The sequence below is a fragment of the Elgaria multicarinata genome, chromosome 6 (assembly GCF_023053635.1).
Source record: "Elgaria multicarinata webbii isolate HBS135686 ecotype San Diego chromosome 6, rElgMul1.1.pri, whole genome shotgun sequence".
Taxonomy (NCBI): domain Eukaryota; kingdom Metazoa; phylum Chordata; class Lepidosauria; order Squamata; family Anguidae; genus Elgaria; species Elgaria multicarinata.
This window is the reverse complement of record NC_086176.1, coordinates 42,270,034-42,414,212: the sequence shown is the minus strand read 5'-3', so window position 1 is coordinate 42,414,212 and position 144,179 is coordinate 42,270,034. Positions and strand designations below refer to the sequence as shown.

The 144,179-nt window shown below is 41.0% G+C and overlaps 4 protein-coding genes across 4 annotated transcripts in view; 3 read left to right on the top strand and 1 right to left on the bottom strand.

Moving 5' to 3' along the window:
• Positions 1 to 9,442, bottom strand: part of PLGRKT (plasminogen receptor with a C-terminal lysine) — an 11,131-nt gene extending 1,689 nt beyond the window's left edge. Inside the window, exons 1-3 of the mRNA XM_063128551.1 lie at positions 9,316 to 9,442; positions 7,687 to 7,773; positions 370 to 500 (exon numbers count right to left, since the gene is read on the bottom strand). Of these exons, the coding sequence (XP_062984621.1) occupies positions 370 to 500; positions 7,687 to 7,767 (212 nt within the window). The 5' untranslated portion in view covers positions 7,768 to 7,773; positions 9,316 to 9,442. The remainder of the gene's footprint in view (positions 1 to 369; positions 501 to 7,686; positions 7,774 to 9,315) is intronic.
• A 15,124-nt stretch (positions 9,443 to 24,566) lies between these two features.
• LOC134400420 (programmed cell death 1 ligand 1-like) lies at positions 24,567 to 27,615 on the top strand. The gene is made up of 3 exons (XM_063128753.1): positions 24,567 to 24,621; positions 25,879 to 26,232; positions 27,200 to 27,615. Exons 1-3 carry the CDS (start codon positions 24,567 to 24,569, stop codon positions 27,613 to 27,615), a joined length of 825 nt encoding a protein of 274 aa, XP_062984823.1.
• Positions 27,616 to 34,940: 7,325 nt separating this feature from the next.
• On the top strand, positions 34,941 to 54,623 carry LOC134400245 (programmed cell death 1 ligand 1-like). The gene is made up of 6 exons (XM_063128550.1): positions 34,941 to 34,981; positions 38,513 to 38,581; positions 40,511 to 40,873; positions 42,926 to 43,210; positions 52,115 to 52,147; positions 54,295 to 54,623. Exons 2-6 carry the CDS (start codon positions 38,527 to 38,529, stop codon positions 54,309 to 54,311), a joined length of 753 nt encoding a protein of 250 aa, XP_062984620.1. The 5' UTR covers positions 34,941 to 34,981; positions 38,513 to 38,526; the 3' UTR covers positions 54,312 to 54,623.
• Positions 54,624 to 68,397: 13,774 nt separating this feature from the next.
• RIC1 (RIC1 homolog, RAB6A GEF complex partner 1) lies at positions 68,398 to 131,288 on the top strand. Its single transcript, XM_063129277.1, has 26 exons — positions 68,398 to 68,553; positions 80,627 to 80,734; positions 87,737 to 87,813; positions 95,576 to 95,683; positions 98,365 to 98,507; positions 98,732 to 98,865; positions 100,967 to 101,058; positions 102,975 to 103,063; positions 107,672 to 107,816; positions 109,496 to 109,544; positions 110,111 to 110,263; positions 110,553 to 110,756; positions 111,761 to 111,799; positions 112,414 to 112,524; positions 114,050 to 114,139; positions 117,160 to 117,320; positions 118,297 to 118,435; positions 120,047 to 120,163; positions 120,929 to 121,657; positions 122,204 to 122,362; positions 125,516 to 125,652; positions 125,854 to 126,140; positions 127,245 to 127,439; positions 129,535 to 129,712; positions 129,866 to 130,054; positions 130,619 to 131,288. Exons 1-26 carry the CDS (start codon positions 68,413 to 68,415, stop codon positions 130,905 to 130,907), a joined length of 4,263 nt encoding a protein of 1,420 aa, XP_062985347.1. The 5' UTR covers positions 68,398 to 68,412; the 3' UTR covers positions 130,908 to 131,288.
• The last annotated feature ends 12,891 nt before the right edge of the window (positions 131,289 to 144,179 follow it).

Here is a 144,179-nt window from a genome sequence, read left to right as displayed (position 1 = left end):
TCCAGATTTAGATAGGGTATTTTGTGAGAAATGTACTAATTCCAACAGATGAATGATAGTGCTGCGGTTATCACTAGTGCCAAGTGACACAACTACTAGAACGCAGATGTTATTTGGTAACAATTTAAACAATTGAATTTTATTTTGTTATTGTCATCATCTTCCTCAATTTCAGTATGGACTGGGGACTCCTGCACCGTGGAACCATAGTACATGATCTACATCCCCCATTGAGTGGATTTGTGTTTGTTTATTTGTTTGTTAGTGTAGAGTTTATCTCTGAAAACAGTTAACTGGGGAAAAAGAAAGCACAATGAAAATTGTATCTCATTTGTTAGTTATTTAGGGGAAAGGGGAGGAATTGCATACCCAACCGTTAGACCCGCAGCTGTAAGTCCAAAAAATGTTCCAAAATACTTGAGTAATTCCCGTGTCCAAGCAATCTGCATAGCCATCTGCCTCTCTCGCATTTGATTATGCATGAGGAGTTGCCTTTCCAGCTGGATGTAAAGAGAAAACAAAGATATTTTATTTGCACATATGAATAAGCTTTCCTAGAGGACACTTGTTGTCAGCGCCTACATAACTGCTACATATTGCCACAACAATCTGTGGGAAATAGCAGTTTGTGCTAATATTTCTTGTTCCAATTACTGGACAAAATGGTTCTTTATTTTAATCTCCCTTTTGATGACTTCATTAGGGATTTTTTTTTCTGTTTTAAAAATCTCATTAAATTTGATTTGTTTTTGAAATAAGGTTAACAAAATAAAGGCAACAAAAAGAATGTACATAATAATTAATCACAATCACTAAAGAAATAAAGGAATCGGTCACTTTTTTGAAAAGTGAAAGGAGATGCAGCCAAGGTCAGGATGTTGTGGCATCTTCTTCTACTTGATATGGTGGGAGCTGAATTTAAGCTCCCATCATCCTTGGCAGAAAGGGTCAATTGTCAGGAATGTTAAATTTAAGCAGGTGATTTTTAAACCAAGTCATAAATCTTGTCAGTGTCTCACTCTGAACAAAGGAGTCCAGATTCCTAGCCATCATTTCTATCGGAAATTTTAAGAGCACAAGAATTGCTATATTCTTTTATCTGCTGACAATGAATGCAGAAAATTCAGTATTCTGTCCTCCGTGAACACAAGTGGTCAAGATGGTAATCTTCGACTGAGGCAGCAACTGGGAATCTCTCTCATATAAAGAGCCATATTTCCAAATAGAGGGGTGTAAAGCATGCTAGAGGGTGTCAAATTGGAGCTCATTTAGTGACACTTGCCTGGAGAGAGTCCACTTATCTTACACTCTATAACTTTTCCTGTATCAGGTGAACACAGCCACTCTTTTGTGAATGATGCATAGCAGTATGGCTGTGATTATAGGTATAGAAATGTATGCATGCATATGTATACACTTCACATGTTAATATATGTCATGATTTCTGTAATGACAGAGACTTGGAACTACGACCACTGGAACAGGAATCAGGGTGGTCACACAAATAAAAAGGTGTAATCATCAGCTCATAAAATCTGAACCTCTATGTGATTCTGGCCAGACTCAGAGCTTGCATGTTACTGGAGATTATCACATAGGGTTGATTGCTTGTATGGTCCAGTACATACTCTTTCATCTTGTAATTCTATTACATTACCATTACTAGATTAGATTGTCTTTAATATCAACTATGATAACTAGCATAACTATAAACCCACAAAGATACATCAAATACTATGACTTTTATACGCCTGCAAAAATATTGGACAGTACCCAATGGTATCATTCTGCAAACTCAAATAGTACTAGCAGAGCTCTGCCGAATCTCTGTTAGACAAGTGATTGCGCATTAAGCTTGTGCAACCAGTTGTGCATTATGTTTATGTAACTGGTTGCACAATTTATTTATTTATTTATGTCATTTTTATACTGCCCAATAGCAGAAGCTCTGGGTTGCGCAAGCATAATGCACAACCGCTTGCACAACTGCACTTGTGCAAACATGTTAGTTAGATTCTCCATTTGCTAGGACATCGGCCATAGTTCCATAGTACTACTGAGTATGGCATCGGATAAAGTAATTCAGTGCCATTACTTTCAAGAACATAATAGATTTCTTCCGTTGATAAATTACTATATCTTCAGATGGACTTTTACTTCTTTCATCCTCTTCTCTAATTGAGAATGCTAGCTCTCATCTACTTTTATTACTTCTATTTTACTGCTCTACCTAATTATAATTAAGTATAACTACAGTAAGACAAAATATTGGTACTTGAATCTTCAAAGGAAGACCCTTGGCATTATAAAGAAAAACCACCTAATTCCTTTTATATATTACTCTTTAGCACAAACATTAAAAAAATAATCCTGGCAGAAGATACAAGGCAATACTGGGATGTTTTGCCTGAAGCAAAGAAAATATATTAGTTTAGAGAAGAGTTTTAACAAGCATGAAACTTTAATCTTACATTCCTACTTAATACTTTAAATATGTTTTTACAGCACAAGCGTTCTTGTCCAGTATTATTATATTTAATCATTAAAGTAGTGTTTGTCCACATAGAATCATAGATCAAACTATGGCAAGACAGTGCTGCAAGACAATTATGATTTGTTCCCCCAATTAGGACTACATGCAAGATTTACAAATACTTGAAATTGGTATATCTTCCACAGGCAAAGAATTGAAAGATTGCTCAACATGAACATAAAAAGCACCCTAAAGTCTTTCTAATAAATAATCCTTTTTGGCTTCCTACCCTGGTAATTACCAATTGTATCTATTTACTCTGGCCTAATTTTTATAAAGCGTTTTGAATCCCAGATACCAATTTTTAAAACCTTAAATACTAAATGGTTGTTGTTCTTAAGCCTGTAAGTGATATTACAATGTATGATATCCAGAGAGGTACGTCTTTAGAAGCTAGTGCAATTTTAGGTTACATTAACAAGTATGGAGTCCAGAACACAAGAAGCAATAGTTGCAATGCACTGGTCAGAGTCCATCTAGTGTACTGTGTCCAGTTCTGAGTGCCATACTTATGGACCCTGTTCAGATGACTTGCTAAACCATGGTGGTTAAGCATTTTGAGCTAAACATTATAGCTTAGTGTGTCATGTGAACCATTCCTAAACACGATGGCTACATCATCACAGTTTAAACACATTGACTAACCATTTGCTGTAAAAGGGTTAGTGGCCTAACCATGGATTAGCATGTTTTTCGAACAAGCCCTAAGAAGGACATTGACAAACTGGAATGTGTCCAGAAGAAGGTGATAAGGATGATGAGTCTGGAACCAGGACCCAAGAGGAATAGTTGAAAAAGAGTTGGGTATATTTAGCCTAGAAAGAGAATATTAAGGAGAGACATGACTGGTCTAGAAATAACTGAAGACTCTCACACGGAAAATGTATAAGACTTGTTCTCTTTTGCTCCCAAAGGCAAAACTAGAACTAAATGGTGGAAATAGCTAGGAAGCAGATTTCAGCTAAACACTAGGAAAAGCTTCTTAAAAGTGCACACTGTTTGAGAGTAGAATAGATTGCCTCCAGAGGTGGTGGGCTGTCCTTCACAAGAGGTATTCAAGCAGTGACCATCTGGATGGCCATCTTTCAAGGATGCTGTAACTGCATACTCCAATGAGCACTGGATTAGACTAGGTGACTTTTAAGGTCCCTCCCAGTTGTAATCCTCTCTGAATAAAATGAGATCTTTTATAATACATTTCTTTTTATTCTAGATCCAGTGGTGGAAATTATTTTTTACTGTGGGACACAGGTAGCACAAACAGAAGTCTCATAGCCTGAACCCTTGAAACAGAACAGGATAAGCAATTCATTTTTCATTGTCTATGGTACAGAAATTTATTTTGACTTGCTGTTGTTGCTAGACAAACTGGCTTTGCAGAATTTCAGAACACTTCAAAATTGGAAAGCCAAAACTAGCCCAAAGAAATGAGACTACCACTGCTTCAGTAGATGTGTGTGATGTGACTGTTGTGGACACCTACTGAATAGTAACAATTACTAGTAAAACACTTCCTCTTTGTCTCCTCTCCTCACCCATATCTGTGTTATTTAGTTTGTAACTGAAATGTTTTAAATGCATGAAAGAAAAACTCAAAATCAACTTCATACATCCCTTTAAGAAAGAAGGAGGAATGCAAAATCCTTCACTTCTGTTCTTTCGGTTTTCCTTACAATAGAAGCCAACTAGACCAAAATCTAGCCTAGTCCATTTTGCTGCTCCTTTAGCCTCTAGGATACTGGAATTGGGTGCAAAGTGGCTGCAACTGGGAAAACAGAGCAACCCCCACACCCAGCACTGAAAGCTCCCTTATAGTATAGTTATCACTCAACCACAGCTTTATAAGAGTAGTTCCTTGTTACCACTAAGAGGGAACTCATATCAGTTCTCCCAGAGAAATAATACTGTGCAACAATCAAGTAGTTTTTGAAGTAAAAGAAGCCCCTAATAAACAATCAGGACAGTATCCATTAGGGGTGTGCGCTCCGCATTGATCCGGGGGTCTGACGGACCTCCAAAATCACGGTGCAGTTAGTGGGCCGTTTTAAAACTGTTGGAAACCCATGGTGCAGTTAGATGATTGTTCAGAGCCCTGAATGGATTCATAGGTATCCGAAGTTTTTTTAGGTGACGTGAGGGCTTGTTGTTTCATGTTGATGGACAGCTAACTGAACACGTCCATATTAGGAAGATGCTGGGGAGGGAGGGCTAGTTTTGAGATTAATATCTGGCTAACAGTCTCCTCTCTGTCCCCGCCTGACCAAATGCAGCTATCAACAGACCAACAGTTCCCCATCCATGCTGTACCATATTACATCTACAGTGAGAAACCTGTGTAGATATAATCTGCACTATTAACCTTCCTCTATTAAACTTAGAGGAAGGTTAATAAGACCATAGATGGAATATTGGAAGCATAATGCCAAGTATCAAGAAATGGGCCAGGAAGATCAACAGAAAGACTTCAGTCTGATCCAAGATCAGCACACATAATGTAAGGTGATGGAACAATAAGCAATAATTCCAACTGAGGCAGACATGGCAACTGACATACCAGAATTCAGAAAAAGGTACACTGTATATGTTGGCAATGACAACATTAATACTTATGATATTCATATCATGTCCTTCTCAGTATAACTATGCCTGTGGTGTCTGTGAGATGGATCCAGCATCAACATTCTGCCAGTGAAAGGAAAGCCCTTGGAATCGGGACTTCCATGTCTGCCCCTCCTCCTATGAATGCCCCAAATCCCCTCTCCAAAGCAAATTTAGAGAGCATGGGTGGCTCTGCAGGTGGGGGCAGGAGAGGACACAGAAGTTCTGTTCCACCAGTGGTATCAATGCTGGATCCAAGCCTGAGATTAGTAGTGCTAATCATATTTGGCCCATATGACCTAGTCTCGTGAACAGCATGCTCAGCTTGGTCCTTGGAGACCATGTTCAGATCTCACATCCACACTGTATTCATTACCTAGCCTTGGGCAAGGCAATTGCTAACTTCATATTTTATATTCCCCTCCCCACAAGTATATGAGGAATCAGAACTATAATAAAATCTGCCTTCCCCAACTTGTAGTCCTCCAGATATTTTGCACAACTTCCAGAATTCTTGACCATTGACCATGCTGGGTGGGGCTGATGCAAGTTGAAGTCCAAAATATCTAGAGCTCTAGATTAAAGAAAGCTGGAAAAATAGTCATTGCAAGGACAAACAATAAGATAAAACTGTTATCTAAATTTTTATTCATGTTCTTACATTTTTTTCAGTCAGTCATCTATAAGGTTACTGACAAAAAAAGTAATATTCTCATTTCCTGAGAGAAGAAGTTTTAAATTTCACAGGGCACACTTTGTGTTAAACACATAATTCCCCGCCATTAGAAGTTATCACAATTTCACTGTCTAATGTTAGATTAAGCTAACAGCTACATGTGAAACTAATGTAATTACTATTACATGGTTCAGGTAGCCAGGAAACAGGAAACTACTAGTAAGTACATATCTTCTATCCTACTTGCAGCAACATTATGTTCAACCATAATTCAGCTGAAAAGTGTTGTGTGATTATAAACAAATCAAGTGTCCCTGATCATATGGAGATAAACAATGCATAGCAAATAAATAAATAAATCTGTATAACCGACAAAACATTCCACCTAAAGGTAGCAATCTAATAAACGTTAGACACCCAAGCACGACTGCCATTGGGTTGCATCCAAACACTCAACTGTCTCTATAGAGAAAAAGGAGAAACTTTTTTTTTGACCCTGGATTTCCCACATCTATATAAACCACCCCTCCACAACATATCTCAAACTAGGTTCAATCCTAAATTAATTTACACAGTATTACTGTCAAGACTCTGGGGCAGACATCCGCAGCCTCAGTTAGGAAGGGCCCAGCAGGGTTGGCTTACTACCTTCTGAAGTGAAGTAACACACATTAACATGGCCCAACACAACAGCCCACCATGGCTTAATTTACCTATGGGGGGCTTGCCATGGCTTGTGTTATGGAAATCCAGGCTTATGAACTTTCAAATAAGCCATGGCTTATTTTGTTTAACCCTCAAACAACCCCTGCCACCTTGTTTCGTACAACATGACAAACCACAGCAAGTTGGGTGTCGGCAGGCACCATCCAAAAATGGTGCCAGTGGGCACCCAGCATGACACAACAGTCCCCCACAGGTAAATTAAGCCATGGTGGGCTGTTGTCTTGTGCCAACTAGTGCAGTGTCATCTAAAGAGCCCAGAGCACCACCTTTAAGATAATTAAATTCATAGTCTAACCCACTTCATTTACGTGGCAGCATTCCAGTGCTTCAAGTAAGCTTATTGGTTATGTTTGTATCCTACCCCTTATTAGTTACATTTCTATCTCATCTTTCTTCCAAAGAGTTTCCTAACAATGCTGTGAAACATCAAATTCTTCCTCAGTTATGACACTCACTATATGGCCTTGGAAAAATCACTCTCCCCCCGCCTCTCTCAGCCTATCCTAAATGACATGGTTCTTGCAAAGCCAAAACACCTCTCTGACCTTACTGCAGGAAGAGCAAGATATAAATGCAATAAAGAATCATGAAGGTTATTTTACAAGAACACAACTATTACCCTCAGTCTCATTTTTTGCATTTCTGTCTCTGTGCAACTGAACCTCATACAACAGGCCATTCAAGCTCAAATGAACACCTTTCTCCTTTGTGTTGACAGGAAAGCTTATGATTTGTTTTATTGCTGGAATACAGCACAAGTATCACATTATGTCTGAACATGTGGACAATTGGAAAAGTCACTTAAAAGTGGTCCCACATTTTGTTGTGGTGAAGGGGTAGTAATTTATCACAAGTCTGTTGTAAAGTGGCTATAACATTGATCTCTTATGAGACTGTTAAAATGCACTAAAATGGGATTTTAATCTAGTTTATATTTGTTTGTTTGACTGTGTGTTATGAGTCACTGTAAGTTTCTCTGAAAGCAACTGAGAGAGTGTGCCTGAAGGCTCAATAAATAACCATACACATTTTCAAAATATTTTAAAATTTAAATGAACAAAATCATACACCAACTAGTTCCACCACTATATCAAACCCCAGAGTAAATATTTCTAAAAATCATTGTTAAATTTCCTGTAAAGTAAACACCAACCTGAAGTCGAGAGTTCATAAGCATGAACTCCTGTTGATTCTTTAGGTTTTCATTGATAGACTTTGAAAATATGAATCCCATTTTGATCTAAATAGATAGAGCAAATTTTAGCAATAATTAGTTGGAGCCAGACTTAGCATACTTAGAGTAGACCTGTTAAAATAAATGGAACTTGTTAGTCCAAACCATTGATGCAAAAATCCCAAACATATTTCACAATATTTCTTTCATAAAATTAAGACCTGAAATCAAAATGCACCAATCTTGATAAGAATACACATCCACTAAAGAAGCTGTAAAAAGAAACTGGAAAAATGTTACCAAAATGACAGACTACCTGGAGGAAAACAATTCTGACAATAAAGGCTGAGAATTGTAAAAGTTGTACATTTTGATACAGACTGGGGTGTTTAGTCTCTCAAGAGCACACTTTAATTTGGGGGGTAGTGGTGGTTTCTTTTTAATGAAAATAATTGTTTTAAAATATTACAAGATGTTATCAACAGGATCAGTGAAGGATTTATTGCACATCACAATGATGTCTTCAGCACCATCCAACTGTTGACCACAAAGCGAGAATAATTTCTGTCTACACAACATATGGGGTGGGTGGGTTTAGAATAGAAAAGAAAAGAAAAACATTTATGAGCACATTCAACTACAGGAAGTATGCCTACCTTCCATTGATGGCTGAAGAGAAAGGTGTATCTGTAGTGAGGAATCTATAAAAATGTGTTTGTGCATAAATATGTGGAGGAAAAGAAGTTACATTAACATGTGCAGGGATGTGCCTTTAGTATGTGGTGAAGATACCCAGGTCAACGTAGGCATCTGGATGAAGAGCAAAGTAGCTCTCAGGGCCAAATCAGACATTTAATCCTATGCATGTTTAGACAGAAAAAAAACTACAACTCCCATTATCTCCAGTCAGCATGGCCATTTTCTGGGAATGGTGGGAATTGTAGCTAAACATATTTGGAGGACAACAGTGGGTACGGGGGAGGAAGGGAGACCAAAACTCTTGTTCACGACCTTGTCTTTTTCGTAACTGAGGCTGCTATTAACACCTTTTCATTCCCACCTTCTTTTCCCACGGTCTATTTTTTCACCTTACAAGTGCAGTCAGTAAATGATAACTAGTTCAGCAGCATATCGATGGTCATTTATAATCGTAAAACAGTGGCCGTGTAACCAGAGTACAAGAGGACAGATACTTTCGAAACGTTAAATTACAAGCCCAGGATCAGGATGTCATGAAGAATATCTTTGTTTGGCACTTCCGCTCCGTAGACCTACACCAGAGACAGACGGTTACTGCAGCACCCCAACCCAGCCCTCCAAAACATCTCACGTGCAGCCTCGGTAGGTCCCCAGCTTCTCCTGCATCCCCAGACCCCTTTACGTGCTGTCTGACCTCTGTGCAACACTCCATCTACCTTTCTCAATATATGCAAGTCATGCTCTAGTTTCCTGCATGGACACCATGTACACACCCATGGCACATGCTCCGCACTCCCATATTTACTGGCGGCTTAATCGTTCACACGTTAATGCAGCCGAGCAGCAACCCCATTCCTGCAATCAGCCCCTGAAAACAACCAATATTCACCCCAGAACCAGCCCCACCACCTTTTATTCCTCCTTTCGGTCTGCGTTCTTCCCTTCTCCTTAGCCCACGTCTTCCTAAGTCCACGACTAAGGTCCAGTTCCCCCCTGCTTTCACTTCTCTCCAGGGTACGACGAGCCTCCACCGCTTCGGGAAAGTTGTGGGTTGGCCAGGACACGGAAGATTTCCGGGCACAGTTTACTCTGAGTGGCCGATGAGCGTCTTGCCCGGAGTTCATATTCTGGCATCAACAAAGAAGGGGTTTATTATAAAGCGAATCAGCAAGCCGCTGCGGGGTGGAGATGAAGAGTGATAGCAGCTCCTTGTAGTAGCCCCCCGCCCCACCTATTTACAGGAAAGTAAACGCCACGTACAAAGGATTGGTAAATCAAGGCTTTGAGAGAGAACTGTACCTTTAAGAGAGCAATCTTATGCACACTCCTTGAAAATAAGTCCCATAAGCAGAAAAAAGGGGCAGCCCCGCCCACCCCAAATTTCAGCCCCGCCCACTGCAGGCATGTGCTCTCCGCCCACCTTCTCAAAGGAGCTCTGAAGGAATGGGGATCTGAACAGATAAAAGGTTCTTCGCGGCGTGCAAAATCCTTTAAAACATGCAATGGAAAGAATATGATTGCTGCTGCGTACTTATTGCACACCAGATGGCGCTATTTGCTTTCTAGGATCGAGCACCCCGCCGATTGGCTACTGAACAGCTGAAATGTGTGCCCAGGGCTGGTTTGGTGGGCGTACGCTGCCTTTGTAGCCATCGTTGCGACTGAAAAGAAGCAGTGCCTGTGCTTAGACAGCGGAAGGTTGTTCTGTCTAAAAGGCTTTATTGATCTACGAGTTGATGGTATGGTTATGACTGGGTATACGGCTTCTTCTCCTGTCTGCGTCTCTCCATATCTAGATCCCTGCCTTCAGCACCAAAGCACAGGGCGACACGCTGAGAAATCCCCCAGTAGATGTGTGCACGATGAGGTTATGCAGTGGGATGCAAGCTCTGTCTCTTCCCTCCACTAGATCTACACCAAGCAGGATATAACGCTTTGAAAGCGGTTTTAAACATGGTATGTGGAATGTGTCATGGGCCCCAACCGTTGTCAATACCATTATAAATTGTTAGAAAGTAGTAGTGTAGATCTTGCCCAAGACCAACATAGCCTTGATGAGGTACATAAATAACCAGGGAGCATCCCAATTCAAACTCAAATTAGCTTACTCAAAACTATACCACTAAACAATGGGATTTACTTCCAGGTAAGAATGCTTAGGATTACAGCTCTCATATAACTGATATGAGTTGGTGAGCTGGAAAAGATACACTTGCAATGAATGTAGGCAATTATGACCAAATTATACATTACATGAGAGGTCCATGCTTGGATCTTTCCTCTCCTCCTTCTTGGAAATGCATCTGTGAAGGGCTTCATATTTTTTCATTCATTCATTCATTCTTTATTTGTAAAATGTATATATTGTTTAGTATAATAAAATCTCTAAGTGGTTCACATAAATATTAAAAATCATATTTAAAACACTATTGGAGGAAAATTCTGAGAGTGCCTTGGACTGCAAGAAGATCAAACCAGTCCATACTCCAGGAAATAAAGCCAGACTGCTCACTTGAGGGAATGGTATTAAAGGCAAAACTGAAGTACTTTGGCCACATAATGAGAAGACAGGATACCCTGGAGAAGAGGCTGATGCTAGGGAAAGTGGAAGGCAAAAGGAAGAGGGGCCGACCAAGGGCAAGATGGATGGATGATATTCTGGAGGTGACAGACTTGACCTTGGGGGAACTAGGGGTGGCGACAGCCGACAGAAAGCTCTGGCGTGGGCTGGTCCATGAAGTCACGAAGAGTCGGAAGCAACTGAACGAATAAACAACAACAAAAGAACAATTTCAACTACAGTAACAATACAATAAGCAGTATTGAGCAGCATATAATTAATTCATTTTCTGACTCCCAGACTACACAGGTAAGGGCTTTCCAGGTCGTTTGCATCACCACCAAGAAGGCCTGCGTTTAAGTCATTATGTGATGATATTCTGTTGGTTACAGAATGGCCATTAAGGCCTCCTTTTTTAAACTAGAGGCAAGGTGGGAGAGTATCTAACCCTTTACAGTTCTTCCACACTGGTTCCTCAATCAAAATCATCCCCTAAAGTTTGCCGTGGCGGGGGATGGGGGAGGGTAAAATAAGGTACTAAGCTAATATCAGTCATTTAAACTCCCTCCTCGAAGCTGCTAATGGTGGGCCTTCTGTGCCTATTTTAAAATGGTTGTTTTAAAATAATATAATGCCAAGAAATTAACAGCAGGATGCTTTCAGACTTAGTCATGCTTAGTGTATGCTCATTGAAATCAATGGAACCTATGTTAGCCATGACTAATTAGTTGCATGGATTCAGTAATTCTTTTGTAAGTATGACTAAAACTAGATCTAACCAGTGCAATCCTGTACATGGCTAACAAATAGGTGGCTCTGAAGCAATCTCACAGCACTTAGTGTGTGTGTGGTGTGTGTGTTTGTTTTGTGGGGTGGGGTGTATGCTCTAGGAGGTGGGAGAAGGGAGTACTAAGGAAACTAGTCAAGAGATCTAAATGAAGTGGGGTAAAAGGCATACTGGACTGAAAAGTAGGGACTTGAAGAAGTAATGAGCAGTGGAAATGGCCATTCCAGAAAGTGGGACTAGGGCTGGCAGGCAGGAAGCTTATTGTTGCTCAGTCTAGAGCAGGGGTTCCCAACGCAGCATCCATGGGCATCTCCAATGGCGCTCAGGAATGGGTCCCCAAAGTGCTAATAAATAATAATTTATTGTTATTATTGCATTTGTATACTGCCCCATAGCCGAAGCTCTATGGGCAGTCTACATAAGATTAAGACACTTAAAAACAATATACAAAAAATTTAAACCAGAAAAACATACAATATACACATACATTTAAAACCACTATAACAACTTTAAAAAACTATGAGCCTAAAAACAACAACAGACCCAGGCTCATCACATATTGCTAAATGCCTGGCACCGAAAAGATAACAATGTTGGCACCAGGCAACATTCCACAGTTGGGGGGCCACCACAGAGAAGGCCAAGCTTCCCTCGGAGTAGGCACCCAGAGGAAGACCTTAGATGTTGAACTTAGCATTCGGGTACCATCCCTTATTAAAGGGATGTTGTGGTGTCAAGTAGACATGAAGCAAATGTTTTTACTGAATACAATGCAGCCTAAGATCCATAGACGTGACTGGTAGAGCTTGGGGAAAGGGCCATAGCTTAGCGGTAGAGCACTTGCCTTGCATGGAGAAACCCCTAGCAATCTCTGGCAACTCCAGTTTCAAAGTTCAAGTAGCAGGTGATATAAAAGATTCAAGTAGCAGATGATGTACAAGAGGAAAGCCACTGCCAATCATTGGAGAGCAATTGTCTCGTACATTGTGATGATACTGAGCTAAATGAGCAAATAGTTTGAGCTGGTATAAGGCACTTCCTATGTTCCTATATGCTACTGGACCCAATACTGCTCTGCGACATTCAGGTGAGGTATGTATGTGGGCAGGACTATCTTCTAGTAACCACAACTGGTCTGCCACTGCATGCTTTCATTGAGAAGTCAGACCTGGACTCAGTTACCCAGTTAATGCCCTAGTCATCTCCAAGTTGGACTACTGTAATGCATGGAGCTGCTCTTGAAGATAGCCCAAAACAAGAAGGGGAGATGTGTGGTCTGTGTGCTGAGTTTCACATAGTGATTTGAACTGACTAGCCAGTTTTCTGTCTGCAAGCTTCTAGTTAAGGCTTAATCAGCAAAGTGTTGTTTCAAGAGAAGGGTAGTTTTGCACAGTCATGTTTTTCTTCTTCCTTTCAGTTTCTGATTGACATTGCCAGTAAAGTGTTCACATTCTGTGCACTAATTTTCCCCGGGGTAACTTCCTGTATTTCTGTTCTTGTGAAATTATTTTAATTATATATTTTCTTAGAACTGAATAAAAATAGTATGACCCATTGAAAGTTAAGCAACTTTAAAGCTGCAATCATATGGCAATTAGTTGGGAGTGGGGCCTTTTGAACTCAGACTCAGTGCTGAGTAAACAGGGACTTCAGTGCACATTTACATCCAATTAACTTCTACTGGACTTTGTGTTCATCCTTCCAAAAGTGGAGAGTAGGCTTATTTTACCGCAACAATTCCCTCTAAAGGAAACAAGTGTGACAGTTATCTTCATCACAAAACAAAAGAAGCATCGCCTTCCCACAATTCGCAGTGATTGCACAGCAATTGGCTTGAATTCCACTCTACCTAATAAAGGGTTCTGGTAATTTGAAAGTGGGAATGTTGGGGAAAACAGTATGTTTGTTTATAGAGTTTGTGAAGAGTTATTGTGTCAGTTGGGAAGTGCCCTGTTCCCAGCCCTTGGACTATCTGCCCCCAAAACTGTTTCTTTAACTGAGAAAAGGGGAAGTATTCTTTTCTCTCACCATATATACTTAGGCTTTGGTTTCTAGTGTACTAATTGCTGGAGGGGGGAAAAACGTTGAACCTTTCTGGGGGCCTGAGCTACTCCTGACTTCTGGTGAAGCTGTGTTGTACTTGCTACTGTGTGGGTCTTGCAAGGTAGGATAACTGAAACTTAAATACATTTTTTTCCCTATAGAAGAGGGAATTCATGGAATTGTAGTAAACACAAATAGCCTGTTGAGTAAAATAATTTTGTTTCTGACAGCAGTAACTTTTAAAGTATTGCAGAGTTTGTGCCATTAATATACTCTAGTGTAAAGCCCATGTCACCATTGGCACTAGTAGTCTGAGGGCAAAACATACTGAAAATTACAATTTGGGTAGCGCTGGGAAGTCTGAGAGGAGTTGGACTTTTAAAGTCACTCTACCAGCAGATGATGCAGATGATGCACTCCTGACCCCAGGGAAGAAAAAGTGCCTGGCTTAGACTGACTTATTCTGCTCTTGCTCCATGCGCCTTCTCAGTCCAGGCTGGAGCAGAACCAGGGCCAGATCTACACGTCATTGCGAAGGCGCCTTTTTTAAAGACGTACCTAAAAGAAGCATTTCTTTCTTTACTGTGTGTACTGTGAGCTAGGCAGCGCCGCCTGCGGAAGAATCTCTACCCCATTCAAAGACGCTGCTCGGGCCGCTTCCCCCTCGCGTGTTCTTCCATTCGAATAATCCCCCCTCCCACCCGGCGGCTCTTCTGGCGCGTCCCGGCGGCGGCAGCTCCTCCTGCAAAACACTTTTCTCCCTCGGTGTGTTTGTATTTGCATTTGCGTTTGCGTGCGCGAGCACACACCGAAGAGAGTCCCGGGGAGATGACACCGCATGGGAGAGCGAGAGGCAGGAGCTGAACTCGTCCGCCGCACGCACGCAAACGCAAACACACCGAGGGAGAAAAGTGTTTTGCAGGAGGAGCCGCCGCTGCCGGGACGCACCAGAAGAGCCGCCGAGTGAGAGGGGAGATTATTCGAATGGAAGAACACGCGAGGGGGAAGCGGCCCGAGCAGCGTCTTTGAATGGGGTAGAGATTCTTCCGCAGGCAGCACAGTATACACAGTAAAGAAAGAGGCGCTTCTTTTAGGTACGTCTTTAAAAAAGGGGCCTTCGCAAGGACGTGTAGATCTGGCCTAGGAGGAGGTTGCACCTTTGTGGGAGCTGCTGTGTCCCAGGCTGCACATTTGCCTTCAGATGATGATGATGATGATTACATTCTTTTAGGCTGGCTGGCACTATTGGAAATAGAGCCACATGGGGAAGGGAATTGGAGAAGCAGCAACAAGAATCGAACCCTAAAAATGAAAAGAGTAGAGGGGGCTTTTCTTTTTGGGTGGGGGGGAGAAAAAGATGATTGGATGTGTGTGCCAAGGCATCTTCTGAGACTTAGAGGGGGAAACAGGAGGCCCCTTCTTGGGGGGGGGGTCATTTAAAGATAGAAGGCTGAGGAGATCAGGGGCATCTAGGGGTGGGCTGGCTTGTTATACAATCCAGTGTTTAGGGTCACCAATTGTCCAGATTTGCCTGGTTCATCTGGGTTTTCTCTCTCCTGGGAGTCTGGGCAGATTTCCAGCAAGGTCTGGGGAAATCTTTGGCAGTGAGGGAAATCATGCATGGTGTCCCCACCATCTCCGGGGAGATCAGCAACTTCCTTGCAGGTAAAGATGAGAGGGATTCCCTGCAGGCTGCGATGGTGGTAGGTTCTCTCCTGGGGCTGAGGACAGAGTGAATTCTTGGAGGAACAGGGGATGGAGGGAAGTTCTGGCAGGAGATGGGGATGTGACTTTGGGGAAGGCAATTGAGTGTGTGAGAGAGCAAGAATGTGTGTGAGTGATGGGTGCAGTGTGTTTCCAGGGAAGTCAGGTGGAGAATATAAACTTGGGAATAATAATCATAATAAATAATTAATAAACAGAATAAATACAAGCATAAACAGAAGTTGGGGTGTCCGAAGGTAACACTGTCACTAATAGGATGATCATATGAAAAGGAGGACAGGTCTCCTTAACAGTTATATTGAAAGAGGACTTTCAGCAGGTGTCATTTGTATGCATGCAGCACCTGGTGAAATTCCCTCTTTATCACAATAGTTAAAGCTGCAGGAGCCCTGCCCTCTTTTGTATCTGGTCAGTTTCTGAATTGTCATAGGATTATGCTGTGTGATAGGACATTGGGAGCTGATCGTTTCTGATTTATCATCTACCCAGTTTTCTTTGGGCAGAGCATTACTCTGATTGGGATTTCTGTTCTCTGCACACTGAAGCAGTGTAAATTCAGAAGATATTTGGATAAAAGGAGGGAAAGGTCCTTGCCTAGCATTGTGATAATGATGATCAATTCTGGCCTTTCTTTGCATTGCTACTGACCATGGATTTGTTTACATGGCTAATGAACCAGAGGTGTAATGACGATAAAATCAGACAAATCTGGGGCACATTTTTAATTTTCCCAGTATGAGAAATATACAATTGTGGGCATTTCATAAGTCACTCTTGCATTTAAAAAGTCAGGTGAAAAATTAAAATAATATTTACATGTTGACATTTCCATATGCATTAAACTGCAGGAATACAGCTTGTCTTTTCACATCTAAATATAGTTTAGACCAACCTTTTGCAAGCCAGTGCCTCTGAGCTGTGTTGGAGAACAATTCCCATCATCCCCAGCCAACATGCCCATTGAGTTGGGTAGCCTGGTTTAGCTATTAGTTGACATACAGAATCCCAGGTATTTTGGCATACTCAAACCAACAATTCATAGAATCATAGAATAGTAGAGTTGGAAGGGGCCTATAATTTGTGAACCGCCCAGAGAGCTATGTAATAAATAAATTCTATGTAATTTATTTATTACATAGAAATGTAATAAATAAATAAATAAATGCCATCAAGTCCAACCCCCGTTCAATGCAGGAACCCACCCTAAAGCATACCTGACTATGTTTTAAACCTGGAAATATTTTGTGTCAAGAATTTCCCACGTCACACACCATCCTACTTAACACTTATTCATTATGCTTCTAAAGTTTGTAGCAGCTTTACTCAAGTTTCACCTCTTACTATATAGTGACATTTGAATTGTTTTTGAACATTAGTGTTAAGTGGGTGTTGAAAAAGTCTCACAGTAAGCTTTTATGTCAACTGGTTTTTTAAAACACAGTTTCAGCAGTTGTTGCTTGTACTGATACTGTCAGCACAACTGCCCTTCTTGCAAACATATCCCACAGCTGAGTGAGTGCAGGAAATAAATACTTTGCTCCTTTATGCAATTTCAAACAAATATCTTTTTGTGAGAATTGTGGGGCGTTTTTTTTTTTTGTTTTTTTCCCCAAAATGTTCTTTCAATGAAATCAAAGACAATGTTTATTTTTGGAGACTTTTGCCTCATCATGTAACATAGATATAATAACAGGGAAGGAAATGGGGTGGACGCCGGAGAATTCATGGTATTCTAAGATTCAGGAGAAGTTGAGTGGTAGTGCAAGAGGAAGTCCACTTATCAGTTTGGTTGTGTATGAAAACATCTCATGAGAATGTATCCCGCTCAGAGATGGACGGGTGACTTGTAAGGCTGTTGTCATGGGGTCCCTTAGCAGAGGCACATATATCTGCATGTCCCTGACTGGGTTCTCACAATAACAGGAAATATAAGCCATGGTGGCTAATTTTCCCTCCCCACACACGCTGGGCACAAGCTGCCTAATTAGCATAATTACCCTCACTGGGTTGGGTTGTTGTGATATCCGAACCTGGTGAAAGTGGGTGGCTGGGGTGGGTTACAAACTTCTCTGAAACCCATGGCTTATTCTAGGGGTGGCTGTGGTGTTTTGGAGCCACCACAGCCACCACCACCCCTGCCTGGTTCGGACATCATGAGAACCTGCACCTGGTGAGGTAATTAGGCAGCTCTCGACCGCTTTCATCTATTGGCAAGTTTTAAAGTAAGGAGCGTCTGCTGGCCCTTCCATCTCTCTGGCACCATCCTGAAAACAACCCACATGACATGGCCAACAGTGAGGGTAAGGAACACCAGCTGGGGGAGAGGGCAGGACCCCTTTGGAAACCTTCCTGTCCATCCAGTTTTAATTTCCCTCCTTTCCACAGGAGGAACAGAAGGAAGAGCAGATGCTTGTGGTAAGCTCAGGGTCTAAGGAGCTCACCTACTCTGGAAGCAGCCCCTGGGCATTAGCAGCACTGGCAAGATATCTTGCCTGCATCTTCAGACCCATTTACCTTCATGGTGGACTCCAGGAACCAATTTGTCAGACAGTCTTTTCTTGACAGAGTCAGGTGAAGGTACCACCATTTGAACTGCAGTAAGTAACAACAAGCAAGCCTGGTGTAAGATAATTCAAACCCCTTAAAGCTCATGCTGTAAAATAGCTCTTTTGGGGCCTGTTCTGTTAATTCTGTTAGACATCTTCCCACCACCCACAAAGGCTAGTGGAACAAACTGTTTCCAGAGCTTTATGGGGCTGTTCACACAAGACTTTATCCCACACTCAGTGGTTGAGTGTGTGTGTTGTTGCTGATTCATGGTTTGTTGTTGAACCATGGATTAACGTGTTGTCTGAATCTAAGACATTTTCCGCAAAGTGGTCTGTTAACCACCTTGAACAACACAACAAACCATGGTTTCTCAAGGTTGCTTGTTCAAGAAGAATAAGCCACACTACATGGTTAACAAGCCACCTTGTGGAAAATGTCCTGAGTTCAGACAATGCACTATCTCACAGATTAACAAGCAATCCACGCTTCAATAACAGCCTACATTCAACCACGGAGTGTGTGTTAGCATGTTGTGTGAAAAGTCCCTATGGGTTAGCAAACGAAGGTAGCCCTAAATAAACATAAGCAAAGGTTGGCCTTTGCTAAGTAACCCCAGGCACCCCCTCTCCACCTCCTCTGCTGTGAGGACAGTGTTTTGGGGTAGCTGCCACATGTGAATCAACAACTAGCTCCTATATATTATATCTTCTCTAATTATCATAAACCTGTCAACAGATATTAGGCATAAAAGCTTGGAAAGGAAGCTCATCAGTAAACCTCTGATTATTTATTTGAAAAAAAATGCCCTGTTTTTCTATTAGTGATAATCAATAGAATTGCTTACAATTTGAATAAACCAGAATAAAACATATATATATATATATATATATATATATATATATATATATATATATATATTCAGAGAGCCAAATAAAATATAGCATTTGCTTTTATATATTTTTAACTGTTTAAGGAGCATCAAATAAATCATAATGATTCAATGGCAATGTGCTTGATGGAGTAAGTGAAAACTTTGTTGTAAAAACTAGTCAATTGTGGACAAAGCAGATCTCCCCTGGGAGGACATCCCATATTCTGGGTGCCACTACAAAAAAGGCCCTGTCTACAGTACCCATCCACCAGTCATCTGATGGTGGTTGGACAGAGAGCAGGGCTGTAGATATTGATCTCAAGACCTGGGCACATTTATATGGAGGAGATAGTTCTTAATGTATCCTGATCCCAGACTATTTAACAGATGTTGATTAGCAGGTGCTGAGGCACAAGCAGGAAATATTAACCCCCATCCAATCACCATGCCCTACTTGTGAGGTTCCCAGAACCATCCTACTGGCTGGCTGCTGTTGGAGACAGAGAATAGGGATAGATTGGTACTTTGGGATGACCCAGCATGGCAATTCTTCTAAGCATATGTACCACTAAGAGCGTTCCTTGCTAATTCCATGCTTCCATTGATTCAGACCAATGGGGAAAGTTTTTTTTTTACAGATCCTTTAAAAGTGAGGTTTGATTACTTCCCAGATAGTCAGGCTGCTGTTTCATCCAACATCAGTCATTCAATGCGCATATACTAAACCCACTTGAGGTAAGGAAAATGGAATACTATAAGCAGGAAGTGGGTAATTTCTTAACCACGAGTGAACCACAAGTCCATATTCTTTGTGCCAGCACTTTCCTGTCCCTCCACCCCCCATCATTTTCTCTCCCTGCTACTATGTTGCCACTACACTGCTTTAAAAGCCAGCTGAGACTAAATGCAGACATTGATTGAGAATTCAGCTCCTGCAGGAGATAAACAGCTGCCTAAGTCAGGTTCCTTGGGATTAAATCATTAATCAGGTTTGGCCAGCAGCTGTTGGATCCAGTGGAGTTTTATGTTCTGGAGTTTTATGTCCCAACACCCTTAATATTCTTCTCAAAGTCTAGAAATCAGCACTTTCAACAGGTTTGGTTTTTTTAGAGCACGGAAAATGCAGCATTTCATTGTGAAAGTGAGAGAAAGCATGATTTCCTCTTGTGAATTTCTCTATATCACAGTGCCACCTAGAGTTTATGTAGCAAAAAAGCAGGAAAAGAAACACTCCTCGTGTAGTGCTCAGATCACAACCCTGCGACAAAACTGAAAGTATACACAGCCGATTAACAGCCTTGTGTAGAAAAGCTCACTGAGCAGATTTTGTGAATGGCAAAGTTGTTAGGTTTAGAACTGGCTCAGGTATTCCCACTTGGCTAAGCAGCAAATTAATAGATCCTGACACAAGACTGACTATAGCTCAAAGTCCATGGCAGCTGCTATATGTCTGAGGAGGCATGCTTGGCTGCAGGATGCTATGAATTGCATATTGGATTCTCCTTTGATGAAAAGGCCTTTTTAGTGAATCCACAGAAAATAAATGGGGAGCACACTGGGGGGCGGGGGGAGTTGGCTTAGCTTATTCCCAGGATTTGTAAGATTGTCCCTGGTGAAAGAGAACTCTGTTCTGAAATGCCTTAGGTTCAATAAAAACATTTCTTCATGGAATCAGTATTTAGTAACATATATTGCAAATGTGTGGTGGTGATGGTGGGAAATCCAGAAGGGGGAGGGAAGGGTTAACCCACCTGTCTCTGAGCTGGAGTCTCAGTTCTGATCATCGTCCCTGCACTTACTCTGGAATGGTTTTTTTTTTTTTTTAAATTTTTATTCATTTTCAACACTATATAAACATAGATAAACATTACCAAAATATAACTGAAACAAAACACAATAAGAAAAAGAAAAACATCAAATATCTGCTGCATACATATTGAATGATTGTTGAGTACAAATATCAAAAACTATTACATATACCTTATCATACTACAACATCTTCGTTCTTAACATAAAAGTGCACCCCCCACCTCGGGATCATTCTTGAGTCCAAAATCTAATCGTTTCTTCTGCTGGTGGTTTCCCACTTCCCTTAGTAAACACAAACACTAGGAACTGTTTCCAAATTCCTTCGAACTCATTTATTTTAGTTACGCCTTTTCTCCACTTAATATTACATGTCAGTTTATCATTAATGGCTATGTCCCATACTTCTTTGTACCATTCCTCAATAGTATATTCCCCTTGGACCTTCCAGTTCCTAGCTACCATCAGTCGTGCTGCAACCAACAAATTCGATATCAGCTCTATAGTTCCTTTTCCACACTTTATATCTTCAAATAGTGACAGCAATGCTATTTTTGGTGTTTGTTCTATTTTCATTCCCACTATTTCTTCAATTTCTGAGAACACCATCTTCCATAATCTTTGTACATATTTGCATTGCCACCACATATGTAAATACGTTCCTTTTTCCCCACAACCTCTCCAACAATTTGCTGAATGCTGATCACTTATCTTATTCAATCTAACCGGGGTTAGGTACCACCTCCATAGGATTTTAAAATAATTCTCCTTTATTCTTACTGATAAACTTCTCAACACTCTTTGTTTCCATAGTCCCTCCCAGCTCTGTCGCCCTATTTGTATCTTCAAATCTGATTCCCAAACCATTTTCTCTGTATTCTCTCTAAACTCCTTCTCTAACAATATTTTATATATTTCACTCATTAATCCTTTTGAAACTATACTCCCTCCTTTCCCTTCCTCCTTACTTACTACTACTTCTTCAAACCTCGTCATCTTTCTGCACATTCTATTATCTTTAATCCACTTTTTATTCCATTGCTCTAATTGACCATATTCTAGCCAAGATAGCTTCTTCTCCTTTAACAAATTTTCCATATCCTCTCTTGTTTTAATATCTCTTACCCAATCCTTTAATCTTATTTTATTTTTCTCTTTTAATATTTTACATAATCTACCCTTTAGATCCTCTGGGAAATTCTTTAACATTATTATCGGTGCTAAGGGAGAGTTGCTCGGAAGCAGCTTCCCTTTAAATTTACTCCAAATTTCCCATTGAGTCCTCAGGAGTGGATTATCTATACTTCCAACCCACTTTCTTCCTCCGTCTTTAAAAAAAACATTCTCCAAATTCATCTCTACCTTATTTATGGTTTTTTCTTCCATCCAATATAAATCTCCTACTCCCATAATTGCTTCTACAACATGTCTTAATCTATTTGCTACGTAGTATAATTTTATGTTTGGGAGACCCATTCCCCCCTTTTTTTGGCTTAGGTACCAATTATTTTTATTCACTCTTGCTCTCTTTTCTCCATTACAATATTTATTAATAATATTTTGCCAACTTTTTATCTCGGTTTCTGATATTTTTATAGGTAACATTCTAAATACAAAATTAATTTTAGCTAATATCTTCATTTTTATTAAGGCTATTCTTCCGAACCAAGATAAATTTAATCTTTTATATTTCTCCAATTTCTCTAATACCTCCTTCTTTAACCTCGTTAAATTTTCCTTTTCAAGATTCTCTAAATTTTTTGTAATTTTAATTCCCAAGTATTTAATCTCATTCTTAACTTTCAATTCCATTCCCTTAAATTCCCAATCCTTTTCTTCCTTCTTGGTATAGTTAAACAACATCATCTCTGATTTAGACCAATTTATTTTTAACCCTGTAATTTCCTCAAATTCCCTCAACTGATATTTAATTCTTTCTAACTTTCTTAATGGATTCTTAATGGTCAATAAAGTGTCATCCGCAAACATGTTTAACTTTATTTCCCTTACCTCTCCAATTCCTTCTAACTCTTCATCCTCCCTTAGTGCCTTCGCCAAAACTTCCATAACCATTACAAACAGGACCGGCGAGAGCGGACATCCTTGTCTTGTTCCTCTGGCTAGTCGTATCTTTTCAGTAAGTCCGTCATTTACCACCACTACCGCCGTATTTTGGGAATATAGCTGTTCTATTACATTTTTAAATTTATTTCCAAATCCCAATTTATCTATAATACTCTTTAGTGCCTGCCAGCTCACACAATCAAAAGCTTTAAAAATATCTAATGCCATAATACCTGCCTTAATATTTGCTTTTTTAATTACATTTATTACATTTAAAACTCTACCCACTAAATTATGCATATGCCTTCCTACCACAAACCCACATTGATCTGCTCCTATATATTCTGCCAAAAATTTATTTAGCCGTTTGGCCATAATAGATGTGGGGTTTGGGAAGAAGTAATGTGTGCTTTCGCACTGAGCAGCATTGCAGAGAATAGTCTCTTCCTTCCGAGCTTTGGGGAGCTTTCCTCAACGCCTTTTTAATTTTATTTTCAAACTTAGTATAATTGTGAGTTAGATTTTATCTCACTGTTTTCATCATCAGAGTCTCAGTCATTACTGACTTCCTTTTTCCTTGACTGACTTGGGCAGTTTCGCATATCTGGTCCGGGTCCAGGTCCGGGCCCGATTCAAAGTGCTGGTATTGACATTTAAAGCCCTAAACGGTTTGGGGCCAGGTTATCTGAAGGAACGCCTCCTCCCATATGTACCTACCCGGACCTTAAGATCATCTACAGGGGCCCTTTTCCGTGAGCCCCTGCCAAAGGAAGTGAGGCAGGTGGCTACTAGGAGGAGGGCTTTCTCCGCTGTGGCACCCCGGTTGTGGAACGAGCTCCCCAGAGAGGTCCGCCTGGCGCCTACACTGTACTGCTTTCGTCGCCAGCTGAAGACCTTTTTATTCACTCAGTATTTTAACACTTAATTTTAACTTAAATTTAAATTGTACTGTTTTAACTCTGTATTTTAATCTTATATCAACTTTGCTGTGTGGTTTTATCCTGGTTGCACTTTTTATACTGTATTTCGTAATTGTGTTTTAACCTGTTGGGTGTTTTATTGTGGTTTTAATTTTGTGAACCGCCCAGAGAGCTTCGGCTATTGGGCGGTATAAAAATGTAATAAATAAATAAATAAATAAATAAAATCTGGCCTTGCACGGCAGGCACACCAGGCTCTTTCAAGCAATGCCATGATTGCAGGGGAAGTTCCCCATCCCTGAGGGACATGCAAAATGTGTCCTCTGCCTGGGTGAGGCATGTAAAGGGGACCCAAACATAAACTGGATTTACCCAACAGACACATAGGAACAGAGTCTCTCAATTGTATTGAATGGCTGTATGCCAGTTGCTGGGGAACATGGGCAGGAGGGTGCTACTGGACTCAAGACTTGCTTGTGGCCTTCGCGAGAGACATCTAGATAAGCCTTTGGTGTAATTCATCTGGCATGGCTCTTTTGTGTTCTTACGAAAGCCTTTCTAAGACAATATGCAGTGAAAGCTGGTGGCTCCGATTTCAGCGGGGCTGTGGATTCACTCTGGGTTTCAGTTAGAACCAGTCAGAACTCTAAAGGAGCTATCCAACATGCTGAACCCAATCCCCAAAATTGGGTTCAGCACCTTTGGAAGCTCCTTTATAGTTTTGACTGAACCCCAAAGCAGATTTATGACCCCACTGACATCGGAGCCACCAGCCGCCACTGATACATCATCAAATACAGATTTATATATTTCTTTTCAGATTCTACTTGAAGGATGGAAAAGTTGCTGTTTATGTGTATAGTCATATCGCATTGTTCTTTCCTGAAGGGTAAGAAGATGAAGGGATTCTTTCAAAATGTTAGTGTGAAAATTTTATATAACATTTTACAGATATAAAAAGAAAACATTTAAGAGAAAATGACAATACTTGGAACAAATAATCAATGTTCACTTGTCAACAGAGAGGGGGACACAATTAACTAGGTCCCCTAGCAAGTTCTGAGAATTGATAAATTTGCATCCCCCCCACAGCATTCTTTAGGGGGGATCTACACGACTGCTTTTAAAGCGCTTTAAAGCGCTTTGAAAACATTTTGAAACCTGTATATGCAGTGTGTCCTGGGCCCCAACAGTTGTCAAAACTGTTATAAAGCGCTTTAAAGCAGTAGTGCAGATCTCCCCCTAGAGTAAGCAGTGAATGAATGTCATATTGCACGGTCATTCATATATTCCTGTCTTATACTTTCTCTTCTTGTACTCTGTCTGCAATTCTATAGTCACGAACTTGAAAACAATCTTATGAGATTTAATGGGACATATTTCCAACTAAACGTGATGCATAGGATTGATTTTACAGGGAATTAACATCTATAGGGCTACCTCCCTTTTGTGTGTGTGTCTGTATGTTTCTCTAATCACTTTAGCTCAAAGAAGACTTATGTGCGACTTCCAGTTCCACTTTATGCTTTCTGGTAGCTGAACTACACCTGAGTTTATTTTCAGCACATTGCATATACTATGAGCAGAACATGCCTCTTTTTCACAGTACCACAAATCCATACCAATGTGTTTTGAGATGGTACCCAAATGGTTGGCTTCTGCTAATCCTATACACACGGACTTAGGAACAAGCCTCTTTAACACCGTGGGACTTTCTTATGTAACCAAATGTGTGGTTGCACTGTATTTCCCCTTGCTACAAACTGAAAGCTGTCAGGCTGATGAAAAATGTAGCTATCATGTACACAGCCATCATGTGAACTAGTGCTTGTTTGGTGGGACTTTTTACCCTATCATTGCTTCCTTTAACTGCTAGCACGTTGCTTCCATTAACTTCAACAGCTGCAGGTTTTCCTGTGCCCAAAAGTGTGGCCCCCGTAGCCTTTATGGCCTTTACAGGTTTTAAAATTTGATTGGGGGTATTTTTAATTGGGTTATGGGATTCCACAGGAAATGTGCTCTGAATGGCACAAACATGTGCTTGGTATCCTCTTCATATGATACTTAGTGATGATAGGAATGCCTAATCTGGCAATATGGATCTGGATTTGAGTGAGAATCTTTCTCCCATTTCTCTCTCTTCCAGCTTTGTTCACAGTTGAAGTGTTCAATCCGCCATTTATCGCAGAATATGGGAGCAACGTTACAATGGAATGCAGATTTCCAGTGAATGGCCAATTCAAGCTTGAACAATTAAGTATCGTTTGGGAGAAAAAAGAAGAAACAAATAAAAATGTCTACAAAATTTACAAAGGGAAAGAAGACTTTAAGTCCCAGGATAGGGCTTTCAAGAATAGAACCACTTTGTTTAAAGATAAACTGAGCTTGGGACACATTGTGCTCCAGATCTCCAGCGTGAAGCTCACCGATGCTGGGACTTACCTTTGCCTTGTTGAATATGATGGCGTTGACTACAAATATCTACCTTTGGATGTAAAGGGTGAGCATTCTAATGTAGAAAATCCCACTGTCTAGTTAGATTCCGTCCAGACTGCAGCTTCTGTCTGTAAGTATAGTCATGGGTTGCCATTGTTGGCCATCTGCTGAGGTTCACAGACCAGCTGAGGGCCCATGGCCAACCTCAAGAGCTCCTAGCCTTGCTGCTCCTTCTCCTTGCTGCCAGTGCCTGTTCACGTGTCCTCAGTGAGTGAGCAGCAGCGGAGTGAGAACAAGCAGAGGAAGCTGCCAATTGCCTTGCCGTTTCCTTCTGGTTGATGGTGTGAATTAAGCCTAGAAGAACAAGGGAAGCAAAAATGACAACAGGGCCTTTAGGTATCACAACACACCATCTCTGGGACTCCCTCACAGTAGAAATTAGACAGGTGCTGACTGCTTGGGGTTTTTGGCAGCTGCTGAAAATGTATTAGTTTCAAAAGACAATAATCTATAGCTGGAAAGCCCCCAGCTGTTGCCCAAATTCTGGGAAACGGGGCCACCACCAACGATCCAGGATCCCTGTGTTGATTGCATGAGGGAAAATAATAATAATAATAACAACAACAACAACAACAGCATTTATATCCTGCCTTTTTTCCTCCAAAGAACCCAAGGCAGTGTACATAACCCTCCCCTCCATTTTATCCTCACAACAACAACCCTGTGAGATAGGTTGGGCTGAGAGTCTGTGACTGGCCCAAAGTCACCCAGGGGATTTCCATTGCCGAGGGGGGACTAGAACCCAGATTTCCCGACTCCCAGTCCAACACTTTAGCCACTACACCACACTTTGATTAGATTTTTTATAATCCAGATCTGGAAGGATAATTTGTGGTAGGAAGTAGACGGTTGTTATCTCCAGAAGAAGGCCCTTTCAGTCCAAAAGCTGGACAGAAATATAATAAATAAATAAATTATCATAAGGCTGCATTTATACCCTTCAGAGATGAATTAATCTTTTCTTTCTTTAGCTCCTTATAGAAACATTATCTCAACCAGTACCCCTGTCCAGGCAATAGGTGGACACAAAGGATGGGAGCTTGCATGCCAGTCAGAAGGTTATCCGGAGGCAGAAGTTTTCTGGCACACTATGGATGGTGCAGACTTAAGTGACAAAGCAAATGTATCATACATGAGAGGATCAGACCAGCTCTACCATGTTACTAGTACTCTTCGAGTCAACACAAACATTACTGATACTTTTTATTGCGTATTTTGGAATGAACCTCTTCAGCAGAACACAACTGCTGCTTTAATTGTAACAGGTGAAATTTCCAAACACTATTCAAGATGCATGAGAACAAAGGGCTCTTTTACAGATTATGCTGAGCAAATCCATGTCACGAAGATATCTAATCCTGGCTTTCTGTTTAGAGTGCCTTCATGATCCATGTATTTGCAAACATTGCTCATGGTTAGGCCGCTAACCCTTTTACAGCAAATGGTTATTGAGTGTGTTTAAACTGTGGTTATAGCTATCATGATTAGGAATGGTTCACACAACACACTAAGCCAGAATGTTTGTCTGAGTTCCTTTCCCAACCACCTACAAATCTGGGTTGTTCCTTTCCTAACAACCTACAAGTCTGGGTTTGGACATCATGATAAAGATCCCAGGGATGCACCGTTTCCTAGATTGTTTAACTCAGCAGGAGCGGGTGGGCAAGCAGAAGCTTTAGGGTGGATTCCTGCATTGAGCAGGGGGTTGGACTTGATGGCCTTGTAGGCCCCTTCCAACTCTGCTATTCTATGATTCTATGATTCTATGAAGCCAGAATGTTTGCTTGCTCCCACTTCATTACAATGGGTGGGTTGTTTCAGTGTTTAACCTTCAGACCTATTGCTCCAGAAGACCTGTTATTCACTATGAAGGAAAAGCTGCCATTGCAAATTCTGGAGCTGCATCTCCGTACATCAGTCTAAATTAGTCTGATGACAGGGAAATCATTCAAAAGATTTTTTGGTTAAGATTTTGTTATACACAGACATGCACACACAGTGGCTGGGTTCACACGTAACACTAAACCATGATAGATTGCTAACCTCTATATGGCATAGATTATGCAAACAGCCCACTATGCCCATTCTGAAGAGTGGGGTGTTTGAGTGGATTAACCCCACCATGGGTGGTGGAAGCATCCCACAGATAACACACGACTCCATAATGGGTTCCACCAGAAAATAAACCATCATGGCTTAGCATGTGAACCCAGCCAATTAGTTCTTTACATTAATGGTGGTGATGGATAAAGAGAATTGTTTTACTAATACTTTGTACATTTCTAAGGTTCTTCTCAGGATATACAATTGATGAACAGAAGACTGTATTTTCGAATAGCTGTGGTTATATGTGCAATCCTTGGATCATTTCTCCTCTTTGCTGCCTTGTCAAAAATGGTATAGCTTGATTTATTTGTTAAATATCCCTGCTGTGTCTTAGTGCATGATCTGTTAAGGGGATGAAATAGTTTCACACCAAGTTATAAGGGGCTTCTGCCCATCTTTTCAGTATGGAGTGGTTGTGGGATTCATCTCTTGCTAATAAAACATGGCTTTCAGTAGCAGTGGCAAAGTTCTGGAGCCCCAAATTCACAAAATAGAGATGGTCCAGGTGAGTGGAGGTCAATCGCCAACAGGCAACAAAAAATATCAACTTGTCCAAAGATAGGAAGGACTGAGAGGTTTATTGCAGGCACAGGCATGTGGATGGGTGGGAAGCAGAAGGCAAGAAGCAGCAAGGATAAGACACAGAACAAGGCAGCAGGCGTTAATGATAAAAAGCCCATTCTCTGCAGCTGATTTTGGGCACAATCCTATGCATGTTTAGACAGAAAACAATCCTACAATTCCCAGCACCCCACAGCCAGCATGGTTAAGTTCTTCACGGTGGCAAGTTAAAATATGTTAAGACAGTGGTGGGGACCCTGTGGCCCTTTAGACTGCAACTTTCAGGGACCCTAATCAACATAGTCAATTGTGAAGGATGATGGGAGTTGCAGTCTGAAAACATCTGGCAAAGCACATGTTCCCCATCCCAGTGTTAAGGGCTAAAGTGATCTCCAGTATGTTCCATCCCCTTCTTTTAGTAATGCATTCACAGGGATGTGGGAAGTTGCCCTCTGCAAGATTTGCCCATCTATAGCCCAGTATTGTCTCTTGACTGGCCACTGGCTCTTCAGGTTCTCAGGCAGAGAGAGAGAACTTTCACATCATCTACTAAATGACTGGTGGGTGTGTTATTTACACTGGCGGTGGGGAGATTAAACCTCCTGGGACCTTCTGCATGCAAAACATCTGCGCTACCACTGAGCTATGGTCCTTCCCCACTCAAATCAGGATCTGCCAGGACCAGAGATAGGAGCCCCTGACTGGACCCTCCCCTTGTGATTTAGAGATCATTATGCGAATATTTTCTTTGGCACCCCAGAGCACAAATCTCTTCCCAATCCCACCCTGTTCCATCTGTGCAACTAGAGAATATCTAGACAGCAATGTAAAACAAACGTATCACATTGCTGTGAAAGGAAGTGGTAGATGTAGCAAAGCCTCAGAAGGTTTTCACAAGAGCTGGTTCTGGGACTGGTTGTGTAAAAAGCAAAACAGTCATCCGTGTTAAGCATATAATTTCCCATCAGGCACATGATGGCTAGGTTAGTAGCCAGAGCATGTGATTACACTGATGTCTCAGGTGATGTTTTGAGAAAAAAACAAAAGTAAAAAATGACAACAGCACTGATTAATAAAGCCGATTAATAAAATGATGGCTAATGAGCTCCCAAGCCAGATCACAAGAACAAAGAATGGAGGTGCATTGATATATAAATATTTACACGTGGACAGTGTAGACACACGCAAATGTATTTTGCCCCCAAATTGAATCTTTTGATACCCACAGAGATTACACTTAATTAACCTACATCTCACCAATTATGGTGTCACTTTTGGAAATGGACTGGGATCAACTAAATATCAATATTTGATTTTCATTCTTATTGTATTTACAGATAGGCAGATACAAGAGAGGTTGCCAACAAAAAAATACAACAGAATACATCTGAATAACACCTATTACAGGAAATCCCAACAAAGACAGTCTTATTTTTTAAAAAAAATCTTCTTTTCTGTGGATTACTTTACAATGATAAAACCGGGAAATACGTAGAGCAGGAGATGCACTGGAGGATCACTGTGTCATCAAAATGACCCACGAAGAACCATGTGGCCCATTGCGAGCATGTGATAAAACGCTCATCAGACAAAGCTCTTACTCTCATTTTTTCAAAAAATAAAGTGTATGGTAAAAATGTGTCATTGTTGTCAGTTTTATTTAGTGGTATAGATTCATTTTTTTTTTTTTTTACTTTTGTCACTGGCTGAGGAAGAATTGGTTTGATTCTTCGAGAAAATAGGAGAAAGTCAAAGGGTGGCAAGCCCATTTTTATTTTAAGAAATTCAGATATTTGATGGGAGAACACTCTATCTTTGGCCTTTGTGCATAGGCAGTTTGTCTTTAGATAACATGCAGTATATTTGGGGATATGAACACACTAATGGGTATACCAAATAGCAAATTTACAGTACATTTTTAATGTATTCAGAATCTCTTTTGGCATCTTCACCAAACACAATATCTCAGTTCTTATGATCAGATACGTCCTGCATTATCGTTAAGGGGATTGAGTAGCTCAACATCAAGCATCTACAAGATTGTACCCAGCCTTCTTTATTCTGCAAATCCAAAAAGCATAATTTTGCTAAATGTTATTCCGGCAACAATAGTAATTTTTTCTAATACAATTTTTTGGATTCGTGTATAATGGGGGTGGCATAAAGATCATGCCCACTGGCTCTGCCCCCCACATCCATGCCTGGATCCAAAGTTATGAACTTACTGCTTGTATACATAGACCTGGTGTAAACATAACACTAACACGTTGATTATTTAACTCATTTTAAAAAAAACTCAACAGTTGTTGAAATCTGGGTTGTTGTAAAGTGCAAACCCAGCCATGCTAACAAACCATGATTTGTTAGCCACAAAGAACCCAGAAAAAGAACCCATGGTTTGTTGTTGTTGGATTATAAATCATGAATGCAGAACTGTGAATGGTGTAAACTACCCAGAGAGCTTCAGTTATTGGGCAGTATAGAAATTAAATAAACTGTGGGTTGTTTTGCCAGGCTTCAGAGGCAGTGGTCAAGACTGGTTAAACCCCACCAACTCTACATGCCAGTACTACAGTGCAGCAAAAGCATTTGGGATACAAAAAGGGGCCGGATCTACACTACTGCTTTAAAGCGCTCTATAACAGTTTTGACAACTGTTGGGGCCCAGGACACACTGCACACTGCACACTCAAAGCGCTTTAAAAGCAGTAGTGTAGATCCCCCTCCCCCCCCCGGTGAAGCAGGAGGGAAAGAAACTGCCAGGGATTGCCAGCGATTAAGAAAACAAACCACAGATTGTTCTATCAGTCAAACCTCGAGTAGGACAACAAACCATGACTTAAATAAATAAATAATACCATGGGTTAAATAAACCAAAGTTTAGCATTGTATGCAAACCAGGTCATGGGCTATCTTACTTGTATTAATATGGGGTCTGTTTGCATGTTTTACAAGTGATGGGTTGTCATCACATGTACTGCCTGCTGTGTGCTGCCTGCTGCCTGCTGCGTGCCAGCCTCTACCATTTTAGTACAGACAATAGTAAGTTAGATAGACTGACAGTTTGATTTAGTGCCATGCTTGCGAAGCCGCTCAAAGGAGATTCTATTCTTTTCTCCCATCTTAGCATAACACACTATGATTCAGAGATGGTTTAGAGCATCCCTATACACTGATGCCCTTTGGTATCTTTTAACCTTACCCTGCAGAGATAGTAATTTGTTGTTAGAAATTAGATATCTATAGCAAAGTCATTGCATCCTTTCTCAACACTTGTATCCCGAAATCTTGAAAATGTTTAGACGTATCTTGTCACACTGACTCCAAAGGGACTACCGGTCAAATCTGCTCAGGATTATAGTCAATCAATCAATCTTTATCATTAGGGTCCATGACCAGCATCAGATTAAAAACACAAAACAAAATTGTGATATACAAGAGACAAGGCCATAAAGACTAGTCTCTTTTGGCAGGCCTACCCAAATTAATTTTAAACCTAAGAATTTTAAGATGCCCTGATTGTTATTTTAATAATGTATTGGTTTTATATGCTCTTTTAATTAGTTTTATGCATTTGATTTATGTTGTATTAATGTCGTTCCAAAGCGAGAGGCGGGTTGTTGTTGTTGTTGTTGTTGTTGTTGTTGTTATTATTATTATTATGGCTGATTTCAGATTGTGGGAGATTCTGATAGCTGCTGCACAAAATTTGGCCACTCTGATGGGTAGTGTTTGGGTTTCGATCAGATAACAGTGTAAGAATATAGAAGGCATCTGAACGGTCAGGCTTTCTCAGCAGGAAAGGCTCAATAAGGGTTCTGCACAGATCCTGGTAAAAATGGCAATGCAGGAGGACATGACTCACCATTTCAATGCCTCCAGATCCAGGATGATAGTCTTGGGAATGTGCGCACCAACCTTTATCAATGGTCCTTGTTAAAATGTTTTGCATACTGCTGAATGAACAGGGAATCTGACGGTGTTAATCTTACCAGTGTTGAATGACTCACAAAACTCCCATTTCTGTCTCAATCCAAGCAGTTACTCAGACTGAGAACAAACTCTGGCTTGATTTTCAAATCTAGAATCCCCTTACATGACTATATGGGTGCTGAGTCGCGGCTATGGGGGAAGCCAACATATGTCGAGCCCTGAGGCCGCAGTGACCTTTTGGTGAGGATTTGGTTTTCAATGTGCGTTGGCAATTGCTTGAGAAATAACGCTTGGCAATGAAAGCTGAAAGCCAAAGCTGAGTATTCACAGTATAGTGGGACAAAGTGAAGGGCTGGCAAATGCCAGTCGATCAGTCCCCACTTGGCCATGGAAGCCCACTGGATGACTTTGGGACAGACTCTCAGCCCAGCCTGCCATCCAGGGTTGCTGTTCTGAGGATAAAATGGAGAAGAGGAGGAGGATTATGTACACCGTCTTGGGTTCCTTAAGCAGAAAAAAAGGAGGGCTATAAATGTAATAAATAAAATAATAAAATATGGTTTGGGGGATGGCAATGTGGAAACCAAGCTGTCCTTCCCCACCTCAGAATCTATTCTTCTGTTCCTCCCCCCCCCCCTTTAAGCCTGGAGCTGCCTTTGGCTTCCTTTGCTGCTTGCCACACATGCCACCACTTGCTTTGCCTGATGCTCATATGAAGTGGAAAGTCCCTCTGGACTTATGGGCAGCTGATCTCAGAGGTTCAAGCACTCAGGGTGTAGACACAATACTTCATTGTGTCTACACCCTTGCACTAAGCCATCCTCTCGTCTCCTTCTGTATCTGGTAGAGACCTGGTACAGACTTTCCCAGCATGGCATCCTCCAGGCATTTTGGACTTCAACCCCTACCAGCCCTAGCTAGCACTTATTTATTATATATTTACTTGTTACATTTATATCCTACCGTTTCCTCCAAGGAGCTCAACGTGGTGCGCATGATCCTCCCCCTCTCCATTTTGTCCTCAGAACAGCCCTGTGGAGTAGGCTAGGCTAAGCGTCAGGGACTGGCCCAAACACAGCAAGTGAACTTCATAGCTGAGTGAGAGCTAGAACCCAGGTCTCCCCAGTCACTCTAGGCACTACATCACACTGGCTGTCATGACCAATGGTCAGGAATGCTGGGAATTGTAATCCAAAACGTCTACAGGGCACTAGATTGGGGTATCAGATAAACCAAATCCAGATGCCAAACATGACTATCCCAAAGCAGTTTTGGTTGCCATTATTTTCAAATCAAATACTCTTGCTGCCAAATGTACTCTCTCTCTCTGGTCATGTCTACACCACGTAGGGGGAGGATTGCGGATTTACTGGCTTCCACTATCCTCCCTGGATGTCCTAGACAGCCACGTGATGTCCCAGAAGGATGTTGCAGCTGCCATTTTTTAAAACAACAATGAGAGGAGCACACTTGTGCTCCACTGCAAAAGGGAAAACAAAAATAAAAAACCCCTCCCCCGCTCCCCATGGGCACGGACTGCCTCTGTGCAGCTCTGTGCCTATTTCAAGTGTCCCACTACTCGTGGGGAGGACAGGATGACCCGGGAGCAGTGGCCACACCGCTGCGCTCCGAGGGATGGTCCTGGAACTGTGGAAAAGTCAGGTTTTCCATGGTTCCTGATATCCCGGGGTAAGTCCTTGTTCGCCCCAGGTTGCCCCCAGGATCCCCTGTGCATCATGTGGACACACAGGGACGATCCAAGGACTACCCCTGGATATAGGCATGGTGTAGACATGCTCCCCTCTCTCTGCGTCACAAGAAATGCAGGATTATATTATTTATATTATTTACCTGTATATTATTTATCTGTCTATTATTTATGTTTACATTGTTCCGGTTTTATCTGTATGCCACTCTGAGATCTCAGTGATATAAGGCAGGATACAGATAAATGTTTTAATAAATAAATAAAATAACTGTTTTTGTATTGCAAACACTTGTACACCCTGCTTCCAAAACCGAAAGAGAAACTGCAAGCCTGTCATTTCCCTCAGAAGGAGATGATTCAAGCAAGCTCCAGATTTTCTCAGTAGAGAAGAAGCTGGCAACGAAGAAGCATGGTATCTCCTTCCTCTCTGACTGTCTCAAACCACGTAAGTTGATTCAATGCTTTTCTGCCTGGGGAAATTCTGAACAATTCCACTATGGAAGAGGTCTGACATAGCTCCTGAGGTGAATATAATTTTGGTATAGGAATGTGGCATTTCTGTTGTGTTCTAGGACCAGTATTTCTGCCTGAATTGTCAAAGAACTCTGTATAAAAATAATGAGACATGTGAAGGGAATGATAAATATTCAGAGCAGCTAAGCATGGCCAAATCTTTCCAGAAAGAAAAGAAGCTGTGTGTCCTTGTTTAAAATCTAGGTAGTATTGTCTGTATGATTTATGTTATTTAGATGCATCCCATAGCAGAAGTCCTTAATCCACTCCATTCCAGCTCTAGCCATGTACAACTAGCTGCATGCAACAAATTCTGGCTCCAGGTGACAGAGGATGCACTTCATGTCAAACTATGACAGGGGAGTGCATTGGCCAGTTCAAGGCTTATCTGCAGCCACATTGGCTGCTTGCCTGGAAGCCTGGTGGAACAACCTCCTATAATTCTGTGATCTGAATTAAACGGATTGGTTATCCTGCTCTATGAATGTTTCCTGTGTTCCGGTGATAGTATTGTTGAAGCAATTGGAATGACTGACTCCCCCAATAGCGCACTGATCTTGTCTGGCAGCAATAGCTGTATAAACAGACTACCTGATGGAGCCCCTCTCCTGGTATGAACCTACCCATACACTACCATCAACATCTGAGCTCCTCCTCTGAAGGGGGCATAGAGGATGGCAACAAGGGAGAGGGCTTTTCCAGTGGTGCCCCCCCCCCAACTGTGAGGTCTGCCTGGTGCCAACGTTTGCCATCTTTCTGGTGCCAAGTTAAGACTTTCCTCTATTCCCAGGCATCTGACAGATATGACGGGGCGTTTTTGTTTTAATCAGGTCCTGTTAGTTTTATTTTTAATTGTTTTAAACTTGTTTTTAAAACTGCTTAAAACTCTTGAGTGTTAAAGGTTTTACATTATGTTTTATCATGCAATGAACCACCCAGAGAACTTTGGCTATTGAGTCTACAGAAATGCAGTGAATGAATGAATGTGCGGCCGAGGGGCTGGTGACGTTGGTGTTGCGTTGCTGTATAGGACAGCCTCTCTGCCTTTTAAAGAGTATGTTTTAAAACAACAAGAGTGCAGGGATTGTGGACTGAGGAGGAGAAGCATACATCTTTCAAAGAGCTCATAGGAACATAGAGAGCCACTGTGGCGTAGTTGCTAAAGTGCTGGACTGGGAGTCAGGCGATCTGGGTTCTAGTCCCCACTGGGCCATGGAAACCCACTGGGTGACTTTGGGCCAGTCACAGACTCTCAGCCCAACCCACCTCACAGGGTTGTTGTTGTGAGGATAAAGTGGAGAGGAGGAGGGTTATGTACACCGCCTTGGGTTCCTTTGCAGGAAAAAAGGGTGGGATATAAAAAAAAGCAATAACAACAACAACAACATAGGAAGCTGCCTTATACTGAGTTGGACTCTTGGTCCATCTAGTCCAGTATTCTTGATAATGACTTTCTAGGGTTTCAAGCTGCCAAAACCAATCAAAGATGCTTAATACTACTATGAACTCATGAGAATGGGGCAGTCTTCTACCCAACACCTAAAAGATAATAGTGAAGGCATCTAGGGAAAGAGTTCCAGAGTTTGGGTGCCACTTCAGGAAAGGGACTCTTATCCACCTTACTTTCAAAGGCAGCATCACACAGAGAGAAGCCTCTGAAGATGATCTCAGTTTATGGGTTCCAAGCAGTACTTTGGATCCAAGAACAAGCTGAAAGCCAATGAAAATCTTTTAACCTGGGGTAATATGGCCATGGCAACCAGGGCCACTTAACCATCTGGCTGTTGTTAGGTCCACTTGAGGAGTTTACTTTTTGTGAATTACCATACAGACTGACCTGAACTAAACCTCCCTGGCTAATGTGAGGATCACAAGTTCATTACCCACCTGCTCTTGCACTGTTCCAGTGCAGTTCTTGGCTCCATCCCACCCCAATGTATCAAAATGCATTTAAAAATGTGGATATTGATGGGGGAAACACTCAACACACGTGTGTGTGTGTGTGTGTGTGTGTGTGTGTTTAGAGAAAATACATTTAAAATTATATGCAAAAGTGGGTTTTTTTAAATGAAAAAAAAATGAGATTAATATGGAAATGGATGGGACATATTTATGAATGAATTCATACAAAAGTGGGATGGTTGAGAAAATAGAACAATTTGTCCATCCCTTTCCATCACAGTTGAAATTTTCCGTTAAAGTTAGCATTGTTCCCGTTGAAGTTTGACCAATGGGCCTCAGTGACCTGAACACAACACACATGCAGATTCCATCTTGCAGCCAGCTAAATATATGCGCATGGAGGTGTAGGGAAAGACTGATAGCTTTGACTCCTTAGTATTGGGGATGGGGATGGGGAAGAATCTTATTTGGTCTATGTTTTTCTGTGAAGCAACCTAATTTTGCCCCTGCCTGACCTTTGAGATCATCAGTGGGAACATTTCTGAAGGTGCCACATGCTCCTGAGGTTTGCTTCAGAGGACTTGCAGTACCGTTGCAACACCCACCTGCCGGAAAGTTTTACCAATTGACATTAGACAAACCCTCGCAGTTCTGACATGTAGGCATCTTCTTAAAACCCCTTCTCTTAACACTGGCTTTCCCTGAAGTGTGGCCTAGCCAACTATGATCTGCAGCACCACACAGTAGAGCAATGGTCTTCAACTAGTGGTTCAGGACCCAAAAGTAGGTCACAAAATTAGTCCAGATAGGTCATGGCAAAGCTGTTCCCACTATGTTGGGCAATTGTGAGATTGTGAAAGTGGGTTCCATGTTGCAGGTTGGGAGTCCAAGGCGGGTCTGGATCAATTAAAGACCACTGCAGTAGAGTGTGCGATTTTATTGCTGATTGATTTTTTGTCGTCTTTATTGTTATATGTTATTGTTGTTCCAATGCCATTGCATTTTATGATCGCCGCTGTGATACCGCTATGGAAAGTGGTCTACAAATTTGAATAATAAAATAATAAATGCATTTGCATTTCCCAAAGTAATATGCAGATTGGAACACATTTGTCCTTTGGATTGCACACTTCTTCAAACGTCGCAATGCAGTTTTTGGTTCAAAAATTGCATATAAGAATGCATAAGAAAATATGTGCAAATTTTTATGTATTAAAAAAACAAAAACAGACCGGTGCAGAAACTGGACAGAAGGGATTCATGATTAAATACAAACAGAAATGACCTGGGCCAGATACAGAGTGATTTCACCATCCCTAGTACTTAATTTGTAACCTTATGCCTTAACTGAATTGAATGTTTTGCTGCTGAAAAGCATCTCACTCCTGAATCAAAGAGTCATTTTGAGCAGGAGAAAACATTTATTTGCTGGCATAACAATTGCTGAAACAAAGTCTTAAGTTGCTTTGCTTTTATTGGCAACAGCACTGCAAAGTACCTTAGCATGTGTCGACCTGCAGAAGGTTTTGAGAATATTTATCATGTTAACATTGTCTTTTAGATACATCTAGAAAAATGTTCAGGTTCCTTCCAGTTCTGCTGCTTGAAATCCAGATTCATTCGATAACAGGTGAGAGCTGTTACTTGGCTAATTTTCAGTTAAATTTCACTTGGGATTTGCTCAAGAACTTCAGAACCATCTAGACAAGAGGTGCAGAATCTCCATCCGTGGGCCTAATCTGGCTTGTGGGGCAGCCCAATCCAGCCTACGCCACCTCTTGGGATTTCTCTAGGGGCCAGGGTTTAGGTTAAAAGCCCTGCCCCCTGGAGGAATCCCCTCAGAAGGCATGGCAGCTGCTGTCTCTGATCTGGGATTGGAGATAAAGGCAGGGATTTCCCCCATTGTTATCTCTGATCCCATTTTGGAGATAGCAGCTGAAATGTCAGGCTTTGCCAGCTGACCAAAACTGAAACGCAATGGCTGCAATAAATCCCTTGCAAATAAATTGGGAAATAAACTCATCAAGGCCAGGGAAGGATACGAGTTGAGAGGCTGGATGCAGGACTCGGAAGTTTATGGGTTCAGCGAAGTTAATTCAATGAGGCATAGAAGAATTCTTTTCTAATCCAGAGTCCAAAATACAAGGCATAAAGATGAGGGCAAGGCTCAGGGTCTAGGACCAGGCTGATGAGATCTGCCATATAGATACAGTGTTGTATCTTCAGCGATTGTGCATTCTGGCTGCTTTTAAGTTCAGTGTCCTGGAGCAGCTGCTGGCAATTAGTCTTCTGTCTCCTGGGAGGCTTTCTGTCTTAAATGCACAGACACTCGCCTTCGTTGTTCTTTCACATGAAGGCTCCTTCACTCTGCTGGGGTCAGTGGAACTCCGTCCTCTGAACCCAACAGAGGGGCTGAAGCAGGACATTGATCCTTTTCAGTTAGTGAGGACTCCTAAGCTGCTTCTGTGCTGGTCCCTTCACCCGGGTCTGCAACCTGCCATTCTCCTCCGTCCTTGGAAGAATCCGCACCCGAGAGAGTGGCCACTCTTCGCCAGGTGGGCAAGTCCCAGTGGCCTTCAGAAAATATCCTGAAAATTTTCCAATGCAAATGAGGCTAATTTGCATAGGAACATTTTCAGCTTGCTCTATGGAGATCTAATTTAGTATGATTAGGTTACTTGTGTTTACTAAACAAAAGTTTTTAAAAAGGGACCCCACGTTCATTTTTCATCCCAATACACTGCAAGTATTTGAACTGAAATATTTGAAGAAAAAAACTAAAACACACTTAATATGATTTAAATGTTATACCTCATAGAAATTTTTGTTGCAACACTTGTAACAATTTAAAGAAAAAAGCATGCACTTCCCTTACATTGTTTACATTTTAAGAAAAAAACAAAGGTACTGGAAACACTAATTAATTTTAGCAGCTGAAAGAACTGTGCATGATCTGGGCCAGATCTGACCCGAGCAGGACATAACACTTTGAAAGCGGTTTGAAAAAAGTATATGGAATGTATCATGGGCCCTAATAGTTGTCAAAACCATTATAAACCATTACAAACCATTATAAAACAGTAGTGCAGATCCTGCCCTGCTGACGGCCACTCATTTATTTCAACAGAGTTCAAGTCCTTTCCGCTAAGGATGCTGGGGCACCTGCAGTTTCACTGTCATTATATAATAGTTCCATTTTACTCCGAGACATACACATATTTCTATGCCATATGTGTATTCTCTCACATAGTTGCTTGGGATAATCACCTGAAATACATTAATTAGAAGTTTAAAAATGTCAAGCTTGCCTAATATTGTATTTGCAATTGGTATCCATTCATTGTTACTAACCAACTTACGAAACAGAAAATTTTCCAAAGAAAAACAAAGCACTGGAAAAAAATTCTGCTCTACATCGGAAGACAACAAGGTCAAGTCCTACTATTGGCTAGAAATCCCTACACTAACTATCGATCTCTGACTTCCTGGACTTCTTCAGCTTTACAAAAAATGTCAATACTTTGCTTGATGGATTATCATTCTTTGTTTTGTGCCTCAGCTTCACTCATAGTGGAAGTTCTTCAGCCTCGTTACCGGGCAGAGCTTGGGGACGACGTGATAATGGGATGTCGCTTTCGAGCATCTGAACCATTAAATTTGACACGTTTAAGCGTCTTATGGCAAGCAAGGCTGTCACGGGAAGATGCAGCAAAAGAAGTTTACAAGCTCACCAAAGGTCAAGAAGACCTCACACAGCAACACAGAGACTTTCGGGGGAGAGCCACCGTACTGCAGGCAGAATTAAAAATGGGATGTTCTATGTTGCGTCTCACCAATGTAAAGCTCAGAGATGCAGGAACTTATATTTGTCTTGTTGACTATAAAGGAGATGACTACAAATATATTAATTTGGAAGTTGAAGGTTAGTAGTCACAGAAAATAACAGGAAAAAATGTTTAATGCTCTCCAGTGGGAATTTCAGGGCAGACTTTGCAGCGTCCATTTCCTGTGGAAGAAAGAGTACTTAAGACTGGGGCCATAGCTAGACCTAAGGTTTATCCCAGGATTGCCCTGGGGTCAAACCTGTTCATCTAAGTGCCACACAGGGCATCCAGCGCTCAGGCAGGGACGAATCCGGGATGATCCTGGGATAAACCTTAGGTCTAGCTACGGCCTATGTCCTATTTGAGTGTTAGAATTTCATGGGGCATGCAAGCTCCACCCCCTCCATTGGGGTTCTCATAGCTGTTCCCCTTCCCTCCACAAGTTGGCAAGCAAATGTCTGTAGCAAGAAGCCTGTTCTACTTGTGTAGGTTCTCCATGGAATTTAGAGAATTTCGGAATAATTAGAGAATTTCGGAATAATTTTGGAAATCTACATGAGTAAAGTTTGCTTCCTGCTGCTAATGTTGACCTTCCAAGGAAACCTGGGGACAGCAATGGGGGTGGGGTGGAGCTAATGTGTTCATTCACACTTTCCTTCATGTGATTCTAACCATGTGGGGGAGCAGAATGCCTGAATAAGGCCTGTGTCTTTGTTACAACAAATGCACAGCTTAGCCCATTTCATACCTTCTAAATCAGGAGTGGGCAACTTTTTTGGCCCCAAGGGCCATCTGCAGAGCTGAGTGGTGGGTTGGGGACACACACAAATAAATAAGTAGGCAATCCGGCACCCTCTAGGTGTTTTGGACTCTAATTCCCATAATCCCTGACCATTGACCATGCTAGCTGGTGTTGATGAGAGGTGTAGTCCAAAAGTTCTGGAGAGCACCAGGTTGCCTATTTCTGCACTAATGCATATACGGCTCCACACATGTAGGGGCTTCTTTCTGGGCCCAATCTACACGGCCTGTTTAGTGCAGAACAAGAGCACATTGTGATCGTTGGTGACAGATGATGCTTTGGCCAATCTGCAGCAACTGCACAGCTTCCCTCTGGAAAAGGTGCATTTTCCAAAGTTGTTTTAGTGTTATTTTCACCTTAAAATAGGCTCCAGCACAGTTCCACTGCAGCATGCCCTGCCCCTCGCATTAAATCCTGCATTCTGGATGTACCTAGGGGTGTTTCTGTGACCTGGTCAAGGGTTGGGGCCTTTCCTTTCCCCCCTCTGTTTCCCCATTCACAGTCACACATGAGGGAGGAAGAATACAACAAAGGCGTGGCATGAATCCCAGCTGGATGAGCATTGCTGGACTGCAGCAATGAGCTGAGCAAGCCAGCTTGATTACCCATTCACAATAGCGCAATAGCACCATTTTAAAACTTTTCACAATATCCCAATAGTGGATGAGGGAGAGGTGTGGGGTAAACTACAGGGACCTAATTAATCTCTTCCATTAAACTTCCCTGAGCAGGGGAGCATGGACAGGGTTTGGGGGGAAAGCCTCTCTCATTCATTGAGCAGCAACTACTGGTTGATGACATTCAGTTCAACTAGTGGGACTCTGCCAACCTCAACCCCAAAGTAAGGTGGTTTCAAGTGCAGTTTGACTTCTGGAAGCAGGCTTTTAGGTAGCGTATACCCCACTATACTTGCTTCGTCTGCTGCTGATGGATCAAAGCTGAATTCATGAAAATCCGGATAAACCAAAAAAATGCTTCTAAAAGTGTTTCCATGTAGTTTGGGCCCAGATCTTCATCTGGATATGCAGAGGTTAGAGCCAGAACCCCTATTTGCACCACTGGAGTTTTCCTCCCAACACACATTAAAAAGCAGGCACATTGAACAAAAAGGCACGTTTAATGTTGTGTTATCCTCCCAACAACCTTGTGAGGTAGGTTAGGCTGAGAGTCAGTGACTGGCCCAAATTCACACAATGAGCACCATGGCCGAGTGTTGGGCTAGAACCAGGATCTCCAGAATCCCAGTCTAACATTCTAGTGACTACATCAGCACACACACCAGCCCCAAGGAAGAGAAAATAGTACCAAATTTCAATGTGACTATTGTACTCTGCTTCTTTTCATACAGCACGCTACAAGAAAATAAATATCCAGGAAACAAGAGAAGAAGAGGACATGATCTTAACTTGCCAGTCAGAAGGCTATCCTCAGGCTGACATCTCCTGGTACAGTGAGAACGATGCCAATTTCAGTACGTTTGCAAGCACTACATATGAAATGACAGATGATGGACGTTACAACATAACCAGTGTCTTGAGAGTCAAACCAAGCATTTATGAAAACTACACCTGCATATTCTGGAATAAGGAACTGAATGAAAAAACATCAGCGCACAGAGCAGTGTTTCTATCAGGTAAAATCTTGTGTGTGGTTTCATATTAAACTGTTGATATTTGATTATCTAGGAGTTGTACACTTCGGGCTATTCTAATTCCATACATCTACATGTATATGGAAGCGATATTGTAATATGCTAAGGGAGTTTGCAGTGCTAAAGCCTCTTGCAGCGATTAGCTGAGCTTTGATATCATGGGACTGAATCAACAACAGGGTGTTATCAAATAATTTAATACTCTTGTGAGGAAAATGGAAGTTCAGTTTGGTTGGGAATAAACCTTCAAAAAGACCCTAAGGATAGAATGAGTTGCTTTGTGGGAAGATAGGGAAACAGAGGTGTGTGCATACAATAGGGAAGATAGTATAGAAGATATGCAATGCCCTGCATTTGAGCGCAAATGCAGGGTAGCTAAAAGAAAGGGGCATAGCTGGCAGTGGATTAAAATACAGTAACATAAAGGAAGAGGAAGTGGATAAAATATAGGCCTGAGGGAAATATGTGCAGAGGGTGGATGGAAACTCTGCAGCCTGAGGCAGGCATGGTGAGGAGTTACCCTGTCCTAGTCTAATCACCTTGCCTCTCTTTTTTAGGATGAGAGATTACACATGGGCTGTAACTGCAACCTAGAGTGTAATTTATTATAGGTTTTGGATTGCTGGAAATCTCAACTTCCTTTTCATAAAAGCAAAATTCTAGACCTTGTGACTGTGGACAACACTTTTAAAATAAGGACTTCAAAACCAAATATGCCATTGGACAGGATTTCTGTGATCTGCATGTGGATCTCTCTTCATATGGCTCAATCTCCTAGTATTTCTCTCGTTGCTTGCCCCTCAGTCTCCTTTATGCCTACCATGCTAGCCTTTACCAAAAATATTCTTAATTCTGCAAAAAATTAGATTAGACAATCTGGATGAATCACACAAATTGTTTGGACATTTAGGGCGTCTTTACATTAAGGGGAAATTGCGTTGCTTACCTGGGCATTTGTGCTTCCTGCTTTTTTGGCGTGATTGTTATGGGCTGCATTATATGGGCGGAGAGGGGGCGTCCAAGTGGTTTGAATTGAATACCCCTCTGTTCAGTTCCATTGAGACAACACCATCTAGTGACAGAAGAGCCCATTTTTCAAGATGTTACCACTTTAAAAGTGGTTCTTTTCATGGTGGAATTTCCAAGGGATACCATGGGAGATGTCCTGGTTGTTGACATTGTGTTAAAAAACTGCAAACTTTCATGAGTAGGCAATCATGAGCATGCAATAAATGAGCTCTCACAATATAGTGCCAGGATGCCTTTAGAACCATATTTTAATTTCCATGCAGAGATAAGTACAGTACCATGTATACTTTAGTTATGGGTATATTACATACAAGAGTAGTTCAACAGTACCTAAAGTGCTGGCACACACACCTCAGTGTGGTTTTATATTTAGTTATTTATTACATTTAAATACCACCCCATTACCGAAGCTCTCTGGGCAGTTTACAAAGATTAAAGCAGTGAACATTAATAACAAGTATACAAAATTTTAAACCATAAAAAGCATAAAAGCAGACAATATCCATTTAAAAAAACGATTCTGGGGTCGTCAGTTAAATAACTCATATGCTGTTAAATGCCTGGGAGAAGAGGAAAGTCTTGACCTGGCACTGAAAAGATAACAATGTTGGTGCCAGGTGAGCCTCGTCAGGGAGATCGTTCCGTAATTGGGGGGCCACCACTGAAAAGGCCCTCTCCCTTGTTGTCGTCCTCTGAGTTTCCCTCGGAGTAGGCACCCAAAGAGGACCTTAGATGTTGAGCATAGTGTACAGGTAGGTTCATGTCTTGGGAGGTGTTCCGTCAGGTATTGTGGTCCCAAATACTAAGGGGTTCCCATGTCAAGTGGGACAGAGGCAGACAGAACAGCCTCACTTGGACTGGAGACACATGGCCCCATTGTTTCTACTACCCAATGCTACCTGGTGAAGTCTAGCAACGTCTAGCTGCTAGCAAGGGAAGACCGGCCTCCCCCATCGAGGACTAAATGAGTTGCAGCATCCAGCTTCCCTAGTCTCAGTGGTCCTCAGAAGGAATTGATACCTGGGTTGCTTCCACTTACTGTGGGAAACCACGTACTTTGTTCACTCATTTTTTAATGGGACATTAACAAGATGTTGTGAGCAAACCCTTGCATCCATGTTTTCCCCTTGTAGCTTCTGTGTTTTCCTCCAGAGCTCAGAAAACCAAAGTGTTTTTAATACAATGAAACAGCTGTGCAATCTCCCCAGGTGTAGATGAACTATCGCCGTCCAGTAGCTGCGCGGGGCAGGGAGCAATGGTTATGACCTGCATGGACTGCTCTCAGTGGTGCCATTGTTAGTTTTTAGACTCTGGATTTAATGGTCTTTCAGGGGTTGCTCTTTAGATGGTGATGAGCATTACTTAATTGACCTCAAATGGCATTACTGGGATTAGGAAGTTTAGGAATGTTGGATGGAAGGAAGGGGCAGGTTATGGGGTGGTGATCAGAAGATGGGGAAGAATGGTGCTAGGACAGATAAGCATGGAGGGGACAGAGGAAGCCTAGAAGAGAAAGGTGAAGAGGTGACAGAGATAGAGGGGGACTGGAAGGATGAGTTCCTTGCGGTGGAGGCTGGTAGCTCTGGTGTCAGTGGGGCTGATGCTCTCAAGAATTTATTTTCTTAAACAAGATTACTTAAATCAAATTAGAAAATGCTCTACTGTGCCATTTTTCTGTACATTCAGAGTAACTGGTAACAGTTCAAAGCATTAAGAATGTACATCTCAAACATAAAACTTGTAATCAGAATAATCATCTCCTCTCATAAATGAACTCAGTAGTTGAAGACATCTCCGTTCTGAAATGAAGTTGGGCCACCCCCCAAAAATAAGGTAGTGGTTTCGACATGTATGCAGGTTTGTAGTTTAAAAGTTTTCAGACTGTCAAGGTGTTAGTTGAAGTAGAGGGGAGAAGGAAACTGAAGGATGTGGAGGGGGGGAGAAGAAATTAGCTGGATCACGTTACAGCTTAGGGCCAAATCTTCTTTCATTATTATTCTAGAGTAGGTGCAGGGGGGGGCAATCTGGATTTAACCTCCACCCCCATGGGGGTTCACCTACTTTAGAGTATAAATGGTGTGGGAGGGGGAGACATAGTATAAGTCACTGCATGAAAGATTGTGGAGAAGACTGAGGTGAGTACAGGAAACACTGTCTGAGTGATCTTGGTACCACATGGAAACCATGTTGTTTCTGTTCCTGGTACTGGACTCTACTGTAGGATTTTTTTAAAGATGCTTTGAGATCTCTTAGTGAGATCTCTTAAGTGAGATTTATTTATTTTTCTACTGAAGTACTTTTTTTAAAAAAAAATGCCTATCGTCTACACATGATTCTTTTGCAAAACTATCATCTCTGGTCAGATTTTCCAGATTTTAGAAGTGCTACAAAATCCTGCAGAGCCTGTTTGACTAGAGGCAATAGCTGAATGGTAAAGAAGAGTATATACACCATTAGCAAAGAGGGTTCTGTCATACCATTTCAGTGCTCTGAAAAAAAACCACTAGGAATATCCATTGCTAGGAAATCTAGTCCTTTTGGGGCTCACTGAATTTCTGCGGTGCCCCCAACTCAGCTTGCATTTGTGAGCCAAGCCATGAGTTTTCCCTGAAATCTAGGAACTTTTGGGGTTTTCTAAAACAAATTTGCATAAATAGACATTTGCGCATATTGCAGACATAATTTGAGCAAATTCCAGCCACAATTTGCATAAATTGCACAAATTTTGACTGAAATTTATGCAAATTATACAAATTGCACCTGCAATTTGTGCAAATGTCTATTTATGCTTTTAAAAAAACCAACCCAGAAAATCCACCAGCTGCTTTGACTCGCTGCAAGCAAGGTGGTAGAAGTTGGAACAGAGTCCATGGGGCCTAGCTGATGAAAGCTTGTCAAGCTCCACCCCACCAACCAGATTCCTCTGACGTCCATTAAAAAACCATTAGCATCTGTCTTCAGCTTGATCAGCACAGAATATTCAGCTTTACTTGCCACAGAGCATCAACTGCAGCAGTTTTATAGCAGCGGTGGCCCAGAGGCAGATCTTAATAGATCTCCCAGTGATTTGCAGTAAAGGATTTCTGAGTCCCAACTGTTTAACAATAGCAACAATCCCACCCCCCAAATTATACTTCTGAAATGAAAGAAGTGTGTGTGTGTGTGTGTGTGTGTGTGTTTGCATGTATGTGTGAGGTGGGGGTAACCAGGTGTGGATTTTTGTGCGGAAGGACAATGGGCTCCATTCAGTTCTGTTACTCAGAACAAATTTCTGGGCTCAGAGCTAGTCAATGGTGGTTTTAGAACTCCACTGTGGAGTTTTTACACCACCATTGAGAAATGTGTTGTCTGGTGGGAAAACTCCATGCAATGGTGGAGGGTTTTTTGGGAAAACACTCTATGCAGAATATCCACACTGTGCAGAGGAGAGTTCCTGCACAACCATTGCGTTGTGTGTTGTGTGGCAGGCTCTGTGGAGTTTTCTGTTACGTTGAGTTGACTTTTCCCACTGGCTACAGAGTTCTCTGGCAAGAGCAGCAAAAGGAGTGACTGCTGCCGGGATTGGTTCCCCACCACCACCAGTAATGGTTGATGGGATATGGTAGCTCACAGTTACACAATGGTGGAGTTAGAACATGTTGTGTGGGGAGAACCCCCTAAAAACTCAATCGTTGAGTCGAGTTTTCACACTGCATTGACTAACGTGTTGTCCGAACTGAGCCAGTAAGTCCCATTGAACTCAGTAGGGCTTTCTTCTGAGAAGACATGTATAGGATTGCACTGCATGTGTATGCCTTTTGTACCAGGCTCTGGTTGGTGGATCTTGGGTGCTAGTAAAAACAAAAACAAACAAACAAACAAAATAGAACTCAAAAGCCTGAAGAATGCCCACCTATAGGATTGGGCTTCCAAATATTTAATATAAATAAAGCACTTAAAATGTGTTATAGGTCAATTTCTGTTGGTCCTTTATGTGTATTTCCTTTGAAATCTGAGCTCCATTTCATTAATGAGGCAAGCTAATGCTCCCTTTCACGTGCGTTTGTGGCATCACCATTGTACCAATGAAACCACCTTTCACTTGTTCGTTCTCCCACTCCACCCCACACCGCCCTTTTCCTTTCCCCTCCAGTTCATTGGTTCTTGTCATTGATGGACATTGTGATGGACTTGGGTGTCTTCCCTCCTCTACACTGGAGTTTTGATCTTGCTCTAGTCATTGCAGCTCATCATCTGCCTGCCTGTGATAAGCCCCCAAAATCACAAACTGAAAAGTTAAATACAGTTTTCTATCACTCACACACAGACACATCCCAAAACCATATGCAAAGTGACTACTCTCTGATCCATGTGATTCCTTCTCTCCACAAGCACCTCTACCTATTTCCGACCCCAAATCTGTTCCCTTTCAGCATCTAAAGGAAGGGTGGTGGTGGTAGAAAGGACGACCAAGATCTTGGCTAGTAAAATAAATAAATATTGGCTTTTAAACCTCACTTAGCATTGATGAGGGCTTGGCTTTCTTTCTTTCTTTTTTGCCGTGGTGGGGATGGGGAGAGAGAATGACAGATTGGGACAAAGCAGATCCATGCTCCAGTGTCGGCTCCCAACACCTCCCCTCCTCTCTCTGCCTGTGCGTGTGTGTCAGGGAGGAAGAGAGAGAAAGAGGAAGCTGAGCTTCCTGCACCAACCAGCCATGCTTGAGTGAGATGAGCCAGGAAAAGGGGTTTTACAAACAACCACAATTGCAGATCTTTCTTTTTTTAAAAAAGAGTAGACCCACCACCACCACAGCAAGCGGGAGAACTGCCCCACCCCCTTCTTTCATCAGCAAGCACACATTCAAAGCACACGCACCCAACAAGGGACGTAACACGAGGACGGCAATACACAGAGATGGAAGGGCACTTCAATCCTGCACGGAGGAAATAAACCAGACTTTCCCTGCTCTAGGAAAACACAACGAATGGAGGGGAATAGGCAGGGTAACTGCAGGACAGGCACGACCTCATGTGAGTACCGCACTGCAAAACAGCAAAACAGGCATGACGAGAGTGCGATAAAACGCTGGTGTGATAGAGCTCATAGGCAAAATGTGTGACATTCTAAGCTCTATCACACCAGGGGTTAACATACTCCCTACCTTCGTGTTTTTGTTCTTCAGTTACTTCCTCTTTTCAAAAGAGGAAGTACCCAATGGGCATGAGGCCCATTGAGTCCACTGTTATAATGGCGCTGCTTCTCCTGCACACAGCAGGAGAGAGCAGTAATTCCGAGTTTTAAAAAACATTGGACTTAAAGAGGGGAGGGGGTTGTCGCGCGAGGAAGGCCAGAAGGGGCAGGAGGCAGACAACGTCATGTGTGTGATCTGAGCAAACTCCGTGAGTGCCCAGTAATGAGTGTGCAATAAAACCCTTGTCAGATGGAGGTTTCTGACCCAGTGGGCCCTTAATAAAATGCATGCTGTTTGTATTCAATGTGCTGCCTTAGTTGCTATGGGACCTGGACATTTATGGGCTTGGAAACCCTGCTTGCCACCTGACATTAAGGACTGATAGCAGAACTCCTCAAATTGGCGTCTCATGAGTGAGTAACATACATATATACAAAGGAACACCTTTCAGACATTTAGGATGCAATCCTATGTATGTTTAGACAGGGGGGGAAAAACCTCCCAGCATGCCACAGCCAGCATAAACATGGATAATATTACACCCGTAATGGTGTATGGAATACTTTTCTAGACAGTTTTAATTATAATAGTATTGTCTCAAAGCAACAATTTTTGTGTCCTGGTACTCTGTCTCCTTCTTCGGTTGGCACATGAAAACATACTCCGTTTCTCCCACTTTTTGTTTCCCTTTTATTTTCTTGTTTGTTCATTATCTTCTTATTTAGCTGATTGGAAACAAAAGGCTGGCTTTTAAATCATTCAGCATAAGCTCAAGACTGCAACAACAAGGAGATCATTTATTAGAACGCAATTCTTCCCACTAGTTTTTTTTTATCACCCACCAAAGGGATTATATATCTGTCCTGTCTCATCCCGCCCTACCCCACCCTCTGAAAGTTTTTGTTGCCATTGTAGGTTGCTCCTTCCTTTCCATTATTACTATTTCTCCTTACAGCGTATGAAAAATCTTAATGATGTAGAGATAATACGAAACTTCGAAGGGGGAATGTAAAGGGTAAACCTCCATACGCCGTTTCCTTTCCTTGTAGACAGCTAGAATTATGCAGAGCCTTGTTGCGCATGGGAAATCGGTTTTGATAACTGTCAGCCCAATTCACAGTGTCGAGAAACTGAAGAAACTGGGACGTGCTGGCGGCTTAGAGCTACTGCTATCATGAGAGCAATACGGTCATTATGTGAGATGGCCTGTACCGAATTTTGCATGCACTGATCTTGAGCATGGCCCTGCAATCTGCTGGCATTGAGCATTTTCAAGGATGAGTTATTATTATTATTACTATTATTATTATTATTATTATTATTATTATTTATTTATTTATTTATTTATATAGCACCATCAATGTACATGGTGCTGTACAGAGTAAAACAGTAAATTGCAAGACCCTGCCGCATAGGCTTACATACTCATGCAATGCGTGCTCTTGGTAGCATCAGCTCAAGCGGCCACCACAGTATAAAAGATTGTGAACATAAATATTGTTACCCAGCTTCTTTGGCCTAACTGAGTAATGGAACAGATTTTGTGCAAAAATCCGTAAAATGGTTTTTCTTGTTTACAAATCAAACAGATGAATCCAGTACTGGGCGAATCTCTCCCATCTCTATTATCCTGCCAATTTGTCTGCTGGCACTATTATTTCTAATAGCCCTCACCTTTAAAGTTCTAAGGAGAAAGCCATTCACAAACAGCACCCCAAAAGGTAAGATACCATTGAATTGGTTCTATCTTATGGTCCTGTTTTGCAATCCAACCATCATTTCATACTTACAGTGCAATCATATCTATTCAGAAGCAAGCCCCATTGATTTCAATTGGGTTTACTCTGAAGTAAGTGTATACTATTGCAGCCTTAAAGTGCTAGTTACATGGCTGCTGTCTAATATTGACATCCTTATGGGGAGGTTTGAGTCGACATATTGCATGAAAGAGGAATTTAATTTATAATTTTTCATTTATACAGCTAACATCCATTCTCTAGGCTGGTGTTCTTTTCATATTGTATTTGTAATTAAGTGTTAAAGCCTCCCCCTTCCCCATCCACTACTTCAGAGAAAACTCTGCTCTAAGAAATTAATGAAACGAGTTACTAATGACTAATTCAAAACCCATCACTTTCAATGGAATTTAAGCACAACTAACTTTAGCTGGATTGGAGCCGCTCCTTTTGATTGCAAGTGCTACAATACTAACACTAGCAACAGCAATAGAATAGGAAGTTCCTCAGAACATATACTTCCTGTTGTGCACATTGATGTTTTTGGCGTAATGGTAGCTTTACTCTCCCATTTGGATTGGTTCTCAATTTGCTAGTGCCTGGTGTTGAATCTCATGCAGAACTCTAGTTTAGGAAGCTTAATTTGTTTTTGTTCTTTTTAAATTCATTTTGTAAATGAGAATTCAGAAAACCAACAGCATGAAGAGCACAATTTACAGAAGAACATTGTCATAAGGCAGTTAATGTTGATTCAGTACAGCGACATTTGTAAAGGGGTGTGTATGTGTGTGTGTTTAAATGAAAGTTACATAAACTGCCTTTGTTCAGGTAAGTATACCTCTCCAAAAAGATGTTTGAGACTCAGCTGTACAAATATTGAAATATTTCATGTGTCCAGCCAAGACTGTATCCACCTTTTCTTCATTTTTTTTAAACATTCCTTACCAGGCAAAAGAAGAAGGAAAGCTCAATTACCAAAGAGTAAGTAATACAATTTTGAAATACCTTTTTGTTACATTAAAAAAACCTGTTTCAGCAAATAAATAGCCAGACCTCAAAGGATGCATTAAGAGGTTTTATAGCTACTACTTACGTGGGAGATGCTGATTGAACTAGCAGAACCTCAGGAATAGATACTATGGCTATGGAAGCTCCCCTTTCTAAAATAGACTCCACTTCCAGATACTTCCCTTATATGCCAGTGCTGGTTCCTCAGTTTCTCAAGGACTATTCTGACACTTTCCTTTCTTAATAGAATCATAGAATCATAGTAGAGTTGGAAGGGGCCCATAAGGCCATCGAGTCCAACCCCCTGCTCAATGCAGGAATCCACCCTAGAGCATACCTGACAGATGGTTGTCCAGCTGCCTCTTGAGTGCCTCTAGTGTGGGTGAGCCCACAACCTTCCTAGGTAACTGGTTCCATTGTCGTACTGCTCTAACAAGTCAGGAAGTTTTTCCTGATGTCCAGCTGGAATCTGTCTTCCTGAACCTTGAGCGCATTATTCCGTGTCCTGCACTCTGGGATGATCGAGAAGAGATCCTGGCCCTCCTCTGTATGACAACTTTTAAAATATTTGAGCAGAGTGTCAGGCATATTGGAGCCTACATACAATACAGTGGTCTGGGAACTCTGTAGTACAGGAGTGGGGAACTTACAGCCCTACAGATATTACTGGATGACAACTCCATCATCAACCATTGACAATGTTGGCTGGGGCTGATGGCGGCAACATCTGGAGGACCACAGTTTCCCCATCCCTGTTCTGCTACATATGCTTATTCTCCTCCCTGTACTGGACACTTTTAGAAGTTGTTACTGTTCGGGAAGTCCTATCTGTGTCCTCATCACACCAAATGAGAGCAATGGCCATGTTCCCATTCCAAATAATGAACAAAAAGAACAAAAAGATTGCGGTTTGCTATATTAATAAATATCTATTGAAGTACTTTACAGGCATAGAGGAATGTATTTATTACATCTCAATCTCACTTCTCCAAATTAGCTCCAAACAGCCTAGATGGTCCACCTCTGCCCATTTTATCCACATAGCAACCCTGAGAGGTAGGTCAACCTGCAAGATAGCAACTGATAAGGAAGGTCACCTAGAGGGCCTCATGGCTGAGTGGAGATATAAACCTTGGTCTCCCCGATCCTAGTCCAATATGCTCATCACTGCACCAAACTAGCTCTGAACACAAGAAAGAAGTCTATCTATGTTAATTTGTGTGCCTGCTTATCTATGTCTATTAGTAAATGCTAGTAGGGCTATAAGAGTGGCTATCAGGTTTGATTTAGCTTAGCATAAGGGTGATGTGTTCTTGAATCAGGTTCTGCCCACATGCATCCCACCAATATGTTCTCCATGCAACATGGTGTGGAAGCATGAATGCTCATGCAGACAATGTAAAATGAAACCCAATATGTGTATTGTGTATACATATACACACACACGGACGGACCATTCTGGTAAATATGTGAATTGGCCTTGCTTCTTCTGATGGTCTGGATGGATGTATTGAAGAATCCCACCATTTCATTCACCCACTCAGGATCTGGTTGCCACCAGGACTGGCCCCAGATAAAATAAATTATGGAACGTTTGGGAATTTGTCTTCATCAGCTGACCCATTTAGATGCATCTCATTCCCCCCTTTTTTTGCTAGGGTTTATTGTTAGTGAAATTTACAGCATTGTTTTCATCCGACATTGTCACTGTGCTGTCACTTCTGAAGGGAGAAAGGGCAGATTTAGCAACTTTCCCCTAAGGATTGAAAATGTGTACATGCAAATGTGTGGTCAAGCATGTGAAACATAATGGTAATTCTGGTATTTCACTTTTAAGCAGCTCTTGAAAGAAACTTTTTCTCGAATGTTTCCAGTATTTCAAACCTAACTACACTTGTGGCTTTGAGAATTACTTCTAGTCCTTTAGTTTGAGCAACTGGGATTCTCCATGTGCCAATTTCTGAAATATGAGGTGTAATCTGTATCTGTAAAATGACAATAATTAGAAACCTTGATCTTGGAGTCACTTGGGAAATGAGCATCATATTTCTTATAGGAAATCGTAACTCATGTCTGTTAGCATTAGTCTAAAGCTTTTGTCTTTCTGTTGCTTCTCTTAGGACATTCAGATCTTTGAGTGAAGGATTGTGCAGTGACAGTTACACACTGAGGAGCTTGAACAAAGACCGAAAACTTTTCATCTGTGCTGCTTGCAGTTTTGCACTTTGCATTTATTCCCCTTTTAGAAATGTTTAAGGAAGTAACAGCACTTCAGAGATAAATAACACTGAGGGTTCTCCTTTTTGTCAGTGCTGCACCATGTTCTTCATGCATTTCAGGACTGATTTGTGCATTTCAGCACTATGAAAACTGTGTCGCTGGTCAGCATTTTAAGGGGTTATCCAAGTACATTTCATGTTTTCTGTGACTATGTATACTGTTTGTGTTTATAGATACTGTCCTGTTTCTCCAAACCTCCCGCCTTCTTGGGAGACAATAACAAGGCCCTCTAAGTAATCTACAAAGTTTTCTTCAAGCAATAAACATCTCTTCCCACCTGAAGAGAGTCTAATTTCTAGGAACTTTCCCCTAGGCAAAACTATGCAAACTAAGTGAGGCAATTGTCTTTTCAAGAAGAATGGAAAGCTCTTTCCCAAGATGCATTAACTTCAGAGAGACTAGTTCTGTTGCAGCTTCTGATGGGATGCCAGCCCATCAGAACTTTCTCTTGCCTTCTTTTAGCTCCTCCCGTTTTAGTCTGTGGTGTACTCTAGGTTCGGCTAACTTCTCCACGTTCTCCCCCTCGGAAGAATATTGGCTTCCCACTGACTGTGTATTGTTTACTCTTGATGAAATAAGTTCTGGAGAGGGTTCATTCCCAGCTGGTGAAGAGCCCGTGAGAGCTTTCTCCCCACTGGTACAGGCTGGCCTGTTTCTGGTGCCGACTCCTCTACTTCAGAGTCTGACTCTGACTGATCACCTGAAACACCTTCTTCCAACCCAGGGGGAGCAGGGCTAGACAAGACAGATACAATTTCTAGGTACAACCATTTATGCATTAAACGTCTGATGTTATCATAGCTTAACATTTTTGCTAGTAAGGCATTAGACTACATGCTAAGCCATGATTAAGCCTCTAACCCTTTTGCAGCAAATGGTTAGGGGTTGTGTTTAAACCGTGGTTATGTAGCCATCATGGTTAGGGATAGTTTGCAAAACACACTAAGCCATAATGCTTAGCTCAAAATGCCTCACCACTATGGCTTAGTGTGTTGTCTGAACAAGGTCATTCTTACTTAGGGCCAGTCCTAACATTATACATAGAGAAGCAGCTATCCCAGTTGATGGGCTTTGTGGGGCAGTGGTGAGATCTTAGAGGACAACAGCTGTGTGTGCTATGTGTTCTGCCCTACACCTTCTAAGATAGCTTGCTGACCTCAGGTATGTATGGAAAAATTCATCTATCTCTATTTGTGAGAGCCATGGCTGATCTTTCTTGAAATGCACCCACAATTTGTTTGGAGCTTCTGGGTGTGTGTGTTCCGTTCGTCTACCCTACATCAAAATCTCTCTATCTAGTTGTGCCAAGGTCTTTTGGAGAGAGAAAAATAGGGACAGTTTGATCAGGAAATTGTGGGGTGGAAAGATTAAATATTGTCACCTCTGCTCTAAACAAATTAGCATTACAAACAGCTAGTTTTCACTTTTAAATGTGTATTTTGGCCACAGGTTACACCCTCAGCCTAAGTATATTTGATTGGCAAACATGTCCTAATTAAATAAAAAATTTAACATCCCAATAATTTTTTTTAATGTTCACTTTCTGTTTGTGAAATGAGAGTAAACATTAAACGCACTAATTAAATCAAGCTAAACTTCAATTATTACTTAGCAAATATATATTTTCAAAAAAGGAGAGTATCAACCCTTATGGTTAGAGGAATATTCTCTCTCGGTGTCTGAAGTTAGACAGTATTTCTGTAACCTTAAGGGTTTTATTACAATAATTTAAAACCTGCCTTTCTACAGAAACTGTACCTAGGATGACTCACAATTTTAAAAGAAAAAGAACAAAGCTACAAATGAGATAAACAGTACATTATTAAAAAAAGAAGAAGAAAAAAGAAAAAGGAGCTGTTAAAACATAAAAGAAACAGTATTTAACTAAAAGGATGCTGGAAAAATACAGTATGTTCCATTTAGAAAGTAATCTGGTTTTCCTTGCAAGATCCGACCAATGATTTCACAGAAAATTAAGTAACAGGATGACAGCTTCTAGGCATCAACAAGCCAGGGTGTTGTGGTGGCGTGAGTGTTGGACTGGGAGTCGGGAGATTTGGGTTCTAGCCCACACTCGGCCGGGCCAGTCACAGTCACAGTCTCAGCCCAGCCTACCTCACAGGGTTGTTGAGAGGATAACATGGAGAGGAGGATTATGTACGCTGCCTTGAGTTCCTTGGAGGAAAAAAGGCAGGATATAAATGTAATAAATAAATAAATAAATAAATAAATAAATAAATAAATAAAATATTCGGAAGATGTGCATGAATGACTTAGGCTTCCGCTCCCATTTCCCTATCAGATTCCATAAATTAAGCTAAATATGAAGCAGAGAGGACATGTTGGTCACATCCGTGTAATCAAAGAGCTGAGAGATCAACCTTGCTATAAATCCACAGTGCTTGGTCCTTTACAGCAGTCCAAAGAATATAACTGCATATGCACTGGAAATTCAGATTTCCTTGATTACGTTCATTAGTGTGTTTGGCACTTGTTCCAGTTTCGCATAGTAAAAGTGGAAGTAAAAGGATTGGTGTTTTTTTTTAAAAAAAAACCACTGCCAGATAACGGGACTTTTTAAATGAACCACACATCCACAATGAGTATAACTTGCAGTTTATGTTAACAACTGAAGAGAGCAGAATTCTATCCATTTGTTTCAGAGATTATTACATTAGGGGCATTCCGACAAATTCCCCCATGTGAGAAAATGATGCGTGAGGGGGCTAGCCCTGCCCTCCATCAAGCGTGTGTTTCGTAAGCATGAGACAGGGACATATGCAAGGACAACTCTTCCACATGAGGCCAACCACTTAGGATGGTCAGATGTCCTACTTTTCAGAGAACAGTCCTCTACTTGAAGGTGTCTTCTGTTTGAAGGGCTGTTGCACTTCTATTTAAATTATGGTTTCTAAATTTGCATCTATACATATTAATTAGTAGGGCTGTGCACGGAGCCCCTGAACCACTTCGTGGCCCAATCCAGAACTTCCGAATCGGGCTCAAAACCGCTTTGGTCTGATCTGCCTGTCCCCCGCTCCACTCTGCGGAGCAAGATCCGGAGGGCCGGATTGGGATTTTGCCCCCCCCTTCCCTACTTACTTGCCTCCGTGGTGGATGGCGGAGGCAGGTAAGTGGGGAAGGGGGGACAAAATGTGGGCCGATAAGCCCAACTCCTCCCTGCCCCCTTCCCTGTGTCTGTCGCGGGCTTCAATTGAGGCCCCAGCTTGAAGCTGGAAGAGGAGGCCGTGGCCAATTCTGGCTTGAAGCCTGGGCCTCAATTGAAGCCCGCGATGGACAGTGACAGACACAGGTAAGCCCCCCTCCCCGCTGACCTGGCTCTGCCACCATCACCACATGGACTGCGGTGGCGCCAGGTGAGTCCCCTTCCCCTCACTTACCTGCGTCCGGTGTTCTGGATCGAGGTGCTCTGGATCGAGGCCAAGCGGCTCGCCTTGATCCGCAGTCCCCCTGACCTGATCCATCTCCACCTTTGTCAGAGGCGAATCAGCCACTCCGCTATCGCTTCTCCGAAGCGGAGCACAGCCCTATTAATTAGCCTATGCAAACTGTCATGGATTTGCCATCAAAAGTCCTCAATGTGGCCAAAATGATTACTGAAGAAAGTGACTATTCCCCCCCACATAAAAGCAAAAGCTGACTTGTCTTGTAGCTGCAAGTCCCAAGCAATTAAGCATGTTGCATAGAAGGTAATTGGAAATCCAGAAAAATAAATGATAAGGTAACTGGTACCAACAAAGACAGCAGCAAGTTTACAATGAATTCTGGGTAGCTAGCATAAAAATAATGGTCAAGTAGAACTGGATGGCATCCAAAGAGAAAATGCTGATTTGAGTAATGAACAGGTGTGAGTGTATAATTCCAGGTGAAAAGTGTACTTAAAATTTTGCTTATCAGTTAATGAGCAGAAAATATTGTGTAAGTTATATCCATCAAAAAACTTGATATACAGATGTCTAGAAAAAAATTATAGACTTAAGTTTAATTGGCAAATTTTAAGTAAAGGCTCATCTTTTCAAAGGTATAATTCATAATTGATCTTATCTAGCCTGAAAGGTGTGTGTGTAAGCCTTTTATGTATGAATCCACTCCAAGGACTAGCAGGATCTATGCAGGGGCGTAGCAATCTTAGCACAAATACAGTTGCTATGCTAGCTGGTACATTCTATGAGGTACTTTCCTTTTTCGTGATACTTCCTGTTTAGTAGCTGATGACAATGTGCTGTCTCAACATACCCTATGGGATGAGTGGGCAGACTTTAAGCTTGCAGAATCTATTTTGTTTTTCAATAGAATCCAGAGATCTGTTTTGCCTGGAGCAAAACAGTGTTTCAGGCAGACAGACATATATTAAGAATTAAGGTGCGTCTCTGAGCCCACGCTCAACCCAGGAATTTGAGTACCAGAACCAAATGGAGCTCACAGTTCTTCCCCCAAAAATCCACTCCTGGTTACCCAAAACTTTCTTCATTTCAGCAATGTAATTTTGGGATGGGGGCGGGGCAGGGAGGTAATTTTCTTGTTGCTATTATTAAACAATTGGGAGTCAGAAATTCTTGCACGTCACTGAGAGATCTACCAGTTGAGCTACCTTCTACCCACCCCTGGTGCATGGCAACTGAAGTTCATTTCACGTTCATTTAGCCATCGGTTTCTGCTGTATTGCCAGAATGGAAAAAGAAAGGGTGCTTTTGTTGTTTTTCATTTATTTAAAATAATCAAATTAGCTGCTTGGGTTCATTTTGAATCTCAACACTCCTAAAAATGGATGCTGCTTTTCCCAAAGAAGCGTGAAGCAGCTCTAAGTTTTCAGCTGGTGGAAGTCCTATACCAGCTCTCTCTGGTTCTGTTGTATTTACTGGGGTGTTTGCTCCATCTGCAGCGTCCTGTTGCAAAAGGGTTTTAATACAAGCTTCTGTACTTTCTGCTTCACCTAATTTCACACAAGCTGATGCTCCACAGCACCCCAGGGAAGCATTTCCTGTCTTAGACCACATAGATGAAAGCCAATAACCACAGGAGAGTTTTTAAAAATGACAGCACATTGGCAAGTCCTAGTTCCCATTGAAATGGGAAATCTCTAGAGTATGCAACTTTAGATTCCAGGCTGGGGATCAGATGACTGAATGCTCTGCCATATCAAAATAAAATATAATTATTATTATTTATTTATATAGCACCATCAATGTACATGGTGCTGTACAGAGTAAAACAGTAAATAGCAAGACCCTGCCGCATAGGCTTACTTTCCTTTCACAAGTTATTTGGATGGAGGGACATTCAATCCTATAAGAGTCCACCTGGAGTCTGAAATAGGGCAAGCCCAACACAGGTTTACCACTTCAAACCAGGGCCTGGGACAACAGAAGTTTTTTTTTTTTTTTTTTGGCGGGGGGACGGGACCCTGTCACACACAAAAATTACAATTTTAAAACTGTTTCCCCCCCAAAAAAATCTTCTTGCCTCACTCATGGGAATGGGTCACATTTTATATCTATGTAAAAAGTTTGGGTCTTCTCCCCTGCCACCCAGTGTGCAGGGGCCGGAGGTGTTAAGCACCCCTTTCTCCTACTTGCTAATCCCCTCCCTGCATTTGTGTTATCCTGGACTGAGCTAGGTGAACTGTTAAGTTTGTCTGACCAGATAGATCTAGGGTTACTAGATCAGCCACCTGGGGAATTGTCTTGCCGTTCAATCAGTTGAGCAATAACCAAGGGGACAGGCATTGAAAGTCCTTATTAAAGGGTGTCAAGGAGTGCTGGGTCAAGACCATATGGGTGCATTACTTATGTAGGTTCTTCTGACTGATTTGGAAGAGCCACTGCCAGGTACAGCTGAAACTATTGTGAAGGACCAACATACTGCTGAGAATGTGTGTGTGTGTGTGTGTGTGTGTATGTGTGACATATATATATATATATAGAGAGAGAGAGAGAGAGAGAGAGAGAGAGAGAGAGAGAGAGAGAGAGAGAGAGAGGCTGAGGCTTCATTATAGGTTAAAAATAGTAAGGAAGAGGCAAAATGGTAATCAGGTTATGGGTTAGAAGCTTCATTCACTACTGAAAATAATCAATTTACCTGCCATTTAAAGGCCATCTTGCTCATGTTTTTATATTTTATTAATTTTATTTGTTTTAAGAGATTTTTATATTACCCAGGGCAATTTACAAACAAACAAAAAATAATAATTTATAGATTCGCAAATAAACAAATCAATCTTGGCCTTAGTGCCTACCATATAGAACTAATCTGAGATCATCATTGTTACAGTTGAGAGGCCAAAGACCAACTTTTACAGCAACTGTATAATGATCTGTACTGAAACAGATGGTTTTTCTTTTACAGCTATGAATGAATAAATTTGTTACAGTCATTGACCAGAACCAATAAAAACATTAATAACAAACAGACAATCCCAAACACATACATACATTACTATATTACATACATCCAGCAGTTGCTGAGAAATTGAATCACACAATCAGAGGCCTTTTACAGCTATGAGAAATAAATTGTTTACAAGCAAATACTTCCTCAGTCCACTTATTCAAAAGCTCTGGGGGTTTCCAAATGGAACATTATGTAAGAAAAAATCCCTCATTAGCTTCATTGTGGATACACTAATTGTATTGCACAAAAACAAACCAATTGTCTTTATATGGTCTCCAACTTGAACTTGCAACACCCTTAATTAATCAAAATTCTGAAATTCTTGTAGGGTACCAGTCACTTCGCTGATACATTTTTGTCCTAAGGAGAATTGTGCTTTATACAAAGTATCGTAATTCCCACGAAGTGGAACTTAAGTCAGCCTTCTCTCCTGTTTATTTTCTTTACAGTCCATCAGTCATGCTGTCCTCCCTAAACCCTCTCTCTGTGGTGTGTGTGTGTGTGTAAGTTTATGAAGAGGTCCCATGGTGGATAGCCTGCAGTTCTTTAATTCTTTCCCATGGAGGAACGATCAAAGTCCACAGATATTAAAGGATTCTAAGAATGGTATTTGAACTTCCCAAGACTTTAAAACAAATGAAAGAGCCACATAGATCACGATATTCAGTGATTTAAAAGTAGTTCTCTTCTACAATATCTCAGATTGCTAGGATCATAAAGTCACTTTAGATACTTGCAACCTAATCCTACACATGTTTTCTTGGAAGCAATTTCAATGCATTAAGTAATTTCAATGGATTACAGCCCTAAATGGAATTCATGAAGCAAAATAGCACCATTATTTGTGTGCCAATTAAGAAATCACTGACAATACATCACCCTTTTCCAGTTTTTCAAAACAAAAACAGTTAGACTTTGAGATGAAAAGATGTTGGTGATTGATGATTTTTACTTGAGCAAATTTGTCTAGAGCCTCTTCTAGACACATACACATGGGTGTTCAGACAGTTTGAGAGAATGAAGTCTGCCACTTGCTTCAAACACTGTTTGACAATCGGTCCTTTCCTTCTGTAATCCTAATTTTTAAGTTAGTAACTACAACAGATTTTGTTCATGGAAGTCTTTGATAAAATATGTCACGTGCCAAAGGAGGGGACAGGAAGAGGAGGTTGTAAATGACAATTAATGACAAGGGAGTAAGGAGGCATTGCTTGAAATGTGATCTCCCACGGGTGTTTGCTTCTCTTATTCAACCATTTAGTACATACTTGATGAAAATAGATTAATTTCCTTCCGTTCCCTTGGCTCTCTCACTTTCCTCACAACCTTGCATTTGACTTAAGTAGTTATCCATTGTCAGGCTTCTTAATGTTTATCAGTGTAAAGGCATTCCAATCCTTACATATAATAAATGGAGTTACAATGACAGGCATTCAGACCAGTTGAGGCTGCAATCCAATATCCACTCACCTAGGAGTAACCCCTATTGAGCTCAATGGGACTTACTTCTTCGTACACACAGGTAGGATTGCACTGATAGGGTGTCACGTTAATGTTTTTAGGTAGGTTACAAGCACAAGGGAGGTTAAACTTCTTCAAAATGTGAATTTACGGACATTTCCACTTTCTGGATTCTTCACATGCAAGGTTTTCCTGAATGCTAATGTCTGGTACAGAAATTACTTTCCCCCCCTTTTTAAGAAACAGGTCGGACACTAATAAATCTGGATCCAGTGAGTTGCCATTTATTTGCAGAAATTATCTATAACAGGGCTGTGTAAAGTGCTGTAATGCTCCACAATGTTATAGGTGCAACAAACAAATAAAATAAGCTTAAATATGTGTAGAAAGGGGAAAGCCATCCGTCTGCTCCTTTCTTCTAGATGAAGTTCAGACCACTAGAGTGAATGTGGTTGCCATCTCCTGTAGACCTGCTCCTATGCCTTTAACATCCCCCCAACTGTAAAAATGTAATTTCATAAATGTAATTTAACAGCACTTTAGTGGAATCCAAATTCCACCACCTGACACAGCCTCTTCACTTTGCCTCCTGGTAGGGCTGAAATGGACTTAGGAGAAAGTAGTTAGCAGTAATTTGGTGGAATAGGTTAGGAACTCTTCGATGTGCTTTACAGATAGGTGCAATCAATACATCTGAAATCTGCACAGCACTTAGTAGAGCTTAATCCAATTAACAGTTACAATCCTGTACATTTCTACTCAGAAGTAAGGACAAATGTTTCCAATGGTATTTGCTCCCAGTTAAGTATGTGTAGGATTGCAGCCTAAGTCTGCAATCTCCTCTACGCACCATCTTAAAACAGTGATGTAAAGCAAACTGTGATGGCTTCAATTTCAAGACTTTTTATTTATGTTTTATTTTACCTTCAAAGCTTCTTCCCTGCCTTTTTTCAATTTAACTCAAGGTACCTTACAGAAATTAAACAACATCAACAACTTCTAGTGGCACCTAACAAATTTATTCGCGCATAAGCTTGCATGGACTAGACTTCGCTTCATCCGATGCAAACACTAACACCAGAAAGAAAAATGAGTTGTATCCAGTGGTCAGTGGAGTGGACACTACTGGTGGATCAAATTTCTCCTCTCCCCTGAAGCCTCCCAAGAGTGCTGCAAATCTGCTCCATAGGGTTGGGAGATACTTGGAAGCAGATGTGACGTGCTACGGGGAGAGGAGGGGAAGGGAAACTCTTGTTCCATGAGCAGATGTCCACTTGCGTAATGCTGGATTTACCCTAATCATGATAAAGCAAAATATTCCACCATAATAGCAAATATAAAACTCCCACCAAAATGAAAGAAACAAAAAGGGAACAGTGTAACATACCCATGAGAGAGAGAATACTCAGCTAAAATGATTTCTCAAATAGCCAAGCTTTGCTTAACATCTGGTCTGCTGGGATAGTTGTGGAGAACTCAAAGATTTGCTTCTTATGTTGTGAACTTTAATAAATGGACTCTGCAATCAATAAGAGACTGCTTCATTTTGTAGCAACTTCCTGAATTACAGGCTTTTCCAGTGCTAAACCCAGAATATATCTCAGAAAATGTTTGTTCAATTTTGCCAAAGAACTAATAAAAGTTTCTTATGATTCAGACACTGATGTAAATTGTGAGTACTGAAGTGTAGGTAGGATGTAACTTTTCATTTCAGCAGCTGCATCTCTTACGTTTGAACCACATTTGACTCTCCATCAAGCTCTGTAGCTCCCCCCTGTGTCTTCTATTATGTTCAAACCGTGCAGGGCGTATAGTCTATTGAAACTGTAGAAATTATAGATAGTGCTCCTATTAACAGGAAGCCTTTGATCTCAGAGGTTTCTGAGTATCCTGTGCCCTGACAGGCTGTTGGCACCACAGCAGGAGGAGCAATCCCCCCTTTTTATTTTATCCTCTAGTCAGGCTTCTGAGCCCATCTAGAGGAGTTCCTCTGCCAGGGGTAGTGCTGGGGCTGGAAAGGCAACAGGATACAGCAGTTCCTGTCCTCTTCTCTTCCCACTCACCAGAATGCCCCCCTTTTCCTCTCTCCAAAGTTGCATTAACAACCTCAGGAAGCAGCCACTGCAGTTCTTTCTGCAGCAGCTGCAAGGAGGCAGGGGAGGGGGACAGATCGGAACCCCAGACTCCCACTTCCTAAGTTAAAGCAATGTTTCCAGACTCCAGAGGGAGGGGGGATGACTCCAAAAACTCCTATGGGCCTTGGGATGCTTTGTAAGTGTCATTATAGCCAGCAGAAGTGGACACAAAACAGGTGCATTTTGCAATCGGAAACCCATATATTTCCGGACTTGCAAAGTGTTCTGCAGAACAGAAAAAACACATCCGACAAAATGCATACATTTGAAAAATAAACCAAGAAAAAATGCATTCATTTAAAATATGCATACAAATACACTTTAGTCATTGGGTGGACGTGTACAAAAATGTGCACAATTTTAAAATGCAGGATTTTGTTCTGTGCTCTTTTAACTTACTAATAAACATGGTTGAGCCAGCCAGAAAATGGAATGGCAAATGCAGAAGAGAAAATTATGAAAATCCAGGAGTGTGACTCTGCTCACTCAACTGGATTTTTCAGCAACCTTGGATACCACTGTCCATAGCATCCTTCTAACTGGAGATACTGTGTTTCAGTAGTTCTATTCCTACTTAGTGGATTGTCTCCAGAAGTTGATGCTGAGAGATTTCTACTTATGCTAAGGGTCTTGATTGTGTGGAACACTGACATATGTACATGTGAGTAGGCACCCTGTTGCACACTTTCCATTTACATTGCTGCAGTCTTCAGCCACATATGCAAATTTGTAGAATGTGTTGAGACCTTTTCAAATCTCAAGTTTCTCACTCTTGCACCACGTGCTTCTAAGCACAGTTAAGTTTTGTGCATCAATATAGTAAGCATTTGCCAGTCTTCTTCGGCAACAGCATTCATCTTCAGGATTCAGAAAAGGCCTTACACTTAGCATTGGCCTTCAATTTGTGTGAGATCTCTTGCTTAAAGTAGAAGTATGATGCAAAAGCAGCATTGACTCACATAAAATGCATGGTGTCTTTGCCATTAAGTACTTCTGAGATTGGTTTTGACAGCGACATATCTTTCTGCATGCTGATGCAGCTGAGGTCTGGTACTTGGCACCCTTTTTGTTTGGTTTGCCAACATCAGCTTTCCTGAATGTTTTAACAAACTAAGCTTCTACATTTTGACCAACTGTAGCAGTTGGAAGCTTTCCTTCTTCATATACTTTTTTTTTTTTTTGCAAGAGGCACATTAGCAGCCATGTTTCTTGGATTCAATAAACAGGAAAAGCTTGACTGTCAAACATTGAAAATAGTCTTTTGGCTGCTGAGATACTGTTTCTTTAGTAAATTATTTGTACCGTAGGCTCTTCTGATGTAGATACACCAGACCAATTGTACCTACAGATAATATGTTGGAGTGTGTGTGTGTGTGTGAAAGAGATAATATTGTCTGGGAGCCTTTGAGTTTTACCTAATTGTGCTGCTTTGCCAACAGGAGGGAACCACTGGTAGAATGGATTTCTCCCTTCCCACCCTGCAGGCCCTGGTCCACACCACACACACACCTGGAGATTTGGGGAGACCTTCTGTAGCAGATTTGGAGGAGGATGGAGGGGTGCAGGGGGAGGAGAGATGGGATGTCCCATTGCATGAGTGGACTTTCACTCCATGAGGACTTCATCCAACCTCTAATCTGCTGTCCCTTTCTTATGGGGATCAACAGCTTGGGTTCTTTTTCTCCCTTAGCTTCAACAGTCCAGGAGATATTAGGTAAGCTCAAAGCATAGAGCTGACAGTCAAGTGTTTATAAGAACGTACAATTATTGAAACAAATGAATAATTAACACATTGGTAATCACCAATCAGCTTAAAAGTCTTTGTTTAGTTTTTCTACCCCTCTTCTGTCTCTTTCCTTTTCCTTCAACGCTTACAGAATTTTCAGCCCGTTCTTTGGGGAAGCAGGCTCTGGTGCATTGTTTTGCAGGGAGGCTCATCATTTACATGGGTTATATTTTTGGTTCTTGCTATATTCTGTTTTTTTTCTCTTTTCATTTCCACTTTGAGCTAGTATATTATGCAAATTATGCAAATTATGAATGCAAATTATGACAAAACAAAACTTTAAAAATGTTTATATTGTCAAATCTATTATATTTTTTTACATATATTCATTTTAACAGGTTAAGAATGTTCTTTATATCAACAAATTAAGCAATAAATGAGGACAATGGCCAAACAGGATTTAGAGGGATGAAATTGCCATTTGAGAAGACGGTAAAGCTCAAGGTGGTTGGTAGAGTTTGCTTTAAAAACAAATACTAAAATATCAAAAACCAAACCTTGCCTGCAATAGAAAAGTAACACATCAGGAAGAGTGGGCTAGGCTTGAATCTTAAATACTGTAGTTCAAATGTGCATCAAGTGTATGTTAGTTGCTAAAAATATACAACAGCTTCTGAAGACAGATAGAACACTATGGCATGATCTATTAGAATGATAAATGAGAACTTTCAGATAAACTTTATTGTACCAAATACTGTACAGAAATTGACTCACATGTGGTGTACTTAAAGTTGTTACTGTTCACTGTTATTTTGGAAAATGCAATTAAGAGAGAGAAAGTGTGCACTAGTGTTCCCATCTCAATTCACATTTTCAACCAACAAGACATCTGCTTTTCCCCCCAACTGGAAAATGACAACACAGAGTGTGTTTTGTCTATTACAGAAGTTGCTCAAAGAACTGGATGCATCTCTCTATGTGTTGGGAATCTTCATTCTCTGCTTCAATACTAATGAGAATTCCATGTTACTAAGATGCAGAGAAAAACCTGGATATTGAGTTTTTATGCAAATTAACTCATTTCGCTAAGTATCCGGGAATGGTTAATCCAGTGGAGGCTGGTGGCTCTATCTTCGTTGGGGCTGTGAATCAGCCAGATTTCTAAAGGAGCTATCCAAGGCGCTGAAACCTTTTGGGGATAGGGTTCAGATCCCTGGATAGCTCCTTTAGAGTACTGGCTGCTTCTGACTACATCCCAGAATGGAATCAGAGCCCCAACGAAATCGGAGCCACCAGCCTCCACTGGTCTAATCACTCCAAATCACCACACAGTCACGTCGATATCAGTGCAACGAAAGAGTTCGGGGTTGGGGAAGCAAAGTTAAATCTAACCAGCCAAGCCCCGCCACCATTTTATTCTGTCGTCGCCTCACCATCGCTCAATCACTCGCACGCTCGGTGGTTCCCAATTCACTTGCATACATATGAAGACACGTCGCCCTACCTCCTCCCTGGACCGGGCAAAAAAGACATTTCCTCAGCCAAACCGGAAGCCAGAGGGCGTGTATTTCTCTCTGTCTCTCCAGCCTTCATCGGCATTTCCCTCTCTATGGTACCTCCGCAACGTAACTTCCGGATTTTCCTAGGACCTCTGAACCAATCGCAGCGCTCTCTGCTCCTCCTCCTCCTCCCACCTTCCCCGCCCCCATTTTCCACCAGCGCCGAGTTGCCGTGCTGAGGCTGCCGCTGCCGCCGCCGCGGTTCGCTCCCTCCGTCAGTGCGCGCGCTTCTCTCTCTCCCCTCCGCTTCGCCCCTCCCCCGCCGCGGTTTTCCAACCAGCAGACGCCGACATAGCACAGGGGAAGAGATGGCGGCGGACGAAGCCGTAGCGGGAAGAGCGCGAGACGTCCGGAAGCCCGAGGAGGCGTCGCGAGGGCGCCGTCTCGAGCTGTAACCGTCCTCTCTCCTCCCCGCTCCCTCCCCTGCCAGCCCACCGGAAAGGGAGACTTGCCCCCCTTCCAGTTACGAGGAGCGCCCCTCAGCACTGCGAGGGGGCAAAACCGGCCCGCCGGGAAGGTTCCGGCTGTTATTATGCCCGGCTCCTCCGTTGCTCTCCAGAGCGCCCTCTCCGCCCGGGGCTGATGCTGAAACCCCCCCTGGCTCCGGCCGCCGCTTCTGACTGCTAGTACGGCGCCGGGACAGAGGGTCTGGGCTGCTCCCCAGGCATGTATTTCCTCAGTGGGTGGCCCAAGCGGCTGCTGTGCCCCATAGAAGCCCAGGAGCCTCCGCTCTATATTCAAGCGGACCCGCAAAGGACTTTGTTCGCCGTGTTGTCCCCGTCTCAGCTGAGCATCTGGTACAACAGGGTGAGTAGGAGTTCCTCGCTGAGTTGTCATTACCTGCTTTTCTGCTCGGTTCTGCTCCAAACGCTCCCTCCCCCGGTTATTTTTTTAATTTTTTATTGTCCTGGATCCTTCTACCATTCCTAACTGGGCTCAGCGAGATTAAAGATCAGTTGCTTTAACAATTCGATGCAGACCTCGAAGTCTTGAGGTTCAAATCCTTGCTCTGTCATGATTTCAATGCATGACATTGGCAAGCCGTTCTCTCTCTCTTTTCCAACAGCAAATTTGGGAATAGTTGATCTACCTCACAGGAGTGTTGTGCTGGATTAATAAGAGCTGGTTCTGAAGTGCATTACAAATTAAATTGCCTTGAGAAGTGGAATACCCAGAAGACCTATGCTGACTACATTGTGTGTGTGTGTTGTAGGTGTAGGTCTTGGTTCTGAATTATTGGGGAGGGTCCTTTAAAATGAGGGCTGCTAACTTCATTCCTTTAGTCTTCAGACTGACAGACTGTTTTTTACATAAGTACCTCTGAGAAAATGAACAAGTTGCATATGGTGATACTTATTTAAAGGGACAATGTCCTTTAAGATGTTTGAACAACTTTTTTTTCCATAGAACTGAAATGCTTCTAATCCCCCCCCTTTCCTCAACCTGTATCTACATTTTTTGTCAAATGATGGTTTCTCTCCATGGATGTTCATTTTTTGTATTTGTGGATATTGTGAAAGAGCCATTTAGGCCATAGAATTAAAGGCTCCATAACTTCATGTTCATTAATTTCCAGTCCTGTAATTTGTGGATATCTGGATCTTGTGGAAACAGATATGTTTGTGTTAAGAAACAGCCAAGTATCATTTAGTAAATGTGGAAGAAATATTTTATTTCAATTTTACACAAGGAGTCTGTCTTTTCACTACAGTTCTGCAGTGATAGTCCTGCTGCCTGTGTCAGAATGACCAGTTTCACCATTTGGTGTTCATGCCTTAACAAAATAATCCAGCATTGGGATTTGAAAGGCCATGGTGCAATGTGTTTCCCCCCGACATAGGAATTTACTTTTAATAGCCCATCAGTCAACAGATTGATTTAGGTTTATGTTTAATGTCAAAACAGCAAATCAAGAAGCTGAATTTCATAGGCAGTTGGATTCAAAATGCTTCTGCTTCATTTAATTCCTATGATGCAACATTATGTTACAGTGGCACTCTGTGACCTGTTGCACTGGTTGATCACTTACAAGCCTTTGAGCATGTTGTCTTCAAAGTATAGACTGCAGAGTAGATTGGCATGAGCCTGCCTCGTTATGATGCTGTCACATTTCAAGACTATAACCCTCAGCAAATTTATGACCAATGTCCTACTGCTAATCATTGGCAGTAGTGTTATCTACCTTTGACATAATTGTGGTATTTTTATAATGGTTCTGGTTGCTCCATATTAAAACAAAAAAATATATTATACAGCGGGAGAAGATGTAACTAACATTAAGGTGGTGGAAACACCTTCCCTGTTAGGAAAGGCAAGTGGAGCTTTTTAGTTTTTAAAAAAGATAGTAGTGGGAGGACATGAGAGGGACTTATAAATGCTTTCATAGTCTGTAATACTTATTCATCATTATAGTTAAATGTGACTAAATCTCTGTGGTATATTTCTGATTGCCAATTGTTGGGGAACAGACAAGTTTATACCTGCCTGTGGACCTCCAGTAGTATATTTTTTTCATTTTATTTATTAAAGTTTTGCATGCAACTTTAAGGGTGAAAACCGTCCCAAGGTGGCTTCCAAAGAATACAAATAGCAAAATGTCAAAACTATATTGCTGGCAGCTACTGGGAATAAAATGTTAGACTTGATGAACCATTGGTCTGATCCAGCAACACAAATTTATATGGAGTGTATTATTATTATTATTGTTATTGTTGTTATTATATTTATTTCTATCCTGCCTTTTGCCCAATACTGGGCCTCAAGGCGGCTTTAAATTTTTAAAAACATAAACATTTTAAAACCTTTGAATAGAAATATACAAAAGTTTAAAATATATTCCATTATTAAAACATTTAAAATACATGACAATTTTAAAGTCTTTAGCACAGACGAAGGCCCGGATTAATCATCAAAGGCCTGATGGAACAAAAAAGTTGTTGCCTGCCTCTGAAAGCACATCAAGGAGGAAGACAGTCTAGCTTCCCTGGGAAAAGAATCCCAGAGCACTGGAGCAGCCACCGAGAAGGCCCTCTCCCATGTTCCCACCAGGCATGCCTGTGATGGTGCTGGGACTGAAAGAAGGGCTTCCCCTGAAGATCTCAAAGCACAGGCAGGCTCATAAGGGAGAATACGGTATTTCAGATAACCTGGACCCGAGGCGTACAGGGCTTTATAGGTCATAACCAGCACTTTTAATTGTGGCTGGAAATAGACTGGAAGCCAGTGGAGCTGTTTTAACAGGGGAGTTATATGCTCCCTGTAACCAGCCCCAGGCAACACTCTGGCTGCAGCTCTTTGAGCCAGCTGAAGTTTCCGAACACTCTTTAAAGGCAGCCCCATGTAGAGTGTGTTACAGTAATTCAATTGGGATGTAACTAAGGCATGTGTCACCATGGCCAGGTCTGACAGCTCTAGGAACAGGCACAGCTGGCGCACTAGCTTTAACTGTGAAAATGCACTCCTGGCCACCGCTGAAACCTGGGCATCAAGGCTCAGGGCTGAATCCAGAAGTACACCCACGCTGCGGACTTGTGTCTTCAGGGGGGAGTGTAACCCCATCCAGCCCAAGCTGAATCCCTTTTCCCTGATCTGCCTTTCGACTGACCAGGAGCATCTCTGTCTTGTCTGGATTAAGTTTCAATTTGTTCGCCCTCATCCAGTCCATATTCCACCTTGGAATTGGGTGAAAAGGAGTAGCAGAGTTCCTTGTGATGAAGTGCTTAGTACAAAAATATTTTACATTCAATAACCAGCTGTATATTGGTGGGCTTCCTTCTGTTTACATTCTTATTCTTATTATTTATTTATATAGCACCATCAATGTACATGGTGCTGTACAGAGTAAAACAGTAAATAGCAAGACCCTGCCGCATAGGCTTACATTCTAATAAAACCATAATAAAACAATAAGGAGGGGAAGAGAAAGCAAACAGGCACAGGGTAGGGTAAACAGGCACTGGGTAGGGTAAAACTAACAGTATAAAGTCAGAACAAAATCAAGTTTTAAAAGCTTTAGGAAAAAGAAAAGTTTTTAGCTGAGCTTTAAAAGCTGCAGTTGAACTTGTAGTTCTCAAATGTTCTGGAAGAGCGTTCCAGGCATAAGGGGCAGCAGAAGAAAATGGACGAAGCCAAGCAAGGGAAGTAGAGACCCTTGGGCAGGCGAGAAACATGACATCAGAGGAGCGAAGAGCACGAGCGGGGCAATAGTGTGAGATGAGAGAGGAGAGATAGGAAGGAGCTAGATAGTGAAAAGCTTTGTAGGTCAACAGGAGAAGTTTATATTGGATTCTGAAGTGAATTGGAAGTCAATGAAGAGATTTCAGAAGTGGAGTTACATTCTGAAGACTAGGTTGCCATCATGTCAGTGTATGTGTGAAGACAGGGGTTTTTTTTGCAATAGGAAGATGTCTAATCTCGAGGGAATACAGGCCTACTTGAAAGTCAGTCTTAGCCCTGGAATCCAGGAAATCTAAGCTTTTAGATATGGATAATCCAAAAAGGAATTCCCTTTTGTGAAAACTCTTGAGTCTCTGTCTACAAACTGTAAAATTTAGTTATTTATATATGAGCATTGGTGGCATTATGACAACTTTAACTGTAGAAATGGTAGCTACTTTTAGCATCAATAAGAAACATTCAATTTTTAATTTTACAGTTCCTGACATCTTATCAGAGACTTCCCTCTGTGTTGCATATGTGCTGCTAGGATATTATACACTAGCATCATCGAACTCCTAACAGACCTGAAGCTGTCTTCAATACAGTCTCATGTAACAGTGTATGTAGTAGTATCCAATAGGGGGCAGGCGTGCATGGACAGCCCTGCTACACCAGCCCAGGTCCATACACGGCCGTGATATAGCGCTTCTGGGGGCAAGCACCAACATGAGTACAAAATGCTTGTTTCTGGAATGGGCACAACCTGCCCCCTTCCAGAAATGAATGTTTATTCTCGTTTTGGTGCTTGGCCCCAGGAGCACTGTATCGTGTCTGCATGCAGTTCTGGGAAAGTGGGGACAAGCAGGGCGGTTAGGCATGCACAGCTCCTTTGGGTGCTGCCCATGATGTAGAAGGGGCCACAGCTGAATGGCAGAACACAAGTGTGGAGTATTTGTGATTCAGGTATTTATGATTCAGATATTCAACACAAGTGTTGAGTATTTGTGATTCAAGTTACTAGCTTCTCCAGTTCAGAAACTTTCAAGAAGAACAAGAAAGAAATCTATTAACCTTGGTGAACTACTGCTATTTAAAACTGACAGTAATGAGTTGCATGGTCATGGTTCAGAAGGAACAGGAGCTATTTGGTTTGCACATTGGCCCTTTTCAGACAATCCAGGTTGTGGGTGGATAGGGAAACTAAGTAGTGCGGAGGGTTAGGGAAACCACAACGCACATGCCCCTCACATGACTGGCAGCCATGCTGTGCGACATGGATTACATACCCATCCCCGTTCCTTGGTTCCCATGTTGTTCTCCTGCTGCCGCCGCTTATCCCAGCATCCCCTGAGGCGGGAAAGGGCATGCGCTGGCTGCTCCAGCCATTGCTATGTGATGGCGACCGTAGAGAATGGCTGCACTATCTAGAGCATTTCCAGAAGTGGCAGATGCTCTAAGCTGCCTTCTCTGTGGTCGCCTGGATTTCTCCATGGAGCTGCTGGATTTACTGATGATGCACACGACACATGAACCCTCCCTGAGGTATGTTACCTCCACTGCACAGGGTAGCTAATGGGGGTGGGTATTTCACCCATCACGGGGGGTGGGGAACATGATACGCTAACCCACCGTGGATCACTGAAATGTGACCCACATTAAATTAGTGTAACATCTGAGCCCAGCCATTGGGCTGTATCCAGTTGGTGTCACTCCACTGATAGTACGCCCTTTGATCCAATGGAACGAGGATGGAGATTTTTCTCCTTCCCCCCATCCTGCCATGATCACTTGAAATCTGCTCTGGAGAGTTACTCTTTGGAACAATTGGCGGGGGGGGGGCAGTTCAGGGAGAGGAGGACTCATCAAAAATTGTGTTCCTTCCAGTTCTGCTGACAGGAGCCTCTGCAGGATTGGTGAGCACTCTATAAGCAGAAGTGACATCAACTGGGTATAACCCGTGCCTGCAAATATTCACCTGTATGTTTCGATGCAAAATTTCAAGCCAGTTCAACATTATATAAACCAGTTTTTCTCAAGTGTTATATGTGCATTGCCCAAACAATTTTGCATGTGTTGTTAGGTACTCTACAACTGGTTAAAGTGTGGGGTGTCCCATGTCTAGATTGCTTGAAGAGACATTGAGGTTGTCAATCCATGAAAGCAGAAAAGCAGGGAGTGGCTGTTGCTGTCAGAGCTCAGTGGTTATACCTAATGCTGCTTCCAAGTTGCAGGGTGTGGAAGTTTGTGGATGGAACATGACTTCATAAAGTCTGGTGTGAACTTGAATTGTTTAGCTGGCATATTGAAGACTGTAATTGGCTTAAGACAATGCATGATCTTACAGGTAAACAGTAATTGCTAATATGCATAATACATAATACAGTGCTGCTGCTACCACTCCATATTTATGTGCTCAGGAAATTTCCAGTCATTAATAATGTATGTGTAATTCAATATACAATTCATGTAATAGGAGACAACTATGAGTGGGGAAGCTTACAGTCTGGTCTCCAGAGTTCACTTCAGTTGCAGCAAACAGTAGGTTGGGGTGTTGCAGGTAAAGCAGTATCCTTTATTTGGCAAGTGGGACAAAGCCTTACATTTGTCATCCTTGCCTTTAAAATCCCTGCAAGGTTTGGAGTCATTGTAGCCTTGAGAAATTTGTACATGAGGCTTCATATAGTTCAGCCACTGGGATAAGACTTTTGTGCAGCTCAGACACATCAATGCAGGCAAGTGTTGCTATGCTGGGATCAGAGAGGAGATCAGCTGGCAAGAGTGGGACTAAGTTATATCTATATAAGGTGCTGAAACTTTATCACCAAATCATGCAATGTGTTGTGCATATATGGGGTCTTGTAGGAGTGCTCATAAAGCTTCTGAGACTTCACTTTTCATGGGGTATTGACTTCAGTGTCTGTTTTTTATGAAACCTGCTGACTTAAAAATAAAATAAAATTCTGGCCCTTTAATTAAATAATATGTTTTACAAGTTTGAAATACTTCTGGCAAATCTTTCAGCAAGGCCAGAAAATGCAAGACTTGACAGGTTAGAGGTGTGTTTACGTTATCTAAGTACGTATGACTTTTGAAAGATAAAATCAGTTTAGTGCAGGGGTTCAATATTCATCATTTAATGTTTAAGTGTTTCAGTTGGTATGGCTTTAATTATATCACCTTTCATATGTGGAATATATTGGATCAAAGACTCTGTAGGCAATCCCTTGAGTAAATGCCAAGGAGCAACGATCTTTCTTGAAAATAAACTTTTAAAGGTTCAGTACAGAAACAGGTAATTGTGTATGTTTTTTCCACCCCCATCTTTGTTACTGAAAGCTTTGTTTTGTGAATCAGAGCATAACAGGCTTCTAGTTACCTCTAGGTAACTTTGTACCTCTATCAAGTAATTTTAGCTAGCAAGGTTAATGTACAAATGTATGGATTCCTTGAGGGTTAGAAAAACAAATTAATTATACAAAGGCAACTGCTCTGAGCAATGTTCATTTTCTCAAATACCTTGTTAGTGCTGTTTTGGATGTCTTAAATTAAATCTACTGATGCATGAGAACAGATATTTCCATGTATAGGTTTGAGAGCAAACACATTGTGGTAGGCAGATAGTAGAGCAATTGGTAAATCAAGAATGGCTGAAATAATCACAGCCATTCTAATATGAGTAGAATGTAGCAACAGCAACATAAAGATTGGCTTTAAGGTGCAGCTTTGATTTGAAATAGGATCTTGATCTCAAAGAATGAAGCAGTTTAGGCTATGCAAGGGGTCATGTAGGAGTGTGAAGCTTGTGGTCCCTCCAGATGTTTTTGGCCTACACCTGTGAACCCTCACCATTAGGTGTTGCTGCTAGGGCTGATGGGAGTTGTAGGTCAAAATACCTGGAGGGCCACAAGTTGCCCACTCCTGAATTGTAAAGGTCATTTGGAGTACTTCTTTTAGCTGCCCCTTGATCTAGACAGCCCTCCTTTCCTGCCTTCCTCTGGTGCTCGCCCTGATGCATTCCGGAAGTCATTTGCTAAGTTCAGACAACACGTTAGTCAATGCAGTGTGAAAACTCCACTCAATGGTTCAGTTTTTATGGGATACTCCCCACACAACATGTTCTAACTCCACCATTGTGTGACTTTGGGCTATCATGAAGTTGAGTAAAATCCATTGTGATGTTTGACAGTTCCTCTGCCCTCTCTTGTCCCCCAGTCCTCTCAATAATATCCCATCACCTATTGCTGCAAAAAAATAATCCCGGCGGCTCTCCTAGAGGGGCACTTGCTCCTTTCACTGCTCTTGCCAGGGAACTCTGTAGACAGTGGGAAAAGTCAACTCAATGCAATGGAAAACTCCATGGTGTCCGCCACATAACATGCCACGCAATGGTTGTGCAGGAACTCTCCTCCGCACAGTGTGTATATTCTGCATAGATTGTTTTCCAAAAAAACTCCACCGTTGCGTTGAGCTTTCCCACCAGACAACACATTTCTCAATGGTAGTGTAAAAACTCCACCGTGGAGTTCGAAAAACACAGTTGAAAACATGTTGTCTGATCTGAGCCATTATGTTCCTAGTATGCAGGATAAGATCAAGAGGTAATTGACACGAATAGTGTAATGCTATGCATATCTACTTAGAGGTAAGCCCCATTGAATTCGACAGAACTTACTCTGTCTTGAGTAAATCAGTACATTTCTCTCGTCAATAAAATACTGCTTTCTTGCACCTTAGTACCTACACAGTTAATTCATCTACTTTAAAATTATATTTATTATTTATTTATTGCAATTATTTATATGCTGCCCTTCAGGATACAAATCCTACCAAAGTGGCTTACAAGTAACATAAAAATATCACAAACAATATTAACAGTGTAAAAAAAAAGGATACTTTATGAGGATTTACACAGTTGGTATAAGATGGCTCTGGATCAGGGAGAGTCCAGCTGGAACAGGAACAGAAACCTGGTGTTTTCATCTAGCTCCCTCTTTCCTGGAATCTTCCCACAGGACAGTTGGTAGGAGATGCCTTTATTGTAGTGGTGGAGTGGGAGGTCTAGCTGGAGCAGGGCCTGAGGTCACTTTACAGTTATAAGACACATGTGAAAACAATTCGCACATACCAATCTTAAGGCTTGATTAATTGATATCCTGTCTTGTGGCAGAGCGGCATTGTAGAGCTTGATATATTGTCATGATTTTTACTGTTACCTGTCAGATAAAAGAGGATAAGTGTTAACTTTCATTGTCACAGTATATTGGGGTGATGTAGCCTGCATAATCTGTTGAGTGCCAACTATGGTATGTTTGTTTCTCCCCAAATCTCTGCTTTCCTTGTGGGGCTCCATCCTTTGTATGGAGTCCATATTGTTTAAAATGTATGTAAATTATATTTATGTTGAACGGAATCCTTGTTTTTAATCACAGTTTTGAATACATTTGACTGCTGACTATCCAAATGCCACATCAGTTAATTATTGGATTAAAAAGAATAATGTAACTGAGCATGTTCTCAGGGTGGATCATATGTAAAGAAATAAAACAAGCTCTTTCCATGGGATAGAAGTGATTTCTATTTCCATTGGAAGTAGAAGGGACGTGTGCATTAATATAGGTAAGGTGAACAGGCCATGGAAGAAAATGTACAGAAAGGGGGCATATTCCCATGTGGAGCCATCTCCAACTTTTCCAATTTGCAGAAAGAATTTTGGAATGAAGCAAAGTACAGTAAAGGAATATAAGAAAAGATATAGCACAGGGATTTCCAACCTTTTTGGACCCATGGCCACATTTGGGAATTTGAGAAACTGCTGTTGGCATCACCACAAAATGCCTAATCAGTGGAACAGCACTTTGGCATCTACCCACATTACTGCGCTCTTCGAAGCCTTCCACTTGTTCTCGTGATCCGATTCCTTCTCGAGTCTTTATTAATCTTATTCCCGCTATTCTCCCTTCCTTGCTTCATATTATTAATTTTTCTCTGTCCTCTGGTTCATTTCCTTCTGCTTTTAAACATGCTACAGTCCCTCCTATTCTCAAGCAACCTACTCTTGATAGGCTATCTCTGTCTAACTACCGACCTGTCTCTTTGTTGCCTTTTGTTTCAAAGATCCTGGAGCGTGTGGTCTACTCTCGTTGTCTTGATTTTCTTTCTAGTAACTCTGCTCTGGATCCTTTTCAATCTGGATTCCGTCCTTTGCATTCCACTGAAACAGCCCTTACTAAGATCACCAATGATTTTCTTACTGCCAAGTCTAAAGGCCTTTATTCCGTTCTTATTCTCCTTGATCTAACTGCAGCCTTTGACACGGTTGATCATGATCTTCTCTTAGATTCCCTTCATGATCTTGGACTTTGTGGCTCTGTCTATAACTGGTTTGCCTCCTATCTAGCGGGTCGCTCTTTCAGCATGTTGGCTAATGGCAGCTCGTCTTCCTCTTTTCCCCTTTCAGTAGGGGTTCCGCAAGGCTCGGTGCTTGGCCCGTTGTTGTTTTCTTTATACATGTTGCCCTTGGGTAATCTCATTCAATCTCATGGCCTCCAATATCACCTGTATGCCGATGATACTCAGTTATATCTTTCATCTCCAGAACTTTCTCCTGATGTTCACGATCGTATCTCGGCATGTCTTTCAGATATCTCAGCTTGGCTGCTTCATTGTCGTTTGAAACTTAATATGGCAAAGACTGAATTGCTTGTTTTTCCTCCTAAACCTTCTCCTCATCTCTCATTCTCTCTTACTGTCAATGATGTCACGCTTACTCCAGTCAAGGAAGCTCGTAGTCTTGGCTTTATATTTGATTCCTCGCTCTCCTTTATTCCTCATATTGAGGCAGTAGCTAAATCCTGTCATTTTTTCCTGTATAATATTGCCAGGATTCGATCATTTTGGTCTGTCTCTTCTGCCAAGACGCTTGTTCATGCATTGGTTATTTCTCGGTTGGACTACTGCAACCTTCTTCTCACTGGCCTTCCTTCTTCTCACATCAGTCCATTGGTTTCTGTTCACCACTCTGCTGCGAAGATCATCTTCTTGGCTCGCCGCTCTGACCATGTTACTCCACTTCTGAAATCTCTTCATTGGCTTCCAATTCACTTCAGAATCCAATATAAACTTCTCCTGTTGACCTTTTAGGCTTTTCACGGTCTACTCCTTCCTATCTCTCCTCTCTCATCTCACACTATTGCCCCGCTCGTGCTCTTCGCTCTTCTAATGCCATGTTTCTCGCCTGCCCAAGGGTCTCTACTTCCCTTGCTCGGCTTTGTCCATTTTCTTCTGCTTCCCCTTACGCCTGGAACTCTTCCAGAACATTTGAGAACTACAAGTTCAATCGCAGCTTTTAAAGCTCAGCTAAAAACTTTTCTTTTTCCTAAAGCTTTTAAAACTTGATGTTGTTCGGTCTTTATACTGTTAGTTTTACCCTACCCTGTGCCTTTTTACCCTACCCTGTGCCTGTTTGCATTCTCTTCCCCTCCTTATTGTTCTACTATGATTTTATTAGATTGTAAGCCTATGCGGCAGGGTCTTGCTATTTACTGTTTTACTCTGTACAGCACCATGTACATTGATGGTGCTATATAAATTAATAATAATAATAATAATAATAATAATAATACCTGTTGCTTCTTATTCAGCAAAAAAATGTGTTTTGTGTGTATTAGATACTGCAGCATTACTTTAATAAAAGAAATCTAATTCAGCTAATTGCCGGCAGTGCAATACAGCAAATCCTTCTTTTAAATATATATTTTGTCAATGTCCAATAGCTGCTGCTTTTTGCAGGAAGGCTATCAGACAGATAAATGTTGTAGTGGAACTTTACTATTCACTGATATAAATGATCTTTAAAATGTACCTGCTTCATGGAAATTAACTAATGGTCAGTGTAAATGGATTCTCTGTGCCCTTTTGACAGATGAAATATTGATCCTACAAAATTGGAAGGATAAACATTCACTTCCAGTAATATAATGGATTGAGGACCTTACAATGCTTTCACTATTTGAATTGGTGTCATATAGGCACCAGCTTTAAATAGATACTTATTTGGATGTTTGGTCCGCTTTTGTTGAAGCCTATGTATAATTTCTAAAACATTTATTTATTATTTAATTTTATTTATTTATTAAATTTATATACAGCCCCATAGCCGAAGCTCTCTGGGCGGTTTACAAAAGTTTAAAAAAACAGTGGACATTAAAAAAGTATACAAAATTTAAAACCATTAAAAATATATCAAAACAGTATTCATTTTAAACACCAACAGTTCTGGGGTCCATTACAAAACAAACAAACTTAGCATATGTTGTTAAATGCTGTTAAATGCCTGGGAGAAGAGAAAGGTCTTGACCTGGTGCCGAAAAGACAACTATAAAACATTGTATGCATGTCATACAAATTCATGTGTATATATATTAAAAAAGGATCATTTGCAAATACCATTGGAGGTGCTTTTTGGGCATTGGTATATATGATATGTCAAGCTTTGCAAGATAAACATTGAGAATATAATATTTTTGTCATGCTATACCTCTTTTTGAAAGTACAATATGATATTTGTTTCAATTACACAGACTTCTTGCAGTTGTTTGAGAGAGTTTTATCTATGAAAGTAATGTCCAAAAGATTTAGTTTTTTGAAAGTTAACTTTTGAAATATAGGGGAATGTAACTGTTTTGTATTCTCCTTCTCTCCTCCTTCTCTCCCCTTTCCCCAGCCCAGTGTGTTAATTGTAAGCTACAAAGAATCATTGAAAGCAGCAGCACAATTTGGACGCTACGATCAAACTGAATGGAGGCCTGACAGCACCATGATAGCTGTTTCGGTGAGTGAAGCACTTGTGAAGATATTTTGTGATACTAAATAGATAAATGGTTCAGATAATAATAAAATAGACCTTCCTTATAGGGTTGTTGTAGGGGTTATGGATATATTTGTGAAGTACTTTGACCATTACAAAGCATTGAACAATGTAATAATAAATATACAGATGGTTTGCAGCAGAGGGAGAGATGGTATGGTAGGGCCACTCCATTGGCTGAGCTGAGTGTCCAGTTGCATTTGGCTCCACATCTTTTTAGATGCCCTTGATCTGAAAGATACATGCATTGAGAGAGAGGATGGGACAGCAAGGTCCTCTCCATCAGCTCTGCTGAAAGACCAGCTCCATTTGGTTCCTGTATCTGAATAGTTTCCATGCAAGCTGGTCATTATATGGACTTGTAAGATGTGGTTTCTGAGTTTGTTTTCCTTTAACTTCCCATTCTCCTTTTGTGTCATGCCTTTTAGATTTTAAGCCTGCAGGCAGGAATTGTTTTTTTCTTAATTTATGTACAATGCTTAATAAATTGTAATTGCTTTAATTATCATCATCATCATCTGGTAGAATAATATTGAATGTCCAAAGGAATCCAGCATGCTGTAAAAGTAGAAAATATAATTACACAAAAGCTAGTCTTGTACTTTTTTTTGAGAGTGCACCCAGTATTTGTATTATGGCTTTGCTCTGCAACATTGTACCAAGAGCTTAATATTACTAGGTGGAATACAGCCTAAAGACTGCTACCCATATTACATTTTCCTATTTATGAATTAAAAGTGCACATAAAAAAGGTTAGACCCAGAGAATGGTTGAAGAGTCATGTATTTTGAGCATGTTGAACAGGAGCCTGAAGATATGGGTTTGGCTATCCAGCTTCTGAGATATGGGTTTGACCATCCACTAGCAAGTACTACAGTTGAAACCTAGATTAAAATTTGTTGATTAAAATTGAACTGTCGTATTACAAAGAAATGTATTAGAGCCATTTCCAGCTGCTTTGTACAAATGTGAGTAGGGAAGGGTAATGTAGGGAGCCGTCCTTAAATATAAAACTGTTCTCTGCCCAAGAAATTTTCAGATATGTCTTAATGGATGGATAAGACTTGCATGTACTTTGGAGGAATGTATGCACGTGGCTGGCCTATGGGTGCCCTCAGTAGATCCTATCATGCTTCTCTTGCCCAGTTGATTCGTGCTGGGAACACAGCTGAGAAGAACAGCGTGGGCACTGGGACCTGCAGGGGGAAGAGATAGTTGAAGAAAATCTCTGTCCTTTAGCACTAGTGCAACTCCACAGAGTGCATGTCTGGATCCACTTCATTAGATTTTTTTTTTCAAAATTCTGTTGTGTCATTCTTGTCATTTTAATTTTATTAGGAAGCAATACTGATAATAGACCTGACAGTTCTTGTTCTCCAATTGAGTTTTCAGCTAGCTGAAATAAACAAGAGCATTGGTGTTGCTAACTCTGCTTAAGATCATAAATCTGTCCTTCAGTGCCCTGAAATTGGTCTTTAAAAATCCATAGTGTAGAATTCTTGTCCTATATTCTGGACTTTTGGGAGCATGCTAACATCACACTCAATTTCTCCCAAAATATATGCGTTAAAACATTTCAGATATATTGGCCATGATTCTCAAGGTTCTACCCAAGTACCTGAGGGCTTTTCAGAAATTCTTTGAGAAATTGCTGTTTGCCCTGTTCTGAATTGTCTGATATATACATTTTTTGTCTCTTGAGTTGCATAATGCACCACATCTGGATTAATGGCTGCTGTTACCAGAAACTGTGTAGTTCCTGTGCTTATTTCAGTATTAAGGGATATAGGTTTCACTTCAGATGGTACTTTTACAGGACAGGTAGTTTTATGAGAGACCTCAGCAACTGATATTATTGGAAGAGTTTCTTGAACATGGATGGTTTAAATATCCAAAGAATGTTCACATGCTATTGATGGTTTTATATTAAGTAAAATGTATTTTGGAAATTTTTGTAAGCATCATAAGTAATATTAGCCATTAAAATATAGCTTGCTTTATGTCCTCATGTAATGGCTTATGATTAAATCTTTGGAAACCAATGAAATATTTAAAACTGAGAGACTGAAATCTTTAGAAATTTCATAGATTAGCTTTATTTAGAACCAATGTTCATAATCTTTTTGACGATTATATTCAAAAGTACTATTTTTATAGCAAATTTCTTGCAACATTGGTATTTTATTTATTTATTTATTGCGTTTTTATGCTGCCCAATAGCTGAAGCTCTCTGGGTGGTAATGGATATCTGAATGATATTCAGCTTAACAATTTGAAATGGTCTTTATCCCCATGATGGCTAAAGAGACAGTGAAAGATAGTTAACCATTATGTTGGGTTTTTTTAACCTGTATTCTGTTTGTACCGTAAAGGGTTCTGAATGACCAACAAAAACATTAAAGAAACCAAGCCAAAGTGATTAGCTTAATTGCATAACTATTTCTTCAAGTTTGAAAGTGCATTTAACGTTTGGATTGTATAAGTGTTTTCTCATAATTTACCTGCGTTTAGAACTGTAGTCTTCTGCTTTCAACCTTTTGATTTTTAAAAAAGGAGGTGTTAAAAGCCTCTTGCTATTTGGCTTGTGGTCACTGTGGTTGTTAAAACAGACAATCACAGTTGAGTACCAGATTGGTAATATAGCAAACTCTGTAAAATAAAGGCTTAATGAGGCTGAAGTGTGATTCTTAGTAACTGCCTGGTGATAACTTTTCATTTTAATAGAATAGTAGTAAAAACAACGTGAGTCCTTCCTGCCCTGTCAGTGTACATTTATGCATATATTGGAGATGATGATGATTATATTTATTTGTATCCCGCCTTTTGCCCAATACTGGGCCTCAAGGCGGCCTAATTCTAGGTGACTTAATATGGAGCCGGGAACAGTGATGATTCTGGATTTATTAATGGAATACAAGGTTGTGATCTATGCACAAGTCATGAGAGATGGGACAGTGGCCTTTGCAGTGTTTGACCTCTTAAAGACGTTAAAACTAGCTCCTTCCATTGCTCCTGGAAGATATGTTAGATGCTGAAACAATGGTAATATGTTGTTGGTGACCCACCTCAACCAGGAATTGAAGCTTTTGGACAATTCTCTCAAGCATTTCCATGTACAACGTATTACAGTTGTCTTGAGGTCACAAAAACATGAATGGTATCTTCTTGAAAAGCACTCTTGGCCACCATTGCAGGCTGGAGAGTTGTTGTTTAAGTCAGTGGAATATTCTCTAGAGACTTCAAGCCGGTATAAAATGTTGCATGGAACTGGTTCAAAGAAGAAGACTTGACATCAGGAAATCTGAGGTGACAAATATTGTTCTCCCGTGGACCTGAAACGGGATGCAAGTATATCTTCCTCCACCCTTGGTTGTGCTGGCATTAAAGAGACAGACACAGTTGTTGCATAAAATTCTGTCCCAACTTTTATTAAATCCAATTCAGTCAATCTATTGATTCAGTGGCATGAAGTCTAATAGAGATTGTTGAAAAAATTAGGCTACATGCTCCTCAGGTGCCATAGTCATACTTGAATGAGCTTCAAGTTTTGTGTGACAAGCTTCAAGCAGATGCTGTCTTCAAGTGCTGCCAAGATCAGCTGGCCTGTCTTTGCCCTGCTGCTCTGCCCACTGGCCAAGTGCAGGTGAATTTATTTCTCTAGGGGAGCCCATCCTGTCTCTAGGTTACTTGGACAGGAGTATAGTTCATGCTTATGATAAAGATGTTCTATGAATTTAATACACTGGAATAGTTTTAGCAACAGCAGTGCAAGTATGAATATAGATTTGCAAACTACAAAGAGGGCTATACCACAACGCAAACTGCTTCTGGGTCAAGAAACCTAGTGTCATGCAGTCTAGAAAGCTGGGACGAGCCAATTAAGCCTTTGGGATTGAGTGAATAGTCGGTGATGTACCTGAGAAGGGAGGCAACATATTTGAGAAGAAATTTTATATTTGGCTTCCAAATCCTTGTGAAGGGCGAGAAGGTTATAGGTCATCGGATAATTTGAGGATGGTCTAATAGAACAGAGTTTATTGTGTTATCCAAAATACAAAAGGAAGTAAACCAAGGGAAAGGGTCAGGCCTACACCATGTGCAGCTGTTGCCAAGCTTGAGGGGTTTTTAGGTGTGGTCCCAATCCAGTTTGATCCTTAACCTGTCATAGTGTAGGCTTGGCAAGTGTGGGCAGTATGATGGCTGAGGCCTGCACAAGACCTTTATGACAGGCTCAACTATGGGAAGAAGGACTTGTAAAATCCATATGCTTAGCTGGAGGTGATACAGTCCAAGGAGCATTGTGTTAGGACACTGTATGTGTAAGATTCTGATACCCTGGAGCAAAGACAAGTTGTCTGAGGCTCCACTCCCACTAACTATTTCCACCCCCACAGACAAGGCCTGTGGGCAAGTTGCTGCTTTGGAGGAATAAGTTAGCCCTGAACTAGGCCTACACTCAGCCTTGCTCTCCTCTCCAAATGCCACAACACTGACTACATGGCTTACTGTCCATAAAATGAGGTCAGGATGAGTGGAATGAGGCCTTTTACAGCTACACTTCAAGACCCACCTTGAAATATTATGATAGGGCTTTTCTGATATTTTAGTCCTACTTATTCTTTCGGAACGGTTGGGATCCTCTAACCTAGTATTGTCAACACTGACTGGTAGTGGTTCTCTGGGGTTTCAGGCATGATTATTTCCTAGCCTTACCTGAAGATGCCAAGATTGAACCTGGGGCTTTCTGCATGCAATTCATGTGTTCTACCATTGAACTACGGTGCTTCCCATAAACTGCAAGCTCTAATTATGAGCTCCTCTCCACAAATTGCAAGCTAAATGTTCTCAATTGCAAGCTCTTCTTTCATATAAGTCAATGAAGCAAGTATGCACAATTCACTTGGATGGGACACATTTACATGAAAGCTTTGTTAATTCTGCTAACACTTATGGCATTTTGAGGCTTGGCTTTGTCATTTGCAGAAGTTAAGTTTTTGACTCATATTCCACAGTTACTGAAAGTTGGGTGCAACTATACTTAAATATATTTAAGTTGCTATAAAATAGGATCATGATTGAACTAAGTTGTATCTGCAAAATGTAGGTTGTCTATGGCTACTTCAGGCTATTTTTGATGGCAGTGTGGACAGAAATGAGGTTTGTAACATCAGCCTGTGCAAAGGATGGAATTCAAGAACATCTTTTGTATGCTAATATTAGGACTATCCTTTTGTATAGTGTTGTCTTACTCTTTCTGCTGGCATAAGACAGTCAGTGAGTGTAAATTATTTAAAGATGGCTAAACAGTAAAGAAGGCCAGTTAGGAATAGTGTTAATGTTTGTTTATTTTTTGTTCTTCAAGCATTTAAATAGAACATAACCCCCAAATTGTAATAACAGTACTTAATTTGAATTTGAAGAAGAAATATGAAAAAAATGCTTGTCTTTGATTTTTAATTTTGAAACTGAAGAGAGAAATGTTACCAGGCAAAACAGCTCGTGAAATAGGCTAACAAGTGTATGCTTTCCTTCTGCTTCTATATCCTTAATTGAAAAACAGGAAACCATGCCTGGAAAGAAATCTGAAACCTTTAATTTTCTCTTTCAGTCTTGCCGCTTTGAAAAGCATACTTGGCCCATATTAAATTACTTAAATGGAAAAGTCTAGTTAAAATGCACTTCCTCACTTGAGCTTCTCTTGATTTGGGGTCCACTTCAGAACATGTTCATCAGTCCCAAACAAATTTATTTTCATGTCTTACTAATTTCATTGAATTTACTTTCAAGTAAGTGCAGTTATGGTTCATCTAAGGCACTCAGATTCACGACTAAGGGGGGGGGGAAATACGGTTAGATTAACATAGTAATACTTTTTTTGGAATAGAAGAATGGTTATTGAAAAATTTGTTACTGTTTGAACGATGTCAGTGTTCCTTATATTTCTGAACTCTCACCCCATGCCCTTCTCTAAATTTCAGTCCTCTTTCTCAATCTGCCTTGCTAGAGGTTTCAAAGTTCTGTAAGTCAATGACTAGAAAGCATGTGTTCCTCTTCTAGGGAAAATGGAAACATTTAACTTAACTTGACTACTGTAAGACCCTATATTTTATATAACTTAGATTAGAAGTTAAAATTGTACTGTATGATATATTTATGAAATTTAAAGGTGTAAGGCCAGGTTCAGATGAAACAGAAAACCTTGGATTCCTGCTGCATGAATGAGCCGTGATCAGTATTGGGCTTTAGCATATCTCCTCCTCTTTCACATACCAAAGGAGAAGATCAGAAGCATTCACTTCCAAATTTAAACAAAAGCACAATTTCCCATTTTGTTACAATTGTGATTTGTTTAACCTCTGCTTGTGCTCCTGTAATGGCAGAAAATCATGGGGGGGGGGGGTTAACCCAGAACTTGCCCCTGTTTGTGCTGTCATCATTTTGAATATACTCTCATAGGCCTGATCGGAAGTTGCTCTATGATATCCGAACCTGTACATTTTGGGTTAATCATGTTATGTTAATCATAACAACCCAAAGTTAATCTAACTACTAATTGTATGTTAACTGTGGGTTGTTTAACCCATGATTAACCCATAGTGTCTTGGTTTGAACATCATAGAGCAACCTTTAATCGAGTCAATCAGAGGTTGCATATTTAAAGAGGTAGCGGCACATGTTTGCAAACCAAGTCACTGGAACAAACCAGCATTTGAAACTACATGTGTCTGGGTTTAAGCATTTGGGTTTGCCATTAAGTAAATGTACTATTATGTGCATGTGTAAGCATGCTTTTATTTTAACTAGTTCTCTTATGTTCATGGTAGTGCTGGAAAAATGTGTGTTGGATTTTCCTTGATTATCATATTCTGCATGTTTTAAATATACAATGCCTTGAAGTAGCTCTGTCTCAAATATATGCAAGAATCAACATTTATGCCTATGCATCTTTGTTTTTGTATCTTTCAGACTGCAAATGGATACATCTTGTTTTTCTATCTTCCGCCAGCAAGAGACAAGTATCTTTATGAGCCAGTTTATCCCAAGTAAGTCTTGCTGTAAATGCTTCATTGATTTCTATTGTACAGTGCTAAAAATTCAGATTTTCTCATGGCAAAATATTTGCTTAAGAATTATGTAAAATATCTTGGGTAGTGTTTTGATGTATTGAGAGTAATGTTACTGTATACAAATAGATGTTCTTTTGGTAGGTGGGCAGGATGCAAATGATGGACCCATTCTCTGTTGATTACATACAAAGTATGATTATCAGCAATGTATCTTGCAGAAAACATGTTAATAGAATTAGCGCAAGTTTTATTTAATGCAATGGTGTTAATTCCTGCCTTGTTACAGGAATTTAAAAAAACCCACGTCACTGCTTTATTGAGAAGCCTTTTACTTTGCATATTACCCTGTGTTGTTTTAACTAGGATCTGTAGATATCCTAGTGTTTGATATTTCTTGAAAAGACTCACTAAGGCTTTAAATATTTTCCCTTGTGACTCTGCTTCCAGTGCTGCCACATTCAAAGGTAATATGGATAGCTACAGGTTCAGGGCCTTTTCTGCCGTGGCATCCAGCTTTTAGAATATACCCCTAAGGCATATTTATTAGATCTCTTTTAGGTTCCAATTTAAAACTTTTTATTTGCCCAAGCTTTTGGAAACATTTAACTTGTGTTGAGTTCCTTACATATAATCTGTTGGCGATTTGTTGGCTGCTCTTCTTTCTGTTTTCATTGTAACGGACTGTGCACATTTTTTGTAAGCTGTCTTGCAGTTCTATATTGCTTGAAAGGAAGAATATAAATGTTTTAAATAATGTTTTTATGTGATAGGATCTGCTTGCCCTACCCTGTTCAATAAATGCCTTGCAAATAGAGCAAGGGCCAGGTTTTGACTCCTTCATCACATGCTTTTAGACTCTAATTGCAGGGAAGACAAACATGGTCCACCAGGACATAATTGAATAAACTTTTGCTCAAACATTTTTAGAATGCTTTTAATTCCCTTAAATACGAATTTTAAAATCACTTGCTGTCTATTATATTTACACTCATTTTATGCTTATAATTCTTCTAAAATACTGCCTATAAACTAGTCAGTCATCACCAAACATTACTATACTCTACTTCCCTTGCTCGGCTTCGTCCATTTTTTTCTGCTGCCCCTTATGCCTGGAACGCTCTTCCAGAACATTTGAGAACTACAAATTCAACCGCAGCTTTTAAAGCTCAGCTAAAAACTTTTCTTTTTCCTAAAGCTTTTAAAACTTGATTTTGTCCTGACTTTATACTGTTAGTTTTACCCTACCCTGTGCCTGCTTACCCTACCCTGTGTCTGTTTGCATTCTCTTCCCCTCCTTATTGTTTTATTATGATTTTATTAGAATGTAAGCCTATGCGGCAGGGTCTTGCTATTTACTGTTTTACTCTGTACAGCACCATGTACATTGATGGTGCTATATAAATAAATAAATAAATAATAATAATAATAATAATAATACTATGCTATGAGAGAATTGCTACTCTCTCCCAAAAAATTAAAACACCAATGCAGAAAGTGGATTAACCACTGTACTTTTCTATGACACTGCTCTGGTTTGCCTGTTTCCATTCATTGTGCACACTCAGAACAATGACTCATGCAGAAACGTAGGGAGTGAACTCCTTTGGGCCCAGGTAAAATTGGCACATGTATACAGGTTTCACTGTATAAAAAGTAAACCTCAGGTGTAAGAGTGTGTAAGTTTTATTTCAAAAAATAATTGTACCTCCAGTGGCAAAGGTTTTGGAAACAGTGTTGTAGATAAAATAAAGAAGTGAGTGAATACTTAATGAATACTTTAATTGCACTTAACTGTAAACAACTGCAACTGGTGTCAACTTATCAAATCTTAATTGAACAATTTCTTTTAACACTCACCTGCAGCATTCAAATCAGGCCAGCTTTCTCATAAGGATTACCCATATTTGTCCTTTAAAATGGGAAGTAAATTAATGTGTTTTGCATATGTCCATAGCAGTTTATAATAAGTGGAGAACTTTTTATCAGTGCCCTTATTTGAATAAGAAGTAGAATAAGAATGATAGTTTAATCATGGATCTCTTCTTAAATCAGTGAAATCCAGCAAATAAACCTAGTTTCATAAATTCATTAGTATTATTTAAACAAAAGGAATAATATTAAAATTATAGTGTCAAGAAATAATTCTCCATAAAATACTGACTTTTTCCTCAGTTGCTATTTCCGTGTGATTCAAAACGTAACCTATAGGTTTTCCCTTTTAGCTTTAATAAACGGAAGCCAACTTTTCCATGCCAGTCTATTGGTATAGTCATGTTAGCACTGTGTACGACAATAGTATGAGAAAATAGCAAACACAATTAAAGATATTCTTTCCAGTCCTTCTAGCAGTGTCCTGCTATTTTGAGAATGTATTGTTCAGTCTTTTGCAAAAAGTATTAAAGTTAAACTGCTGAATTGAAGTGTACATCTACCCATGTTTTTTAAAAAAGGGATGGAGGGAAACAGTCCAACTGTCCAACCATACCTTAGAAGACTATTTCCCCATCTGTTGTATGCAGGTGGGATGAAAATCTTCTGCCGTTTAAAAGAGATTTGCAAAAGTATCGTGTATAACCAGACATCCTGTTGGGGGAATGCTTTGGCTGCTTGTTTGCAAAAGCCCTCAGACTGGAGTGTTATGAAGAATTCTTGCTGGCAGTTATAGTGTTGGGACTTAAGGGATTATTGACTTCTTCAGCTAGACTATTCTACTCAATTCATTGGAGTAAAACCCAGGAATAAATAGAATTGGTATTTGAATGGAGCCAAGACTATTAAGTGGCACTGCTCCAGCTGCTCAATCTTTCTTCCATTTCAGAGTGGAACTTGGAACACGGTCAGTGTTGGCCTTAAGCCCATGTTCTGCGATGCTGTTCCCAAGTGCGTGCATAGAGAACACAGTTCAGTCTTCAATTTTTAGTATGGTGATGGAAAACTGATTGAAGTGTAGTAAATGAAGCAAAATAAAAATAATACTGCAAACTAATAAAAAAGCATTAAAATGTGTAAGCAGCCAGTATGCAAACTTCTTATTTGGTGTAATGCTTGTGCTAAGTAAAATGCATGTATAAACTTATGAACAATAAGTATATTCAGGTTTTTTTAAGTGATTTTTATTCAGAAAAGATCCATAGGGATTCAGTTAGATTGGAGAGATGTCTTTGCTCTTGTTGCAGTTGTAATGCAGAATCCCAGTTAAGATTATTGTCATTATGTCCCAGTTGTCATCTACAGAAATTGTGATTCTAACAGTTTAGGACCTTATTTGCCTGCAGTAAGCTTCTTGTTCACTAGGAACAAGACTTGAGACCTTCTTCTTGACCTACCTCCTGCATTTTCAGACACCTTTGAGAAGTGTCTACGCTAACTTAGTATTTGGACAGGAGTATAGTAGTTGCTGATGTGGCAGCACACATTAAGCATTCCTTCCTGCTTCTGTCACCAACATAATTCATAGTTTAAAGGTCAAAGCAATAGAAATACTGAAACAGGCTTGTGAGGATGTGTGTTGGATCTAAACACTTTGAATTTTTGTGACCACCTTGCATATTCCACATGCCTCTCTCCCAGGTGCTGCTGCCAAGATAGGGGGAATAGAGATTGAAGGATGCTACTTCCTGGCCCACATATTCCAGTACTATTATTGTCCAGGGCTGAATTCTGGCTTGGTTCCCTCCAAGCTAAGCTGTACAGAAAAACCAGCTGCTTTTAGGCAACTGCTGGACAACAATGTCAAATAGGTTTGGACATTTGAAGTGTCTTCAGGGTTAAGACTCTTCAATTTAAGAATTTATTTAAAATTTAGATCTTTTTGAGGTATACAGGATTTTATCTGGGAAGGCAAATCAGTAATTGGACCTGTCAGTAGGTGAAATGGGGCCTGGGGCTGTATGGTGTGTTATGAGCAGGGCAGGAATGATTATTCGATAAGTCAGCATGCATGGGTTGGCAGGTTCAGGAGGGGCTGCTTTCTAGGCTAGACAAACAAATGGGAGTACGGACAAGATGGTGCTTCAACTTGGGTGCATTTGTTCTACTCCATTTCAAGCCTGTTGGTCCCAGAAAGATCTCCTCCGCCTTCTATGACCTTTGTCCTACTAGGAATTCTTGCCCCCGCACAAGTTCATAATGATTGGGCAACGAAGAGGAGAAATAAAGGCCACTCACTTGAAATTGTGGTGTGCGCAGTGTGGGGGGTGGGAATTCACTGAGAACGAGGAAGAGGAAAGTAATGTTGGCATATAAATACCACCTTTTTTATCATTTCTGTATTTAAGGCAGCTTGCAAACATGTTATCCTATCCCCTTCCTTTAATGTCTGCCAATATTTTAGTGATTTCAGTGTTGGGTTTTGTTTTTCACTATTGTTAAAACCAACTTAAATTCTAGTTAAGTACACATTGGGAAAAGATCTGTGATTATTCCGTTGCCTACTGAAGGTGCCTAACTTATCTGACATGTTGACAATTGGCAGTTGTTGCCTTATGTTAAGGATGAGTGGGACAAATCACATTTCGTCATTATTACCAGATATTTGGGATGCAGTCAGTTGTATGCCTTATACTCAGAAAGCATCTGTGTGGATTGCTCTGAAACCTGACAGCATAGGAGTGGTTGGTTTCAGGATGGTCCAAGCTGATTTTAAGGTAGAAAGGATAAGAAATGGCTTATTTATAGGAGTTTATTTATTTATTATTTATTTATTTATTTATTTATTACATTTCTATACCGCCCAATAGCCGGAGCTCTCTGGGCGGTTCACAGGAGTTTACAGTTTAACAAATGGTTTAAATAAGCCACAGTCGGGTGTGGCAATTGTGCAAACCAGGCCAGGGTGTTTAGGCAATATAGGTATGGTGTGGTATGTTTTGTCTAGTTCCAGCTTCATTGCTACCTTGTGGCTGGATGACAAAGTGGCAGATGGCTTTCAGTAGCAGAGAGTCCTAGATTTGTCTGGTTACTCGAATAGACACCTGGAGTTTATGCAACGGAAGCTATCATGCAAGTTACCAGTCACAAGATTGTCAAGTTCTTTAAAATGAGGTCACCCAGATGTATTGTTGTGGGAGACTTCAGGATACATGCCAACACAAGCATTTTAGGCTTTGGCTCTGCGTTTTGTTTTGTTTTTGCATCTGGCTAGAATGCAGTCTTCATGTTGCAAGATGTGTATTGGTTCTGTGTTTTGTACTGGTGTAGGACTAGGTGAAAACAAGGTGTTGAAAAAGCTGCTTTTGTGACTTTTTTTGAGTACAGAATTTTACTCTTATGGTTCATTGATAATGGGGTGCTATTTACAGTGTTCTCCTCTCAGTCTTAGGTAAGTGATTGTACTCTAAAGTATTCTGGAGGGTCCAGCCACTTACCTTGACTGCTTCCAGTTCCCTCAGTCATTTGCTGTAGCCAAAATATTTTTTTAAAAGGCTGTTTTCTGAGACCTGTAGCCTAAGCATGTTTGTTCAGAAGTTAGTATCTGTCCCTACATAATGTCTTCTGCTGTGATGAGTTTGTATTTAATTTGCTACTAGAGTGACTGACTTGAAGTGAGATGAGGTGCCAGTGGATATTTTTGGCTGAATATGTTTCAAAAAGCATTGTGCATCCATACTTTAGAAATCTTGAACTATATCATGATCACTTTCAGTCTTAACAGGATTGGTTTGTTTGTAGCTTCTCAATCACTGTGGTATGGCTTTAAGCATATGTTGTAGTAATAATAATAATAATAATAATAATAATAATGATGTAATCCATTTACTGCTAATCTGGCTACCACAATAATCTATAGCAATTATGACATACATTGACCCAGATTGCATGATCACCATGGCTTAAACAAGCCACAGTGAGTTTGCATAGTAGTCTTTGCATTGATTACATTATGGGTGATAAACTCTTGGTCCAGATCAGGCCCGCAAAGTCTCCCCACGTAGCCTGCAGAGGCCCCTTCCCATATAGGCTGTGTGCACCGCTTGTCTTTCCTGTTTGAAGCACTCACTGCAGCATGCAGCCCTGATATCCCTCCAACCTGGACAATAGATCAGTAAATAACAATCTCTCCTCCTTTCCCCTACCCTACACTAGATGCTAGGAAAAAAGTAGCCCCCATCCCCTGCCTTCCATAGCCAGAAAGCCTCCTGGAAATGTACTTCTCTTAATTCTGCCACTGGGAGAAAAGGACAGGTGAAGAGAAGTGTGCAAGCAGGAGAAGGTAGTGGCAGCTCCCACTTCCTCTCCCTCTTATACCCTCTCTCGGTATTGAGGCAGGATAGAATAGGCTCATAGTACTGCCTAGAGGCAGGGCCTGAGCAGCTACCTCTGTCCGCTTGCATGCCCTCTCACTGTGTCCTGTGGAGGACTGAACCCAGCTCTAAGAATCTAGTGCCTAAATTTGCTTCTGCCCCCTTCCTTTTTCCATTTGTGTATGTTTTTTAGATTGTAAGCCTTTGGGCAGGGGCTGTCCTAAGAAATATCTTTGTAAGACGCTTTGGGAACCTTTTTGGCTAAAGGGCAGGATAAAAATACTATCATAATCATCATCATCTAACCCACTGCTACAGTGCTCAAAGTGCAGCAGAGGCGACCTCTCTCTGATGCGGTTCATACACCATAGTGATTTGTTCTTGGGTTAACCCTAGGTTGTTTAACCCATAACCTAGAGTGTCTGGGTTCAGATGACACACTCACAATATAATATTTTTAGTGGTTGTATGCAATAGAACTGAGATTAAATTGTTGTGGCAACTGTTTTTCTTCATTTGAATGTTTCTAGACAGTTGTGACATACTTTAGTGTTGAATATTGTTTTATAAACTAGAAGATATCTAGTTTATAATTTATACTTAACATGGAAGGATCTTTTTAACAACCCAAGGGTAACATGGAAAGTCCTGCTTCAGTGTGTGTGTTTTCTAAAAAAGAAGAAGACGTTGCCATATTGTAAGCTGAACACTGCTAAATATTAAGATGTAAAATGCAGATTTTACAGGTTTTCAATAAAGCAACTTCTAACACATAAATGGATATATTCCACTTGGATATATATTACAACTAGATTACAGCCTTGGTCTGTAATCTAAAAAGTTTAGTCTCCTCACTGGTAGTGTCATCTTATCAAATTTCAAGGTCATCCAGATTGAACACATGGCTTCTGTTGATTGTATGGTGATACTTTTCTCAGCATAAACTAAACTCTGGATCTTTATCATTCTGCTCTACTATCCAGATCAAGGGATTAGTTTGCTGATGGTCATTGGCGACACTTTGTTGTTGATGAACTGAGACCTGCTTTATATAGAATAGCCAGAAGATAATCTATCTGGAAAAGTGTGTATTTGGCTTTACAAGAAATGTGTGATTTGTAGTATAAATGATCATACTTTATTGCCATTTCTAATGAAGTTTGCTTTTGCAAAGAAATTTAGCTTCTTGCATGGGGTGGGGGTATCCTATGGCATATAGCCCTTTGGGGTTGAAGTTGGGATAAGAGTTGACTTTTACACTCTGACAATTCCCATAGCTTGCTTTTGTGATTGGAGAAGAGTAGAAGCCTAGACTATTGGTGCCTTTATCCCTTCTCTGTCCAAGATTTCTATCAAGAACACAATGAGAATTATGTTATGTATTCAGAATATTTTGTTTTATCATACTGCCTCTCTTCAGGTCAGAATCTGTAACTATATTTCAAGAACTGACTAAAATAGCATAGTAATGTTTAGTACCTAACACATTTTTTCAGAGGAAGCCCTCATATGAAGGGAACGCCGCACTATAAGGAAGAACAATGTGCCCCATCATTAAATCTTGAGAAGAAGCAAGTGCTGGATTTGCAAGCATCTATAACCAGGTATGCTAAATGTATACATTTGCTTTCAGTGCCACTGCAGAACGTGAAATAGCAGTAAATAAGGAAATAGCAGGTGCAGCACAAGTTATCTAGAATATGGGATTGTATGATAATGTCAAACAGGAATATAGGAAGCTGCCTTGTGCCAGGGCAGACTCTTTGGCCATCTACTCTGACTGGTAGCAGATCTCAAGGTTTTAGCCACATGTCTTTCCTATCAGCTCTTACCTGATTCTTTTAGTGGAAAGTGCCCGAGATTGAATCTGGGACCTTCTGAGAGCAAAGCATGTGCTCTTTCATTGAATCATGGTCCCTTTCTCGCCCCGCCCCCCAAATGTAAGTGTTTCTACCTTTTCATCTGGGCACACACAGTTTTAGATGCGTCAGTCTACAAAGGAATTCTGTTCTGACAGTGTTAAGATAGTTGGCCATGTTTTAGCCTTAGGGATACATATGTACAGGGTTGTTATAAGGTTACTCCCTTGTGGTCGTTGTGTGTTTGCTTCAAATGCAGCAATTAGCTTTTGCCACTAAGGTGCTGCTTCATTTCAAAATGTTAATTACCTAATTTGGTGTTGTTGATTTTTCATTGGAAATTATGTACCAGAAGTTCACCCAGTTTAAGAGATGCTAGTATTACACATTCTGTAGTTGTCTTCTCTCCAAAAATAACACTACATTTTGATAAATAACACATTCAAAACAAAACACATAGCAATATCCAGTATTCATTAAAAGAAAAGTCTTTTTCAAAAGATTATATTTCTCTGACTAGAATGATGCCAAATTTTGGTTGCAGCAAATGCAAACCAATTGCAGAATTTTAAACAATATTCAGATTAGCATTTCTCAGTTGAGAACACCTACCCCTTCTAACTTGTGTTGTATTTACTGGTAATGAGGTCTGATGCAGAATTGATTGGACAAAGTATTTTCCAGTTCCATCATGAAGATTCTGGAATGCATATTGAAGACATAGCCTTGTTCTAGTCTAACCTCTTGCCAGGCAAATCTGTCTGTATCTTTAATCACTTAATTGGCCACTTCCTTTCTTGTCCCAGTCTCTGTGATTAATCAGCTTATTAACTCGGTTGTTGTGAAACAGACAGCTTTAAACAAATGCTGCTAGCTCATTCCAGTCAGTGTATTAGAATTTAACCCTCAACATTGTTTCCTTCATTCAACAGAGGTGTGTTTTACACTGGAAGTTCATAGTATCTTGATAATTTGTTTATTTAGAATATTTTTGATCACGGTATCTGCTCAGTGAACACTAAAGGCAACGTACAATAAAAACAATACCAAAAATTAAATACATACAAATACAAACCCTAAAACATTTTTTAAAAGAGGGATGATTAATATAAACAGAGAGCAGCAGTAACCTATAAAAGCTGAGCGGAAAAATATCTGAAGAACTTGAAACGCATTATTCTTGATATATTGAGGAGAAAAATGGTGTTGTTGAAAGTCACCCAAAATAATGAAGAAAGATGTGCTTAGACCTTCATCTGTTGTTGGTTCACTTGGAACCAACTAGTTTTCAATTAGTATAACATTGGTGCCAACAACAGGTTTTGTTTGTCAGTTATTACAAAGTAACTTCAAGGCCCCCAAGCACTATAGTTATATAAGTTGTGTGAAACATGAATAATTTTAAATTGTTTTAAATGTTAGCTGTTTTTGTTTTTAAATTTTGTATATTGATTTTTAATGTTCAGTCTTTTTAATCTAATCTTTTTAACCTTTGTAAACTGCCCAGAGAGCTTTGGCTGTGGGGCGGCACATACATGTAATAAATAAATAAATAAAACATTATTATAAAGAAGGTTTTAGTAGTTCCTTTAAACTTGGAACATCTGATATTAATTGATTTTGTTATTTTAAATATCCCTTAAATATTTAAAGAACTTTAAAACATAACATTAAGATTGCCGGCATTATAGATTCTATATCATAAAATCATTTGAACTTCTCAGGATTTTTTCCCCTCCATCATGCTTTTTTCTTTTTCACTCACTGCTACATACAGTCATGAAGAAATACTTATTTAGCTTAGCCTGTATAAAATAAAATAATTAATATAAAATAAAATATAATAATGTAATATAAAATAATATTAATATAATTTCATACTGGTACACTCATTTGTAGTTCCAGTGTGTTTATCTTCCACCAATAAGGTCAGCTGCTTACTTATTGCTGCACATTTTTGTGCCTCTTTTGCCAGAAAGATGGGGTAAAAATTAAATAAATAATACATAATTTATGAATGAGTAAACTCCCTCTTTCTACTTTTGGGTCAAAATACCTGTCACTACGCTTTGTTTTGGCAAGTTGAGGCTACAATCTATCCTTCTAAAGGTATGTAGGAAAAGATATTGGTCAAAAACTAAGAACGTTGACAGGAATGTTCAGGTTTCAGTCTTACAATTGGGGAGACTGACAGCAATTTCCAAAGGTCTGCTCTTAGATACATTCAAGATGACAAACAGAATCCAACTAATTTCCTTCTGCTGACAGAAGCAATCCCCACACCCCACTTCGAGTCTCCTCTGAGGGGTTGAAGGGATGAGGGGGAAATGAAAAACATACTAAATCCTAAAAGTGTTTGTAGGTTGAGTACGTTGACCCATTTCTTTTGTCTTCAGTTTCTGGTGAGTAATGTGACTTTCTTGTAGTTTACAGTCCATGCTGGAGGATTTACTTGTTGCTACTGCTGATGGTCTGCTCCATCTTATTCACTGGGATGGCATGACAAATGGGAGGAAAGCCATAAACCTCTGTACAGTACCATTTTCTGTGGATCTACATTCTTCTAGAGGTATTTCCTATTTCTCTTTTGTACATAAGGTGATGATCTGGGTGTACGTGGACGCAAAGAAACTTAGTTTTTCCTGCCCTTATAGTTGGCAAGAATATATATATTTTAATGCTGTATAAGTGGTGAGTCCCACTTGTACTGTTTTATTAAGTGGACATAGTTCGTTTAAAGGGGTTGCAATATGATAATGACAGCTTTTAATAAGTGACCCTGTTCATTCCCAGGTTCCTTTTTGGGATTTGAAGATGTACACATAAGAGATATGGAATACTGTGCTACTCTTGATGGGTTTGCTGTTGTGTTTAATGATGGCAGAGTTGGTTTTATAACACCAATGTCAAGTGGATTCACAGCAGAGGTAGGATTTCTTAGTACTTCATCAATTGCTTGTTTGCATCTCCCAAATTGTAACTGAGCATCCCCCTTACCTGCTATAGACTATTAATTAACTATGACTGGAAAATCTTGAAATTTCATATGATTAAACTGGTATAGGGGAAGACAGGATTATTTTAGGAAAACCTACATAACAAAATTAGTTTCTTTACACTGTCCTTGTTGGCATGATCATTGTAGGCTAAACAAGCCATGGTGGTTTGTTTAAGCCACAGTGTGTGCTGGGTGCGCTTAACATAATCACCCACCCTGCCACAGCTTGTGGTGTCATCCAAACTGGGTAGCATGGATTGTTTGAGGGGGGAAAAATCCTCAAAAGCCCAACAAAAGGCCATGGGTTATTTGAAGGTTGTTTCCTTCTCAGACAAGCCTTTCCCGCCCAGGTTTGGACAATGCAACATGCCGTGGCACAGTACGTGATTTTGCAAATTGTGCCCTGCATGTACCATGGCTGGTTTAGCCTACGATGAAAGTATGAACTGGGCAGCTTTGTTATTATCTATAAATTTATTGGCCCCACCAATGCATTGTAAATAACTGAGTGGAATATTTCCAAAGAGAAAAATACCTCATTGTGACATTAGAATAAATATAAACCATGTTCTGATGTACAGTTAAGATTATATTATTTATTATTTATTATTATTTATTTATATAGCACCATCAATGTACATGGTGCTGTACAGAGTAAAACAGTAAATAGCAAGGTCCTGCCGCATAGGCTTATTATAATAGTCCTATAACAAGTGCTTAGTTTTTTAACATTCATTCTGTGTTATCTACCTAAATTAGATATATATTTTCTTACATTTTGTTTGTTGTGAATTGATTACTTCAAAAATATTTTGTTCTCTATTGTACAGTATTTATAATATATACTGCACTTAAAAAAACATGCCTCCTGGCACTACCCAGACCCAGTAGTAATATTTTATATTTGGTCGCACTATATTTTATGGTTATTATTATAATCTGATAATTATGTTTAGTTTTAGTATGATTTTATAAGTATTGCAGGATAATAATAATAAAAATAATATTTCTTACTCGCCTCTCCATTTTGATCGAGACGGGGAACAACAATAAACGATAAAATACACAAAACTGAATTAAAACATAATATACATTGTTAAAAACATCCTAAAAAAAATCCTAAAAACATCTTAAAATTCCACTGGTTAGGCCTGCCGGAAGAGATCAGTCTTTATAGCTTTCTTGAATGCTAGTAGACTGTTAAATTGATGAGTCTCCTCCGGCAGGCCATTCCACTGTTTGATGTAAATTATTGTTAATTGCTAACTGCATTTTTAAATACAAATGTGGAAAATATTTCAGTTATTGGCCTTTAAGTATAGATATCTTTCCCACTGAAGGATAAAGTTGTCTCAGCCTCAAAAACATTTCTGAAGTGCCTCCTCACATGTTATAACTTTCTTAAATGGAGATAATTTCCTTCTTGGAAAATGGGTAGTGTAAAAAGCTACCCTAAATGCAATGGAACTTGGTGTATTAGGTGTTTCCACAAACAAATACTGTACATTTGTGTATGATGACCTCGATCCAAATTTAGGTGCATGCCATGAGACTGGTGGAAACAATAATTCCTGTTCCTCATCCCAACTCTACCCAATTTCCAGGGACCCCTTTGCTGTGTACCACAACCTACTCCATTGGACAGCGTCCCCTGATCTTTGGTGTAGCATTTCAGTGTGTGTGTGTGTGTGTGTGAAGGGGCTGCCATAGGGAGGAGGTTGCGGGGATCCTACTTCCACCAGCCCTGATACACACATCTCAATCTGAGTCCATCCCGATATGTATAATATGTACGTGTTTAAAATGTAGGTCAAAAATAATGGCTTTAACGTCTTAAATAAGGAATATGGGTTTCACCTGTTTTGAGGCTCACATTGGAAGAACCTTATATGCTTGCTGCATCCCCTGTGCTTCTTGGTGGCACCAAACTAAAGAGGGAGTGTACAGTATGCATGGCTTCAAGTTATAGCACAGTTTGTTCAAGACTGAACAAGTATCTTGGATCAATTCTTTTTTAATATGTCTTGCAGCAGCTCCATGGAGTTTGGGCTCAAGATGTTTTGGATGGAACCTGTGTGGCAGTAAACAACAAATACAGATTAATGGCATTTGGATGTGCAAAGTAAGTTAACTTGGAATCTGAAGGGGATGAACTTGATTTCTTCTTTGTAGGGTATCAGCATTTTAACTTGTACTGAAATGTTCTGAATTCCTGGTTAGGCATCTTCCTGGAGGGATATATTATACAGTTCATATATATATAAATCAAAACATGCCCTATCTTGAGGAAACTATCTCTTGGGATGTAGTTAATGAAGTGAAGCACTTTGTAAATCACTAGGCTAGGAAAAACACTGAGCTATCAGTGGTTTAATGTAGATAATCTTGGCCTTGTACAGTTTATACTGTCTATGCATGTGAAATATCTGATGTGATCTTGCAGGCATAAGGATTTTTTGTTTTTGTTTTAGTTAAGCAGCCTTCTGTCCTTACTATGTTTTTATTATTCCAATTCAAATTTTAGAGGATATAATTTCTCATTTTGTCCTGAAGTGTACATGCCTGAGCTTGCTTTTGTCACCGTGCCTGATATATCTACTCTCTTTCCTCTCTGCTGTCCTCTCACCTAAAGTTGAAAGCATCTGTCAAAAATATTGTTTAAAAGTTAAGTGATGCAGCTCATCCCTCAATTGGGAAGACTTCTGTTCTCAATTTTGGTAATTGGAATGTTCTAAAGACAACTTGTTAATAAGAAATCCTAACAGTATTCAATCTGAAGAAGTTCTAGCAAACAAATAATTTTAGGTTAGAGTATACCAGTAGTAGCACATTGGTGTAAGATATAACAAGGTTGTAGTGCCATTGCAGCAGCCTTGCAGGTAAATAATTTGGCACTCTTAATTTCAAAAATGAGCAAAGTCTTAGTAATTTATTAAATGAAAAAGCAATATGATAGCCAAGATTGGTTTCAAGTCATTATAAATCCTTCTCTGATAACAATTGTAGTTGAGTAGTGCTTCTTATTACATCTCAAGGTAGCATTAACTAGAACAATTGAAAAAGAACAAGTCATTAACAGTTCATTGTGTTTGCATTACTATTGTATTTTTCAGCTTGCAAAACCATATGCCATTTTTCTCAAACTTTGAAAACAATAGAGTAGACACTTGCTGAATATTTCAGCTCTTATTAATAATGCTACTTTGCAGCTCGGTGTGCCAGAATTTCAGTGTGATTGATAATAATGGTTATTAGAAGCTGACATGTGAAATTGAGCTGGCTTTGCTTCTGGATGCCCAGGAGTGCTTTCGTATATCTTTGCCCATTCCTGGAGCAGTCAGATCTGGCCATGGTCATGCATACACTATTAGACATGCTTTTATCTGGTGCTGTCTGTGAAGATTGTTCAGGAACTTTAGCTAGTCAAGAATGCTATTATTATTTGAGTTCCTAGGGGCTGTTAACCAGTTAGGGCACCACCATTTTAGAGGAGGAAAGTGGTAAAGAAACCGAGAAATACATCAATAAATAGTAAGGCAATCAGCTGAGATGAACAACTTGATTGTATGCATACTTACATTTATTTATTTACAATATTTATATACCGCTCCCCATTCAAAATTGATAAAATAAAATAAAAACAGAGTAAAAACACATTAAAATAGATTTTTTTTAATATAAAAAAGCAAAATGCAAAGTGAATCATGGCTGGTCCTCAAGGAAAGGCTTCCTAGAACAATGATGTTTTCAGGAGGTGCGGAAAGGAATACAAAATTGGCATTTGCCTGACCTCCAGAGGCAGGGAATTCCATAGGAACTTATTTTTAAGTTAAGTCCCATTGGGGTCTCAGTGGGCTCAAACTCCCCAACCTCCATATAGTTATAAATAGGATTGGAAAGTTTATTTACTCTTTGAATATAAAACTGCCCACGAACTAACATTATGGCTTGGGATTTAGTTTTTAAATGCTTACTTGCCTGTTTTTACTTGAAAAATACAAATGTCTAATTTTGATAAAGTATGTATTTTCCCCCCAGTGGTTCAGTGCAAGTTTATACAATAGATCATTCCACAGGAGCCATGCAGCTATCTCATAAACTGGAGCTAACACCTAAACAATATCCTGGTAAGTCTGATCACATTGGGCCTGTTCAGAAAACATGCTAAACTATGGGTAGTCTGCTAACCCTTTTCAAGCAAATGGTTAGTGTGCGTGTTTAAACTGTGGTGATGTAGCCATCATGGTTAGGAATGGTTCACATGACATGCTAAGTCATGGTTCACATGACACGCTAAGTCATAATATTTAGCTCAAAATGCTTAACCACCATGGTTTAGTGTGCTGTCTGAGCAGGGTCATTAAGATTGTTGCTAAATTTTGTATTTATTTTTTGATATAGATCATTCTGATTCAGTATAGCAAGTTATAGCTATAGCAAGTATAGCAAACAGTGGCAAATGCTAGTGCTCATTATCGTTAAGGTTGTACCACATTTCCAGTAATCTAGATAGGTGAAGATTTCACCATATATGTCCCGTGCATTTGTTTGTGTAAATGGAACAAGTTATGTAGATCCTGGCCACAGTGTTCTTGACACTTTTTTTTACTATGATTGGGCAGTTTTACATTTTACATTTTTATTAGATCTCTATTTTTAATCACTATTTTTTATTAGAATAATCTTGCTAAAACGCTAATGATGTGGGGGTTTTGGAAAATTTTTAAATTAGGCTAATTTGCTTGCATAGGAAAATTTGTGATGCTGTAGAGAGTAATCTAATTTAGCATATTTCTTTTGCTTGCATTTAGTAAACAACTAAGCTAAAAAGTATCCCATGTGATTTTTTTGTCCTTTTATCCTTTATTTGACCTAAACTATCTGAGGGGGCGGAAATAAAGCAGATTTAATGTAGTTTAATTGTTATATTATGTACTCACTTTATTGGAATAAAATGATATTGACATGTGCTTCGGTTACATTGTTTAAATGTAAGGAAAAGCAAAGGCGCTGGAAACTGACACACTAATTCAGCCGCCCAACTTAGTGTCCTCCGGCCACAGCTGGCTGGGGATTCTGGGAGTTGTAGTTCAAAGCATCTCAAGGATACTGGGTTGGGGAAGGCTCCACTAATTAATTTTAGCAACCAAAAAGAACTGGATCGGCACTCCATCATCTAGTTCAACTCTTTCACTGAAGCTGTTGGGGTACCGTTGTCACTACTTAGTGGCTCAGTTCAGACAACACATGTCTCAACAGTGGTTTTAGAACTCCACAGTGGAGTTTTTACACCACCGTTGAGAAATGTGTCATCTGGGAAATACTCTATGCAGAAGAGGATAGTTTCTGCACAACGGTTGTGTTGCATGGTGGGCTCCATGAAGTTTTTCGTTGCGTTGCATTGACTTTTCCCACTGGCTGTAGAGTTCCCTGGCAAGAGCAGCGAAAGGAGCGAGTGCCGCTCTAGGAGAGCCATTGGGATTGTTTTTTTTGCAGCAGTGGCTGATGGGATACCATTGGGAGGACCAGGGGAGTAGAGAGGTTGGAGGAACTGTCAATCAAACATTGCAATGGATTTTACACAACTCTACAGTAACCCCCAATCACAAAATGGTGGAGTTAGAACATGTGCAGGAAGTACCCCCTAAAAGCTCAACTGTTGAGTAGAGTTTTCACACTGCATTGACTAATGTGTTGTCTGAACTGAGCCAGTATCATTTCACATTGAGAAATAGATATAAAATATTATATACATATATATATACATATATATACATATATATATATATACACTCTCACTTACTTGCTATAATTATGTGACCTTGAAACTGCCAATTTGCCTACTGTTTTATTTGCAATTGGCATCCATTCATGGTTACTAATGAACTTCTGAAATGAGATGTTTTCCATGAAAAAATTAAGCACTGCCCCTCATCTTTATAAACCACCAAAGACAAACAGTGAGCCATATTTATTTAAAACATTATTAAGCCATGTGCATTATTAAGCCAAGCCTTTATCATGTGAAGCATACAACAAATATCAAAAACACACAAGAAAATAGAAAAAAACTTCCTCAGTTAAATCAATGGTATCTATTAAAATGCTTGGGTAAATTTAAAAAATGGCTTTGCCTGTATTGGTGTCAGCTAAATCTCTCTAGGGAGGGCATTCCATAAGTGGGGAAAAGGTGGACATCTTTATAGTTTGTTCCTGTTCTTAATAGGTGTATAACCATCCACTGACTAAGTTTTAAAAATACTTTCAGTTACAAAAATATAAACATTCTGATTACATATTTTGATTGTATAAGTTCCTCAAGTGGTCTTCTGTTCATCTGGACAGCTAGAATTGTATGTCTGGCTTAAAGACTAGCAAGAGATAATTCTGAAGTGATTTGAATGTAAAACTTAACAAGCTATATTCTCTTCTCTACTTTAGTTATGTGAGCAAGTTCATTGCTGCTGCAAATCAGTACAATAGAATCTTGCAGATGATAAAAAAATATTTAAGCTTCTAATTCCTCATATACTAGTAGCTCAACATGCTCAAATAATTCTGTTTTACTATTAATACAACACGAGTTCATAATGAATATAATGTCTTTTCAGTCATAAAAATACACATGGAGTGGCTGGTTACCAGGGGAAAACCTTGTACCCAGCACAGTGATTTTAGATCAAGAATATCATGTGAAGTTGCAGATCTCATTATGCCCTCCAGGGCAGTGTGCTGATTTAGGGCGGATTACATAAATCAAGATGCCTGGGGGCAATTGTAAACTCTGCTCCTGCTGTTCCAAGATCCTTTACTAACCTGAAAGGAATTGTGGCAGGGATCCAAAAAGCTACTGGAACAGAGCCAAAAGCCTGCTGGTCTCCAGCAGTAATATTTCTTCTTTCCTTTGAACTACATATCACAAACTTTTCAATTTGTAACTAGCACAGGAGGCTACTGTTCAAAAAACAAATCCCAAAGTGCCCCTGAGGTGTGGCTTTCCCCCTTTTGGTTCTGGCCTACGTCCTTTTTAGTTATGCATATACACATAGCCCTCAAATATTTCTATCAAATACCTATTGTGTGGATTTGAAGCTAGTGGTTAAGATCTGGGTTGCTCATAATGACAACCTAGAGGAGAAGTTCAGTATGGGCTGTCATTGAATTGTGGGTTGTCATTTTGTGCAAACCTTGCACTATGGTTTTACTATGGTTCCACAAACAACCCAGAATTCACAACCCAGCAACAAACTCTGGGTTTTCTTCATGGGTTGTTCGTGATTAACAATCCAGAGGCTCAGTTCACCCATAACTAGAAGCCATTGCGGATGAATTTCCCCACAGGGGCTCATTTTTGCAGCGGCTTTTCATTATGTGTGAACCACAATTCAATACCAAGCCACGATTTAACAACAACCCATACGCAATCCATACTCTGGGTTATCATTACATGCAAACCAGACCTAAAAGTAGTTGAAACGAAAACTGGATTTTTAAAGATTTGTAGCATGAGCTGTGTATTTTTTCTACTACTTGTCAGTGTTTATTTAGCTGCAACAGATAGGCACTGATATTAAATACCAAATGCATCAGGAATATTCTACACAAACACTGGGAATGGCACAGTCCACTTTGAAAGTGGGACCTACACATAGAGGGTTCTCTTACGCTGATTGCTCAAATCCCCTTCTTAAGCTTGCTCAGGCGGCATGAGAAGCAGGGATGTTGCTAGGTCTGAGCCCCAGATCTATTTTGGCGGGGGGGGGGACACACGTCTGGGCAGGAAGGGGCTAACCCTCCCCTTCCCATGTGTTGGGATCTCCCCCCCCCCCTTCTCCTTCTCCAGTTGTGTACAACTTTATTTTGATTTTGATTTTTGGCGGTAATGATTAATTGAAGGGAAGTTGTTACGTTTTGGAGCAGGACCTGAGTGGAAAGTTGGAAATTAACTGCAGGTGACCCCTTGATCCCTGGCCCGCTTTTATGATTAATGCTCTTTAAAAAAAATTTGAAGGTTCATTTTTATTTTTGCAAAATTGCCATTTTTGGAGTGTCTGTGTGCAATAGGGCTCATGAAAATATCTGCCAGCCACTCTCTTTTGTGCCTGTACACAACCACTGCAAATGAACTGCAGTTGAAGAACTACTGACATAGGATGATATATGGAGTGGAGTGCAAATTTTAATTGAAGAATTTATTTAAGGTGGGGTGATTTGAAAGCAGAACTGGCTGGCTTTGTTTTCAGTGAAATTTTAAATAAATCTTAGCAGTTATTTTTAAATGTACATACATAGATTTAGATTAGTGTAAGAAATATGTATGCAAATTTGTTTATTAGGGCCCTATGCTCCAATTCATTTAAGAACTTAGCAGCACCCCTGATGAATGGCCATTTGTCAGAGCAAAGGGAGATCTGCACATAGTTTCATCTTTCTCCCAGTTTCTCCACTCACTGAAGAACTTGCAGCATGGAAAGCTTGTATTGAGATGAGAGGGAGGGCAGGACTGGGGTATGGAAGGCCTGCATCTCCCATTCATCCTGATAGCTCCTCATAGCAAGAGGGGATAGGGCTCTGTGGAGCTTATGAAAATCTTCTATGTGAACTGCAATGGACTGTATTGTGCTCTTTCAGTATTAATACTTTATACAGAAATAGTACCAATCGTTAAAATGCTTAAGGAACCAGTGCATACTGTCTGATGTGCTTACATTGTGAATTTTTCTGTTTTTCCATAGATATTTGGAACAAAACAGGACCTGTCAAACTAATCAGATGGTCTCCTGATAGTTGTGTTGTTATGGTGACCTGGGAATGTGGGGGGCTTTCCCTATGGAGTGTATTTGGTGCCCAGCTGATCTGTACTCTAGGAGGAGACTTTGCGTAAGCGTCTTTAACCAATATTGTGTTTGAGAACATTTAGAAAAAATGTACATCTCCTGTTCAGCTTTTTATCTAAGACACAGAACATCTTCATAGCTATAATAATGACTGGGTTAAAATGATCAGAGGGGGAAACAAAGCAGTGTTGGTTGTTTCCCCCATCCCCTGTGTGCTGGTCACATGACCGGGATTACCGTAATTACCTTCACCACATCATCTGAATGAAGCATGGGCGAAGTGAATTTTCACCCACCCTACAACCCGTGGCTTGCAATACATGTTGAGTTATGGCTTTAAATGCTGATTAGTTATGGCACAGACTGGGTTTCTGGCACATAACCTTTTGTGTTAAGTCTCTGGGCCTTCCAGAGACTAGCAGAGATTGCAGCGGTTCTCAGCCAAGTCAGCAAAGACGTGAATTAAGACAGAGATTTTTGTAGGTTAAAACAAACCTTTTACTGGCAAATAAATATATAATTTAGTTATGGCAGTACAGATACAAATACTTACAAATGGTCAGTCAATACAGCTCACATCAAGTTGGGTAAGAGACATGGAAGTTATAAACATGCACATGAAAATACATTTACTTTTATAGACAATCTGTACAATGATGCAACTCCTTGCAACCCTTAATTGAAGACAATCAGTTAGACAATTATTCAATTATGACACTCAATGTCCAGGTGTAGAGTTGACCTTTAAGTTTCTGCTGAGTCTTCTGTTCTTCCAGATCCTCAGCAATTAACAAAGCAATGGAAAACATAACCAGGATCCATTCCAGGATCCAACAATACAGTGGTCATAGGATGGGTGAAAATTCATTAAGCATGTGTGGGGGCAGGGGAAACAACCAACAATGCGTTGTGTCCTTCACTGATCATCTGAACAATCTCAGTGTTTTTACTGGTGCATCATGTGACAGCCATAACGTAATATAGATTATTGAGTAAATCTTCATTTCAGTACATTGGGTTGTATTTGTTTCTATCAAAACAAGCTCTTAGACATTTTAATTTGAAGTTTTTATTGACAGCTGAGAGTGAGGCTTTAGTCCCTCGCTACAAAACCTATTTTTCTCTGAAACGTACTACAACACTTAGTTTCTCTCTAAACGTTATGTTTCAATCCTATCTACAACATTCCTTCCGCTTAACTTCCCTGAACTTATTGTACCCCATTGTTCTGAGCATTTGCCCATTTTTTTTAGCCTCAGTTGCCTCTGCCTGACTCTCTGGAGCTTCTGAAACAGATCAGGTATTTTCCCACCTGCTGTTGGAAAGTGTAGGTCTCCTAGGTTTTTATGTACTTTTTTACGTTCTAGGTCTGGAGTGGGGAGATATCTGTCGCTACAGAATGCTTCCTAGTGGATGTATGCCCAACACAGTGGTTGCATTTGCACATTGTAATCCTACTCTTTAAATCTTAGTTGAGCAGAGAAAATATTGGTGGGGGAATATTTCCATGCCTAATTCAATATCCTGAAATTAGAATAAGAGGTATGGACTTTTCCAAAGGCCTTTAGTTTAATATATCTGGGATCAAAATGAAGCATTTGGAAAACTGGGATAAATTAAAATCGTTGCTATTATTAGCATGCAGTTGTTAAATGGAATATATAAAAGCCTTGTTAATGTCCAGTGCTTGAATCTAAATGTTTATGTGTGTGTTTATTTTAGTCATCGACCTGACGGTACCAAAAAAGACCCTTTAAAGATCAGCTCTATGGTAAGCACTATTGAACACACTCCTCACATGCATTCATTCTCTCTCTCTCTCTCTCTCTCTCTCACACACACACACACACACACACACACACACACACAGGCTTGATCATATTTCATTTAAGTATATTGGATATAAATTAACCTGGGTTTTACTAGTTTTCAGCTAGTGTCTTTTACTGTTTTAATGGTACAATTCAAGAGTTTTTAGGGTTGTTTTTGTTACATAGTTTGATCAGGGAAAGACACTGAAATTCATTAAGACTTGCCAAAATGTATTTCTGTGCTGGGGGTGAACTTTTCAAATATTAGGAAATGGGCCACTTGGAAAATGGGCCAAACAGCTCTGGAGGGGGAAGTATATAGGAATGATTGCCTTCCTCCTCCACTACCTCGCTCTCCAATCTGCTTTCCAAAAATCCATATTATAAATGGATAAAATATTTCTTTGACAGCCTTATAATAAACACCCATATTATTGAGTGGAAATTCACTTCAAAATGTTTCTCCTCATCTAATATTTTTCAGTCGTTTTGAATAATTGATAATGGTTTTGTCTTTTCTTTCCAGAGTTGGGGATCAGAAGGTTATCATCTGTGGGTGATTGACGCAAATAGCTCTGGGAATTCAGTGACTGAAAGCAAGTGCCAAAATGAATCCCAGCATTTCGGCATTTTGCAATTTCAGTTCATCAAGAGTGCACTCACAGTTAGCCCTTGCATAGTAAGTATTCATAAATCTTCATACTTAATGTGTTATACTTCTGGGCCACCTTTTAATGCATCTTTGGCCAAGTTTTGGCCTAGTTTCCATACAAAACATAAAATAACAAAGAGTAACACGGCTATGTGAGATCACTGACTAAAATATTTCAAAAATAAAGGTGGTCCCATTTTAAGCTTCCTCGGTAGTTTAATTTGGCTTCCTCCCATTCATTTGAATATTTATTTATTTCTGTTACTATTCACTGTTTGCTAATAAGTGATATTAATTCTATTGATTTATTCACCAGAGCAACCAGGAGCAGGTCCTCCTTCAGGGAGAAGATCGCTTGTACTTGAACTGTGGCGATGCAATACAAGCTCAGAATCCTAGAAGTTCCTCAGCACACTCTGAACATAAGGCTCTCAGAGAAAGAGGCCAGTTTTCAGATGGGAGCTTAGATTCTCAGGGTTTAAGCACTTTATTAGGGCACAGACATTGGCATGTTGTCCAGGTAAGTTCCCTTCTTGGCATTTTACTGCTTCCTTCATCTCAGCCTTTATCTCTTATATGTTTGTCAACATGTTGCTATGAGAGAGGATCAAGTGATAGCTTGTGCTTTTTGTTTGAGTTCGAACTTTGGGCTTTGGTTTCTCATATTAAAATCCAACATACTGGCCAAAAGTATTGACTGCTCCCTAGGAGCAGAGAGGATAAAAATTAATAATAAAAAAAACCTAAAGTTGGGATTTTAAAATTTTAAATTGATTTTTTTTAAAAAAAACAAGCACACACTAAAACATAATAAAGCAAATACTAAGAGCAGTATCTAATGGGGCTCTTACACCCCAGACAATTCTTCTACACTCAGCCAATTCTGCTGCGCAAGTTCTGGGCAAAAGTATATACAGTGAGACAGAGATGTAAAGCTTGCTTATAAGAATGAAACAGTGTAAATAATCATCTGTTTAGTTATAAATTAAAATAGTTTAGTGGTAAGATTTGCACTGTTCAGGAAATATATGAAAACTTTAAAACGGGCTTATCCTTTCAGATTTTAAAGGTTGTGATGGTTCACGTATTGAATGGGCCGGTTCACACAACACGAAGGTGCTTAATAAGTTGTGGTAGCGTGTTAACCATCTTGCACATGTTGGTCGCTTGCTGGCCCTTTTTACACAGTTATCTTCGCAGGACACGGCTTTTCATGTCGCCAGAACCTGGAAAAGGTGGCTTGTTGGGGTTGTAGTGTTGCGTGGTAGTTTGTTAAACCACCTCAACAAGGCAGCTTCACTGGGTTCAGAAGACACAAGAAGGTGCTGCAACCCAGCTTGCCTTTAAGTAAGCCATGGTGGACTGTGGTGACTGTGCGAAGCAGGTCAATCATCTCCAAAGCAAATTGGAAATAAAAAGTTGCACTTTACAAGGTGGAAAATGGAAATGCTTGAAAGAAAAAGCACTGGCTTTGAATTGCAGTAATTTTTATTTCATTAATCTTTTGTTGTTTTGTATTTTAAGATTCACAGTACCTATTTAGAGATCAACTGGCCAATAAGGGTAAGTTGTTCTAAAATCTTAATATTTTACAACTAGGGATGTACGAATTGTGCAAAATCTGTTCCACCTGAGTTTCTCACATTGTTAGATGCCTTTTGTTCCATCATCTGCCCATTGATGGAATTGGTTTTATTTTTGAGTTTCTGAATTTGCGCAAATGCACAATTTCCCCCCTAAAAGTGCATTTTCTCATTCTGAACGAGAAATGAGTGCATTTGACCAGGTTTTTTTTTTTTTTGCCTATTTTTCTACAATGAAATTTGCACAAAATTCTCAAAGGTTAGGAAAACGGTCTGCAAGTGTGCAGACTCTGCTCAAACAGGAAAAGGGTCGTTCCATTGTGGAATCTGTGGGTCAGATTCATAAACATCCAAACTTGTTTAGTTCAGTTGCAGATTTTTCCAACATCAATATTTGCAACTTTAGATTGCATTTAGATGTAAACATCAAATGTTATAGGAATATTTAAGATGATGTAGCTGCCATTAGATCTCATTCGTAAACTTTAATATTTGGAAATGTTATTTCTATGAAATGGGACAAATGCTAAATTATTACATCATTTTTTATTAAGAGACTGACAAGTTATACCTATTTTCTTTCCCCGTGAACAGTTCTCAGCCATTGATAAGATGGGACAGAATGTAGCTGTAGTTGGCAAGTTTGGTTTTGCACATTACTCTTTGATTTCCAAAAAATGGAAACTGTTCGGAAACATTACGCAGGTGAGTAGCTATGCTTGGTCAGAGAAGGAATGCATATGTTACTGTTAAAAATAATAATTTTAACCAGTTCGTAAATTGAAGATTATGTTTTTATTATAGACTCCTGCTTGTCAATTGTGTGTAATTAGAATTATGCAGAAAGGGCAGAAGATACTTACCTTAAAGATTCGGGGTGGCTACAAGTGTAATTCACCATTTTTTAAATTTCAAGGTAAAGGGAAAAGCCCCACTATGAAATGGAGCTTTCCTATAATGACTTTTAAAGAGCCCCAAATAAGCAGCTCTTGGCAGAAACAACGAACAATTGGCTGCTCTGAGAGCCTCTGTGTGCTAAGAGAACCAGGCAGTCATTGAATTCTTCTCACTGATACACTTGTCATTGGAAGCAGCGCAGCCTCTAAGCCACTGACCTGGCCGGGGCGTCACGCAGCCTCGCTCTTTGTGTAATCCTAAATCAGCTGACAGTTCCAATGGAGTTCTGTTGGGGGCGAGGGGAGGAACGGAGATGCCTCGGGGGGAAAGCCTGATCGCCCCGAACCGAGGGCCACATCAGATGTATGCATGTTTATTAAAGTCTCACGTTTGGCTATATAGCTGGGGTGAGGTATACTTTTAATACTAATTTGGGTGTACAAGGAAGTAAGCAAACCCTGTTGCCCTTTCCCCTCATACCTTGCCACACTCTGCTGCTTTAAACCATTTCCCCCCCCCCCCCCCCGCTGTCCAGGTTCAATACTAGCAGGGAGGAAACTGCTTAAAGCAGCAGAGTGGGGTGAAGGAAAGTGGGGAGGCAGCGGGTTCTGCTCCTTCCTTCTATATGCGTTTAGTTTAGTACAAACTCTCACCACTGCCCCTGCTTTATAGCTAAACGGAGGCTTCTGCTTTGGTTCCTAGCCAGGCAGTCTCGCTCCCTGCATATTGTGGATGCCGCTTGCTCAGTGGCAGAGCACCTGCTTCACACTCCAAAGGCCCCAAATCTCCCTCCCTGGCGTCCCCAGTTCAAAGGATGAGGGAGCAGTTGATGTGAAAGCCCCTTGCAGGAGACCCTTGGAGAGCTACTGCCACTCAGGGTAGACCTGTGGCCTAGAGGAACCACTGATCTGCTCTGTACAAGGCAGCTTGCTTTGTTGAGCGCTGTTGCTCTTTCCGTTGGTTCATTAAATGCTGTTAGACTGAGGTGAAGGATCCCTTCACTTTCATTACTCATTTTGCCTTGATATAGATGTTCACACTTAACAGCTATACAATATAATGTAATTATATATTATAATACTTAAGATTATGAAAGAAGCAGTGAAATGATTAGCCTAATCTTCGTGGCCCTATTTTTTTCAAAAAATAATAAGCCATGCTTTACAAATTGTATTTGGGTTACAGCTTTCCTATTGTTAAATAGTAAAGCAATGATTAACATAGTTTATAAATGTATTTCCAGTTTTTACAGTGTCTTATGAATAAACTATTGGAATGAAAGTTAGAATTCTTGAAAAAATTGTTAATCCTTGCACATTTTTTTCACTTTAAGGAACAAAATATGACTGTGACTGGTGGCTTAGCATGGTGGAATGATTTCATTGTTATTGCATGTTATAACTTAAGTGACCGTCAAGAAGAGGTAAGGCATGGGGCTGTAAAACCTTGGGATGTATCCACTATTAGTCCTACTTAGAGTAGATCTATTGAAATGAATGGAACTTAGGTTAGATTGACATTGAATACAACGCATTAACTACAACCATATGGTTAAAATTCCACCCCCTGGTGCACTTTTTGTTGCAGAATTTACACAGAAGTAGACTGTGGCATTCCTGCCTCCTCCTAGTGAGACTTTCCTTTCACTAAGGCCTCACTGGGTTTCACTGCCATCAGGACCTTTAAGGTTCAGGTCCAACCCTTTTTACCCTATAACCTTGTGCTGTTCCCTTTATTACTTCCCTCTTACGTAGCCAAGAGGGAGGTAATGAAGGCTTAGGATTTTATAAACAAAGAAAGCGTTATTAATTACAGTAACAAGTTGTTTAATAATAAACAAGTAACACTTTATGGCTCTATCATTATATGTATTGTTCCCCTCCTCGATCCAGAGGGAGAGGCGGGTAAGAAATCATCATCATCATCATCTCTCATACACAGTCCTCTAAATCACAGTCTTAAACAATCACTTCACAAATCATCACAGACCTCCCTCTCTCTTGCTTCTCAATCCTAAAAATTTAATCTGTATCCCTATCCTTGTCCTCTTTGACTCACACAGCACAGAGTTTATAAAGTACTCACACTTCATCCCCTTCACTCATTCAGCCAGTCATCCCACATATGCAAATCCACCATTCTTTCCGTCACTCATCTCTCTTCACTACAAAAATACTCACCATAAAGTAGCCATAACCCCAAGTTCATTATATATAGACATGTGACATCGCATAGACTACAGTGTAATCCTCCTAGGGCATTGTCGTCTGCACAGGAGTAAATAACATTCCAATATTTCATCCATTTACTATTTTCTTTCTGTACACCTTGGTCAAAAATACCTTGAGAATTCTATTTGTTTTTACTATTGAGATGCTTTCTTGTCCAAGCCAATATTGTCATATTGTGATTTTTAAAAAGTCAAAACAAAATCAGCAGAGGGAAGCAGACTTATTCTGACACCACCCCTTTGCTTTAGTTTTGGGACATTTTACTACCCCAAATTAATTCAGAAAAATAGCTTGCGGTAGAAAAATATTCCCCCGGTTTTTTTATAAGTTTGGATAAAATAGGCTATTTGTTGTCTATCTTGCTTAACCTTGCTGAGAATTGGGCAATTGTATTCTAATGCGTTTAGAGATATTTACTTGTAGAAATCACATCAACCTTTTAATTTGGGGTGGGTGGGGGAATAAATTAGAGCTGCCTTATTTTTCACCAGGAAACAATTTTTCTTTAACTACATGCTCTATAAGTTTGTTACTAAACAATCTTTTAATTACTTGTTGCACTTCTCCATAGCATTTGGTGTATGGGCACACATGCACAATGAGGCTTGCCTAAACTGTACTGTACCCAGGACAAGCCTGCATGTCAGCTGTTGTGTGTACAACCTGATTCAGACTAGCCTTTCACTGTGTCATTGTATAATTGCATATCTGATCACATGGAAGACTTTTATGTATCACATCTGATTGCCAAATAGTGGGCCATACATATTTTTAAGTGTCAGGCAGACTCAGTAAATCTAATCAAGGACTGCAGATGTTTCCTGAAATGAGTGCTTTCAAATAGGCTTTCCCTTCTGTTCTTAATAGATGATTAGGGAATAGATAACATAGTGCTCATGTCTTTTAGAAGCATAGAGTACTAGAGTTGGAAGGGGCCTATAAGGCCATCGAGTCTAATCCCCTGCTCAATCTAATTCAGAGTGTTGCCATATAGTCAGACATATGACTGGTCAGGAAATTCAAACAGGTGGTTTAAAAGAATCCTCTCCTCTACCTGCCAGCAGCATCATGTAGCTGAAACTATGCAAGTAGAATCCCTTTCCCCCTTAACATTTAACCACTGGCCACAGAAATGAAAGAGCATGTCTGTGTGAACTCTTCCCTCTTTAGGAACAACAGTTGCAGATAAATAGTGGCACCCTGTACAGTTTCACATATGGGAGACTGATTACAAGGCACTGACTGGGTCCACACAACACAGTAACCCAAACTAAGTGGTTAAGTGTGGGTTGTGGGCAATGTGGGTGGTTAATCATCCTGAACAACACACAACAAACAATGGCTTCACAAGGTAGCCTATTCAAGAAAAATAAGCCATGCTGCATGGTTGACGATCCATCCTGCTGGAAATGGGTTTGGACAACATGCCAACCCCACAGTTCAACATACAACCCACAGTTGTATGAGTATGGATTAGTGTGTTGTGTGAACCCCATCACTATTATTTACCTGCAAATGTTGGTTTTAGAAGTGGGATACTAGCCACTCTAAGAATAGGTTTCAGAGTTGCATTTTGTACAAATTTGATTGTTAAATTTATATAGATTTTTTTTAGATGTCAAGTTAATCTCTTAGTTAGTTTAATGCCCCACACAGAAATTGACTGATCTCCCCAGGGATGTTTAAGGGTTTTATTGCATTAACCCAATTTGTATAATCAATTGGTATATCCAAATTGTTACAATATATGCACGTGCAAATTGGGTTTTCAATTAGTGCAGAGTGAGGTGGACTAAAGAAATTGCATGTATTTAATAGTAAAAGAGATGGGGACAAAAAAGGGGGAACTTCTCGAGATGATGCTAATACATTTTTCAGATATGCCTATGCAGAAGAAGAAAGGGCTTAATATATTCAGACCATAATGTTGTAGAAGAGAGAATCTAGTAACACTGCAGAAAGTCAGGGTGGAGAAGAGAAGCACAGGTGTCTTTATAGATTTCCAGTAGGTGAAAAAGAGAGCAGCGATAGAAATGTCAGGTTTCAGGTGAAGCATCCTCTGCATCCAAAGGTCTGGGAAGGCCGTGGGCTCTGCTCACCAACTAGGCTGGTTAGTTGGTTTCTGTTTGGGCTGTGAGAAATTGCTTTTCTCCTTACAGATTCAAGTTCAATAATACTCAATTAATATTCTTTCTTTTCTTTTTTTCCCCAGCTAAGGGTATATTTGCGAACAGCCAATCTGGACAATGCATTTGCCCACATCACCAAAGTGCAGGCAGAAACATTATTACTCAGTGTCTTTCGGGACATAGTAATTTTATTCAGAGCAGACTGTTCTATTTGCCTTTATAGTATTAAAAGAAAATCTGATGGGTAAGTATGTTAGGAATCACTTACTTTACAGCCTGCTTTCTTTTATTATTGCTTTTAGTTTACATGTATATATGGGAGAGAAAAGCAGAGGTAAAATTTAGTATCTTTCCTGCCACATCTTAGAAAGTTGGCAACGTTTACAAGATCAGTTGGGCCCTGTGGGCAACGTCCATCCAGGCGAGCAGACTTCCACTCATACAACAGGACGTCCCCTTCCTCTCCTCCTCCTGCCCCCTGCGCCCCACCCCCATGTCTTCCCAATATGCTCTAGAGCAGATTTGGGTGTGCTGGGGGAGGGGGCTGCAGGGGGATGGAGAATTCATTACATGAGCAGTGTCTATTCCCCTGGCAGACGGACATGGTCAGAGCCAGTGTGGTGTAGTGGCTAGAGTGTTGGACTGGGAGTCAGGAAGCTCACTGGGTGACTTTTGGCCAGTCACAGAGTCTCAGCCCAACCCACCTCACAGGGTTGTTGTTGTGAGGATAAAGTGGAGAGGAGGAGGAGGAGGAGGATTATGTACACCGCCTTGGGTTCCTTGCAGGAAAAAAGTTGGGATATAAATGCAAAAATAAAAAAATGAATAAAAACATACAACTCCGTAGTTAACACTTATACAAAGCACAATATCTAGTTGTGGCTATTTCTATCATTATGTGATGTGCAGGTTCCTCAGCAATAGACCTCAGGGAAGAAGACCTTGAACATTGAACATTAGGTCTCTTTTCCAGTAGCACTAAGGCAATTTGTATATCATAATACATTTTCAGTTCGTGACAAAGTTGGTAGCTTACTGTACAGCGACTCGCCTCTCAATTCTTTTTTCTGCTAGGGAACAATTACAATATTTATAGCATTGAATGATTACATTTTGAGGAACTTTGTATTATCTTAAGAATTAACAAATGGCTAAATTAAGTTGGATGGCTACTGTGTACTCTTTAGAACATTGTCACCGTTTTTGTCTTTGCTTTTCAGTCCTAACCCTACAACCAGTATTCAGGTTCTTCAGGAGGTTTCTATGTCACGTTATATTCCTCATCCTTTCCTTGTTGTGTCTGTTACTTTGACATCAGTGAGAACAGAGACTGGCATCAGCTTGAAAATGCCACAGCAGGTATGTACAGATGGAGTATTTTTTAAATGCAGAGAACGGACTTAACCACTACTGCTGTGTAAACTGATGAAACTTTAGGACTGTTCCACAAGCCAGAAGACTTAGTAATACACTTAAGTATACAAGTTAAAAACTAAATAAAAGTAGGTGTTCAGAGTGAGTGATGTTAGGGGTGCATATTTGTTCTTTGCCAGTATCCAGAGATGCAGGAATTTTATAATTACAGGTGCATGTGACTTCCGTCTTGCCAAACAATACGCTGCATTTTTGTTTGGAAGTTTTCACCTAATGATGCAGAGAAGATAGGTGGAGGAGCCTGCATCTGCTCAACCTTTGTCCTTCTTAGGCCAGTTACACAGTGTCAGCCAGCTAGTTGACCAGAGCCGCTTTGTTACACTAAGCAGTACCGAAGCATAATAAATGAATAAATAATTATCAGCAAGGTAATTAATGCATTTTTGCTGGAGGGAGTGAAATGTAGCCTCATTTAAATGTCATTGAAAAATGTAGAAAGCATTGCTGGATCATGCAGACTTGAGAAACTATTGGCCACTTCCTATATTCTGTGGGAATAGAGGTTAGAAGGTGGTGTTTCTGAAGACTATTTCTGAAGACTATTTCTGTTTCCTAAGGAAGTTAACATCTGCATGAAACCACTGGGAGAAATTGTCATGGGGTTGGGGTATATAATTTGGTGTCATCAGTAAGCTGATGACACCCTGTCCTTTTTCTCCTTTTCATCAAACCGAGGTGAAGTGGTGAGGTCCTCAAATTCATGTCTGTGATCATTGGTGAACTGGATGAGAGTGAGCACTTTTATAGATGAGGTGATGCATTTGCACTTCATCAACATGGTGAATGGAATCCAGTGTCATGGAATTTTTCCCCTTTCTCCTCTCCAGCTGTAACCCACTGTGTCCCCTGAAATTATTTATTTATTTATTTATTTATTACATTTTTATACCGCCCAATAGCCGAACCTCACTGGGTGGTTCACAAAAATGAAAACCATAATAAAACAACCAACAGGTTAAAAACACAAATATAAAATACAGTATAAAAAGCACAACCAGGATAAAACCACGCAGCAAAATTGATATTAGATTAAAATACCGAGTTAGAACAGTAAAATTTAAATTTAAGTTAAAATTAAGTGTTAAAATACTGAGAGAATAAAAAGGTCTTCAGCTGGTGACGAAAGGAGTACAGTGTAGGCACCAGGCGGACCTCTCTGGGGAGCTTATTTCACATCCGGGGTGCCACAGCGGAGAAAGCCCTCCTCCTAGTAGCCACCTTCCTCACTTCCTTTGTCAGGGGCTCATGGAGAAGGGCTCCTATAGATGATCTTAAGGTCCGGGCAGGTACATATGGGAGGAGGCGTTCCTTCAAATAACCTGGCCCTAAACTGTTTAGGGCTTTGAATGTCAATACCAGCTCCCCAATCCTCTGGAGCAGATTTGAGGGTACAATGGGGGCTGCAGGGGAAAGAGGAATCTCCACCTTCTGTTCTGATGACAGAAGCAATTCCATTCGCAGAAAAATGTCACTGGATTCCACCTGGTAGATCTTGCAAAGGTGAAAGAAATAATATAACCTTTTTCTTTCTTTAAGGCCTGTGAAGCAGAGAGCATTATGTTAAACCTTGCAGGACAATTAATTATGGTGCAAAGGGATCGATCTGGTCCGCAGATACGAGAAAAGGATAGTAGTCCCAACCAAAGGAAACTTGTGAGTTAATTTATGAGAATCTCAGTATATCTTAAAATTTAGTAGAAAAAATGTGCAACATAAGGAATGATACTAGTTTATAATACCATGCACATCTTGTAATTAGAGAAACTGATTTATTTATTTTTGTAGATGAATGGCTACAACTTTTAAACTGTGTTTCTTTGTAGATGAGTGGCTACAACTTTTAAATGTTCTTGAATTATTTACAAGCAGTTTTCTGTAACTGTTTTAAAATGTTGTGTTTTCATTGTGTGTATCTATCTACCTGCCACAGCCACTTATGAGCACTTTGACTCTGATTAACTAGAGCTATTCAACTAATGTATAAGGCCATTCATTCACAAATACATTTGTCACAAAAATACAAGTAATTTTGTGAACCAGGGCACTGTCTTCACAAATGAAGATCGAAACGGGGGGGCTGATTGTTATTTGTTTTGTAGTTCTTTACCAAATCTAGCCTTCACCCATGTGCTTATAAAGCCAACATTTTAAAATGGAGGTCAACTATCAGGTGAATAATAATAGAGAATGAACTGAATTGTATAAAATAATTGTATGGAAAATAGGGGTAACAGAGAAATATGAAAACTTGGAATGGGGGCCTAGGAGGACCATATAACTGTTAACAGAACCATATTTATGGAATGAAAGAGGTGGTGATGGAGATATAGCTTCTGTATACAGAACTTTTAAAAGAACTTCTGTGAAAAGATTGGAGAAAATAGCCTAATGCCTTTATGTTTGTGTATGTGTTTTTAGCTGCCATTTTGTGCTCCAGTTGTACTTGCCCAGTCAGTAGAAAATGTTTGGACTACATGCCGTTCTAACAAACAGAAACGACACTTGCTGGAGGCTCTGTGGCTCAGCTGTGGTGGATCAGGTATGAAAGTCTGGCTTCCTTTGTTCCCCAGGGATCACCGCAAACCACATTCCTTTCTGTCAAGACGGATCATGCTGCCTTTCCACATTAACATATACCCCTTGGCTGTTCTGTTCGAAGATGCCTTGGTTCTTGGTGCTGTCAATGACACTGTGCTCTACGACTGTTTATACACTCACAGCAGCGCTATAGAACATTTAGAGGTTCTCTTCCCTTTCTGTATTGTTGAGAGAACATCTCAGATCTACCTCCATCACATTTTACGCCAGCTTTTGGTGAGGAACCTAGGCGAACAAGCCTTGCTCTTGGCTCACTCCTGTGCCACGTTACCGTATTTTCCTCATGTGCTAGAACTGATGCTTCATGAAGTGCTGGAAGAAGAAGCTACCTCACGGGATCCTATCCCCGACCCTCTACTTCCCACTGTGGCTAAATTCATTACAGAGTTCCCCCTCTTCCTGCAGACAGTTGTTCATTGTGCTAGGAAGACAGAATATGCCCTGTGGAATTATCTCTTTGCTGCTGTTGGAAATCCGAAAGATTTGTTTGAAGAGTGCTTAATGGCCCAGGACTTAGATACTGCTGCGTCTTACCTTATCATTCTGCAGGTAATTGTATTCAGTCATTCTGTTCCAAAGGGGAATTTGTTTAAACGTATTGCACAAAAGGACAAAACCAATTTTCCTTTCTCTAAAAAGTATGCTTTTATTACTGAGGGACTGAAGCAAGGTTTCGGAGAGGTGGGAGGAAGAGGATTTTAACATCAGTCGGTATCTTACTCTTCAGTGATGAACCATGCTTAGTGGCTTCCATGCAATCACCTGTGGGAGTTCCCACGTGGAAGCACTGGTTCATAGAATAGGTGCCTCCAAGCCGTTGTGGTAGTCTTGGAGTGTCTAAATGGGTCCATGTTCATTAGGTTCCCATAATGAAGCGAAAGCCATGCAGTCTGCACTTCCGTATGCAATTCTCAGGGTGGTGGGTTTTTTTTTTTTTGCGGTATCTTTTATCAGAGTTTTATTTAAGTATTGATTACATTTCTATACCGCCCAATAACCAAAGCTCTCTTGAATTATGTCATTTTCCCTACTATGTTCAATGTTCAGCTAATACATTGGTGGGTTCTCTCTGAAAGTGCTTTGTGTTCCTTCTAGAACATGGAAGTCCCAGCAGTCAGTAGGCAGCATGCAACTTTGCTATTCAATACTGCTTTGGAGCAGGGAAAGTGGGATCTTTGTCGGCACATGATCAGATTTCTGAAAGCCATTGGCTCTGGCGAATCAGAGACACCTCCTCCTACACCAACTACTCAGGTATGCTAGGAACATGATTGATCTGCCTTAGATACATTAGGTAATTCTCAAGAAGTCAAGCTGAAAATGAACTACATCTGGCCCTGAAGGGTATTATCGATTCCATCTTTAGTTGAATGGCAGAACAAACTATAGATGATATGTCAACCTAGAGAAGCTACATTAAAGTGAAAGAAGAAAGTAATAACATGGTTCAAGATCCTTACTTGCTTGCATGGTTGTGAACAGTCTCCCATATTTTGCTCACTTACAACTTGGGGCTCCATACACCCACATTTTACCTTTGTCTTTCCGCCCTAGTCCTCTTCTGCTGCAAGAAACACTGAAGCTGCAATTAGTGCTATATCACAATTTCAAAAGTTGTGTGTTTGTAAATGCTAAACTTCTAGTTATGGCAAACCTCCTATTAGAAAGTTTATCTTCAGTGTTATTCGTGTTTAACCAAAAATGGAGTCAACAAAGCAGCTGTTTGGTTATTATCAGAACATAATATGCAACATGCTCTGCTCTAGTTGTAAATCCTAAATATTTGGTTCATTTCAGGCAGAGCCAGCCTCTTGCAAAGCACAGTAACATGTGAAACCCGCACACTTTTTCTTGCTGAGTTGTCTGTCTCACAATAATAAATACTTGCTCCAATGTCTGGCTTCGACCCCGCAGTTCCTGTTTCACTCTTTGCCCTGTGTATACCAGCCTCATCTCTCCCACATGCATCCTATCCCTGCTAACATGTGCCACTCTTCCCAACTCAGTTAAAGCATATTTGGAAAGCAGTGTACAGCTAGGTATTTATTGCTACTGCCCTTGTGGTGTGCTTAGCTTTAGCGTTATTCCAGACCTGGAGAAGAAGATTCAGAATGAAAGGCGAAAGGGATGTATGGGTACCTGGAGCTACAGTCGTGTGAGTACACCCTCTTGGAATTGTATGATTTTACATATCAGGACATAATAACAATCATCTGTTCCTTAGCAGGTCTAAAAATTAGGTAAATACAACCTCAGATGAACAACAACACATGACATATTACACCGTGTCATGATTTATTTAACAGAAATAAAGCCAAAATGGAGAAGCCATATGTGAAAAAGTAAGTACACCCTTACTGCTTCCATAGGAATTAAGATGCTAAGTAGCAGACAGGTGCTGCTAATCAAATGCCCGTGATTAATTGATCATCAGCAAGTATCACCACCTCTATAAAAGCCAAAGTTTTTTCAGTTTGCTGGTCTGGAGCATTCAGGTGTGTGTTAACACAATGCAAAGGAGGAAAGACATCAATGATCTTAGAGAAGCAATTGCTGCTGCCCATCAATCTGGGAAGGGTTATAAGGCCATTTCCAAACAATTTAAAGTCCATCATTCTACAGTGAGAAAGATGATTCAAAAGTGGAAAACATTCAAGACTGTTGCCAATCTTCCCAGGAGAGCACGTCCCAGCAAAATCACCCCAAGGTCAGACCGTGCAATGCTCAAGAGAAATTGCAAAAAAACCAAGAGTTACATCTCAGACTCTACAGGCCTCAGTGAGCATGTTAAATGTTAAAGTTCATGACAGTACAATTAGAAAAAGACTGAACAAGTATGGTTTGTTTGGAAGGGTTGCCAGGAGAAAGCCTCTTCTCTCTAAAAAGAACTTGGCAGCACGGCTTAGGTTTGCAAAGTTGCATCTGAACAAACCACAAGACTTCTGGAACAATGTCCTTTGGACAGACGAGAACAAAGTGGAGAAGTTTGACCATAATGCACAGTGCCACATTTGGCAAAAACCAAACATAGCATATCAGCACAAACACCTCATACCAACTGTCAAGCACAGTTGTGGAGGGATGATGATTTGGCCTTGTTTTGCAGCCACAGGACCTGGGAACCTTGCAGTCATTGAGTCGACCATGAACTCCTCTGTATACCAAAGTATTCTAGAGTCAAATGTGAGGCCATCAGCTAAAGCTTGGACGAAATTGGGTCATGCAACAGGACAATGATCCCAAGCACACCAGCAAATCTACAACAGAATGGCTGAAAAAGCAAAGAATCAAGGTGTTGCAATGGCCCAGTCAAAGTCCAGACCTCAACCCGATTGAAATGCTGTGGCGGGACCTTAAGAGACCTGTGCATAAACAAATACCCTCAAACCTCAATGAACTGAAGCAACGTTGTAAAGAAGAGTGGGCCAAAATTCCCCCACAACGATGTGAGAGACTGATAAAGTCATACAGAAAACGATTACTTCAACTTATTGCTGCTAAAGGTGGTTCTACAAGCTATTGAATCATAAGGTGTACGTACTTTTTCACACATGGCTTCTCCATTTTGGCTTTATTTCTGTTAAATAAATCATGACACGGTGTAATATGTCATGTGTTGTTGTTCATCTGAGGTTGTATTTACCTAATTTTTAGACCTGCTTAGGAACATTGTTATTATGTCCTGATATGTAAAATCATACAATTCCAAGAGGGTGTACTTTCTTTTTCACATGACTGTATGTTGCAAGTGAGCACGTTATGCGAGCCTGAAGGAGACCTTCACTTCTGTATAGGGATGGATGGATCGGTCTATTTCCAGTCTGTCATTTTTTCATGGATTGGATACTTAATCTGTTAATCCTATTTTCTGCATTTAAAAAAATCATCTGAGAATTTTTATTTAAATTGTACACAGTTCCTCTAAAATAGCATTTTTGTACACATTTTTTGAGCTAAGAACTACGCTGTAAACTTCAGGAAAGTGTGCAATCTGAAGGATGTGTATTAGTCTGGAAAGTTCAGATTAGGTTGGCTCACTTAAAAATAGAGAGCAAGCAGAATTCTCCAGCGTCCCTTCTTCTGTGCCACTTAAACAGTAACAGCGGGAACTTTATTTTGCAATTTTCATGCTTAAGTGCTTGAGTAAATTTGTAAGAGCATTATTTTTGCTTCTTTTAAACAGGGTTGTAGGTTCATACTCGAAGGTTTTATGTGTCTTTTTTAGAGACAAATCCATTACCAATGCATCTAGCAAATGATTGGGGAAACATGGATATAGATTATCAATAAACTCATTGATTATCTGTGTTTAAATTTTTAAATCGTATGTCTGCTCTCCTAGCTTTCAGAGAGGGTCTCATCCTACAGCTGTTGCATAATCTTTTCTTGTCACTTTCTGCCATGCAGGAACCTAGTTCAAGTGGTGGCTTTGAGTTTTTCAGACATCGCAGCATTAGTTTGTCCCAGTCTGGAGACAACCTTCCAGCTGGCAAGTTTAACTTGCAAAAAACCTTGAGCATGCCGTCCGGACCACCTGGCAAAAGGTAATTTTGATACTGTAGTTTATCATCTTGTATTATGGTCGAATTGTTACATGACAGAGTTTACGCTTCAATCCGGGTGCTATATTTAATGTCAAAATCTCGCAGTAGCCCAGCGTTGTTCTAGGAGGAGGAGACAACACAAGCTGCAGCCGACGTTTATTTGGTTTGAAGCATCTGCCTTGCTTTTTCCCCCTTTCACAGGTGGAGTAAAGACAGTGACTGTGCTGAGAACATGTACATTGACATGATGCTGTGGCGACACGCTCGGCGGCTTCTAGAAGAGATCAGGCTTAAGGACCTTGGTTGCTTTGCTGCCCAACTGGGCTTTGAGCTGATTGGCTGGTTGTGTAAGGAGCGGGCCAGGGCTGCCCGCGTGGAGGATTTTGTCACTGCTTTGAAGAAACTGCACAAAGATTTCCTCTGGCCATTTCCAATTATTCCAGTTTGTTCCATAAATTCACCTCTCAAGAATGGAAAGTACAGGACAGGTACAACATCATCAGCTCTTGAATTGCTAGAAAGTGGAAGTATCTTTAGGTTGGACATAAATGTGGAAGGAACGGAAGTGCAGTTGCCCTGTGCTGCCTATTCCTTTGCATCTCCCAAGTTGGTTGCACTTCCTGCTTCAGCCACATTTGTGTTGAACGCCAAGTTGATATCACTGCATGCAAACTGACCTCTGAAGCTGGGTGGCATTGAAATAATTAGATTAAGAATATTCTAATTGGTTTAGATCTTTGAAACCCCTCCTGTAATCCTGCACTTACTAATCAAGAGCTTTAAAAAAGCCCTAGCTTGACTTGCACAGAGAATCTGCATGCTAGGACTTTATTGCTCAGCATCGGGCTTTTCCGCAGACCCCCAGGAATGCTGGGTGCCCATTGGATTCCCCCACTCCCAGCCACTCCCCTCCTCAGCTTTCTACTAACCCATGGGGCTTAGCTGAGGCCTCCCTCCACTCCCCCCTCACTCACTCACCTGCTGACCTGTGGGACTTACTTTAGGCCTCTGTGCGCACCGGTGAGGTGCCCAGCCTCCTCTCTGGGCTCTCCCCTCCCACTCACAGCTGGGGTCATATATCCTCTTACTTAGCAACACAAAGTTCTTAGCTCGGAACCTCCAGCGTGCCACACATTGCCTTAGCATTTTCTATCTATCTGGATAATACATATAGGCAGCCAATATAAAAATTCAGCAAATAGTTATTGGAAAAGGATAATACATGGCTAATGAATGTTGCACAATTAATGTGTAGAGCAGGGATGGGCAACTTGTGACCTCCAGATCTTTTGGCCTACAACTCCCATCATCCCTCAACATTGGCTATGCTGGCTAGGGCTGATGGGAGTTGTAGGCCAAAGCATCTGGAGGGCTCCTCATGGGTGTAGAGGAAAGGAAAGGAAAGAAGGGTGCTGTGTTTCATCCTGGGATGCCTGGGCTCTGCTATGCGTAGCATTGTTTGTGTATAGTGCAGTTGTAAATTACTTTTGATGGCAAAGCTATGTACACTCACAGGTGGATTCTGAGTTCTTTAAGAGGTTTGTAAGAATTAGGCATGGAGCTGTAGCTACTTTATATGCTTTCATTTCCAGTAATAGGTGAGCAACTCTTAAAGTCACAGTCTGCTGACAGCTTTTTGAACATGGAAATGGACACTGGCATTCCAAATGTGCCAAGAAGTCACAGCTGGCTTGGCACCATCAATTCCTCCCAAAGAGAGATGGATGCAGCATCGTCCCATGGACCTCACATGCAAGATGCATTCCTCTCACCTCTACTCAATAAAGGTGTGTGACTTCTTCATTCCCATACTTGCCTGCCCCTTGAGTCATCTGAAAATGCATATAAGTTCCAAAAAGATAATCTTATGACTCTCTTCAAATAATGATGATGATGATGATGATGATAATAATGATAATATATTTATGCATTACCCACCTCTCCCTCTGGATCGAGCCGGGAAACTCAGTGGGGAATTAAATGTCAGAAGAAAACAATGCAATGATATGTTGGCAACTTATTTCCCGCATTATCTGCCAAAAATGTTATCTAGCCCTAACATGAGTACCATTGGGAGAACTATCCCTAAAAGAAGGAATAATAACGAATTTCCTAGGGAGCAAAATATGCAGTACTGTGCTCCATAGATTCCCTAATGAAAGAGTAATGATGCCCCTTGTGGAGGTAACCTAGAAATCTGCTTTGCTGTGGCCACTAACTCAGAATCTGGAAGGGACAGGAATCACAACTGTCTTACTTTTTCTGTAAGAAAGCCAGACAAGCTTCTAGCTTTCATGCTGATAGGAAAACTCCTGAAAAATCTGGTTAAGTGCTTTGAAATTTGAAGGTAGCCCATAGGACTTCTGGTAATCAGGAAGGTATTACAACAGTTTCACTGAACAGAACTACCAGCTCACTTCTTAACATCCAGTCACCATCCTTCAGTATTTGCATATCATTCCTGCTTGCCAAAATTCACCAAACAAATTGTATCCTTGGGTTATATGAACCACCCAGAGAGCTTCGGCTATTGGGTGGTATAAAAATGTAATAATAAATAAATAAATAAATATGCATTTTGCATATGTGTTTCTAATCTCCATAGTATTAAATCACACTGTCAAGGTTCTATGGGATTTATTAGTAGGAATTACATCACTTTTTGGACTACAAAACAGGGTCGAGATTCTAGGAATAATTTCTTGTTTAAGGCATTTTCGGTGTATCACACACTGTCATCAGAGTCTGTAGACGTGATTTGTATCTTGAATGAGATCCTTTTTCTCTTTCATGTGTAATCTATTTGGCTAACCCTAGCCTGGTGAAACTATAACTGTTTGCCTAACATGTTACTTTGGACTGGGTTTCTGCAAGGCTAAAGAAGAAATAACAGTTTGTCTTTCAGAAACAGTTTTAAAAGACTAATTCCACAGGGAATATTCACAGTATTCTTAGTTAAATTAATGTCCTAGATTTGTGTTGGCTGACTCCTAAAACAGTCTACTGGGAATCCCCAATCCATTCTTGTTTAAATGGGCTGCTGCTCTTAACCGCTTTGTGCCAGCCCACTTGCCTGCGCGTCCAGACTTGACAGGTGTTGGAGAGCTTCTGCATGACTTGCCATGGAAGTTCAGTTTGCTATGGAGAGTTCAAGGGTGTTCACTCAATTCACTTGGGACACTGGATAGACTTGCTAGGTCTTGCTGTCACCCTACCTAAACGGTAAGCCCACCCTCAAACAGAAGTCCCATGGGGACCTCCGAGGGGGTCCACGAAGCACTCTACTCTTTGCCCCTTCAAAAAATTCTTTTATTAAAAAACCTGGAAAATGTTAGGGCAATGCAGGGGGTTGGACTCAATGACCTTTTAGGACCCTTCCAACTCTACTATTCTATGATTCTATGAATCTTTTCTCTCTTCCTTTCTAACCTTGCTATTTCGATCCCCTCCCCATCTCTTTAACTCAGTTTCTTCCCTTCTACCCCTTTACCTTGCTAGTTCATCTTCCCTCCTGTCATCTAGCCTATTTCCCCACCCCACTACCGCATTAGCTCACTTTTGACTGGCCAGGCTCCCACTGCAGCCATTTTGTGGTAATGCCCACTGCTGTTCCCCAATTATGCCCATGGGTCCAAAAAAGCTTGGGGACCCCTGCCCTGGAACATGCCCAATGTTCCTCTTGACTGTATATAATAGGGAAACTTAGCAGTGGGGGCAAGCTTTGTTTCAAGGAAGTTGTTTGCCATTGCTGATCTTCTCATTGAGAGAAATGCCCTGGAACACAATTTTAAAACGGAGGACCTCATTCTGATGGGTCTGCTGTTCAAAGTTCATCAGTATGGTTATTCAAACTTCTGCATGCACTTTAATGTACTTTGACAGGTGATGAATGCAGTATTGGTTCAGCAACAGACTTGACAGAATCAAGTTCTATAGTGGATGGAGACTGGACAATGGTGGATGAAAATTTCTCCACACTGAGTTTAACTCAGTCAGAGTTGGAACATATCTCCTTGGAGCTTGCCAGTAAAGGGCCACACAAATCGCAGGTTCAGTTGCGGTAAGTTAGATTGGAATTTGTATTCAAGGGATGAATATTTGAAATGTCCCCTTGAGCCATTCTTAGCAGATGGGGACAAAGGAAGGACAGCAGTCATATGGGGTGCGAAAGATGTCTCTTGGCTTTAAAAAGTTACTTTCTGGTTTTCTGTAGGTATTTGCTTCATATTTTTATGGAAGCAGGATGTCTGGACTGGTGCATTATTATAGGCCTTATTCTTCGTGAATCTTCAATAATTAACCAGGTTTTTAGCCTAATGCAATCTTCAGAGGTTGATGGAGAGATGTTGCAGAATATTAAGACCGGATTGCAGGCAGTAGATAGATGGACTTCTACAGACTGGTAAGTTTCATGAGCCTTATTATCCTTTACATTCTCTGTTTGCTAACTAAATCTGCATACTGTTTAGTATAGTGTTTAAGTATATTGGATTGTGAACTAGTTGTTAAGAAAACAACCCTATAATGTTGAAACTCTTCAAAGCAAGAATTCTCTATGTTGAAGTACAATGCCTGGAACTATAAGGTTTTACAGGGAATTGTGTATTTTAGAGCCCTTTCAATTGTTATTCGTTACCTTAGGTTTTCCCTATTTCAGTTGCTGACACTTTTTGGAAGCATCATGCTTACCTAAGTGGGTTTTTTTTTAAAGCAAACACTAATATGAAAACTGAATGTTGTATTTATCCATAGAATAACCTGTGGTATGTGTTGCTGTCAGTGGAGTTGGATGTCGTATGGGTAACATAAAGGACTTTCAAGGCTTTTTACAAGCCTTAAATTTTATGAGCATAGCTTTGGGGTTTGCTTAGTTAATGCATGGTACATCAATGCATGCTTAAAGCCTGAATTAGAATTTCAGATAATTAACTAAAGTAGCATTTTCTCCTTGCTTGACATTCTTTAGCCCCGGGTATAAGCCGTTCCTAACTATCATCAAACCACAACTCCAAAAGCTGAGTGAGATAGTGGAGGAGCAAGTGCAACCAGAAGCCTTCCAGCCCGTGAATCTGTCAAGGATGGCCGAACAAGCCAGTCCAAGGGCAGAAGAAAACAGAAGTTCAGCTAGCCACAGTGCCAGTCCTCAAAGTGAAACCAGCAGTAGCACCACAATTCGGCATGATGAGGACATGACTGGACTGGAGGAGGAGGAAGATCCACTCCAGGAAGGAAGTTATGACTGCACTGTGTCCTAACAGCATTGGAGCTCTTGGCTGATCATATAAATAAGAGCACAGCTTTATAATAATGGCGTTTAAGAACATTGCCTTTTGGATGAAAGTGATCAGAGCCTTCAATAACACGTGTGTGTGTGTTTATTGTAATGCTGATTTTTTTTACATGCATTTACTAGAGAACCTCCTTAAATTGGTGATTGCTTCCCAATAAGCAGTCTTGGTTCTTTTGACTATAAAATTGTTATATGGAAAGCAACTACACTGTAGTTTGCATAGCAAGGTATTTTATCTTGAAGATTTTGTTGTTGAGACGATTTCCCTCTGTTCCTCAAAGATTTCCTCCTTATGTTTTGGTTTCTTGATCATGCAGAAGGACATCTATATCAGTACACCAAAATCATTGTTGGGTTCCTTTGGGATGCAAGAAAATTGCAACCTAATTTTGGGCGAAGGTTCTAAATTAATCAGTCTCCCTGGAAAATGAGGTAATACGTAGAGGAGTGTTTACCTAATTTTTTAGCTTACCTGGTTTTTGAACCAAACTTTAAAAATTCGGCAGTGAAGCTAGTTAGGATGGAAACTGGTACATTCTGTCCAGCTTGATTGCCTAAAGGAAGTGATGCCCTGATTGAGCTAGGCTCTCTGTTCTATAGATTATGCTCTTTGATATCACTAAACTATTTGTATTAAAGAATTGTAAGATACATTGTACGTTTTGTGAATACCCCTGTATATTTTCAAGGTTACTGTTTAGGGTTTTGGTGCTTGTAGCACATTGGGAGGGTACTTCTCTCTTACTGTGCATGTTTGTACCCTTAACTCCAGGAAAACTAAAAGTGAAGTTTCACTTCCATCAGGATGCGGCAGACTTTCATCAACGCTTCATGAGCAAAATATCAGTCGCTCGGGGGGCTTCATTTTGTTAATGGCCTATTCAGATGTATTCTAAATGAAAAATGTTTAAACGAATTACTGAAGATTCTTATTTATTTCACTTGTAAATTCTTTTCTCAAGACTAGTTTTTATGTAAATACAAACACCTTATGTAGTACTGCCATTGAGGCTTCATAACGACAGTGTACAGTGTATATACTTAAGCCACCACCTTGCAAATATTTTATAATGCATATACATGTAACTAATTACAAATGTTTATTTTAACTTTCATACAACAATGTTATGAAAAACTGGCTGCAGCAGTGTCTCATAGTTGCTTTGAGGTACTTATTTTTTTCTCTCCGCTCTCCCCAGTATGTGTAATATTAAATACCTGTAACAGTATTAAAATTTAGACCTTGGTTGGTTTGTACTGTGCAATTGGGGGGAAATGCAACACCTCTACTTTTTATACAAAAAAACTAACACTTATTTTTATAATGTGGGTTTAAGAATAGTGACATGGACCAAAATCACTTATACAAGCGTTTGAGCATCACTGTCAGCAGCCCTGGTACAGTTACTCAGTTTGTTCATGCAAATCTCTATTATGAATTTTGAACTGCTTATGTGCTTTGAACATTCAAAAGGAGAAAAATATAACTGGTTATCACTTTGTGTATTTCTCTAGAAGACAAAGTTAAATTGTCTTTTAATGGATAAATGTAACTGGATACGTTTTATTGCTGTTGCTTAGCTCTTACCGTTGGTAAGATCATTAGTACTGGTACATGTGCAATAACTTTTAAATAAAATGACAAAGGGTGGAAATGACCTAGCACTCCATACTTCTTGTTAGTTTGATATACTACTTTGTGTTTCACCAAGAATATAGCATTTTTTTCTTCAGAAAGAAATTTAAAATCAATTTTACACAGCGTTTTAACATTCCGGAGATGAGACATGCCGTTAGCAGACTTCTTTTCAACAAGGTGTGCAAAAGATTTTGCAGCAGGCCGGCAAAGGTTGGGGTTCGATGGGAGATGCTCTCATGTTGAAATGGAGATGTATTTCTGCCTTTCCCCACCTTTTTCGCTAATATCTTGAGTTCTTGCAAAGATCATAGTGGACAATACCAGCTGAATCCTAGTAACACCACAGTAGCCCCGGCAGACATGGTTCGTCCTGTTTCTTCGCAGGGCGAAGACGAACTTCATCCAAATACTTTCCATACCAAATCTATCCTGGGACCGGGGTTGGGTTTGACATCCTGATCTCTACACACTTTGGTTAATGGCGTGGTGACTGCAGACACAACTACAGTCCCTAGTCTCCTCAAATAATGGCCCTGAAGGCAGCAAAAAAGTGAGCCACAAGACTCTCGTATGCTTAAAAATGGAAAATGTTTTCTGACTTTATAAAGAGAGAAAATGGAGATCCCTATGTGTGTGATATCCCTTTCTCAATTTTCTGTGTGTTTTATTAGATAAGGGTTTGAAGTTATTCTCCGTAAAGGTTTACCGTGCCGTGATTTCAGACAAGCATGTTCCTTTACGAAATGTCTCAATTTTTTCACACCTGTTGCAGCAATTTTTGAGAGGAATTAAAAAATTGTCTCCCTCAGTACACTCTCCAGTTCCACGTTGGAGCCTGTAGTGTTTAAGGTGTTGACTACAAAGCCATTTGAGCCACTGGTTTCCACTGACTTGAAACTCCTGATGTGGATGGTAGCCTTCCTGGTAGCAATTATGTCTGCCCGCAGGTCTAGCGAACTTTGCGCATTAAGGATTGATTTTTCACAAGGTGATTTTAAGACCAGATGTAACGTTCCTGTCCAAGGTGGTGCCCTCATTTAACCTTAACAAGGGTATAATTTTACCTTCCTTTTTCCTGTCTCCTACTCAGTTGACAAACACACGACTTTGGAATTAACTTTGAATGTGGAGTATGCGAGAACTGCCCACATCAGGTTGCTTTTCCCCATATAACATTGCAGAAATCCACTCCTTTATGTCCTCAGCTAAATCTCTGATAATCGCCTACCTTGATCGCGGTGACCTCTTCAACCTTCATCTTTCATACCTTAGAGCTGTCACCTCTATGCTCGGGCAAAGCAACACGCACTTCCAAGCCCATCACTAGCCTACTGGTATCAGAGGCAGAAGGCCAATGTAAACCAGTTGCTAGGGAACATAGGCAGGAGGGTGCTGTTGCACTCATGTTCTGCTTGTGAGTTTCCTGTTGACAGCTGGTCAACCGCTGTGTGAACAGAATGCTGAACTAGATGGAGTCTTGGTCTGATTCAGCATGGCCTTTCTTACAGCTTCTATAGGCAGCACATACTCCTTGTCCTTAAAATTCTCCATGCTTCTATCCCCATGTTTTTGTGTTCCTGCCTTTGACACTCCACTCCTCCAATTCTATCGTATTTAGCTGACCCAATGTCTCCCGTTTCCTTAAACACCTCTGCTTATTATCTCTTTTTCAGTGACCAGCCACGAGTCAAGGCGTTCTGCTGAATGCTTTATTGCTTTAGTGTTTTATTGCCAATTACCCAGCCATAAATCTCTGGCCAAGAATGCAGGAGGGAACTGCTGCGTTTTTAAGAAGAACACAGTCCTTTAAGTAAAGTACAATAGTTCTAGCCAGAGACAAGTTCTGAAGTGCAAGCCTACCGATCCGGGTCGAAGAACCAAACAGAGGGTGCTGGTGTCAAGAAGCCAAGAGCAAGCGAAGGTCAGGTCCAGTCCGATATCAAGAGCCAAGTCAGTCGTCCAAAATGCCAGGGATAAACGTCAAGCAGAGTCAATCAAGCCAGTCCAGGTCAGGAAACCAAAGTCACAGTCAAACGGTAAGGCGTAGGGCACAGTAGCAACCGGAGGAACGAAAGGTGTTTGCTACACCAGACCAGCGGTCAGGTTCTCCCTTTTCAAACCCTGCCAGCATGACCCCACCCAGATCCCAGCTGTGCCTCATTCCTTCACCTTTTGACCCAACCCCCTCCTACAGTTCAGCGTCTTTTCCCTGCCTGTTCTGCAGGCGCATACTTCGCCTCACCACCTGCATTTGTTCTGCCCTTCTCCTTCGTCTCCTTTCGCGGGGGCTGGGTGGTCGAACCACCTCCGTCTCTGACTCAGCCTCAGGAGCGACAGGCAGAGGAAGCAACTGACTGGCCCGTGGCTCCTCCATGGGACCTGCATTCTCTTCCATGGAATGACTCCCTACCAACTGTGCACTGGTCTCTGGTCCGGCTGTGGGGGAGGAAACACCCTCTACTTCTTGTAAGTTTGCCTCCTCCTCATCTGAGGAGGCTTCCTTGGGTGCAACTCTAACACTATTCCCCCCCTCAAGGTCCTCCCCCAAAAAACCATGGGGCTGCGGTTTCCTTGGGTACCGGCGGTGAAACTGGCAGACTAAGTCTGGGGCATGAACCTGAGTAGCATTTTCCCAGGACCGCTCCTCTGGCCCATACCCTTTCCAGTCCACTAGGTACTGCAGACATCCCCTGCGACGTCTAGCATCCAGGATCCCTTCCACCTCGAATTCCTCTACCCCTTCCACCATCACCGGAGGTGGTGGCCTTGGTTGGATTCTAAGTGGGTGTCCTGGTACCACCGGTGCCAACAATGCACGATGAAACACAGGATGGATGCGCATTGATTGTGGAAGTTGCAGGCGAAATGCCACTGGATTGATCTGGGCAATGATCCGGTATGGACCAATAAACCGGGGTGCCAACTTCCGGCTGGGTTGTGATACTGGGAGGTGCCGGGTGGAGAGCCATGCTTGATCCCCTACTTTCAATACCGGCCCTTCCTGCCGCCTACTGTCCGCCCCTTGCTTATAAGCCTGCTTCGCCCGATCCAACTGTTCCCGCAACACGGCATGGACAGCTTGCAGCTCCTGTATGAAGTTATCAGCTGCTGGTACTGTGGAGGCGGCCACTGATGAGGGATGATACCCATAATTTGCAAAAAATGGCGTCTGCAGTGTGGATGCGTGGGGTGAATTATTGTATGCAAACTCCGCAAGTGGTAGAAGCCCCGCCCAATCGTCCTGCTGAAAATTCACATAACAGCGCAGATATTGCTCCAAGGTGGCATTAGTGCGCTCCGTTTGCCCATCTGACTGTGGGTGGAAAGCCGAGGAGAGGTGTAACTTCACCTCCAGTAGACTAAACAGGCTCTGCCAGAAACGGGACGTGAATTGAGACCCTCTATCCGACACTATTCCTTCCGGCAAACCATGCAAACAGAATATGTGCCGAATAAACAATTCTGCCGCGGCCTTGGCTGTCGGGGTGCCCGTGCATGGGATAAAATGGGCCATTTTGGAGAACAGGTCCACCACCACCAGAATGGTGGTATGCCCCTCTGACGAGGGCAAGTCCGTAATAAAATCGAGGGACACGACCTTCCAGGGTCCCGATGGTGTGGGTAAGGGGTGCAACAGTCCCGCGGGCCTCCCTGTCTGATGCTTTGCCCTGCGGCATGTTGCACAGGACTGTACATACCGCTCCACATCTGCATGCACCCTCGGCCACCAAAACTCCCGGGTTAGGAGGTGAAGGGTTTTGTACAGCCCAAAGTGCCCCGCTGGCTTACTATCATGGCATTGGTGCAGGATCTGTGCCTGCAGCGGTCCTGGGGGTATATACATCTGGTTCCGGTGTATCAGGATGCCATCCCGCACTGAAAAAGGCAATGAGTGCTTTGCCCCTGCCCCGACCACTTCCCGTAGCCGCGCTTGAGCAAACTGATCTTGTCCCTGTTGTTGTTGCAGTTGAGGAAGCAGTGTAGGTGGCAATAGGGCCGCCAGGAAGTTTTCAGGTCGTAACACCGTTGAAGCGGGATCCTCCTGCCGGGAACCGGCATGCTCCGGTTTCCTAGAGAGAGCATCCGCCTGCCTATTCTGAGTGCTGGGGATATATGTCACCTTGAAGTGGAACCGTGAGAAAAAAAGAGCCCACCGGATCTGACGCTGATTCAGTTTCCGTGATGTTTGTAAATGCTCCAGATTCCGGTGGTCTGTCCGCACTTCTACAGGGTACCGGGCCCCCTCCAGTAGATGACGCCAGGTTTCAAACGCGTCCTTGATGGCAAGCAGTTCCTTTTCCCAAATTGTGTATTTCTGCTCCGCCGGGGTCAGTTTGCGGGAATGAAATGCACAAGGTAAAAGGGTCTCCCCCTCCCCCACCGTCTGCAACAGAACTGCCCCAACAGCCACATCCGATGCATCTGCCTCTACCACAAATGGGGTCTGCTGATTCGGGTGCTGTAAGATGGGTTTTGCGGTGAACCGGCCCTTCAGGCATTGAAATGCTTGCTGAGCTTCTGGACCCCACTGGAACTTTCTTTTTCTGCGTAGCAAGTCCGTGATTGGGGCCGCCACCTTGGCAAACTCAGGAATGAAACGGCGGTAGTAGTTGGCAAACCCCAAAAAACGCTGGACCTCCTTTACATTCCGAGGAGGTTGCCAGGACTTGATGGCCAACACCTTTGCAGAGTCCATCTCTACGCCTTTCGGCGATATCCGGTGCCCCAGAAAGTCCACCGTATCCAAATCAAAAGCACATTTTTCCAATTTGGCGTATAGATGGTGTTCCCGCAATCGTTGCAGCACTGCTCGCACATGAGATTCGTGAGCCCGGGGACTAACTGAATAGATCAAAATGTCATCAAGGTAGACAATGACAAAACGGTCTAGATAATCTCGGAATATATCGTTCATAAAGTGCTGAAATATTGCGGGTGCATTACACAACCCGAAGGGCATGACAGTATATTCAAATTGGCCATACCTGGTCTGAAACGAGGTCTTCCACTCATCCCCCGCTCGTACACGCACCAAATTATAAGCTCCCCGTAGATCTAGTTTGGTGTAGATGGTGGCGTGACGCAGCCGTTCCAGGAGTTCTGGGATGAGCGGCAGCGGGTAGCGGTTCCGGCAGGTAATCTGGTTAAGAGCTCTAAAGTCATTGCAGAGCCTCAATTCACCACACTTCTTCTTCACGAAGAGGACAGGTGCAGCTGCTGGGGCGGTAGACGGCCGAATGAACCCCCGTTTCAGGTTCTTCTCCAAGAAGTCTCGAAGGGCGGCCAACTCTGGTTCAGAAAGGGCGTAAATCCGGCCCGCCGGTATCCGGGTCCCAGGAAGCAAGTCAATGGTGCAATCGTATGGCCGATGGGGTGGCAGGTGATCTGCTTCCTTTTTATCGAACACGTCTGCAAAGTCCCGGTACTTGGCCGGCAGCCCCTCAAGCGGGTCCTCCCGAGGTCCTTCGAGAACGGCACTCATTGTCCCCGGCCATCAATGACAACTGCAGTAGTCTGATGCAAAGACGACTTCCCCCCGGGGCCATGAAATGCGGGGGTCATGTAACGTCAACCATGTCATTCCAAGGACCACCGGAAAATGAGCTATGGCTGCCACCAGAAACCGAATCTGCTCCCGGTGTCCCTGGATCTCCACCCACAAGGGCTCGGTCTCATGCGTCACCAAACCTGACGCCAAAGGCCTCCCATCAATTGTCTCAATATTGAGGGGCGTGGCAAGTGGGTACACTTGAAACCCCTGCTGCTGCACAAACCCCATGTCCATGAATGTGCTGGAGGCCCCTGAATCCACCATGGCCATGGTCTGGACTGGGCATTGGTCTAGCTGACACACAGTCACTGGCAGAGCCAGTGGCTGACAGGAGTGGCGAGGTGGAGTCTCCGATGATGGGCCGCCTCCCTGCCCCAGTCCTAGGACTCCCTTTAGGGCTGGGGTTGCTGGTTTCCCGACACCATGGGGCGTGGCCCTTTGGCAGGGCAGGTTCGTGCAAAATGCCCCTCTTGGCCACAGTAGAGGCACAGGCCTCCCCGTCGCCGCCTCTCCTTTTCTTGCATCGAGAGGCGGGGTCGGGCTCCACCCAGCTGCATAGGCTCCTCTTCCCCAAACTGGGAACTTGGTGCAGGGGTGACTGCTGGTTGCCTATGACCTGCAGGGGTGGCTGCTCGGGGTGGGTGGGATTGTTTTGCCACCCTACGGCTTTCTAGGCGCCCATCAATGCGCAGACACAACTGGATAAGTGCCTTCAAAGTCCCAGGCCGATCCACTCTTGCCAGTTCATCCAGGACTTCCTCATGTAATCCTTCCTGAAATTGGTCCATCAAGGCTGCTTCATTCCAGGTGAGATCCTGGGCTAGCAACCTGAACGCATTGGCATAGGTGGCAACAGTATCCCGACCCTGGTGGAGGCGCCGGATTTTCCTATTGGCAGTTTCTGCCTTTTGCGGGTCCTCATATGCAGCCCGAAATTCCTTCACAAACTCCCTATAGTCTTGGAGTAGTGGGCTCTTCTGCAACAGCAGAGGAGTTGCCCATTTAGCTGCAGCATCCGTCAGCAAGCTTATCACAAACCCCACCTGAACTTGAGCTGTAGGGAAGTCTTGGGGCCGCAGCTGCATGTACAGCTCACATTGTGCCAGAAAGGCTGCAAATTTGTCAGGTGAGCCATCAAACTTCTCTGGCGTGGCAATAGGACACTTACGAGAAGGTGCCAAAGCTGGAGGAGGTTGTTGCTGTAGCTGCGATAGCTGTGTTTGCAAAGCCGTCACCACTGCAGCCAGCTGGGTAATTTGCTGCCTTAAGACTTGGTTTTCATCTGCAACTGCCCCCTCCATTTTTTTTTTTTTTTTTTTTTTTGCGTAGCAAACACTCTTTCAGTGACCAGCCACGAGTCAAGGCGTTCTGCTGAATGCTTTATTGCTTTAGTGTTTTATTGCCAATTACCCAGCCATAAATCTCTGGCCAAGAATGCAGGAGGGAACTGCTGCGTTTTTAAGAAGAACACAGTCCTTTAAGTAAAGTACAATAGTTCTAGCCAGAGACAAGTTCTGAAGTGCAAGCCTACCGATCCGGGTCGAAGAACCAAACAGAGGGTGCTGGTGTCAAGAAGCCAAGAGCAAGCGAAGGTCAGGTCCAGTCCGATATCAAGAGCCAAGTCAGTCGTCCAAAATGCCAGGGATAAACGTCAAGCAGAGTCAATCAAGCCAGTCCAGGTCAGGAAACCAAAGTCACAGTCAAACGGTAAGGCGTAGGGCACAGTAGCAACCGGAGGAACGAAAGGTGTTTGCTACACCAGACCAGCGGTCAGGTTCTCCCTTTTCAAACCCTGCCAGCATGACCCCACCCAGATCCCAGCTGTGCCTCATTCCTTCACCTTTTGACCCAACCCCCTCCTACAGTTCAGCGTCTTTTCCCTGCCTGTTCTGCAGGCGCATACTTCGCCTCACCACCTGCATTTGTTCTGCCCTTCTCCTTCGTCTCCTTTCGCGGGGGCTGGGTGGTCGAACCACCTCCGTCTCTGACTCAGCCTCAGGAGCGACAGGCAGAGGAAGCAACTGACTGGCCCGTGGCTCCTCCATGGGACCTGCATTCTCTTCCATGGAATGACTCCCTACCAACTGTGCACTGGTCTCTGGTCCGGCTGTGGGGGAGGAAACACCCTCTACTTCTTGTAAGTTTGCCTCCTCCTCATCTGAGGAGGCTTCCTCGGGTGCAACTCTAACACTCTTGTAGAAACTATGCATGGAACTCTTGCTGCCAAATAAGACAGGTACATAGTGCTCTCCCTCCTCCAAATCTTATCCCCATGATTTCTGGTTTAAGCCTGTAATCTTCATTAACAACAGCAAACTTCAAAATACATGTAACTGTTTCCCCCTTGTGAGTTTAGATTGTAAACTCTCTTTGCTTCTGTAACTTTAAAGTGCCTTGTCCACTAATGGTACTGCACAAGTTGTTTTCAATATATGCTCTAGGACAGAGGTGTAAGAACTACTTAGCTCACTAGCAGCAGCTTTATTTACTATTTCCACACCAATACTTGTTTCTTTAAAATATCAATGGTTGTGGGAAAGGAGGTGGGCCAGGAGACGGGGATGTGACCATCTAAGGAACTTCAGAGGGCTGGACTGAGACCACAGGTGGATCGTATCTGGTCCTTGGCTCTGAGTTACTGCACCCCTTTCTTAAGTAGTAGTTTGTGTGAGTGTCCCAAAGCAGGAGCCACTAAGAGAGAAACTTAGAAAAAACCAGTGGTGTATAATATCCTTGACTCTAGCTACAGTAAAGTTACCTAAAACAGAAGACTTGACCAGAGAACAGAAATTACTCATAAAACCATTTTATTTTGCATCAGTTATCTTTTACATACATTCCATTTTGGCCTCGTGTGTGTTTTTCCCCCTAGCTGTTCCAACATACTTTTGTATACCATGGCCTACTTCTCAAACAGAAGATGAGTTAGTATGCCTATATATATTTTAATACACAACTTTAGACAACAGGTGCTCACAGGTGCAATGCTGCCCTACAAAAATGGTTTGTACACACAGAAGACTAGCATTGCTGAGAGAAGGCTAAGGTAAACTACGCCCCAACTCACTACCATATTATCTCTGTTTTCAGTGTGGGGGAACATTCAATCATGTGAGCTTCCGAATGCAGTCTGAAGTGGTACACTCGTAAACACAGGTTTCCCAACTCATCGGCTATATATAAAAGCCAAACCCCATACTTAAGCTACGCTAAAGCAAATGGCTTTATTATGCAATAAGCTCAGGATTTTTGATCACAGAAATCCATTCTGTTATTCAGCACTTTATTGCTGAAGAGCTCCATACTAGGGCTTTCAGTGCAATGTTAGAACAAAGGAAGACAAGATAGAATTGTCAACAGAATTCATGTGCTGAACAAATAAATATTTTTGTTTAAAAGGCAGGAGTTCACACAAAAAAAGGCAACTTACTATTTCATTCTGCTACTTAATAAAAGATACATCCTGAGTTAGGCAAAGTTTTTTGTTTTTTTCCAAGGAACAAAATAGTTATTACTTACCCTGATATTCCTAACATGCGCGGAGACATTTAGGAATTTTTCATTGCTCCCTATATACATCATGCAGAGTCATTTTTGAAACATTACACAAGTTTAGAGGCACAATGTAGATCAGTTTGGAAAAGGCTTTGTGGACTTCTGTTGTACGTACAGGTTTAGAATTTCTCCGTTCTGTTTTTGCTGGAGAACACAAGTTGTATAAACAGTTCACTAGGAGATTTTTAAACACACACTGCGAGAGCAATACATCAAAATACAAATTACCTGTAACACTATACTTCTTCCCCTAGGGAAAAATTCTAAATTGAAGGGAATATACTACATGCAAGACAAGTTGCTTTAGGGCCAAGTGTTCATGCATATGTTAATATAGCCTACATTTGGTCAGCATTGCTTGAAATGTTTGGGCTCACTGTATAAAGCAATGCTGTTAAGGCCAAATTACATATTGCACTAAACATGCAGATGCCACCGCAGCAGCCATACATTTGGGTCCCCTGTGTAGTAGAACTGTTTGTGTCCCAATGTCATGATAGTCTGCATTTCCTTGCTACTGGCAGCCAGTGATGTGGAGCAGAGGCAGTAAAATGAAGGCTATGATGTCACAAAAGAAGGTAAATATTAGCAGGTGTTGTACAGGGGGTAGGGCTAAATGCACTGCTGTCCGTTCGGGGGGCACTCATGCATTTAATGTAACAGTTAGGCTTGCATTTATCCTAACCCATTTGTGAACTGTAATTATTGTGAATTACATTTCCCAAGACATTGAGGCAGAACAAGTCAACACCGATGCAATTCAGAATCACTGCTAATTTATTTAAAGGGACCAGCCAAATCTACATTTTGAGAGCTTCTTTGAATAGTCAAAATTGGGGGGGGGGAAATAGCCCAGCTGCCATTCAAGCTGAAGTACTAGGGGTTATTAGTTACCCTGATCACCTTTACTTGGAATCCAGAATAGAACTTGCTTCTGAATAAATGTGTAAAGGATTGCAGCTGAAACACAAACGCTGACGTTACCTTTTGCATATGGTTTTATCTCTTCCCCCCACCCCCGTGAAAGCCCCTACGTCCACATGCTTTTGGCCTTATGTGCTTTGGCATCTTGGCAGCAACACCTCAGGCTCAGTGAGCTCAAGGGGGCAACATAAACATATACTCTGACCCCTATGGCTTAATGACAAGTAATGAAACAGTCTGCCCAAGCACTGCTTTCCTCCCTCTACACTACATCACATTGGTTATAGCTTCTCTGTACAACTCTTGTAGAGCATCTACAAGAACTTCTCTGAACATTTTGGCAAGTGGTGGTTTTACACTTTATACGGTAGAGGAATAGTCCATTTGCTGACCTGAACAGCAAATATGACCTGAAGAGCAAATCCATTTGCTGACCTGAACAGCAAATAAAATGACATTCTCTTCCTCTTTTGCTGAAAAACCGAAGTCGAAAATTCAACGAACTGAAAGAGGGTGAACAGCTGGGGTTGCTGCCATTTGAGGTACTTTCTGTGCTCAAACAAATCCACCCCCCGCCGCAAAAGATCCTGGAAAGCACTGCTGGACCGGATCTGAACCTTCTGTCCCCATTTGCTATTGGATGCAGACAGTACTTGATATCAAACTTGATTTTAAACAACTTGTCTGTGTGCTTTTTATATCCCTGCATATTTTGCTCCTTTCACCAGGAAATGGTTCTCAGTTCATGAAACTTGACCTCCTTTCTGCTCTAGACGTAATGAAAAGGGTGCAGGAGAGGCTTTTGACAGTATACTCTCTTTTTGAAACACATTTCCTCCAGGCACTAAAATCTTGGGGCTCTGAACTTTTAGGTCAAAGGGAAAATCCAAAGTGGACAAGCTGCCTATTCCTGGACAGAAGAGAAGGAGTGCCTTTTTAAAAACCTTTCTTTTTTGCCTTCCTTTAGTTCCCTCATTGGATTTCCTTCCCCACCTGCCCGCCTCCCATTGGAGCCAATGGTTCCACTGGGAGGGAAATTAACTATGCCATCTCCAGGGTTTTGCTGCATAGTTTTAGGGGAACATGAAGGCTTTTGGATCCTATGGATCCAAGCCTTGCTCCAGCACACACCCTTTTTGCCCTCTTACAGGCTGAAAGTGCAAGGGGTGTGCAGAGGTTTCCACACCCACCATAAGGAGGCTTGCAATGGCAGACCTCCTTCTCCAAGGGTGGTTCGACCTCCGAGAGAGAGATCCAGTCCGTCCTATGACTCCTGGGATGCCCCCCCAGGACCACAGAATTGGAGCCTTAGAAATTCAGTGCAAGAGGAAAAAAGAGAAACTCAGTTATCGGATGCTCATTCTGCTTCCTAAGTCTCTTGTTCAAGAGATGGTCACTCCAATATCTTTGATACAAGGACATTCTATACATTCAGACATGGAATCAAAGTACTAATGCAACTTGATTTTCTATTAGCTTTTCATAATCCAGTAAAAGCTCAAAACTTTCACTGAATTTTGAAAAAGCACACAGGCAGTCAAATAAATAATTAACAGATTAGTAATCAA

Bases quoted from the DNA above. Each gene is read 5' to 3' on its own strand.
- LOC134400420 (XM_063128753.1), top strand. From the start codon at position 24,567: ATGGAAAAGTTGCTGTTTATGTGTATAGTCATATCGCATTGTTCTTTC. The intron at 24,622-25,878 runs GTAAGAAGATGA...TCTCTCTTCCAG, and splicing joins GCATTGTTCTTTCCTGAAGG to CTTTGTTCACAGTTGAAGTG. The intron at 26,233-27,199 runs GTGAGCATTCTA...TTCTTTCTTTAG, and splicing joins TCTACCTTTGGATGTAAAGG to CTCCTTATAGAAACATTATC.
- LOC134400245 (XM_063128550.1), top strand. From the start codon at position 38,527: ATGTTCAGGTTCCTTCCAGTTCTGCTGCTTGAAATCCAGATTCATTCG. The intron at 38,582-40,510 runs GTGAGAGCTGTT...TTTGTGCCTCAG, and splicing joins CCAGATTCATTCGATAACAG to CTTCACTCATAGTGGAAGTT. The intron at 40,874-42,925 runs GTTAGTAGTCAC...CTTTTCATACAG, and splicing joins TATTAATTTGGAAGTTGAAG to CACGCTACAAGAAAATAAAT.
- RIC1 (XM_063129277.1), top strand. From the start codon at position 68,413: ATGTATTTCCTCAGTGGGTGGCCCAAGCGGCTGCTGTGCCCCATAGAA. The intron at 98,508-98,731 runs GTATTTCCTATT...GTTCATTCCCAG, and splicing joins GGATCTACATTCTTCTAGAG to GTTCCTTTTTGGGATTTGAA. The intron at 101,059-102,974 runs GTAAGTTAACTT...TTTTCCCCCCAG, and splicing joins ATGGCATTTGGATGTGCAAA to TGGTTCAGTGCAAGTTTATA.